The sequence below is a fragment of the Amphiprion ocellaris genome, chromosome 23 (assembly GCF_022539595.1).
Source record: "Amphiprion ocellaris isolate individual 3 ecotype Okinawa chromosome 23, ASM2253959v1, whole genome shotgun sequence".
Lineage (NCBI taxonomy): Eukaryota > Metazoa > Chordata > Actinopteri > Pomacentridae > Amphiprion > Amphiprion ocellaris.
Genome location: NC_072788.1, coordinates 7,499,639 through 7,643,817, shown reverse-complemented (window position 1 = coordinate 7,643,817; position 144,179 = coordinate 7,499,639). Strand labels below are relative to the sequence as shown.

General features: G+C 39.1%; 6 protein-coding genes across 12 annotated transcripts in view; 2 read left to right on the top strand and 4 right to left on the bottom strand.

Annotated features, from left to right (window-relative positions):
* LOC111588381 (sodium/calcium exchanger 1-like) overlaps nucleotides 1-40,317 on the bottom strand; it is a 160,552-nt gene extending 120,235 nt beyond the window's left edge. Inside the window, exons 1-2 of one of the 6 annotated variants that reach the window (XM_055007894.1) lie at nucleotides 40,187-40,317; nucleotides 31,109-31,189 (exon numbers count right to left, since the gene is read on the bottom strand). The gene's annotated coding sequence lies outside the window, so the exon portion shown is untranslated. Of the gene's footprint in view, nucleotides 1-18,499; nucleotides 18,790-30,650; nucleotides 30,806-31,108; nucleotides 31,190-40,186 lie in introns of those variants that run through there. The other 5 variants (XM_035943128.2, XM_035943126.2, XM_035943127.2 and 2 more) reach the window with 5 other exon arrangements.
* Nucleotides 38,427-43,241, top strand: badb (BCL2 associated agonist of cell death b). The gene is made up of 4 exons (XM_023298763.3): nucleotides 38,427-38,587; nucleotides 39,223-39,375; nucleotides 40,206-40,426; nucleotides 40,634-43,241. The coding sequence occupies exons 2-4, from the start codon at nucleotides 39,231-39,233 to the stop codon at nucleotides 40,769-40,771; spliced, it is 504 nt and encodes a 167-aa protein (XP_023154531.1). The 5' UTR covers nucleotides 38,427-38,587; nucleotides 39,223-39,230; the 3' UTR covers nucleotides 40,772-43,241.
* A 141-nt stretch (nucleotides 43,242-43,382) lies between these two features.
* On the bottom strand, nucleotides 43,383-47,796 carry zgc:101765 (uncharacterized protein LOC450036 homolog). Of its 2 annotated transcripts, none has more exons than XM_023298760.3 (6): nucleotides 47,609-47,796; nucleotides 46,466-46,764; nucleotides 44,515-44,660; nucleotides 44,147-44,286; nucleotides 43,897-44,055; nucleotides 43,383-43,816 (listed from the first exon to the last, which is right to left on the bottom strand). In XM_023298760.3, the coding sequence occupies exons 2-6, from the start codon at nucleotides 46,699-46,701 to the stop codon at nucleotides 43,637-43,639; spliced, it is 861 nt and encodes a 286-aa protein (XP_023154528.2). In that variant the 5' UTR covers nucleotides 46,702-46,764; nucleotides 47,609-47,796; the 3' UTR covers nucleotides 43,383-43,636. The 2 variants fall into 2 exon arrangements, with proteins under 2 accessions (XP_023154528.2, XP_054863870.1); XM_055007895.1 differs by lacking the exon at nucleotides 47,609-47,796 and adding an exon at nucleotides 47,299-47,530.
* A 19,568-nt stretch (nucleotides 47,797-67,364) lies between these two features.
* gpha2 (glycoprotein hormone subunit alpha 2) lies at nucleotides 67,365-72,915 on the top strand. Its single transcript, XM_023298765.3, has 4 exons — nucleotides 67,365-67,722; nucleotides 70,125-70,236; nucleotides 71,118-71,302; nucleotides 72,374-72,915. The coding sequence occupies exons 2-4, from the start codon at nucleotides 70,125-70,127 to the stop codon at nucleotides 72,476-72,478; spliced, it is 402 nt and encodes a 133-aa protein (XP_023154533.2). The 5' UTR covers nucleotides 67,365-67,722; the 3' UTR covers nucleotides 72,479-72,915.
* A 1,610-nt stretch (nucleotides 72,916-74,525) lies between these two features.
* Nucleotides 74,526-79,420, bottom strand: LOC111588386 (glycoprotein hormone beta-5-like). Its single transcript, XM_035943131.2, has 3 exons — nucleotides 78,459-79,420; nucleotides 76,971-77,178; nucleotides 74,526-75,111 (listed from the first exon to the last, which is right to left on the bottom strand). Exons 2-3 carry the CDS (start codon nucleotides 77,175-77,177, stop codon nucleotides 74,923-74,925), a joined length of 396 nt encoding a protein of 131 aa, XP_035799024.1. The 5' UTR covers nucleotide 77,178; nucleotides 78,459-79,420; the 3' UTR covers nucleotides 74,526-74,922.
* A 718-nt stretch (nucleotides 79,421-80,138) lies between these two features.
* Nucleotides 80,139-132,724, bottom strand: ppp2r5b (protein phosphatase 2, regulatory subunit B', beta). The gene is made up of 13 exons (XM_023298759.3): nucleotides 131,304-132,724; nucleotides 109,111-109,307; nucleotides 103,634-103,735; nucleotides 101,243-101,335; nucleotides 100,704-100,834; nucleotides 99,025-99,084; nucleotides 94,769-94,877; nucleotides 89,992-90,045; nucleotides 88,978-89,028; nucleotides 88,767-88,886; nucleotides 88,404-88,531; nucleotides 87,393-87,494; nucleotides 80,139-85,695 (listed from the first exon to the last, which is right to left on the bottom strand). The coding sequence occupies exons 1-13, from the start codon at nucleotides 131,494-131,496 to the stop codon at nucleotides 85,473-85,475; spliced, it is 1,563 nt and encodes a 520-aa protein (XP_023154527.1). The 5' UTR covers nucleotides 131,497-132,724; the 3' UTR covers nucleotides 80,139-85,472.
* Nucleotides 132,725-144,179: the final 11,455 nt, after the last annotated feature.

Sequence of the window (144,179 nt, the reverse complement as noted above, 5' to 3'; positions counted from 1 at the left end):
AAGGACCGTGTGTTGTCAAAAGTCGACCCTACAACGATTTCAGCTACTGAGAGTGCATTATTTGGGTGGAGGTAGGTGGAGACAGACGATCATGGGTGTTTTCTGTTTTTTTTTTAGACACCAATATGAGAAGGGAGACCTACACGGAAGCCAACAGAGACGGTGATGGGGAAACACTATCAAGGTATATGAGCTGTTTATGAGTCGGGGAAGGAGCACACTGGGGGTTTGTTCATGTATCTGAGATTCATGTTTTCATGGTGGGGTTTCACGGAGGTTTGCATCTAACGTCAGTCAAATTGGAACAACTTTACGTTACATATCACCGTTCCTTTACTGCCCAGGCTTACTGTAACAATGTTGTGAATGCAAAGTGATTTCTGCCTGGTCTGCTTTCTATCCGAAAAATACAAGAGAACGGAGCGATTCTTTAAATAATTACCATACATAGTGTTGTGAATTTCTCCTATCCCTTAATGTTCTGTGCTCTGGCTCGTACGAAACTGTGTTTACACAGGCCCCTCAGGGTGACAACTGCATATACATGCACAGTCAGCTGCAGGGACACAAACGCACCATAAATGAATCATATAGCATAGGCTCCAATAACATTAGAGTTCCCATCTGCTCTCGCTTAAAGACATCTTGAGCTGTTCTCACCTACTTTACACTCCAAAAAACCTGGTTTCTACACGTACACAACCTACACAATCAACGGTAATGCATATTACATAGAATATGAATGGGCCTGGAGCGACCACACACCCAGGTAGACACACACACACACACACACACACACACACACACACACACACACACACACACACACACACACACACACACACACACACACACACACACACACACACACACACACACACACACACACACACACACACACACACACACACAGATGTAGCACTGCTCTGTTAACAATGTAACTCTGCCCTTTGGGGGGTAACACACCTGCCACGGCTTTCTGCAGACAATCACTCATTCTGCTTCACCCACACGAATGCACAAACACACACACGTATGCATACAATAACTCTGAAACCGGCAGCACATCCTTCAGCAACGAAATCCAAGATACGATGAGTGTGCATCAGCAGTATGTCACAACGAATAACATCCAATCCGGTGCTGGATACAGATGGCGGTACAGTGGAGGAGAATGTGTGCACGCAAGAGGGAGAGAGTTAAACAAAGAAAGGCAGGGTAGAAAGTAGGTCCAATACTGTTGCTATGGTGATTAATGAGATACAAAAGTCTTTAACGTTATCATTACGGGTATAGGAGGAGTGGGTGACTGCATGTGTGTGTGACAGAGAGAGATAAAGCCAGAGTGAGACAAGAGAAATGAGAAATCCTCAGTGAAATGAGTTTCGGCCAAGCCCCCCGGGCGCTTTTCTATCTTTGGATCGATACAGTTTTCTCGCATGTAACAGGGGCATTATTTGGCAAGGAGGGCGAAGGGGATCAATACAAAAAAAAAAAAAACACACAGCATGTATACACAGGAGCTCCGAGCAAATGTGAGTGAAATGTACTCTGCCTGCCTGTCGTCTCGCTCTTTGAAAATGTGAATTAACATGCAGCTTCTGACCAGCAGCTCCAGGCAGCTCTGAGAGGTAAGTTCACCAGGGGACAGAAGTAGTAGTGAGGTTAGTGGAGTCTGTGTGGGCCTCAAACTGGACGGTTGCCACTGTAAATCCTTTGATTGGCTTGACAAAACGTCACTGGAGAAAATGAATACGTAACAGTCAAGATTTTTGAGATATGATGCCTTTGAGCAAACAATTTTGCATCTATTTCCCCTGAAGATTGCAGTTGTACCACATCAACTTTCCTCATGATAAGAAAAGTTACAGAACCACAGTGACGGTTTTCTTTATCATAATTAGAGATTTTAAATAACACAGGCATCCATTGTTATTCATTACTCCTACTAAAAGCAATAAATCAGCTCAAAGATACATGGAATTGATTGTCTTTTCTTTCTTGGTAGGACATCAGTAAGTACTAGTGCCGGAAACTGGTGGATTGCTCCCTCTGGGTTGGGGGGTGAGTTGCTGCCCCGAGTGAAGGCGTATCTTGGGATTTGTACATGAGGGATGTGGAGCTTGGTGCAGCATCAGCAGTAATGCAGGCATTGTACCAGACTGCAGTAAAGAGGGAGCAGAGCTGGAAGGCAAACCTCTCAATCTACTAGTCAATCTATGTTCTGAGCCTCACTGATGGTCATGAGCTCTGGGTAGGAGCCAAAAGTTCAAAGTTTCCTCTAAAGGGTGGTTCAATCTAAGAGATAGGTTGAAAAAGATCCAGCTGAGGTGGTTCAGGGACCAGATCACCTGAGTGCCTTCATTTGGAGACCCCAGGGTAGAGCCAGAACTCACTGGAGGGATTATATATATCTCATTTGGCCTGGGAATTCCTTGGGATTGCTAGGAGGAACTGGAAAATGTTGCTGAGTTGAGGCATATCTGGCATTACCTGTTTAGCCTGCTGCCACAACAACCTGACCCCAGATTAGCAGAAAAGTCCTGGATGGTGATGTCAACAAATCCCAAATCTCTACATACAACCCATAGGAGCATATTATAGTATAAAATCCAAAGTGTTTTTGACCCATTCATCCACCCTGACCTCCTCCCTACAGTGACTTAGAAGCTGTAATAAGCCACTTGCAGGAATTTCCTATGGTGTTTTTTGAAGCTTTTGATGTGAGGACAGTCTCGGTTTGAATCATGGCAGTTTTGAAAAAGATTACTTTGTGTTGTGCTATCCAGCTTTTCACTTGACACATCTCTGTCAATGTCCAATACTAAAGGATTTTCCATTTGTAAGGTGCAAAGCAGCCAAAATGTGTTTACTTTCAGCTGGCTGGTAAAGAAGCAAAACATAATCAGCCTGTAGGCTTTTCAAAACAATCTCCTCTTTACAGCAGCATTTCTTGCAATGTATTTTAGGATTATGTCAAACATGTTTTAGTTCTTCAGATGAACAGTAAGTTATCCTTCCAAAAAGTCAGAAATCTAAAATGTTGTTGTAAATCTACAACCAAAAAGTTCTAAAGGCAAAATCTATTTATTTTTGGCCAAAAATCTCTAAAAGCCCACTTCACACTACCTGCTCAGAAACAGTAACACCAGACAGACTGTAGTTCCCTTCAGAACTCATTTTGAAAATTTCAGCTAGTTGTTCTAATTTTCAACCAGCCTGCTGAATGTGTAAACTGGCAACTGTTTTCAGACGTATTTGATTCATTAAGTGGTAATTTTCCAGAATTATATTTGCAGCTTTTTCTGCTGGCAAGTAGTGAAAATCAGCCAATCCCATCTAAACTAGAGTAGACATAATCTGTAGTTAATATCAACGTATGGTATGCATTGTAAATTAAAATAACAAAACTTAACGAGCTGCAATAACTCTGTGTTTTTGGTAGCAGGATAAAAGGCCTAAAATGCTACAACATATTGAGAGGATAGAAACAAGACGATAACAAAATAAGTCCTGGTGTTGTTATTGATGACTTGCCTCTGCATAACTGCTTTGCAGCGTGTGTGCATATGAATTTCGAAGTTCAATTAGAGAGTTCTTGTTTCTCCAAATGGGTCAAATTAAGGCTGGTCAATCGATCCGCGGACCGAGATGTCGATGCAGCCTAACTGAGGCAGGCATGAAAGAGCTTTTGAAGCGTTTGACCCTCATCCGACATCTTATTCAACCAGCAGATCTGAGAATAACAAGCCTTCATTACACAGACAATCACAGCTCATCTGTAAACGCTTTTATGTCCCCTCACACACACAAAAAGACACACACAGGTTTGTTCTAATTCCCCCTTCATACATGCTTTATGTACAGCACATGCATGTTAGCTGTGTGGACTCATACGAGTGTAATATGAGTGGGTGGATTTGGAAGCGTGTGGGTGTGCGTGTGAATATTCAGCGATAACACACTGCACAGCATTTATTCAGTCTTTGAAGCCAGTAATTGGCAATGTGAGGGTGTGGAGATGCAATGCACGTGACGCCACCATGTGTGTGCCTCTGCATGTGTGTGTGAGTGGTGGCGCTTAACGTGTACTTTGATCCATCTAAAAGCATGTTTGAATCCGTGATTGAGATTCAAGCAGGCAACAGATGCTTATAATGGCAGAGAGGAGCAATTAAGTAGGAAAGGAAAGGAAGTTGAAGGCATGCGTGAAGAAGAAAAACAGAGAGGACATGGACAGCAAGAGAAAAGAGCCACGCAGACGATAAGAGAAAAGAGTAATGGCAGAACGATACAGAACAGGAAATGAGAAAAGTGTCAGCGGGCCCTTTAGGCTGTAAAGGCCAGAGAGGTTTGGTGAAGTATCAGCAGGCAGATGAATGGTGGAGTGTGTATGAATGTTTCATTCTAGCCCCAGATTAGGTCTACATTAGAAAATGAACTTAATGAGTGGGGCTCTGAGGCTGAAGGTTAATAACTGCCTCTACAAAGCCATGATGGGGATCAGAGGGAAGAATAACTGCATGGACCAGTGGGACAGAACCAACTGTGGGTGTGTTTGAAAAGGTTCAGTTATACTAAGACATGTTTTAATATTGATATACATGACAAAGTATTAAACAACAAATACTGCTTAATTAATCGAAACCTTTATTTGCAAAAGGGAAACTCCAGGTAAGATCCAAAATATCAGCTAAAGGAACAGATTCAGCTTGTTGAAATGTTCCAATAAGGGGGGCAAACAGAAACATAATAATGTCCATGGATTGAGATCCTCACAGGAGCTTTGGTAAAATGTACCTTGTCTTGTCTTTTGAACTCTTGAAGATGCTTCACCTCTTATCTAAAAGGTTTATTCAGTTCTAACTGAACCAAGGAGCCTCTTGAATGAGGGTGAATGTCGTCAAGAACCTCAAAGAGATGTCTACTTAGTTTATGCTAAATAAATAAATATGTAACTTTGATGCACCGAGATGAGTCTTAGGGTTTCAAGAACACAGAATTTTGATTCCAAGGGCTATAAGTTACATATATAATTAAAATCAGCACCTCTTTAAATAAAACACAACTAAAACTGAGCTTTATAACTTTCAGAAAGGTAGATTTATTGCTGTATTGATGTCTGCACTGGTGCTAAACGAAGATTTTAGAAACCCAAAGATGAATAATTTCCCACAGCCAGTGAAAATACTTTGACGTTTGGACACGCTGTCAACTAAATGGCAGTTCAAAGGAAAAAACTTGCAGCTAGGTGTTGCTGTAACGTCCTAATGAAATGACAGACTGCTCTTTATCCCTCCTGTATCCACTCATTAATATGAAATCCTCCATAACCTAGATGAGCTATAGGATCGCCATCTGGCTCCGGTGTTCTTTATATCAATTGTCAGAATTATACTTCCCACAGTTTTACATGTTATACAATCATATTTAAATCTGACTGGCAGTTTTATGTAATGTACTGTGCAGGTGTTGGATCACCAGTTGATTGTGATCTTTCATGTGAAACTCTTCATGCATACTAATATGATTTCATGTGATATGCAGCAAACCAAATGGGAAGTGTATGATAGTCTCCATGCAGCAGTGAGAGTTTAAGCCTTCCTCTAACTGGCCCTGGCAGTTTGACAGACCCCTTGAACTGTGGCTTTAGATAATCCACATAATGTAATGTATGCAATTCCATAATGCATATTACACGTATGGTGTTACGCAACCCACAATCAGCATAATCTTCCTCTTGCCTTTCTATGGATGGCAAGTCATGGATATGTTTTTGTTCACGCTCACAAACACATGCACGCACTCGGCTCTCCCCAAGCGCAAGTCATATTGCAGATGTTCATCTCCAGTATCTGCCAGCCGCCGTTTGTTTGTTTTTGTCTCTGTGTGTGTGTTTGTGTGCATGTGTGTATGATGTTGAGATGTACTGGCAGCACAGTGCTCAGACTTCCGTCCCTTGCTAATGTCACACACAGAGAGGATAGCAAAGAGCCTGAGGGAGCTAGCTCGCTAACACACACACACACACACACACACACACACACGCACACACACACGCACACACGCACACACTTATCAAGCATAAATAAATGACTATGAACACTGAGAGAGAACATTTAAACTTAGTATACTCGCAGCAATGCACCATGCCTACATGCAGGCCTTCCTTCACTCGTGTGGATGTGTTTTTGCTACGGTGACTCGGTGGTACACACACATCTGTGCAGGGTGTTCAATTTACACACACATGCACTCACATGGAAATCCACCAACAAAAGTCATCACCACCTATACATAGAAACACTCTCAGACATACAAAATGCGAGCCATCTGATTGTTTCACCCTGGATGCCTTCACACCTCAACAAAAACCATCTCTCCATTTATATGTCAAAGCCTTTTGGAGCAGCCAAAGCCTTTAGTCCAAGCGACTTCCAAATGTAGCTGCAAACGGCAAAAGGAAGCCAGATTTGAGTGGACCAGCTATCGCTTTATGAATAGAGCTTCACAAAGTGGGGATTTAGCCAAGTTGATTTGTTTACAAATCTGCAAGTTCTTTGGTAAATGCAAGAGACAACAACAGTAAGGAAGGGGAAGTTTGTTGGGGCATATGGGCAAAATGTTCCTCCTTCTATTTAAAGGGCAGTGGTGGAAAGAGTACTCAGATCCAATAAGAGTAAACTATGTGAAACGTATTAATGCAAGTAAAATAGAGCAGCAATAATGCATTATTAAATGGCCTTTGCAAGTGATACAGTATCTTAAATAACACATTACAAGATTGTAAATAATTGATGCATCAACTGCTGAGTAGCATTTTACTGTTATAACGGGTCAAGGTTTTTAGTTTGAAATCAGTGTTAGTTGTGTAATGTACTATTCAGACCTACGTGCATGGGTCAACAAGCATGCAAACTGCCGATTAATTGCTAATTAATTAGGTTTCACCATAATACTGTGAAATAAAGTGTTACTGCTGCTGTTAGTATTTACAGAACTAGATAGGCCCTCAGAAAATACAGAGCTACACCAAGATCAATGCCTTGTCTAATAATTTTAAAGGAAGTGATCCAGTTCTGCACCATAATTTAATTGGCCGTGCTCCTCCTCTGGCTAACTTTCATGAAATTCGTCCTGGTAGTTTTGGCATAATCCTGCTTAGGGACAAAAAGGCACTGAAAACATACCTCCGCCCCAGTGAGGAATAATTCCCCCAAATCTCAGTGCAGAGTTACTGTGACGAGATACAAAGCAGTTGTGTGTTAAAAGCTGATCTGAAAAATGATGCAATCCGTGACTCAAAAGCCCTGAACTGTGAGCTTTATGATCCGTTGCATCCGCACTAAATGTGGCAGTTCAGTCCAGTGGGTCACAACCTCTGGACGGAGGACCCGCCAAGGGGTCATTAGATATATCTGCGGGGGGTAAAAAGAGCAAAAAAAACCAAACATATGACACGCAAATGTGTGTGCAACTCTGTTCTTTTAAGGCTGCTGTTTTGTGTGTGAGGTGCCAATCAAGTGAGGCGTGTAGAGGGGAAATGACTCCTTAGTGATTCAGAAAAGCTTTTCAAAACATGTATTTCATAACCTAATCAGATAGATTTACTAATATTTATAGCATTCTATTAAACCATTTTTATGAAATTAAAGTATAAGCTAGCATAAAATGGAAGTACAAGTACATCAAATGTGTAATAAAGTATAGCATTTGAGTAAAAAGGGTAAAATTTGAGGACTTTAAAGGCAGTTCGATGAATCACCGTCCTCATCTGTCACTTTCATTTCTTTATTTTACTGCACTGTGATTAACTCCTCAGTTCTGTTCCCTTAATCTCTTATCTCCTTTCATCCGCTTCTTTTTATTCCCCCAAATCTTATTTTCATCATTCCACCGCCACTGCCTCGTCGCTGCTTCCCTCCAGCTAAGAAACAAGTGTACTTTACAAGTCCTTTGGCTCCGCGCTCCGCCATATTCATAAAGTGTTGGCAGTCGCATGCTCCCTTTCTCCTCCATTTCTTTAATTTCAAAAGTAAATACCCCTGCGGTGATGAGAAATTACTGCTTCTTCGAATGAATGCCAAAAAGAGGTGAGTGTGTGGGTCTGTGGATGATGCCAAGAAGCGGTACAGTCTGATAACAGAGCAGATGGATAACACGACTGTGTTTGATTTGTTTGTGTTCAGGAAATGAGAGCGACAGAGCTGTGGGAAAACTAATGAAGTTAAATGGAAGTGAGTGTTTCATTAGCTCAGTGCTCTTCCCGTCTAATAAAACCTCCACGCTGCCCTTTCGTTACTTGATGGGAGCAACGCGGTGAAGCCAGCGAAAGCACTCCAAATGTACTTTCAAAAAGGAGCCCATTATTTCCGGAAATGGAGGAAAACACAGCTTTATTTCCAGATTCACGCCGACACTCGCGACCTTTTGAGATCGGTCACACTGGGGTCTGAGGGTTTCTGAAAGGACACGAAACCTCGACAAACACAAAGCACAAAAACTAGACCAGTGGAAGCGAGATTGCACTGAAGTGCTATATTTGGTGCGAGTGTTTAAAAAAAGAGATAGACAAGCCAGGCACTGAATAGAATAATACAGAGAGAGGCAATAGCTTGAAAACAGAGTGGATTATGGGTATTTAGGAGCTCCTGTCGTCAACTTCATTTTATTTGTTAGTGTTCTGTCGTCTATCTCTGCTTTACTTATGATCCTCATCCCTGCTTGAATCCAATCAGAAAATCGGCAGTCATGGCAGTGCTTCCTTCACACACACACGCACACGCACGCACACGCACACGCACACGCACACGCACACGCACACGCACACGCACACGCACACGCACACGCACACGCACACGCACACGCACACGCACACACACACACACACACACACACATACACACACACACACACACACACACCAACCAGCCGGTCCAGTGAAGCTGACACTTGCAAGGTTTCACAATCACACATGCATGCACTCGTGAACACGCCGTCACACATGCACATCGCATGCCGAACCAACCTGCAGTCATGCATGCAACGTAGCTGGACAGCTTGCATGTGTGTGTGTGTGTGTGTGTGTGTGTGTGTGTGTGTGTGTGTGTGTGTGTGTGGATTCTTATCAGATTACATAAGCCAGGTTTGGGTTTATGGTTCTGTGACAGATTACACACAAATGAATTGAAGAAGGGGGGGGGGGCAAGAGAAGGATATAAAAATAAAAACAAGGCAGGCAAAATGACAACAAAAAAGTAAGTATATTAGGAAATATAATGTCAGATATAGTGGCAGAGGGCAGGCAATCTCCACTGATTCATTGGGATGTTGAGCTGAGCAGGAAGCAACAGCAATAAGGACATATGGGAGTGATTGTGGGAATTGGGCAAAGAGGGGACTGGGGAGAGGTCAGGCAGAGGGGATAAAGGTAGTAAACAAGCCAGGAGAGGAGTGACAGACAAGGGAAGGATGGAGGGGGGGAGGTGGGAGGTGAAGAGGCCGAAAGGAGTAATGGGGTGAGCTGGGAAACAGGGGTCAGAGAGGGGGGAGATGACTGTGAGACGGAGATAAAGAAGACGGGATTTGGGGATGTGAAAGGATCCAGACAGGAGTGTAGCTGACGAGTGAAATGACGAGAGAAGAGGTAATCAGTGGAAAGATGTGGCAACAACTGTATATGAGGAAGGAAATTAAAGTTAGGGCAAAATAAGAGGGGAAAGATATCGGAAACTATTCTTCCATCATAATAAATCATACAGCAGTGCTAGAAGCCTCATCATCTCTCTATATAGGTTTTACATTATAGTTCTACATTGTTATTCGGGTTGAAGGTTATCTGCGATTGTGGAATTATTACTTTCTGGGGATACATCAGTGTTTCCACAGGAAAAACCAGGATATTAAAGCTGCACTAATCAATATTTTTATATTATCAAAGGGTAAAATTACCATGTGTACTTGAAAGATGTTGCTAGTTGCAGCAAAGCCAGAAGTTCAGAGGGAATTATCATCCAGTTCCTCTGAAGTCTGTAGAGCACATTAGCAGTTTTTTAGCTTATTGTTTAGGTTCTCTGTGCAGCATTCAGAACTACTGGATGACACTAAAGCAGCATCTAAAGCCAAAACAAGTATTTCCTTTTTCTCTTTGCACTTTTACACTTAAAAGCAGAAAGGTTTTGTACATGAGAACCAACAACAATATGAGTAAAGAGTAGCATAGGAGAAATTCAAAATAACGGAGATAAAAATGAGACAAGTGTGCATAAATTAGATGAATAACAAAAATATAATATTTCATTTTGAAATTCTTTGAGTTTTTAGGGCACTGGTAAGATGCTGGACTTCTTTTTGTTTTTCTAATGTGGTGTGGGAGGTCATTCTGTCTTTTTTATAAGCTAACAGTTTCAATGGGAGGGACTTACATGCACTAACACGTTTTTTGCTAAGGAAGCCATTACACTATTCCCTCTTTCTGTACCAGATAGTTGTTTTCTGTCATATTAACACTGCGTTTAGATTTAATGATTTGGGTTGTCTGAAAAATGTCAAGTCAACTTTGCACCAAGCAGCAGATGAAAATTGGCAACTAATTCCAGAACACAGTTGAACATTTAGCTGCTAAAGAATAAGCTACCTCCCTAAAGTATTGGTAGAGGTGAAAAAATGGGCTGAAAGGAGAGCTATTTCTGCATTTATGTTCATCAGCTGGCCAACAACATGACTCCGAATGAGGGCTAATTATATTTTATGTCTGCTGTGTGTGTAAATAGCTGTTCAGTCAACTTTGTATATTCAGTTAATTGCTTGTTCTACTGCCCATAGTGGCCAAAAACTAAATTTACTTCTCCAATTCTTCTAACCGTATAGATTGTGGTAATAATATCACTTTCTTAAATGTTTGCTAATTATAGAATGGATCCAACCAAAATACAAACCACACAGAACCATTTTGGTTTTTAGTATATCATCGTATGTGTTGCATCTGAGCAGCTATAATGCAGCATATGAATATTTTCATACTGCTAACTTGTGTTGGAATGTGACAAATGCATCCATTTTTGCATTGGTTGTAATATTACGGCTGTATCATGCATTTGATGCTCCGTGTCTTGACTGCACTTTTATTTGGAAGTGAATGCCTCTATTTCTGATTGGACCATCATGCCTGCACAGATTTTATTTGTAGATTTTGTTCTCTTCTTCATTCATTTCTTATTCTACTAAATACATTGCCACATACAGCAGCTAGACTGCATCCTGCTCTGAATTTAGGATGTTTTTCTGTATACAGCAGACAGTCGTAAAAGCATGTTTAGGAGTATGTATGCTGGTGCATTACCTTATCAACAGGACCGAGCATTATAGACTGTAAATCCCTGTAAAATCCTGCCTTGATTTAGCAGATATATGTGTTTTAAACAGCACAGTTAAGACGTCTAGTGGTATTTCTTACGTTACTTAAATTTCCTATAGTTTTGCCAATATAATAAGATGATTATCTTTTTATGCAGCTATTTTTTTTAACGAACACCATATGTTACAAGGTAAACGATGCAAGAAGTGTAGTATTTGTCCACTGTGCAGTGCTATGAACATTTACATCCAATGTATGTACCAGAAAGGAAAGAAAAAAAATAATTTCAATTCCCAGAATGAAACCATAATTGTTCCATTTGTCTAAATTGCTCAGGAAATGCTGATTTTAACTCCAATCTACACAGAAAGAGAAAAAGAGGGACAGACCAGAGTCGAACAAAAAAGAGGACAGAGAGCAAAAGCAACAGGCGTGAAGACAGGAGACTGGAGAAAATTAAAGACTGAAAGCAGCACAATCAGGGTGGAGAGCAAGACAAAATAACAGGACAGCCAAAGGGAAGGAAAAAAGTCGAGGGACACACGGAAAGCTGGCAAAACCATCAGAAAATAAATCTCTGCTTGCGAAACAAGTGTTTTATCTTTTCCACAGGCAGTAGCCACTCCGAAGAGGTTCACACTCTCCTTCATTCGGCTTATTCATGCTTTCAAAAGAGCATACACTGCTTTCTTCAACTGTCCTATTCAAGCCTGTCCATTCAGAGCAGCTTTAACCCTTTAAACCTGAGCCATAACTGTGATTTAAACACAACCCAGCACCTCTACCATGTTGAGAGGGTCACAGAGAGCAGCACACTTGGCTCTCCAAAGCTCTCAAGCAGTACCTGGAACATACTGAAGCTAAAATGAGTTGCTGTGCTTCATTTCTATTGTACTTCAGACTTTTTTGAACAGGTTCAACTGCACCAATGTCTACTGATGAGCTGTTATTTACTGTTGCTGCTTCCTACGGTTTCCTTCTGGCCCAGTGATAGGGACCAGGAGACTTATTGTATTTCAAATTCATATCCACAGACCTCCAGGTTGTTCATTTTGGCCTTGCAGTTGTGCAGCTTCTACTGGCTCAATTTGGGTTTGTTTTTCATGCACAAATTCCAAAAACTGGCCTACTGCTTAAGGGAATTTAAAGGTCAATATATTCTTCCTCCGTGCCCATTTTCACAGTTGGTTGGATGAGTCTGTGATTGTTCATTTCACATCTTTGCCTCCCATTCATGATTTCAAAAGAGCAGATTGTGCTGAATCTGGCCTCAGAGAGCAGTTAGAAAAAGGACAGAAGCAGAGCTGTATTTTTTTTCTTCCTCTTTCTCTCGCTTCATCTGTCGTTTAGAAATTATAACCACCTTCGCCACTTTTCTCCACTTAGCAGAGTTTCATGCTGCCAAGCATCAAGCCATCCCTGAAATGCAATTTAAGGCAACAACAACATCGCTGACAACAACAGCATCTTCAGGACAGTCTGCCCTGTGAATCATCGCAGATGGATCAAATTCAGACCAAGAAACAGACGGCTACAGACAAAGAGGAAGACAGACTCACAGACATAGTTACAATCTTTCACACAGTGTCGACGGTGCGAGTGTGTGTGTCGTATACTGAGGTTAGTCATAAAACAAATGGCTCCCCTCCACCTTGGTGTTATCTATTCTTAGCAGCAGCAGGACGAACCTCTCTGCATATCAATGCGCGGCTCATCTTTAAACATCATCTGGTGGGTTGACAATGATGAAGGTGCCATCAAGTGTGTCTGTCAGTTATTCTGCGTTAACTTTTGTAAGTGTGAATGCACATTTTGGGATTTTGGAGAATACCTGTAACTGTGTACTGGATGATGTTGGTGGAAGCCCAAAGATTCAAGGACGCAGGGTTGACTGAGGAGCAGCAGCAGTCATGTGAGACGGCAGCTAATCATTCAAGATCAATGACATGATCTGGTCAAGGGGTCCAGGAAAGCGGACGTCTACAAGTAATTTTGCAAAGGAATCATCCGCCAGCAGCCAAGTGTGGCGTTTGATGTAAACCAATAACTTTTTTTTTCATTAAGATGTTAAAATGAACTCCACCATGGAAATTAGGCCTTAAGATCGGGAAAGAACAGTCTAAAATACAATCAATAAGGCAAACTCGATTCAGCACACTGAGAGGTTTTGTTGTCAGAGCTTTACTTGGTCTTGTATGACCCATACCTTAACGTAAACAAATGAGGAAAGAAAGTACAAGGAGATTCTTGGCCATCCAAACCTGTAAGTAGCTGCAATGCAACTGGACGTGCAGAGAAGGGCGGTGATGTTGTTGTATGAACAGAGCCATGTCCCATCCACTGTTAGCATAAGGACGCAGAAAGTCTGAATTGGCCCCAAGTTATGTTTTCTTTGATTTTTACTCCATCCACCCTTTGATATTTGTGCTAGGATAACCATTTAAGCATTTATCATATCCTGTTATTGCTACAGAGGCTGCAGTAACTCAGTGTTGTTCCCTGGAAGGCAGCACATTTAAAGCAATTAATTGACTTGTGATGTAAGAAAGGGTACAGTCAAATGTTGGACCCTGACTTTTCCCTCGACCTGTATCAGGTAGACCTATACAGATCTCAATCGTGTATTAATCTTCCATTGAAGATCCACTGTATCTCTGTCTAAGCTTCAATGGATTGTTCTACATTTGACTGATGAGCATTGATGTGATGGAGAAACAATGTTATCAGTATTTGGCAATGTCATCAGGAGCTGCTCAGCTTCATTACATCCACATGAAACAATTCTCTTTCTTAATAATTCAGGCACAAGATATGTTTTCCCTTGTACTTTTGGGTCTAATAACTCCATACTGATTACAAATGTAGAGAATATAAAATGTAGAAACCTGAGAATCTTGAATATTTCACAGGGTTTCCCTTTGTACTCTCAGTGGATTTCCCCAAAAGCATCTTTGGGGATCAAACGCTCCTGTTCGGTTGTTCAGATGGCACAGATTTAGTTTCATAACTGAATGTTGATTGGTCTGATTTACTGTGGAGACTCTCAAAAAATACACGAGTAAGTGATGCTAAAAGAGAAGCGAGTTTTACTGCAAGGTCCTACTGTACTTTCTCCAGTCGAGCTGCTGGTTATCGTCAATATGAAGACTAAGCAAACTGCTGTATGCCGCATTCTGTTCTTGAGGCTATTAACAACTCAGTTCATCTTTAGCCACTTTCCCTCAGTGAGGTAAACAAGTGTGAGGGCCAAATCAGCCCTCCGTGCAAGTGAGATCACTGCTGGTACATCTGAAGCTGCTGCCCAGCTTGGAAATCCCACCATTTGGCAATAAATGTGTCAAATGAATCCCTCAAGTGACGCTTTGGGAGTGATTGGGAACTGAGTGGAATGAATGATGTGAGGAGGCCCAGCCAACCTGTTTGGCCCCGCAGGGGGAAATCAAGGTGATATTAGGTCGGCACCACTCATCTTTACAGGATTTATAAACTCGGAGAGGTGTTTCATCCAGAATACATCTGAAGCCTGTACTGTTCCAGTCCTCTGTGTAAGTGATTATTGATTTTTTTTTAGCACAATATTTAGTTTAATGTAATGCTTAACAGTGGTGCAATGCTTTGATTTTAAATTTATCTTTGCTTTGGTCACGGTAGAGTAAATACAATTTATACGTAAATTCCTAACAGTCTCCTGCTATATCAGGCTTTAAGTCATGCTGTAATTTCAAAGGCCTGTACTGACTGGTAAACGCTGGGTTTGATAGACAACAGTTTGATTGTATAAACTTCAGTCTTTGGCCTTCGCTCACAGTGCATGCTCTTCCAGTTCAGCAAACCACTATGTGATGTGGTGTTTGGGCAGCGCCCGCAGATACTGGGCACTTTCCACGAATGTCAAACACTGCTTTAAAATTTTTTAAAAAACAAGACAGGCCAGTGACTTTGTATTGCAGCCGGAGAATAGATGAACACCACGATACATCACTGTTCTCGCATTCTATTGTTATAGTGACTTAATTAATCAACCTGTAGGCAGGAGGCCATGCTTTAAACCTCCAGGGGCAAGTCACCGTTAGGTTGCAGCAAGATTAAAATGCCTCCTGCAATTATCCCGAAAACAGCCGTCCAAACAAATGATGGAGATGGAGTGGAATTTGAAAACTTTGGAAACAAGACACTTTCCAAACACAAGATGAACTAGATTAGAAGGTTGCTGGGAAGTCAGCTAGAAAGCCTTAAAAATAGAGCTCAAAGTCTGATGGAAAAACGGGGTACGTTTCTATACGCATCGAGGAATGTATTTATTAAATTAATAAAAAAGTAACTATAACAATGATCATTACATTCCTATTGTGTAACAATTAACCAACAATTGAATAATTATCAACTCATTAATATTAAATGTTATTTTGTCATTACTTGTTGGAGATTATTTTGTGTCGTCGTGGATTTTTTTATTTCCGAAACCGCCCATATTATGTTTGTGTCTTAATGGCAACTTGCTGTGTATCATATTTTATTTCCTAAGGTCAATTTTCATGATGTCCCCCTCAGCCAATCGTATGCCCACCTGCGTCTTTAGCTAACAATCCCAAAAATTATTCAAGCAACACTGGTTCACCTGGCACATGTTGGACAGTCAGTGCAGTCACAAGTTTTGGGCTGGTTGTTTAAGCACTCAAGGACTCGTGCGGATGATGAAATTTACATCACATGTACCCTTTCGTCATGACCAAAGTTCACAGCCTCCACTGGCTGAGAATGCTACAACAGCTCTGTCTTCAATCATTTCACAATTAATTGCTTAATTTATTCATTTCACACAGTTTACTAATCTAACTACTTACATCATTCACAATATATTTTAAATTGATGTTATATTGAACACTTTGGGGCTCCATAAAGGCAATGGCCAATATTGAAAATTATGACATTCAGGATTAATAATCTGCCACTGCCATCAGGGACACTGTTAGCCCTGGAAGCCATAAAAATAATTGGTTAGCGATTTGAATGTTAGGTTATAACCGATGTCACCTCAAGGGAGCACCGACCACTTGTAACAGTGTAACCTACTGTGTAAATGTAATCTCAATTAAAACCAAAGGTCATTTTTCTTCTGGTAACCTTTACAGATGATGCTGCTCCTGTGTTCTTAAGTCCACCTTCCTGTTTGTCAACATTATGTCATCCTGCCTCCCCATTCACAACACAAGGCTTCTATCTTCAGGAGTAACAACCCCCCTGCTGGCACTACTAAGAGCATGTGACAAACACACACGACAGAAGAGGATTATGACCACAGGGACTTTCCTATCCCTCTCAGCTACCGGATAGACGTACCATGCTGAAAGTTGCTCCCTGGGAAGAGTTACTAACAACAACACAAGTAACCAGAGGCCGGTGCCAGCAATATACATAACTAGATTAACGTGGACAAGAATAGCGACCCGAGATGTGGGTTACCACCTTCAGCAGCAGGGGAAGCGAGTGCGTTAAGTCATTAATGGATTAGTTGAGGATACAGTCGCTGGAAACAGAGACAGAAAGAAAGTCTCGGATATTTTTAGCAGCAGCGCAAACACACAGACCTAGCAGGTATGGAGGTACTATGATTTGTGCATTCACAAACACAGAGGCGAACTATTAATGTGACAGCTTGACCAAATCAGCATAAATATTGACATTTCTAGGATTAGGCTGCTGGAAATAATGAATAAATGAATGTTTTTACCTCCAAACACCTAGTCTCTCTGGATTCAAAGCACACTGTCGCTGTGTTCGAGTTATTTCAGAGCATAAATACGCAGAAAATGAGGTGGGATTGCATCTTTTTTAAATAAGAGTCTTTATGGAAATTCACTGAGACTCATCCACAAACCATCATCTTGTGTCAATACCTTGTTTCTCAAACAAGACAGCTTCACGACAACTCAAGAAAATGAATCATCTTCATGCCAGGAAACATTTTTTTGACCCTGAAGACAGCTTTGTATGCCTGGACTGTCCAAAATGTTCTATCACCTCCCTGCAGACACGCCGGCTCCTCCAGTCAGGAAAAAGCCACTGGATGGCAGCTAGACGGCACCAAGCAGCTTAACACAAAGACTCATTATTGCTGACATACGCTGAAAATGGATTGAGATATGCATATTAATTGATAGCCTTTGTCTATTTAGACAGCTTGGCTGCTTGAATTATTGAAGACGGTGACACATCTTTAGGTTAATTATTTATTGGAGTTGAAAAAGTCCTCCTCATCATCATCATCATCCTGCTGCCATGAGCTCAGCTGACATCCAGAAAACTACCATTATTATCAATATCACTGGCACCATCATTATCCTCATCTCAGTTATCATCCTGCCTTTAGTTAAGCTGTTATCAAAAGTCTCACCATCATCACCAGCATTGCAACTCCCACCAAAAGCATCCATCCAAACACAATAGGCACTAATTACAACATAGGTTGTTGCATGAAAAGAATCCATCTGCAATTATTCTGCATTTCAATCTCAATTTCATCACCTACATTCCACATGTTTTGCAATTTTCTCAGCAATTCCTCCCTTCCATCCATTCCTCTGGTGCGCTCTGACCCTGTGCGCAAAAGCGGCTTCTGTGAAACCATCCCTAACCCCGATCTCCTCCTCCCACACCGGCCACCTCTCGGCAGGGTTATACCCCCGGAGATCTGCAGAGGTATGGGGGAGATGCCCCTCAGTGCTCTCCCTCTCCAGCTCAAAGCAGAGCCTCGGTCTGCTCAGCTGGCGCCGGTCAAGATCTCCGGTTTACGCACGTATACGCCGTTTCTCAGCGGAGCAGACTGTGCGCTGGACAAATGCCTAATTGGAGCGGGACTGGACGGAGCCGAGGCAGGGCTCTGCGGTGCCGCACACACCTGAGAGAGCCTCCCCTCCTTCTCGGTCATGCAGGGCACGCCGGCTTCCTTCCCCATCCATCCTCCGGTGTGTTGCACCGTGTTTACGCACCGATCTGCTCAAATCCCACCACCCGCTGCAATTAAGGCAACTGTCAAAGTGATTGCACCTCACGCACAACATGCCTGCACACTTCTTCTGCCGGCACACACACACGGGAAACAGAATAAATACATTCACAGCGGTAACTAACAGTCACACATACACACGTTCTCTGTGTGGCTCCTCACCGGTTCGGTACTCTGGAAAAGCCCCGGTCGGGATCCGTTCATTGATTCACTGACTGGTCCCTCTATCTGTTCATCCTTCCCTCCGTTCCTTCCCTCATTCAGCAGCTGAATAAACGTCTCTCCTCCCGTGTGGCAGCGGCGGCGACGGAGCAGGCGCACTTCACCCCGCTGGCTCACTCCCGCGCTCTTGCGCCCTCTTCGGTCTCTCTCTCTCCGGAAAAGGAGCATCAGCCTCCTCTTCCTTTCCTTCTTTCTCTTTCTTAAGCACAACAACTGGACGGAGAGGAGGGAGGAGGAAGGATGAGCAGGAGTGGAGGGATGAGGACTGAGAGACGGACCGAGAGTGTGTTTGTGCGCAACTGTGCGCTGGAGGGCAAAGGATGGATGTGAAGCAAAGCAGCAGAAGAGAAGAGAAGAGAAGAGAAGAGAAGAGAAGAGAAGAGAATTGGTTCAGCTGAGAAGCAGCAGAGGTGAAAAAGAAGATGATGAAGAAGGATGAATGGAGGAAAGAGCAAAGCCTCCTATAAGTTCAAGGTTGTGGCTAAAGCACACTGTAAAAAGTCTGTTTTATATTGCAATTTTTTAAAGGTTTACTGTCATTTTACAGATTCTCCCTGTTTGTTAAATCACTGATAATAAGCTGGATATCTAAACTTTCCCAAGGGGATAATTAAATTACCTATCCATCCATCCATGTATCTATCTAGATCCACAGTGGTGCAGATCTCTGTGGAATAAAGCACAAAAGTCCAAAACTTTGTCTTTCTTCACTGTAAAAACTGACATCCCATTAAAAAAAAAAAAACAGAAAATTTTGGCAACAAGGGTGTGAGAAAAAAACTCTAAAAAAAAACTTAAAACAATGTCAAATATATGTTAAATAATTATATTGTTATCTAATTTAAAAACATTAAACAGTGTAATTTTACAGGCACACATTGTAAAAGAATTAATTACTTTTTGTAAAAATACAGGTTTTGATGGGAACATCTGTTTTCTTACAGTAAAAATGTAAATTAATATTTTTAATATCTGCTATCTGACAATATCTGTAATTTAACAAAACTGAAAAAATCTGTAAAATAGCAGCTTAAAAATTTTTTTTTCTATCAAACTACAGCAAATATGTGTAAAATAATTATATTTTTTAGATATCTGACACAGTAAAAATGCTGTGGTCAAACATTGTGAATAATAAAACAAATTGCCCTGTATTAAAACACAGACCTTTGATGTGAACAATATTTACAGTTTTGGCCATTGTTATTATGCTTAACATGTAAATTAATGTAATTTTTTGTGATTTTACTAGTTAATATCTGTAATTTAGCAACACAGTGAAAATTTGTATATAACAATAAAGTGCTTTTAAAACGTAGAGTATAAAACTGCTTTAAAAGACTTTCATTTTTTACAGTGTGTTACTTTACTTCAGCGTCTGCAGATGGACTCTCAGTGAAATGAATGAGCCGAGTGGAATGAGTGAAGAAAGGAGGAAAAACAAGTCTTTTATACCAGTTAATAGGGCGTAAGTTACACAATAGCTGACAGCCAAAACAGCATCCTTGAAGAATATGCAACCTCTGAGGGCATCTTTATTTTACTCTTGTCTGCAGACAAATGGCACAAAATTGAGAAGCATTTCTTCTGTGTGCAAAGCAGCGAGGCTGAACGTTTCTGAAAGCCGAATGAGGGTCCTGAAGCTGTTGGCAAAGGTCAGACAGGTTGCAAACAGTCCCCTACATACGCATGTTTTGTTGCAAGTCATTCTTTTCCTGTCATCTTTACAAGATTCCTAATAAATAAATAAAAATGCCTACTGATACTTGCAAAAACAGCTGCAGATTAATTTTCTGTCAAGCAACAAGTTTAAAATGAATGTGTAACGATGTGGAAAAACACACTATCAGAGTCCACATTTCTTGTAGTATTTTCACTAGGATTACTTTCTACTTTATATTAGTTGGACTGCAAGTGTGTTTTATTAGAGGCAGAAAAGCATGCATTTAGATGGGATTTAAATTGCAGATTGATAAGGGGTGTTCTGCCTGGTCTCACCCCCCTACAGAGGGGGAGGCGAAGAAGGATGGCCTCCAGTGAGATGACACGATGGGGTGAGGGGCGAGAGATGGATGAGTGGGGGTGAGCAGGGCGCCGTGGAAGTGGACAAGGAGGGACGAGGGAGGCGTTCGCCGGGAAGATGGAGAACGGATGGGGAGGAGGCGAAAGCGAGAAGCGCCGGAGTCGGTGTAAGTAATGAGAGAGACAAGGGGAGCAGTTTTACATTATCCGTCTTTTCGACACAGTTGATCAGAGTTCTGTCTCGGCGTGACGCATGGCCTTTACAGCGCGAGCTAATTCACACCCCGAGGGAACATCCCGTACGCTCGCAAACACACTAACAACCCCACTCTTCGGGACACAGCTTCACGCACAAGTGTCCAAATGCATTCCGGCTAAAAGCCCGGCTGCAAATTTATAGCCGAACAAATATGCATATTTGTGCCGAAATATGCATGAAAGAACGCATAAGCACGTGTGCAGACATCATGCCCACGCAAAAAAGATTCCATTATATCTGCCGAGGAGTGTAGAAATGAATAGAGCTGAGGATTCTGTGAATGGCTGTACATGTAATATTAAAGAGCTTTACTAATGAAGAACACGTGGGCTGGGTTAGAAAATGTGCAAATACTCGCCATCTGAATAATTACAACAGTAAAAACACCACTCTATATCATCTCCTCTGTTTTTGTTTGACATTTTAAGTGTGATTTCAAACTTAAATAGAACCAAACAGGCCATTAATTTAACCCTCCTGTTGTCCTCATTTACAGGCACCAAAAAATATTGTTTCCTCGTCTGAAAAAAAATCCAAAAATTCAGCAAAAAAATCCCCAAATTTCTGAAAATTTGCAAAACCTTCAGGAAGAGAAAATTCCAATAATTCCTTAAAAGTTTTCCTTAAAAGTTTTATTTTCAAAAAAATCCCCTAATTTTGACAAGAAAATTCTTGTAAATATTTTCAAAAAATTTGTACAAATCTTCCAAAAAATCCTATAAATATCTAGTCATTACATATATATCAGTAAAACTTCTAATATTCTCTTAAGAACATTCACAAAAAAAAATCTACCAAAATCCAGCAAAATTCGCTGGATTTTGGTTGATTTTTTTGTGAATGTTCTTAAGAAACATTTTAAACATTTCTTTTTTCCACAAAAAAATGTTCAAAGATTTCCCCAAAATGTTGAAAATGTGGACATCAGAAGTTTCACTGTGAAAACATATTTTTGTTCCACATTTTCAAAGTTTAAAACGGGTCAATTTTGACCCGCAGGATGACACGAGAGTTAAGGTTTAATCTTTTAAAGAGACTGTCCAGGAGGAAACCAGGTGATGCTATTGTACAGCCACACAGGGAGGAGGTCAGGGAGGATGGATAGGTCAACAACACATTGCACTTTAATCAAACAACAGATAATCAATGTTGTTTAAATTAAAGCATGACTGGAATCTTTCCTTAACCATGTGAGCTTTAGTGTGCAGGACGTCTATAAAATTCGATTAACGTCAGAAATATACAGCAAAAGTCCGTAGCTGAACGTTCTCTGCTGATGTTGTCACTCTCAACCGTTGTCAGGGGATGAGAAATTTGCCTGGTAACACGCAGCGAAACAAAGTCACAAAATAAAACACAATTTGCTGAAAAAACAATGGTCCAACGCAAGACATGAAGTTCAGTCTCTTTGATGATGGTTCTTATTTGTACCACCTGCACCTCCACCTACTCCAATCTCTTTATCAGGTGCTTTTAAACTGGAAATACTATCAGATCACATGCTGGCTTGGTTTACACTAAAGGGCACTGTATCTCTCAGGTGCCAGCAGCTTTGACAAAACAGCATTGTTTGACACCCTAAGAATCAGAACGGGTTGGTTTCTAATTGCGACCATGATGAAAGCTTCCCAGAAAGCCTATTTATAGATCTAAAGAAATGGCAGAACATCTTGCATTGCTTTTCTCATAAGGTGAACAAAAATAGCAAAACTGGTAAAACCCACATCACCAGAAGTGATTGTAAAACGAATTTTAAAAAACTGAGTTTTAGGGGGGTATCTTTTATTACTACAAGTCATTGATGAATGACCCTAAACTAAAGCACTGACACAACTCTTATCATCCAACTGGAAATGCCAATTTGTTTACTGCTGTAGGGGGAGTTCCATTGATTTGAATGTAAAGGTGATACATCACTGAAAACACTGCAGCAATGAGGGTAGGAGAGCTTCAATTCGTTTTCAGGTATTCAAAGCCGACTAAGTAAAAAAAAAAAAAAAAAAAAGCAAAATAATATTTAGCAATGAATAAATTAATCTCGTAAAAATTGTTTTTCCATCACTATGCCAGATCCAGCTTCCACTATTTTCTATTAAAATTACTTTCACTGCCACCTGCCATTTCTTGCTCTCTAACTCTGATGTTTGTCTTCTTCTCTCAGCAGCATCACAACATTACAGATTCAGTGCCAATTAACCCTCCCCCATCGCCTCGTAGCGTGTTCTTGCCTGCCTCACTACTATATTGCCAAACAAACCACAATGATGATCTTCAGAGGAAGCTACATTTCTACTCGGTTTCTATGGCAATGAGAGAATAAGCAGAGCTTTCTGTCTTGCAGCTTTAATACAACTGACAACGAAGACGGTACAACAGTGTAGAGGGGTCTTTGAATGCAGCAGCGTGAACACTTTCAGCCTCGAGGATAATTGCTGCTTTCCATGAAATATTAAGTTGAGTCTTTAACTTGAGCGTCATGGAACCGTAGCACATTGGTTGTGGGCAGAAAGGAGTTGTGTTTAAGTGGAATATTAGAAAAGATAACTCAAAAAAATATGTAAATTGTTTAGTTCTGCAGATATATACACACAAATGCAGGGCAAATTAAAGGAAAAGCCCATGTAAAGACACCTAGAAGGGCACTTAGTCACCAAAACGGCCTCAGTCTGAATTGACATTGACTTTCCAAGTTTCTGTCACTCTACTGGAGGGATGGAAAGTCATTCTTTAAAGATTACTTGGTGTTTTGATTGACATTATGTTCATTAAACCATTTATTGGCCCTTCATGCCCTATGGATAGTGGCACTGTCATCCTGGAAGAGTCCGCTGTCATCTGCATAAAATGTTTCATCAAAGATGAAGGTGATCACTCAGAGCCATGTTGTATTGATTTGCAATGACCCTTCCCTCTAAGGAGAAAAGTGGACCTAACCATATTTTCCCTGCAGCATAACAGAGCAACTAGATCCCTTTACTATTCTCTGAGTGTCTTCCCCCACTCGTTAATATGTTGAAGCATGACTCATCTAACCATATCACATTTTCCTACATCTCTGTAGACCTGTGCATGTGGTTTCTGCACCGCTGAGCTCTCAAATGTGCACTCATCTTTGTAATGAGAAGCTTATGCACTGCAACTCTACTATAATATCCCTCTGTACAACTGTTCTTGCCTCTGTGGTGGCATTCAGTCACCTGACAAAGAGTTGCTCTTCGGTTTTTCCTTACATATAACACAAACATCACAGTCATCAAATGTATGATGTCAAACACAATTTTCCACCCTAGTTAACAATGTCTTTCCTATAGGTTTAAAAGCAGATGCCAGATGAGTCACTTTTTCCTTTGTCAACAAAGCAGTCTTAGTGGCTAAAGCTCCTGCCATCCGTGCCCTAACGGCATAACCTTATTCAAAGTCACTCAGATGGCTTACTCTGGCCTTCGTGATAAAAAATCTAAATCATTTGAGCAGCTTAACATTTGTGTGCATGCCACAGAGCATAACTGGATAGTAACCCTTTAACTGTGCCATGCAGAGTACCTGTGTAGAAACATCTGCATTCAGTGTGTCTCTACAGTCATTTAGTCATGTTTTTCCCTTTAATATGTCGTGTCATGTGTTCTGAGTGCATAGAGACAAACAGTACATATGTATACTCAACTGGTAGAGTGCATTACATAAAATCTAATTGCTATATGGTGCTGTTGCTCTTGATCTCCATGCCAGGTCCTATATTAGCATACTAAATAAAATTGCAGTATCCCTTTTTCTCCCATTTACATGAATAAGTTGTCATGCTAATATTATTTCTCGACCAATTCCTTTTTCTAGTGAAATAATGAGAACCTTAACATGTGCAATGCAGAAATGACTTCTGTATTACCATCTTTTGATTAGCCAAGGTCAAACTAATTTGTAGCTGATGCCTATTAGTTGGTGCCAAGATGACAGGAGTCTTCCCAAAGTCTACGCAGATGTACAGGCTGTAATCCAAAGTAGTAAAATCCCTCACCCCAGAGGGAAAATTAAAGAGAATATATATATATATATATATATATATATATATATATATATATATATATATATATATATATATATATATAAAAGTAGAAAATTAAGCTTTCCTTTGGTACTAAAGCTGCAGGCTGTGACACCTGCACTGTACTTTTTTCAGTTTTCTTAACATCCATAGCTTTCAAGCTGCCTCCCTGGATGAACAATACACGCTGCGCCCTGTCGTGTGCTGCACAGACTTTGGCAGACAATCAGTTGGCATGACTCAAAAGCCAGTTAAAAACTAGGCTTGTTCTTCTTCACACTGATTTGGCCCCCTTTGCCTTTTCCTACATCCTTTGTAGTGGATATAAGCTGCTCTACACCCACTGCTTTTAACGCAAACACCAATGCAAACCACTTGTTCTGTACTGTATTTAGATATTTAACATGTTTCTTATTCTATATTTATTTGTTTTATTGTGTGCAAGATTATTGCAGACATGAAAGTGACCACCAATGGTAGCTCCCCAAATATAAATGTGCTGAAAGAAAAGGTTTTTTGGGAAATATGCATGTTTGAGTGGGACAAGAAAGTTTAACTTGAAGCTTGTTAGCTTAGCACAAAAAATGGACTGAATAGAGGCGCAGTCTGAAGGTAACAAAGTCTATCTACAATGTGACATGTCATTTAACTGAGCTGCAGAGTCAACACAATGTGATTTTATATACTGATCCCTCACATTAGGCAATAAATTACAGCTATTCTTTGGTTTTGGAGATAAAATGGATACCAGATTGTTTAACTAGTGGTATGTCTACAAAGCATTTGATCTATAGCTAATTTTGAAATCTTTTTCCTGCAATAATACGTTCAGTTATAGATCCTTTTTCTAATGTAAACAAAGATGTGTTTCAGGAAACAAACATATACATAGAGTCATAGCAGATTTTCTTGTGCTACAAAGTTCCAAAGTGACGTCGGCCCTCACATCTGTCAGGGCATTGGATTGGGGACATGCAAACATCAGCATCTGTGGCTGATTCTCCCTCTGAAGTATTTTTCTCTGGTGCAGTTTTGAGTGAAAATTTTCTCCTTGCATCAAACACCACCAGACTCTGCCTTGATGTCTTACACACAGACTGTGCTGTGCTTCATTTATTGCTGTTAAGATGATGCTTTGGGTTGATTTTTTAATTAAATGTTAATATCTAGTACATCTTGCTGACTTTCATTCGATGATCCATGTGAATCTAAAAGGGCTGGCATGTATTTTGAATAAAGGTGCAAATTCACATATTGCATATCAGTTTTTTTGATAACATTAACTTGTAATATGATAATGGATTGTAACTGTTAGTTGCTGTCCATACAGAATGACCTAGATTAGCTACAAAAATTATGTATTACCAGTAAACCTAATAAATAAATTATAAAACATTGTCATACAAATACTGGAAACACAGCTTCTCTTCAATGCCCATGTTGTTTCCACAGTCTAAGATAAAATAACACACCAAAGCTGAAAAAAAGGACTTTCCAACTCGGGAAACGTGACCATTTGAGTGAACGCACTCTAAACTTCCCAAATATCACTCATCATTTTTGTTAAAGCCGAGATGAACAATAACCTTTGGACCTATTTCACAATAAGCATCTGCTGTCGCATCGCTTTCACTTCCTGGAGCAGAATATCTGAGTGGTTTCAAATCACTGGGCAGAGACAGAAAGAGAGGAAAAACAACCAGTAATATCAGCCCAGACTAGTAAATGTGTGTAACAGGGTGTTGCTGAAAGCAAGCTGCTGTGATTACTGGAACTGCCTGTGGTAAATAAAGGCTAATCGAGGCCCAATTCCCCCTATTCTATTCCAGAATCCTCTCATGTATTCAGCTCAAATATCAGTCATGATCAAGCTGTAGCCTACTAATAAAGCCGTTCTGTTTTATCTCAAACCTTATAAAGCATTGCTGGCTCCTGATTATGCATGAGCCGTCTCAGACTCATCGTATCGGGCCACTGGAGCAATTCTAAGTCCTGTCGAGTGCAGTCCATAGGGGAGCTGTGAAACAGAACTAAATGATGATGAGGAGGATTGTGAGCAAATGAGACTTGATAATTCGAAAGCAAAAAAAAGATGAGCGTCACGGCAACACTACACTGATTCTCTCTCACGTCCGCTGAAGGATGCAGGAGGATACATCCTCGGCTGCTCCTACATACACCCTCAGTCATGTCCTGATAAATGAAAGCACACAAATGGAGAAACACACATGCTGCCACAAACACAGGTAGAGTCCACTGGAGGTTATTGTAAAGCCACACAAGTGCATCAAAGCATCGTCGCTGTGCCGTTCTGGCTATTAGGTGCGCCGTCAATCACAATAAAACCTGATTGCTAAGTGCTAACGTGGCTCTGGGACCGGCTGCAAACACACTCAACACTCGATCTAGTGTAGAATTCATGGCAGTGTCAATCTGCTCAAACACACAGATTTAGCGCAATTCAAACAGGCAAAAAACACACGATACCTTTGTTGTACATGTCTAATCAAAACTAAAGTGTACTTTTATGTATAAATGAACATCCGCTACATTCATGGCCTTCCTAAACGACTAAGTTTATGATTAGATTATGTATTTTAATGATACCCTGACTCTCTAATCACTATAAAAACTATTATAAAACTATTATTAGTTTGCTTGGTCTATTTTTAACCCTCTGAAAATGATCATCTGACAATAACAGTATCATCTTTTTAGAGCAATTTTTAAGCTTGTGAAGCCAGTGTGGTATCTTATGAATCTTGAGATTATACCAAACAAAATTCCACAACACCTCACTGTCAAATCACTGCTTGTAATAAGATTTAGCAGCTCCTTCTTGAGCTCACCTTGTCTCAGGTCCTCAGTAACAGGTGAGGGACCTGCTGCTGCTCTACTCCAGTGGCTCTTTGTGAAACTGAAGGCCGTGTGGTTCATGGCGTTAAGCTTTGCTAGTTAATGTTGTAGATAGAATGCCACACGACATTGCAGCAACATGGTTGATTAAATTATGATGCTGATTAATTTATGTTATACAATGCAAACATGCTCCAAGCTGGATTCCTGGCTGACTGTCTTCAGTCTCAACAGCCACTGATATTGAATTAAACTGTGATTATTTTGAGTTTTCTCTTGTGCACACATTACTTGTGAATTAAATTAGGTAGCAGCTGTTTTCCCTCAGCTCGCCTTCTATATCTTTGTTTTCTTGTTTGCTACCCTGATTTCCCTTTCTGGGGTAAAGACATGATTCTTTTTGCACAGAGATGAATCTTAATGAAAGTACAGACTAATCCATATGGCAAGTGACTTCAGACAGTCTTGGCTATTTTGAATACAAAGTAGGATGTAATTATAACAACAATGACTGAGAAATAAAAATTACAAAGAAAAAAAACACCCTCAGTTTAATGTTTTAAAATAGATTGTATATGAAAGATGGATGCTACAACCACGACGTCACTGACTGACAACTAAAAGACACTACATGTGGCGTTACAGTAGCGACTTGTCAATCATAAGGTAGCTCAGACCTAAAACAAACTCTGCTTTATTGTCCATTTTACTCTAAATAGGACCACAATTTGCAAAATGAACACCATGTTGTATTCAAAAAGTCTAGAAACTAGTGACTGAGACAATAAACTTATTCAGAAAATGTGCACTTGGAAAACAAATCAAGTGAGAAATTGGGTCATTTTCTTATAGACTTCTATATATGCAGATTTCATTTTTGGAGTCGCCCCCTGCTGGCAGGTTACAAAGAATGCAGGTTTTGAGGCATTTCATTCTGACTTTCCTTTTCAGACCCGGACGTTACATCCATCTTTTAAATGCCGTCAATGTATTTTGCTCTTCAGTTGAATTTCTAATAACAAATGTAGCAAAAGTCCACTTGTGTTTGCTTATAGTACAGATATTAGAACTCCCCACTGTTTTGCGCTGTCTGTGACTCATCTGGACCAATATTAGTACTCTTGAGCGAGCCAATCTATTAATGTAACTGAATGTCATCACGACTTTTACAGGAAATAAGCAGGGTTTTGATTCAGACATGAAGCTGACATGTCCAGATAACATCAGATTAATACAGAAGAGTCCACGTCTGAAAGGGGCTTGAGGTTGTTATCACGGTTCTAAACCTCTTTTCTGTAGGCTGACAGTGTTGTCCACAAACTTAATTACAATGTTGGACAAGTTTGCAGTCGTACACGAAGAGGTAACATGGAGGACTCAACACATCTCCCTGTGGTGCTCCAACATGCACATACACAGTCAAATACACTCAACACTTTCATAAGATCTGCACCAGCTCTATCAGGCTGCTGGTTATTGATCAGTGTTGAAAGCGAACTGCTGATTAATGAGGCTTTAGAAAGCACCCACTAAGTGAACTCACAGAATCCCTGCAACTTTTCTGTCAGATCTTATTGTAATTTGCGAAAAGGAAAAAGACAGATGATACAGACATTGTATTTCTTATGATCAATCATTTACCAAGCTATAAATTACAGTCATGGTAAAAATATTTCTCACCTAACTACGAGTGAACTTCATCTGTGCCCTTTGCAGTTTGTTGCGGCTGCGTAATTACACACTAAAAATTAAAATAGAGAAGTTGCCGCATTTGCAACAAGTCATAGGGGAGAGTTCCACTTTACAGCTGGCAGTGTAGCTGTGAGAAAATCTGCAGAACGGCGACATGCACTCGCATTTTGGCCAAACCCACACACACAGAAAAAACTTCAATCGAATCCAGCCCAGTCATTGTACGTACTGTGTAGCGCGTCTCTGTAACATGCACTCTGTCATTTCTGCTGTAATTTGCATGTACATACACACTAAAAATAAGACGCATTTACGGCCTCCACCTTCTGTTCTGCTCATGTAACGTTAAAAAAAGGAACATGCTTACATGTGCAAAGTATCTACGAGTCACACACATGTCTTCACACACGTGCACTCTCCCTCTCTGGTCAATACAACCTGTGGTGTTGCAGGGAAAATGGTCCCAAACCACAATTCATCACTTCTGTCTCCTCCGTTTCTTCTCCCCTCAAGCAATACTGACCTTTCACTAAGATTCATATCACTACACACAAGTGCAAACACACACACTATAAGTCACGCACACACACAGTGAATAGTTTTACATCCTATTTTAACAGCAAATTTGGAGATGTGTGGTAAAAAATCAGGTAAAACTGAGACGTGTCCGTCTTTAGAGACACTTTGAGTTAATAAAACGTCCAGTTGTCTGCAGCAGAGAATAGACTCGCAAAGATGTACATTAGTTGGGTTGAATAATAGAATGTGGATGAAAAATACATTGGGGTATTGGCAAATGAGTTCCAATTCCTTTCCCTGTAATGATGTCCATCTATCACAGCCTTTTTTTCATTATTTTTATGCAGATTTGTATTGTTATGCTAATGTTACAGTTACTCATCCCATTTCTGTTCTGCTGACTGGGACTTGCTGGAGCCAGCAGTCAGTGTAAGTTCTCATTAGCATTCAATGGTTTGTTAATGTAATTGTGCTGCTCCCTCTACAGTATTTTACAGTAGTTTTCAGACTTTGTCAACTAAAGAGTGCAACCAGAGTCAAGCAAAAGTACACAGAGTGGAATTCCTACTGGACTAAACCAATTTGTGTCCTCAAACGCCTCACGTGGGAAGCTTTTATTCTCAAATAAAAAAAGATCAAATATGAAATCACAGCCTCATCCAAAAGTTCTACTTACCTTTTGCGTTTTTAGCTTGTTGTTCTCGTTTCTGGTTTGGCTCTTAAGATTTTGTTGCCACCTGACTGAGTCCAACAAGCAGCTTGTTTCCATCAAACGGCATCAGTTAAACAGGGACGATGACGCCATCACCAAGCAAGCTCCTCATGAACTAGTTCAGTCAGCAACCCAGATAAAAGGGGGAAGGAAAGGATGGGGGAGGCACAACTGAAACTCCAGGAAAGGGAGGTAGAGAGTGAGAGAGAGCATGGGAGGATGATGGGTGAGGGAAGTGAGAGAATGATAGCGATAGATGGGGAGAGAAGAGGAAGAAGCAGACACAGATGGGCCACAAGCAACGGAGACACAGGGGCGCAGAAATGGAAAATGAAAAAATAAAAAGGTCGAGTTTGTGAGGAGGTGAAATGACGGGGGAGAGGATTAGGCAATGAGGAAGATGAATCTACTAATGCAAATACCTTGTTCGCTCATCTGGGCTGAAAACGTGGCTTGTTTTGCAGCGTGTTGCGCCTCTCCATCCAATTTTCTGCCTCTCATCACTGTCAACACAAAACAAATAAAATCTTTAAGGAGGATGGATCACCCGCTGCTCTGTGGAAGGAAAACAGAGGCATTGGCCAGAGCCACTGAATGTGACACCTGACATGATAATGAATAATACGAACATCATTTGCTACGATACGAGGCCTGTGATTAGCAGCACGACACCATATTAAGGTGGAATATCATCATATGCCTGAAATAATAAGATCTGACCAAACATAGCTAACATAGATGGCAACTCTCACATGGTATTTCTCTTTTATTGATCAAAATAACAGACAATATGAAAATATATCACATTTTAAACTGAGTTTTGTAGATCAGGTGTATTGTAGGTGAGTATTTTTTCTTCTTTTCAGACTTCTTTTAATCTCATTTTGTAAAAGAAATTCACTTAGAAAACTTAAAAATGAACTGAAATAAAATGTTAAGAAGTATTATACGGTATGTTCGTAAACATTGTTCAATTTCAGACCAAAGCTGAGATGCATTTTCCTTTTACGATTTAATTTGCATCTAACTATATCGATGAAGCCACTTTAACTTGGTGCAGTGAGGGACTTTACTGTATGTTACTGTATGGTGCTTCTGTCATGATAACCAAGTGAAGCGTGAAATTATGTTTTGCCGTGGGCGAGTTTCACACCAGTAAACATAAACGGATTATGTAACAAAAGCAGAATTAACTGCAGTCAATTAAAGCTGCATTGTGCTTTAATGATCACATTGTGCTGAAAGCCAGTCGTTACCTAATGATCTATTATGCTGTTGTAGAAAATTGTGAATAATTAAACACATAAAGTTGACATCTAAACATTTAAATTTCAGGTGAAGTTGGGGGTAAAGAGTTTGGGAAACATCACATCCAGAGAAAGATCTTGACAACCGTTCATTAAACCATATAATAACAGGAACATAGGCGTACACCTGAAAGAGTCCATATGGAGTCCATATGTCTTGGAGCATCATCTACATTAGCTCTCTGAACACACACATATGACTTAAACCACATGAAAACAGCCCAGCCATAAATGATGGTATTAGAGGGTTAGAAGAGGGCTGGGCAGCAGTGTGTGTGGTTTCTATGTTGACAAGAAACACAGCAGACATGGGCGGGAGAGTGTGTCCAATAAAGTCCAGGCAGAGGTTAATTAAAGATTTTAACCTTCAGCTCATCGTAAAACAAACATTTTAAAAGCTACTCTTATTTCCTGAAAAAACTACACAAATAGTAGCTTTCTAGAAGATTGATGCCACTCACAAGTCTGTTCATTAAATATGACAGTGTCGCTAGCTAGCTTAGCTTAGCACCTCTAATGCTCACTAAAGCCCATTTCAGAAGTGGAATACATCAACATACAACACTGCATTATGCATTATTGGTCATTCATGAGAGATTAGACGATACACCAAAGCGACGTACAAACCACAACAATGCAATAACAAACAAAAGACTCAATCTAAATTAATAGCAGCAAAACTCGACCAGTGTAGTTTATTTACGACTTCCTAAACACTGAAAACTCATCCATGTGTGATGGCCACTACTTTACCAACAGTAAAATAACAGTGTGACTTTGATCGATCAAAACCTAAAGACTGAATCTGGATTCTGAGAATGTCCTCCAACTTCAAGGTGGAAATGCTCAGCCATGGTGTCAACTACTTGTTTCACTAATGATTTGTCGTCTAGCGAATCAAAAAAAAACACCATATGGACATGTTACCAAGATACGAAACTAAAATCTAAGTGTATTTGGAGACTTAACAGTTACCTTTCTGATCTATAAGTATTAATATTTGCACTGGGAAAACAAGCGTTTCATTTATTCTGTGACTTCTCTCTTGTTATCAGAGCAAAAAGACCTCAAGAGTCCAGTCCATTTGTGTATTTTTACCCACTAGAGGAAAAAAGTCAGCAACCCATTTTTATTCCCAGACTGTACTTTAAGAAGAACTTGGGTTCTAAGACCTGCAAGCTAAACAAGGGTGGGGTGAATCAAACTAGAAAGCTGCCATATGTCAGCCTTGTGATCACAGAGTGACTGAGTTGTGGAGTGAGGGAGCGGTCCGCTTATAATGAGCATGTACTGAGAGCAGTGATGAAAGGGCCTGAGTGGAATGAGCGGGCTGCAGGAGTGCATTCACTCTGATGTAGGTTAACTTCACTCTTCCATGTTCCTGTCTCTTTCAGATATGCCATTCCTCGGATTTCTACTTTTTTGTTCTGTGACATTTACTGCCACCCTTTCAGCTCTCGTTATTTCACTTCTCTCTCTGCACTTTCAAACACCCTGGTCTGCCTTTGCTTTCCATCCTTCATCTGTTGCTTTTTCAGCTACTCTCTCTGCCTGTCTGGTTCCCACTGTCTGCATTTCGGATGTGCTCCTCGTCTCTTTTGGAATTGGGAAACCAAATGATCATCTTTTTTTAATGCCGCCTTTCTTCTCCTCTGGTTCCCACTTCAAATAATTCAAAACCTTACTCTGTAGCTTCTTTAACATGGAGTTAACCAGCTGAGCCTGAGTTTGAAGAGAGGGGGTGATATTTGAAAGGACAGAGAGTGTAGCTGCAGCAGACCAGCAGTGTCCTGGCATTGAATTGAAAGGGACATTTCTGGGAGCCGCTTAGAAAACACTCCTGCATTTGCTCTCAAACACACACACTGGTGCACTCAAACACACCCTGAGTGGTGGTTTGGAGACAGTGTGGGAGTGCATATGCCTCCATTTCCCAAAATAACCACCAGATGAGGGGCAGGGAGGCAGGGCGAGGTTGGTACAGGGAGATATAAATGGATGCTAATTGTATGGCTCTTTCAGATTACGCTCAAATCCGGCAGACTTATGCACAAACACACACTCTGCTGCTTGTGTGTCTGTGAATTTCTGTGTGAAAATGATCCTTCTTATACAGGAAAGTGCAAGAGATCAGCCACAACCCCTCATGGACGGTAGTTTTAAGGCAAGGACACACACCCCACACATACACACCACACACGCACAGAATAAAATGGATAATAATTGTATGGTTCTCAAACAGCACCCAAATCCAACCAAAACTCCCAAGTATTATTTCTCCATAATCCCTCCAGAGAAGGAGTTCAAAAGAAGCAGCAAAGAATAGTCACTTTCTTCACTAGTGTATGAAAAGCTGACTGTGCAGACTGTCTAAGCTTAGAAACTCACATTAGTTCTATTTGGATGCACTGAAACAGAAGAACAACAAGCTGCATCACAGTCGCCACGAAAACACTTTGCTCGTCCTGTTCGAGTGTCAATTACTGACTTTGCAAAGTAGATAAATTTTGATTCGAACCTCCCAAGAGGCTCTTAATGCAGGAGAGAGGGGATAGAGAGGGATGACGTCGAGGAGGAGAAGGAGCTCTAAATATAAATGGTAGATAATTACATGGTTGACTTTCCAGTGTCAATGTGAGGAAAGTGCAAGACAGAAGAAGTAGAGAAACAATCAGAGGATATACCTGAAATAGATCTTTGCTGCACAGTAATGATGTTCTACAGCCAATAAGTGGACATAACTTACATAAGCAACGCTTTGGAAAGAACATAGTTTCTGCAGATTTTGAGGAAATGAGACATGTAGCTTTTACATTGCAATCTTGGGTTCGTCTTGCTGACATAATGAAACACTTTCTGCGTGTAGCACAAGATGTTATTACAGTAAACGGCTGCAATTACAAGCAAAAATGGGAGGGTTTTTTTGCAAGAAACCGGGCAACCTGTGACAGAAGGTGAAGCAAAGAACAGCAGAGCTCAGCTGAAGTCACAGCCTCTCAGTTTGTTGTCCTACTTCTCCACCTGCTGCTCAAATGAGGAATGACCACTAACATCTCAGAGGGATTTTAGGTTCTCTAAGTCTTTGTGACTCAAAAAGAAAGAAAGAGAAGGAGACAAGAAAACAAAAAGACAAAATCTAATACAGTAACTTAGTCTGGTGGGTGTCAAACATGCCTTATCACGAATAGGATTCACTTAAACCGTCATAGGTGTTCATTTATTCATCTGTGTGTTCATACTGCTCTCCTCTTCTTATCAGTCTCAACATCTGGCATAAACAAATCATTCAGAACTATTGCACAACACAGGTCCAGGATTTCCAGTTTGTTTGTTGCTTTATGCTGCCTGCCATTCTGGATAAAGCTGGTCTCATCTCAACCAGCTTCGTTTTCAAATTGCTTTATACCAATTAATACATGAGCTATATTTGTTCAATAATAAAGCATACATGCCTCTTAAAAAAAGTCTATTGCTTTTACTTTTGTTATCCTCAGTGGATTTTGGTGGCAACCTTTGTATTTTTACTTATATAATAATATAATAATAATAATTAATGTAGCACCCTCAAGAACAGCGTTCACCAAGTGCCTTGACAGGTAAAACATGCAACGTAGAAAATCAAGCAACATATAGGAGACAAGTCAGAGGAGTAAATTAAATTAAATAGTAAAAATGACAATGATTATATTAATAATTAGCTATATTAACACACAAATCAAACAAGGGAACTAGGCAGTTTGAAAACTGAAGATTAAAGAATAAGATTGAGGGTTGAAATTAAAAGTCAAAAAAATTAAAGAATTAGAGAGATGACGTAAACATATGTTTCGTTGTGTAAGTGTGACCTATAATTATAATGGAGCATGATCAAACTATGGTATCTGAAGTAAAGGGTCTAAATTCCAGCCTCAGTGGTGCCACCACAGTCTAAAGTCAGGCCCAGTACACAACCAGTACTGAAGCCTGTGAAGAACTATTTTGTATAGGTGCGTTTTAACAGCACAACTCATTCAACAACATACAACCAAGTAGTTCTGACCAATCAAACATTTTAAAGATTTTGTTTTGTTGTCGCTGAAAAGTGTATGGACAGTATAAAAATATATCTGCTTTTGTCAATATATCAATACAGAATGTTTTGTACATGTTTTATTTAGATTTAGCCGAAGCTTTTAAAGACTGTAGGGTTTGAAGAACTCTGGGAAAAAAAGTGGTACAAACTGCTGAACAATGCAAGACTGACTCAGAACCTGCAGCCAAAACAAAAAATAAAAGGCTGCATGGGCACAGTGTGATGCTTTAACTAGGTGGATGTCCAGAACAGAACAAGGACAAACCTGGCATAAGCATTGTACATGTACTTAGCTATGTACTTTAAATTGTTTTTATTTTAGAAGCTTTATCAGTAGTTTGGACAGAATAACTTAAGCAGCTATTATCAGTTTCAATCAGCTGAATGCTACATGAAAAACTTTATTATACAGCATTTGAGTTCTCATGTAGGATCTCACTGGGGTAAGAAAGTTCCTTGAAGAACAATGCTGGTTATCTTTAGAATTATATGTGTTTTGAATATCAATATAATATGTAAACAAGATTTGTACTTAAGTGAATGTATTTAGAGGGAAATTAAATCATAACAGACAACAGTTTTGTTATTATAAAACTAAATGCACAATCTTGAAGTGGCACGAGTCACTGATCAATGAAAAATTTAGATGTTGCCCTTACTTTAACCATACACAAAATGTTAGATTATTTTTGGAACATTTTCATCCAGAATTTAGTGTTTCAGACAGTGCTTCTCTACCTTACACAAAGCCCTTCACTTTGCCTCATGGTTGGTGGACTACCCGCTGTACTACATGAGTCACAACCAATCTGTGAGCTAACCGTAATCAGAAAATCTGAAATCTGGTTTCTCAAAATGTTAAAATATTATATTGTTAGAATAGAACTGTGCAATATAGTGTAGCATCTGGTAGCATCTTCATATGTGCAATATCCATTACTTAGTGTGTATACATACATACAGAGTCAGACAAAATAATGTATACACTCATCAGGAAAAGAAAAATTTGCATAAATATTTAATTTGTATAAGTACTTCTATACATATAGATACCTCTTTCGACGTTTGATCAAATTATGATAACACTGTGGTGGCCCTTATACAGGAAATTGAAAATGCACATGTGCAGCAATCCCATTGGACACTTTGGCCAATGTCACCCAAGCAGTAGTTCGCGGTACACATAAATGTCTGGAAGCCAAAGGCCACCACTTTGAGAACCTCTCGTAATTGTAGAGGCCAAAGGTAACTTGAATTAATCTTGTCGTGTCAGAATAAATTCGGTATTGAAATATTTATGCATTTCTTTTCCTGATGTATGTATACATTATTTTTTGTCTGACTCTGTATAATAGGTTGACAATTATTATAGTTATATATAGACTGATAGCTATTGCAATATACTGTAAAATCTTGTAGCATTTCCATAAGTACAATATACGTGTATATATATATATATATATATATATATATATATATATATATATATATATATATATATATATATATATATATATATAATTTGTTGTGTATATATCATTTCTAACATCCATTTCCAGTCGTTAATAGCCTTCATTCCACGCATCTTTTACTCTGTGTTATAATTCAGTTTTTTTTCTGTGTAGTGCATCTGTGATGTTAACACATTTTTACTCCCTGGCTTTCCATCCAGCATGAGACACTGATTTTATTTGTTTTTAGTGCCCTTATTGTGTATTTCTTGATTTTATTTGTTTTTAGTGCCTTTATTGTGTGATTTTATTTGCTTTTAGTGCCTTTATTGTGTATCTCTGATTTTATTTGTTTTTAGTGCTTTTATTCTGTATTTTTGTATTTTATTTGTTTTTAGTGCTTCTATTGTGTATTTCTGATTTCATTTGTCTTGTTCTGGATCTGCAGCACTTCAGTTCAATCTGTGGTTGGTTAAAGTGCTATACAAATAAAGCTGGATTGGATTGGATTAATTACTGAATGACAATAAAGGAGTCTGAATCTGAATTCCCATTTGAGTAAGTTGCGTGTGTAAAAAACTTTTTTCACGTTTTAATTTTTTGAAATGCATTTGTATATCTGAATGTGACATTATTTTGAAATCTCATATCGAGAGTTTACAAAAAATAACTTTTTAGACTAATAAAATTCCTGAAATAAGTCAATATAAACCAACCAATCAATCAGTTTCTTAAAATTAGTGTTTTGTTTCTGAGTGCCACCCTAATACTTCCCGTGGCTCCATCTGGCCACCCACCTGCTCTTATGGTAGAATCTCACTGCGCATGTGGCCGGTGCATTACGGTAAAGGAGAGGCGACAAACAAAGCCGCAGCCCGGTGCTCGCTCGCAACAGTGACGTCAGCGCGCCGCGGCGGAGCAGTTACGCGCGCCGATTGGGTGAGCGCAGAGCCGAAGAGTACAGTTCAGTAAAAAAAAAAAAAAAGACAAGAATCGGGTAACAACAACAGCTGCGGCCGCCCGAAGCCGACCAAACACACACTTTTCGGACTCACACTACAAAGATTTCGGGTAAGGAAACCTGCTTGTTGTCGTTTCTAGCAGACGACGTTAGCTTAAAATTAGCCGCGGCAGCTTCCGCCCTGTACGAAGTTTCTTTTGTCCTCTTCAGTCAACAACAACAACACAAGCGAGTCAGTGAGCTGACCCGAGAGGAAGGGTTGTTTGCGGCTTTAACTACAGTGTAGCACCGCGTCTGTATTAACATTAAATATGTCTATGTGTTGTCAAAACAAGCCGGTTATCTTTCGGGTTGTTGCACTGAAATACCTTTGGACTGGCTAATGTCAGGGGCAGTAAATGGATATTCTGCTGCTGGGTGTGTTAGACAGGTGGCTGCAAGTCCGATACAAAGATACCATTTTATGACTCTTGAATAATTAGCCCGTGTGCTGTTTTGCAAAATAAATAGCATAGTTGTCCTGATAATAGAGATTTATGGCGTCAAATGTTCACAATTCCTATGAAAAACATGCTTCATGTCTGTTTTCAGGCAGGTCAAGGACGTTTCTATACAATTATTAACCTACTGTGGTCGTAATAATGTTGATTTTGTTCGATATTTGCATCTAGTTAAGGACACATTATTAATTCAAGGTTTTACTTCTATCCTTATTTCTCACAATTTTTCAATTTTAATCCTCCAGATGTCACGATGGCTGCAAAATTCACTATTTCAGACAGCGAGTCAGAGCCATCAGAGGAGGTAGAAGAGGGAGAAAACAACCATTCACCAGCAACACAAGCCATGCCTGTTTTCGCCCGCCGCAACATGGCCTTACCTGAACTCAGAACTCCAGGTAGGGAAACACAAAGGATTATGGGAAAATGGAGAGGACGGTTGGGAATTGGTGAGCAGAAATGTTGGCAAAATAACTACAGAAGATGCCTCTGCATGGTTGCATTTCAGTTTTTAGCTTTGTCAAAGTATATCTGAGCACCCATGCCCACAACCTGCTCCAGATGGAACCTAAAAGTAGATCTTATTTTGTTGCATTTACTTTTCTGGCAGCATTCACATCAATCTAAGCTTGCACAGAAGATACTGTCCTACAGGAAAAAATGCAGTGTTTGTTATTTTTGGGATCCAGCTGTCTGTGCTCAACAACATTGCTTCCTCTAAACTACCTCAGAATTTCCAAAGTTAAGTCTGGTGTGTGTCAGCGTGGTATGACGATTACAGGACAGATATATCCTTTGATGACATCAGCATGAATCTCAGTGAAGGTTGTGTAACAAAAAGAAAATAATTTTCCCTTGCTTTCTGCTGCAGTTTCATTTCACAGTCACAGCTGCTGCAAAGCTGGTTCTATTCTTACACAGTAAATATAAACTCATCCATGATTTCTGATTCATGTCTCTAACTTTTGACTATTTTTTTTCTCTTTTTTTGTTGTTATCATTTTCAATTTTGAACCAGGCCTTTTGGGATGCTAAAATCAGACATAGTTTTTTGCTTTGGTTGAAGTGGAAGCTAATAGGGGTGTTATTGAACCTGTTGTTTCAGTAATAACTAGTGAATAAAATTTCCCTTTTCCTGCTTTATCTCTTTAATGCTCCCTTTTCCGGTGCTTTCTGTCAATCTGATTGCTTCCTGGGAACCTCTCTCACCTTTCCTTCTCCCATGCAGCATCTGGTCGGCTCAGGCTGAACTCGGAGTCCCACGCCTCCACGCTCTCCAGAGATGAGGAGCTCCAGGCGAGGGGGGAAGAGGAAGCCGGCACGCCCACAGACGGAGCTCCGTTCAGGGCACGGTCCAAGTCGGCTCCCCCTGCACTGTGGGCCGCCAAGAAGTACGGCCAGCAGCTTCGAAGGATGAGCGATGAGTTTGACAGCCTGCTAGATAAAGGGGTGAGAATGAGGGGTCAGAGGATGGATGAAGGGTTCAACTGATTTAGAAAGACAAAGATGGTGACAATAAATCTGTTTGTGATGAAAAGATCAGGTTATGCCAGGATCACACTATGTGCTAGTTTGATTTTATCCAATCAGTAATGAAAAAAAAATTGGTTTTACCAGTCTGTTTTGTTTTTAACACTATGCCTCTGTGTTTTCCAGGAGATGAAGAGGGTGAGGAGTGCAGGGACAGCCAGACAGATGCACCACTCTAAAAGCTGGTGGAGCTACCTCTTTAGTCACCAGGAGATGGAGGGAGAGAACAACCACCATGAAAGCCACACACATCGCAATGAGTAGGCACTAAGAGAGGAAATAAGAGCGATATGAAGGAATCGACAGAGAAGACAGCAGTGGGGAGGCCAAGAGAGCAAACCAGAACAGTGTGACCTGTGACAGAAGAGGAAAAAAAAAAGGATCCAAATGCAAAGGCTAAAAGGGACATGCAGTAAATAGCACTCAAGTGCATACTCAGTGAGTCCCATCCTAGAGGAGTTATCTTTATATGTCATTGGTAACTACATTTGCATATTTCTTTTTGTATTTGTGTCGATTGTGATGTAAACAATAAGGTTGCGCAGCCCACCGTGCAACGCTAAAAGTCAGTCAGGCGTGAGGATAAACTGTTGCCGATGTGAATCCCGCAGGGAGGATAAAAGGATGAGCCACGAGAGGAGACACGATCTCCTAAAAAACAGAAACACTGGCGTTCTAGTGGATTGGAGAGGTGACCACTCAGTTAAAAGATTCCTATTATTTCAACTGTCTCTCACATCAACACTATGCAATATACTGTAGATGGTGAGATAAATGTACTGAAATCCAAACACCCGATTATTTGAGGCCACCTTGAATGCTGTTAGAATTTCCTTCTTCATTTTCATAAGGAAATCACCAGTGTCTGTGTGTAAACTAAGGCTTGTTTTGCTCCAAATGTTTGTGTTTGACTTGCACAAGCTCATGATGAGAACTAAGTGTGTGCCAAAACGATCTGCAGGCAAGTTTTATATATATAAAAAAAAAAAACAAAGGATTTTTTTAAGGCATTCTAAGTGGGTCTTTAATCCATCTTCCTGCTCTGCTACCTACAAGCAGTACCATTTAAAACAACTGGACTATCACTAACTGCTTTATATCTCAAATTTATCAAAAGAAGAACAATCTCGTAAAAGGACAATCTCTTCTGATGCAGAAATAATATCTTTTGTAATACTTTCAGGGTTAGATTATAGCGGATGACATTAAACAGACATATAAAAGCACAAACCAATAGGAATTCTATCTTTATAAAGCCTTGGATTAGCAAAAAAAGAAGAAAAAAAATACAATCTTTGGAATGTTTATGTGTAAATATTTTGTTAATATTTTATCAAATGGAAGGGGCGGGGGTTATAAGCAAGGCAGTTCAGCCAGGACTTTATTTACAAGGCTTACCCAGCAATAGGCAGTGTACAATCCATGGCTGTTGTGGTAAATGTTAACACGCATATTTAAGGAAGTGGGAGGGGATGAATTAACTGCTGTACAAGGAGCCAACACTGGTCTCATTTACTCAGCTCCCAGTGCATGAAGAGGATGAACTCAGAGATCTAAGGGACTTCCACTTGCTTTTTTTCTTACGAGTTTGTTCAGGAAAATCATTTTCTAGTCCTGTTTATAAAAGAATTTGTTCAAATGTGGGTTGTTCACTTTGCATTGGGATGTGAATTAAGTGGGATCTTAGTCTGTCATGACTTAGCTTTGGGAGTGCTGATCAGGTGCTAAATTTAATATTTATGTGGTTTTAGAGGATTCCTTGGCACATACTACTCAGAAAATAGAAATACATCATCAGCACTCCTATAAGCTTGGTAAAAATGATTGGGCTAGTTGTGACTTGTTTATCAATATGTGATTATTGAAAATGGTAATGGGCTTGTTCTACTTGTGTCTTACTCTCTTCCTCTCGACTTGTAAGGTTGAGTTGTGAAGTTCTCGGGTGTGCAGGCCGAGTGCTGCATTCGTGTCGTCTTTAAAAAATAAATTTATCACTAAGGTTAGTTTTTATTTAATAGCTTTTCTCTTGTATGTTTGCATCGACTTGACTGTGCAAGATCAGCTGACTGATTATTTGTCAAATTTAAACTGTTCAAAGAGGAGTGAATCCACTGTTTCATGATATCACAGAGATGAGTTTCAGTAAGGTTTTTTTTTTTTTTTACATTTTAACACTCCTGATAGTCCTGTGTATGTACTTTGACACAAGTAGTACCGGCTGGCAGAGAACACGTGCATAGCGCTGAGAGGTCGGGGCCAGATATGAATGCTTTACTCTCTATAATGTTGTAACGAACTGCCTTGAACACGCTGTAAGCTGTGATGTGACACCGCATAGCCAGCCTTGTCTGTTTACCCAATTACCGCCTTAAACTTTACTGCTCGCTGTCGCATATTATGCTCAAGAAGGAGAAAAAAAAGAAAGCACAATATATGCGGAGGTGCGTTTACTGTCATGAAAAACATTTAAAAAAGAAGACAGTCGTGTAGTGGCTCTGATTTTGTGGCAGTAAACACACCATGGAGGAAAAACCTGCCTGGGCACCTGGAGTTTTGCAACCATCCTTAGTATTACTTGAATCTGGAGACGTGTGTGGAGAAAACTGAATTTTAAGATTTCCTTTTTTTATTATTATTATTCTTTTTCAGTTTTTAATGACTTTTGTAAATGTATTTTCTCTACAGCTGTGAAACCTCTGGTATATGCTGTCCTGAATAAATAATTTTAAGAGTGGTTTTGAAGGAGATTGGCTTCATTATACATCTTTAAAGTTCTCGAGTACTGAGCACGACTTTGAAGCTGCTCATTGCAAGATTGTGGTAATTGTGAAGAAGTAAGAACATGAAAAGACTTGAAACAGAGTGAGGCAAGAGATTGTGACGAACATGGATTTAGTCTTAAAATGATGGCACAAGAAGAGATTTGTAAACAGGAATAATTCATCATCAGGCAACAAAACCTGTAAATGCTGACTGAAAAGGCTCTCAGTGTGTTGTGGAATACGGGCAACAATAATAACAGTAGTTGATCTGAGTGTGTACGGCTTAAAAACCTAAGCTGCATGTGTAATTCCCCCACACAGCAGCCATCGTGGAGAACAGAACAGAGTTTGTGTCTCAGTTTGTGTTTCAGGCCACCTCTGACGGGTCCCAGCAGTACTTGTGGTCACAGTCCAGAGACGACAATCTGTCCATGTCTGCGTCGTTCAGGCTGAAGTCAAAAAGTCTGGCGTTCTCCTGTATCCTGTCCGGGTTTGATGACTTGGGCAGCACCGGGACACCCTGCTGCACCGCCCAGCGCAATAAAACCTGCAGGGGAGCAGAAGATCGTAATCAAACGCTGAGTAAATAACTTGTGCCACAGATAGGGTTGCTGCGACTCGGTTTACCTGTGCAGGTGTGCGTTTGCAGTTCTTTGCCACCTCCATTACTGCAGGATCAGTGACCAGCTCTCCTTGCCCCAGGGAGGAGTACGCTTGGAAACACACCCCATACTCCTTACAGACACTCCTCAGCTCTGACTGGCACAGCCGTGGGTGAAACTCCACCTGAAGGGGACAATATGTCAGATTTCTCACAAAAAATATCTTAACTTGAGTGGCATATTGTGTATTATACATTATCAGTCCTGTATTGTACCTGTAGAACTGCAGGAGGGACTTTGCAGCTCTGCATTAGCTCCCTCATGTGTGCTGGGGTGTAGTTTGACACTCCTATAGCCTTAAGCTTCCCCTGGCGATGCAGCTCCTCCAGTGTGGCCCAACTCTGAGCTCGGTTGCCTGAGATCAAATATTAACTAAGAACCACGTCATCGATGTCACTCGAGTGCAGCGACAATGCAGTGGAGGAATGTGATAAGACAGGTTGGATTTCATCACTTAACTAGCAGAGAATTCATCTATAAATCACTCACTACACCTGGCAAAGGAAATTACTTCAAATGCTTTTACTCCTAAAACAAATTCACATACATATAGTGTTGTTTCCAAACATAATCTGAACTCCACCTGGGTTGCGTTTGTCAGCCACCACCAGGCCCTGTGTGCCCGGCCAGTGGATCAGATAGAGGTCGATGTAACCCAAGTCCAGCTGAGACAGACTGTGGAGGGCACCGTCCATGGCACTTTCACCTTGATCCTTCGGTCCCAGCTTACTGCATCAACAGGGGAGAGAGAAGGAGACGGCTGAGGGAAAGATTTCCATGGGCACCGAGCCTCGAAAAGTCAGCCTCAGTGCCCTCGTGTGATCATGTGATGTAGCTGTGAAACCCAAGCAAGTAGAGGCAGGCGTTGCTCTTTTTACTGCAGTGAGAAACAGACAGCATTTTACATACAATTCTATATGGGTCATACCATCTCAAATCAGCAAATTCAGCTCTGATATACTGTAATTATTTATAGAGTTAAATATAGACATTTACAAAGACCTACTCTTGGGACATTTTTGGTTTTCTACTGTGTTTGAATGACAATTAAAGCTGCCCCAAGCGAAGGAGTTGAAACATCTTGGGATCTTGTTCATGAGTGACGGTAAAATGGTGAATGAGATGGACGGACGGCGTGGTGCAGCATCAGCAGAAATGTTACTATTTTACTGGACCATCATGGTGAAGAGGGAACTGAGCCAGAAGGTGATGCTCTTGATTTACTAATCAGTCGATATTCTAACCCTCATCTATGATGGTCATGAGCTCTGGGTAGAGACTGAGGGTACAAGCGGTCGAAATGCATTTCCTCTGTAGGGTGGCCGGCTCATTTCTAGGGATAGAGTGAGAAGCTCAGACATCTGGAGGGAGCTGAGAGTAGAATCACTGCTCCTTCACATCAAAATGAGCCAGTTGAGGTGGCTCAGATGTGATTCAGATGTCTTCTGGGTGGCTTCCTCTGTAGGTTTTCCGAGCATGTCAGCCTGGGAGGAGAGCAGGGGTAGAGACAGAACCCGTTGGAGGGATTATACATCTCATCTGGCCTGGAAAGGCCTTGGGATCCCCCAGAAGGAACTGGAAAGTGTTGCTGGGTAGAAGCAATGACCTGCTTCACCTGCTGCCCCCGCAACCCATCCCAGGATAAGCAGGAGAAAGTGGATGCATGGATGACAATATCTCAGGAACTATTAAAGATCAAAGTTTTCACTTCTGTTACTCATGATGCAATAGATTCAGAATCTGCACAAGTAGCTAAAATCTTTGATTATGGGTGAGATGAAACATTAAAAAAACTGCAGCAGTCATGAAAAGTCCTATCTTGAAACACACATTGACAAGTGAAAATGTACAACTCAGCTAGTGTTTTTTTTCTGAACCACAAGTAATGTGTTGCATGTTCTAGTAATTCCAAAGAAAAAACACAAAATACTTTTGAATATGAAATAGTTTGTGACAAAAAAGGACAATAAAGTTATTTTTGTTCAACTGTCATAACTGACTGACCAGGTATGACAAGTTGTACCACAAAAACAAAAATATTACTACATGGCCTGATACAAGTAGAAAAGAGTTTTGGAGTTTCAAAACAGTTGATTTCCTTGAATTTCCCACGGGATTAATAAAGTATCTATCTATCTATCTATCTATCTATCTATCTATCTATCTATCTATCTATCTATCTATCTATCTATCTATCTATCTATTTAACCAAATATAACTAAGGAAATACACTTTTTTATAACAGAAGCACAATTTTACCTTTTTTCTATTTGAAAATTTCAATTTCACACTTTTATCTTAAATAGTTATTGAGATATTATGAAAAAAATGTGCTAAAAGTTGGTCGACAAGCAACTTTTAAAACAAAATTTATCTCAGATGAATCTCTACTTGTTATATCAATTTACACTTTCACAGATTCCATTTTAAATATCAATAGTTTAAGACCAAAACTTCAAGCAAATCAAAGATGGTCAAGAAGATGGTCCCTTAAGAGTTAAAATGGAATAAAGCTATATTCAAGATTTCTTCACCTGGTTATGAACACATCCTCTCTGGTTAAGCCATGTTTAGGCAGGAGCTCCCTCAGCGCTTGGCCCAAGTCGGCCTCATTCCGGTAGACGGCTGCACTGTCAAAGGCCCGGTAACCAGCAGCCAGAGCAGCATCCACAGCCCGATACACTTCTTCAGGGCCCCGCAACTTGTAGGTCCCCAAACCCAGGAGGGGCATCTGAACCCCTGTATTTAGGACGACAGAAGACGAGGACATCTGGTCTGAAAGGCACTTCTTCTCTCTGCACGCTGTTTGGACTACTTGATCTGCCAGCACTGTCTAAAAAAATGGAAAGAGTTGAGTGAGAACCATAGCAGTTTTTCCAGTAAAAACAGCACTTGAACTGACTGCAGATGGGATATTGTGTCCAGTTTTTATACAGTCAGACAGGCGCATTTGAAAAACAGCTTTACTCATAATAGCAGCAGCACCTCTGATAGGGGTTAGTAGGTTTTTTTCTTTGGTATTTTAAACACGGATATGTTCAGAACGTGAGCAGAAATCCTGCTGAAACACACGAGTTATTAAAGTCCAGGGGTTATAAATGAACTAACATTAAATAAAAAGCATGTATGCTAATTTAAAAAAGACACAAAAGAGGACAGAAGAGTGTATGCAGCCTGTATGTGTGTTGACTCAGCAGGGATATTACATTTTTAAAGAAAGCAAAATCTTGAAAGCAATATAGAATACCTGAGAACCTTAATGCATTAAATTTCACTATAATTGTCACCCGTTTACCTTTACATAAATAAAGACATTTCCATCACAAATTAACATAGAAAAGGTACAAATTGGTGCATAAAAACTCACCAGAGTGCAGAGGCCTGTTTGCGTGTAGTTTAGGCCACAGTTTATGACTAAAATTTGGTTGAGTTACGACATGTGGAGAAGCTTTCAGTGCAAACAAGTTTATAATGACAGTGTTAAAGTACTGGGACGCTACAGTGAGTACAAACACTAATATGCAACAACACAGGACGGTGCAGTACGTGCAGAATGTACCGTGGCTTTAGTGTTAAAACATGGTGACAGTGACGCAGCATAAATTAATCTGGAACATGTGCAGCATTAAGCTATTAAATGGAAGCCATTTTTTCGATAATAAACATTTCTACCCCACCTTTTGGGTCGCCTCAGAGGAAATATTTTTGAAAGAAACGATGTTCAAAAACCGGCCTGGTCCTGACGTCTTTTAAAAACGCCACGGGAACTTTTAACAACACGAAATGACACAGGCGAAAACCGTAACTTCAAACTTTACCACGTCTGTTTGCGGCTTGCTGCTACACATGGTCAGCTGACGGTCATGTGACCGGTTGGGCGGCTTTCGCCGTCACCATAGTGACTCCTGCTCTGACGCCCCGCTGATTGGTCGAAGCTCCGACCAATCACAGCTGGCAAAAACACCGGAAGGCGGGAATTCAGCAACACCAGCAAATCAAGAGTCGAGTTGAGCTTTTAATTGACAGAGACGCTTTTAACCGTTTAAAGTCTACCGGAGGGTGAAAAACAGCCATTGGCGAATTCTTGGTTGCCGTTTTCTGTAGACTTCACGGTAATTTTAAGAGCGAGTGACAGGAGAGAGTTTTGAGTGAAGATAAGACTGTATTTTAAATTTATTCTAGCTAGCTACCTACCTAGCAACTTGTTCATCAGTGGTGTTTATATGTAGCTAGTGTATGTTTTAGTTGCTCAGGTGACCAATAGTCCACCAGTTAATACATTTATTTAATACTTTATTCCATATCCCTTTAGTACTTCATGTTTTGGATTCCCACATTAATACAGTTCATAAATTAACACATTAATATGCTAATTTTCTCCAGATCCCTGCAGGTGAGCCATGTCACTGCAGCCCTTCAGCTTCCCTTTCCCAGAAACCAGATACTTTAAAGCTGGTAGTTTTATCTACAAATTCGAGATCACCGGAGGATCCAGTTACAGGCAAGATACAAACTGGTTGAAATCTAAGTTTAGACTTATTAATGTATTCAACCTCCCTTAATCCCTCTTTGCTTTTGTCTTCAGGATTCAATAACATTTTATTCTCATAGCATCAATTCATAACATGATATCTCAAGGAACTTCACATAATTACTGTCAGTAACAACCTCACAACATACAGAGAAACCACACATATCCAAAGATTGTTTTGGATTCCCTTTGACCAAGCACTTCACAGCAATGGGAAGAAAAAAGCTCTCCTTTACCTAGACCTAGACCTCTGACAGAAACAGCGACAGAGACTCACCTTCATCAGACAGTTTGGGTGATGATAAAGAGGAAAGAGAACTGGGCAGCTGATAGAAAACAGACAGACTTAGGGGAACAATAAACATTTGGGAGGTCAGTAAGGCCAGAGATCAGAAATACACTGCTAGTCAAAAGGTAGGGCACACTTTCTCCTTCAAATGAAAGAGGGAAGTGTGTCCAAACTTTTGACTAGTAGTGTATGTTGCTCCATATCCAGAGGTACCTGCAGAGAGAACAAAACACAAGCTACAGGAGCACACACAGCTGGTGAAATGCAGTGGTGGTGTATAAGTGTATAGAGATACAGGATATTCAGTGGAGAGGTGCTCAGTGCATCATGGGAGTTTCCCCAGCAGTCTAGGCCTATAGCAGCATAACTAAGGGATGGTTGAGGGTCCACCTGAGCAGCCATAAGTGGAAGCTTTATCAAAGAGGAAAGCTTTAGGACTAATCTTTAAAGTCATGAAGATGTGTGCCTCCCGAACCCAAAGTAGGAGTGGCTTCCACTGCAAAGTATTCATTCTGGAAACTCTAAGAACCACAAGTAGGCCAGTGTGCTTAGTGCAACATGCTCGGTTGGGAGAAAATGATACAATAAGGTCTTTAAGATGAGATGGAGCTTGGTCATTTAGAGCTTTGTGTGTGAGGAGAAGAATGATCTCTCTCGATTGTTCCTGTCAGAACTCTGGCTGCACAATTTATGTTCTCTGTAGCCCAAATAGTCACTTTTGCTGGTCACAAGTACACAGTGAGGACTTGTACATATAAAGCTACTTTATATAACTTTCATGAACATTTGTTCCAAGTTATGCTTTTGATATTACAATTGAAAGTAAGTATGGTAGGATAGAAAACCAACTATGGGTGTGTGCATAGCACTCTATAGGGCTGCTGACGAATCCATACTTAAGTAAAACTGAACTAAGTCCAGAAAAAACAAGACAAGGTGAAAAGCGGTGACAAAAAAACCCCAAAAAGCTTGAGGTAGGATTTAGAGGAACTAGTGAGCTATAAATCGCATTTTATTAAATATATATTCAGTCATTTTTGTATCAGCATCAGTGGCAAATACAGTTCATAACCAGAAATTATGCAATTTAACTGACTGTGCTTTTTATTTATGACTAAAATTATTCCAAGAAAAAAAACTACAGGATTCAAGAGTCTGTTTACTTATCATTATGCAACACAAGAGTGCTGAAAGTACAGATGCTACTCATAAAAAAAGAATAGTAATAGTAAAGTAATAAAGTGATAAAATAAAACTACTGTCATGGGTGAATTGAGAATGAATTCATCTTACAACCTTCTCCTCAGGCTCATACATCTGACACCAGTTTGTGATGTCTCCAGTTTGCTTTCTATCGCCCTTTTCTAAAGGTTAACAAGATCTTGGCACAAGAATTGAGACTTCTTAAGAAGTAGTCGTCGTGGAGTTTTCTTTACAGGCTGAAGACCAAAAGTAGCTTCAGGGAAATATCTTGAGACTGAACTTGAAACAGAAGATAATGGTCTGGATTAGAGCTACTACAGTTTCTGACGTTGTTAAAAAGTATTCCTCCTTATTGTTTTCTTCTCTTTTTTTCTTTTTCAACACATATTTCTTCAAAGCAGAGTAAAAGAGCCACACAACAGCTTGAAATCAGCAAACAGGCCAGTGTGAAGATCACTGCTGATTGAGGTTTCATCCACACATTAGTTCCCTCCATCCGCTTTTCTTCTGATAGATTTGATTCTTCAAAGCAAAATATTATTCAATCTGGAGAGCTGCTGGGGGCACAGCTGAGCTTCAGGCGACAGAGGAAACATACTTTTTATTCTCTTTCACTCAATTCTTTTAACAGCTGACAATACGTTGTGTGCTCTCGAACTTTGTGCTGACATTTCTTTTCATCTGCAAAAGAATCCTCACAGGATCTGTCTGTCTTTAGTCAGGGATGAGGGCCTAGAATAAAGCTGATCTCTAAGGAAAGCCTTGGAGCAATTTTTCCTTGTGAGTCAAGAAGACTCTTTTTATCTAAACTATATTTAATGCTTCCTACAGTCGGAGCTCAGCAGCATTTCAGCTTTATCGACTTTTTTTTAAAGCTTTTCAATACATGTCCTATATTACAAAAGGCTTTCACTGATGGACACTTGTGTGATGTTATAATAAAATACAACATCTTTACGATAAAAATGTGTTTGATATATTTACTCAGTGGGGAGGAGGTTATCAGAGGAGAGTACTTCAATCAGGAGCTGGAGGTAATTATGGATGCTGCTCACCGACTCACTCACTGTGTCAACATTTTGTTGTTCTTTTTGTAATTAATTCCCTTTTTATTTAGGAAATTATAAGAACCATTCTTGGCAACCTGGACAGCCTGCAGCCCTTCTCCACCAACAACTACATTGTCTTTCCATGTATCCTTTCTTTCACTTTGTTCCTCTACCTATTCTGTTCTTTTAAAGTGATAAAGGGATCAGTGTATTACATTTTACAACCAATTTACACCAATTTTATGGAGGAAACTGACTGACTAGACTGTATTTTGTTAACTGTGGCTCCCAGATGAGAGGCAGTGGGAGAGTGTGTGCAAACACACCGACAACCTGACAGTCTACCCTTTTGTTCTGATCCTCTACCTGGAGAAAAACATGAAGAATGGTGAGGATGGTGGCACATCTGCTGGAGACGCTCCCAGCTTTGCTTTACACCTGCAAGTGTTGTACTTGTTCGGCTATGATTCAAGTCAGTTGTGTTTTGCTTTTTTAAAACCTACTACAGCAGCTGCTTGTTTAATTTCAACAAACACAAAGCTTGTTCTTGTTGCATATTCATCTCTTAATCCATTTGTTGTGTCTTCAGAAGCAGGATAAGTGCTCATCAGTCCATCCTTAGAAAACTAAAAGTCTCATACCGATTGGCTAAATGTGTATATACATATTTGCACTGTGTTTTTCTGTGTAAAAGAGTAAACAGGCCTGTAAAAAATAACTAGTCCTGCCAGTCAGCTGTAATAAAACGGTGAACTTCAGCACAAGAAGCAAAAGATACTGTTCAGGTTTAATGACACCTCACAGCGGTTTATTTATCTCATTTCAGCAAAACAAGCCGAGCAGGTGAGTTGTTTTTATATTATTCATAAAACAGAGAGAAAGGACAAGCTGGAATGTTCAACTTTTATGGTCAAACTGTGTTATCTGTTGTTATATGTGCCCAGCATACGCAAAAAAAACATAGTTTTTGTGGCCGTGGATGGCATCTCCACTCTGTACTGTAATATAGAAAGTTTTAAAGTCAGTATTAAGATCTTGTACTTTATATATTTAGCAGCTTGTATATATTGAAGATGTCCCGTATTGCATTTATGTACATTGAAGCATAAAATGTTACGTATATTTTACAGCATCATGCAGTGCAATCATGTGATGCAATTATAAATTCGAGCTTCGGAAATGACTGTAGTGTATTTTTTTTTTAGCAGAACGAGGCAGCGCAGCATGAACCTGATACCTATGAGCCTCCGCCGAAGCGCCGTAGGACAGATTCACCACTAGAGGAGGCCATAATAAAGGACTTAATTGTAGACATGGAGGCTGAGGGCAGGGTTTCTATACGAGGGTGAGTGTTCTCACTGCTCTGTTTGTCACATTTAAGCTTAGGAAAGAAGCATATTTATGGTTCCTACAAAGTTCCCTTAAATCTTGCAGATAAATTTATTGTAAAGTTTAATGACAATTAGATCCTCCGTTGACGGGTTTTAGATTCAAACAAAAGCCTTTTTTCAGTGTGGCAATGCTATCACATTAGCTCTAACATGATGGTAATTTTATTTAAACAGCACTTTTCAAGGTTAAGTACAAAGTGCTTTCTATTTTAAAAGATTTTTACAGCTATAAAAATGTAAAATGTGAACCCACAGAGAATTGCAAGTGCACAGTGACAAGAAAAAGTCACAAATATAAATGAATAAAATGATTATAGATAAGCTGAACTCATATAAAGGAGGGGAAATTGAAGTTATGAAGAAATGAGATGCTAATATACAATATAATATCTATAAGAACATTAAAAAAAATGCTATAGAGTTAGTTCTCGATGCATAAATGCTGCACACAGTGACATTTTTCTTCCCTTTTTCCCCTCAGCACTGAGCCTTTTTCTACTACGAAAAATAAAAATCTAAATTTTAAGCTCATAAGGGGTGACTAGATCCATATATATTCCAATACAGTGTAAGTGAGACCTGAATTTTTGCTTTTAAAAATGCAAATAGACATTTCCACCATGAATTGTTGCAGAAAATGGCCAAATTGGTGCCTAAAAATTCAGGAAGTAAAATGTTTGATGCTCAAATACCTCCCTGAAGTGTCCTCCCCAGTATCCAAATGTAATCTACGCCCATGTATGTACAAATAAATTAAAATATATCCCTTATGAGAAGCTAACTGAGTCATAAAACAGTGTTGTGGTTAAACTTTTAGCGACTCTGCTGCCCAACATAATAGGAAGATACTTGTTCCCACTAGCATCACACACAGACACCGTTCTATACGTAGTGCAGGGATGAAACTGGGTGTTCCTATTCATAAAATCCCCAACACATTCATTCTGACAACCACTTTGTTTCACACACAAACACACGCTTCAGCGGTTTGTTGCACTTACGAAACAGACAAGAAGTGAACGGGCGCCACCTCAATCACACTGACAGTCGGATCAGTGGGGCGAGAATGATCATTTCAAATCCACACACACATAAACAAGGTTTTGTCCTCCGTCTAGTTTGCATTTAACTTGTGTAAACAGAATCGTCTCTTTTTTTTGACGAACACACACTCAGATGCACAAACTGTGTAAACATCCTGCAAACGGCACGGCCTCGAGCATCAGCACCAGCTCACAGGAAATCACTCTTCATTTCTCATTGAATTACATCCACCACACTGACCATTATATCACTGTCATCACAGAGGTCCGTAGCGCACGTACCACACAAACACAATCACTACTGCACATTCTGTCAGTTTTTGTTCTGTTTTCAGAGGCGTCCTACGTTCTGCTTCTTCACTGTTGGCATTTGTGTGGATGTGCACGCCGACATGGCGCCCAGGAGCGACAGATGGTTTGTTTTTGTGTTAAACCTGCTGGAAAAATGGGAGCAGAAAAGAGTTTCAAAGAACAAGTGTGGACGTAGAACGGACAAAAAAAAAAAGACAGCTGTTGTATTTCTTCTCTACACTTACTCTGTTTCTGGTGTTTTTTTCAAATGAAGCGAACACTGTTATTAAAGATGTCTCTGACACATTTTGATGGAATTGATGGTTTGAGGGAAAGACCAAAGTGGACTCTCTTGTTTTTTCTACTTTTAGCGCTCTTATTAGTCTTTTCAGTAAAAGTTCACGCATTTTGTTTGTGAGTTTTGTCTGGAGGCTGAAGGTTATCAAACGGTTCCAACAGTATATGTAGAATTATTAGGGATCTTTCTATCTAAAAACTAAGGAATTTAGGACTGAAATCATAGCTGCTCTTTGACCAATCAAAAAATAAATTCTATCTCTAGATCAGTGTACTTTAGTAGAGACACTACAAAGTAGGGACCCCTACTCACTGAAAGCTAATTGTCTGTTTTCTAACAGCCAATCCAAGAAACATCCAGCTCTGACAAAAGCATGGTGTCACAAAACTGTTCAAATACATAGTAGATTTTTGACCTTGGCATGGGGCCAAGTCACCAATACTTTTAACATTTTTTTAATCACATTTTATGAGTGAGGGTATATATTCCATTTTTATGTCTCAGTGACTATTGAGATTGTATTTATGGCTCTCTCTGCGTTCATTTAGATCTGGGTCTCGGTCTTGTTTCCCTAAAATAACAACCCTGAGGTGTTGCCAAGATGGCTGCCAAATGGCGAGACTTACCTATAAGGACTCGGACATGCTAGTCTTATTAGCTTTAATGAACTATGAACAAACACAAAGGTAGAATTTGTAGCATATTAAGCCATTTTAACGTATTATTTCATGATGAACTGATAACAACAGACTTAGAGATGACTTTTGAAAATACACCTATATCAAATTGTGTCCCAGTAGAACAACTTTTGACAAAAATATCACAGACAGATCACTGTTTTTAGATCATCTGCCATGTTTTTGGCCATCTGATTGAACAAAATGCAGCCACACGGATGACTTTTTTGACATGATGTCCGCGAATTTGGAGCTGAGTCTGAGTAGACTTTGAGGTGCAAACAACTGACTGGACTGGTTACTGATATTCCTGGACTGGTGTCTAAACCACAAAAGTAAATATTGGTCTTACAAATAGTGGATTATTGATGGATTCTAACCATGTGTAATTGTAGGATATGGAGGTTTAAATGTAGTTGCAGTAAAACATGCAGCACAGTACTATAGATAGATGGATGGATGGATGGACGGACAGACGGACGGACAGACGAACAGCTAGATAGAGGGATGGACGGACAGACAGATAGCCTACAGATGGACGGACGGACGGACGGACGGACGGACGGACGGACGGACGGACGGACAGATAGATAGATCTAATCACAATTGTCAAAATATCCATACATCTATAGAAAATGTTGGTGTCTGCTACAAAATCAGGTATTTTTAAGTTACAAAAATGAAACTAAAGGTATTTGGAGGCCAAATCCACATAAAAACAAACCTTTCTTTTGTAAAGAAAGTGTTTTTCGACGTTTCAAAGAGGTTTGTAACTTAATTAACTGTTTTTCTATGTCTAATTTACAGCAAGGTGAAAAGTCTGCACACACAGGGGGAGGCCAGAGACCGTCCAGAACGTGTCGACAAGGTGATTCTTTTCAGTTCAGTCTTTTATTCTCAGCATTTCCCTGGTCGACTGATTTGTCACACTGCTTTGTGTCAAATGAAGGTGTCAGTCATTCAAGCCCGCAGTTGTTTAAAATTAACTGACTCCAACGATTCTCTTTCCAATTTCCATCTCATAACACTCTTTCATTTCCTCTCTATATACAAGCACACGCACACACTCGTAGCATCTCTGTCTTTATTGCAGCCCCGGGCTAACATTAGCGCAGACAGGTAGGATAACAAGTGTGATTAAGGTTAATAATAGCATTACATCAGGCCACGAGTTGCTGTGTAATTGTGTCTATGTGAGAGAACGTGTGTGTTTCTGGTGATGTGCTTCGGTTTGATTAGCAACAAAGTCCCAAAGTTACCCTCCTCTCCGCTCCCTCCTCGTCCCTGGCCTTTCATCTCATCTCATCCTGTATTTTCACACTTGTCCACTCGGACTTTTTTCCATCCCTTCCTTCTCAAGCTTTTTTTTTCTTCCCCCCTCAACGTTTGTCTCAAGTGGAAAAAATGATTTAAAGTAGTTATGTCAGCCCAGTGAGTTATTTATTTTCTTAACACTGAAAAGGAAGTGCCAATACAAGTCTACAAGCTTTAACAAGGATTAAGTTTGAACATTGTGGTTGTTAGGAGTAGCCTGCTCCTGCACAAACAAGTTCAAGGAAAGAGTAGTGAGCATTTTTATGAATTAATCTTAACCTACAGTGATAAATCCAACAATTTTACATGGCAGATTTAAATTAAATGGAATAACAGAGCATGCTCGAGATGATGACTTTTGTTAGCAGATTGTCTAAATCTGTGACATGGATGAAAACCACAGATACATGAATGTAAATAACTCATTCTGGCTTGTGTGGAGCGTCTCAGCAATATTACAACATGGTTCTGGACGGTTCAAATAGTAGAAAATACCAGTCTATTGTGTCACTTCTTAATTTTCTAATGAAAAAAAGCCAAACTTACAAAAAGAGAATGACACTTCAAAGGTGAGAAACTATCCTGACAATTGGAACTTTCTTTTAAATTTAATTATGGGTTCTATGCTAACTAAGGCTAACAATCAGGGGAAGAAAAAAGGCTGTACATTTTTATTAAAGTGTTAAAGTAATATTTAATTTCCCCTCATGTAAAAATACTTAAGTGTGAATGTTTAATTCTTATATACATCCATGATATATATATATATATAGTTATTGTAAATAATGTGTGACTTGAAGTGTAAATTAATATATTTTTTTAATTATATAATGTGTCATAAAGTAAACATTATAAATGGAATTAAAACATACTGCCAAAACCTGTCTAAAAATGTAGGTAAGGTTTTTGTCTTGATTTTCAAAAAGTGTCATTTTGTAAGGGAAGCCATTTTACAGTGCAGTGAAAAATAGAATATTCTTAGAAATTAGTTATGAAATGTATATCTGAGAGCACATCTTAAAAAATATATTATGGAAATATTTCTTTACTATCGCCAAAACATATAGTCTTTTGGTATGAAAATCAGAATGATGTATTTGAGTGTCCTGTATCATAGATGCATATATCGCATTTACAACAAAGCAAATACCTTGCTAACGGTTTAATTTAGAGAGTTGTGATTATTTAAATTTTACATTGACTTTCATTTCTATGCTAAACTAGAAGTAGCTGCTTCACTGTACTTATACAGCAGCTCCAATGATCCATGATTTGTGATGATTATTGAGCAATAATCAAGATTTTATTGCTTTTGACCAACTTATAAGACGTTAAAAAAATCCTGAATATGCATTTGATATCTACACTACCATTCAAAAGTTTGGGGTCACCCAGACGATTTCATGTTTTCCATGAAGACCCACACTTTTATTGATGTGTTAACATAATTGCACAAGGGTTTTCTAATCATCAATTAGCCTTTCAACACCATTAGCTAACACAATGTAGCATTAGAACACAGGAGTGATGGTTGCTGGAAATGTTCCTCTGTACCCCTATGGAGATATTCCATTAAAAATCAGCTGTTTCCAGCTAGAACAGTCATTTACCACATTAACAATGTCTAGACTGTATCTATGATTAATTTAATGTTATCTTAATTGTAAAAAAAAATGCTTTTCTTTCAAAAATAAGGACATTTCTATGTGACCCCGAACTCTTGAACCGCTGTGTAATGATGCAGAATTAAAAGATTATTGGTAAAAAGTCCTCAGCTGTTGATCCACGATGAAAATAAAGAGTAGCATTGCTCTTCTAATGCAGCATAGAGGTAATTTGCTGTAATATTTTAATAGAGTGGAGTAAATATGTAATTTTCGATGTTTTCTCTATAACAAAATACCATTTAAATGTTGACTGTAGATCAGAAACACATAAAAAGTTACCTAAAATATTTTACTTTTTTAGGATGAGGATAAAGCTTGGCGGGTGCTAATGGTGTAAACTGATGCTACATTGTGTATCCTAAAGTGGATGTGACAGTCTTAAACAAAATCAAAATAATGTAGTTAGCTAATCGTAGGCTAACTAGGGCTAAGACTGCTAGATTTAGTCATCTAGATAGCCAGGAATGCTAAAGCTTAGCATCTATTTTTTTATTTCTTCTTCTCCTCTCCCACAGAAAGAGACCAGAGCTGCTGACAGACTCCTGCTGAACTCAGGTGTGAGTCTGAGCAGGAGTCCAGGTGGGACGACACAGGGGGACACGGAGGAGGAGGAGGAGGAGGAGGAGGAGGAGGAGGAGGAGGAGGAGGAGGAGGAGGAGGAGGAGGAGGAGGAGGAGGAGGAGGAGGAGAAGACACCGGTGAGACGGGGGATTCTGACCCGACTGCTCAGGTAGGTTCATGTGTGTGCAGTGGACACGTAACCAGGTTCACAGCAGCCTCAACACCAGCAAAACACAAGAGCAGAGGTGATGTCAGCATCTCTTTCCTTCACTTGATTGACTTTCACAGCCACGGGAGAAATGAGCTGACTGACAAAAAAAAAGTTGTGAAATGACAGTGGGCAGGGGAAGTCCAGCTTTTATATGCACAGAAATTACAATATTCCTGTGAAATGTCTGTTGAGACAGACGCCAGATGCCCCGAGGCACAGCAAGGACCGACAAGACCATGTTCAGCACCAGCATGCCAAACCATCGCACACGTTTAGTCTTTTAATAATGATATTCAGTAGCAGTGTGTGAAGGGAGCCAACAGCCCACCGCTGACTTATTCACTGAAATAGACTGTAAAAGTCTCTGTTTTATTCCTTTGCAGTCGTATCTTCCCGTTCTCCTTGTTCTTCAAAGACCCCTGAAAGCTGAGAGTTTCACAGAGACACATGAGAGCACTGATTTACTGTGAAATAAGATGATTTGATAAAGATATATAGAAAATGTGCCATCTGTATGTTGCAGCTTCTCATTAACGCAAATAAATGTTCATTGTTCTGTTCTGATTTTGTGTAGTTTTGTCTATCGTGGACTGAATCTTAACTTGTTTTCTGATTGTAAAAAAACAAGAGGAACTTTTAAAAAGACTGACAACACAAAACAGGTCACGAAAGGATTATTTGTAGCAGTTTTGAGTTGTTGTTTTTTTTTTTTGTTTTTTTTTTTTACACAATCTGGTTAAAGCAAATGATGTATTTTGGATGAATCTTTAAATAGTTCATGTAGAATTAACTAATTTTGATTTAATACCATGATGTCAAGCTTAAAATTAATTGTATCTCCTGGTGAAAACATAACTGTCGCTATAAAGATAAAAAATCTTTCTGTTTTTACACTTTCTGGTTACAATCAGGTTATTTATATCTCGAGCAGCACATAAAAGCAATATAAGCTAGATATAGTGTGTTAAATATAAATATATATACATCTATACAATTCTGCAGCAGCTTTGGCTAAAAAGGAACCATTTAGTACGTATTAAATAGTGGAAAATTAAGACTAAACCCAGATATAGAGTCAAATAAAAGCAGAGACTGATCTTCTTTTTAATAATAATAATAATAAATTTTATTTATAAAGCGCTTTTCCAAAAGCTCAAAGACGCTGTACATAAAATACAATAAGATAGAACAAAACAGATAAAATCAGTAGATAGTAAACAAGTTCAAGATAAAATACAGAATCACTTAAGGAAAGCAGATCTAAAAAGGTGAGTCTTTAAAAGGGATTTAAATGTGGTGAGGTTGGTGCAGTCACGGAGGGCATGGGGGAGTGAGTTCCAGAGTGTGGGGGCGGCAATGGCGAAGGCTCTGTCCCCCCAATGTCGCCGGCTGGTCCTGTGCGGGATGGAAAGGAGGTTTGTGTGGGAGGAGCGGAGATTCCTGGGGGGGGTGTAGGGGAGGAGCAAATCGGTAAGGTAAGAGGGGGCTAGATTATGGATGGACTTGAAGGTGAGGAGAAGCAGTTTGTACTGGATGCGGTGTGAAATGGGGAGCCAATGGAGGTTCCGCAGGACGGGTGTGATATGGTCGTGAGAACAGGTTCGGGTGAGGAGTCGGGCAGCAGAGTTTTGAATGAGTTGAAGTTTATTGAGAACTTTGGAGGTGGAGCCGAAGAGAACGCTATTGCAGTAGTCAAGGCGGGAAGTGACGAAGGCATGAATGAGGGTTTCAGCGGCTGAGAAGGAGAGGAAGGGGCGGAGACGGGCGACGTTGCGGAGATGGAAATAGGCAGTTTTGGTGATCTGATTAATGTGGGGTTCAAAAGTGAGGTTGCTGTCAAATATCACACCGAGGTTGCGGATGTGAGCAGAAGGAGATAGGGTGGTGTTATCAATGGTAATGGGGGGGTGGGGAAATGGTGTGAGTGATTTAGGTCCGATAAGGATGAGATCAGTCTTGTCACAGTTTAGCAGGAGAAAATTTTTCCTCATCCAGGATTTAATGTCGGCCAGGCAGCTGGAGAGAGAGGGGAGGGTGGTGGTGGCGGTGGTGTTGGTGGAGATGTAGAGTTGGATATCGTCGGCGTAGCAATGGAAGTGTAGGTTGTGGCGGCGGATGATGTTGCCGAGGGGGAGGAGGTACAGGATAAAGAGGAGGGGGCCAAGTACTGATCCTTGAGGGACACCATGGGACAGGGGGGCGGTGGGTGATGTGCAGTTGTTGACCTTGATGAATTGTTGTCGATTAGTGAGATATGATGTGAACCAGGTGAGGGCGGTGCCGGTGATGTTAATGGAGGATTGAAGGCGGGACAGGAGGATGGAGTGATTGATTGTGTCAAATGCTGCAGAGAGGTCGAGAAGAATGAGGATGGTGACTTGTCCAGAGTCTGAGGAGAGGAGGAGATCATTGGTGACCTTGAGGAGAGCAGTTTCAGTGCTGTGATGAGAGCGGAATCCGGATTGAAAGGTTTCATACAGGTTGTTGGAGGTGAGGTGAGTTTTCAACTGGGCAGCGACGACACGTTCTAATGTTTTGGATATGAAGGGGAGATTGGAGATGGGCCGGAAGTTGTGAGGGGAGGTTGGATCCAAACCAGGTTTTTTGAGGATGGGGGAGACAGAGGCGAGCTTGAGGGGTGAGGGGACACAGCCAGTACTGAGGGAAGTGTTGATGATGTTAGAGATGAGGGGGGCGATAACAGGGAGGCAGTTTTTGAGGAGGGCAGTGGGGATGGGGTCCAGGCAGGATGTGGAGTTTTTAGTTCCAGTGATGAATTTGGGCAGGTCCAGGGGGGAAACGGGCGAGAAGTGGGCCAGGGGGGGAAAGTTCAGAGGGTTTGGTGGAGGAGAGGGGGGATCAAGTGAAGTGGGAGAGGTGACAAGGCTGCTGTGGATGGAGATGATTTTGTTATGAAAAAAAGAGAGGAATAGGTTGCATTTGTCAGTGGTGAACGAGTTTGAGACTGTGTCCGGGGGGGCAAGGAGTTTATTGACAGTTGAGAAGAGGGATTTGGGGTTGTTGGAGCTGGTATTGATCAGGTCAGAGTAGAAAGTGGACCGTGCAGATTTCAGGGCGTCTTTGTATTGTTGGAGGAAGTCGGAGTAGGCTTGGCGGTGAACTGTCAGGTTTGTTTTCTTGACAAGACGTTCTAGCTGTCGTTTATGGGCTTTCATGAGGTGGAGTTCAGGGGTGTACCATGGAGCAGAGTGGGAGAAAGTAACTAATTTGGATTTGAGGGGAGCAAGCTGATCAAGACAGGAAGAGAGAGTATGATTGTAGTGGTTGATGAGGTCAGTGGGGTTATTGATTGACGGGGGAGGGGAGACGGACAATGCAGTGGTCAGTGAGGCGGAGAATACAGAGGGGGAGAGTGATCTGGTGTTTCTAAAAAAGATTGTCCGTTTTTCCTTGGGCAGGGGGGTGGGGAGGCTGATGTCCATAGTTATTGCTAGGTGGTCAGAGATGGAGAGATGACAGCTGGAGATATTTAGGACTGTAAGACCAGAGGAGCAAACCAGATCGAGGATGTGTCCATGGTTGTGGGTGGGGAAATTGACATGCTGGGTGAGGTTGAGTGAGTGTAGGAGATCTAGGAAGTCAGAGGCAGATTTACTGTGAAGGTTGTCCATGTGAAAGTTGAAGTCACCAAGGATGAGGACTGACGGAGATGTAGCTAATAGCTGGGTGGCAAAGTGGGAAAAGTCAGGGAGAAATGAGGGGTTTGGTTTAGGTGGGCGGTAAATGATAGCAGTGACCATTGGGGTGGGACCGGGTGATTTAAAAACAAGGTGTTCAAAGGAGGGGGAGGCAGGGATGGAAAGTGGGATGGTTGTGAAGACCTGTTTGTGGATGACTGCGATGCCACCTCCTCGACCTTCTGGGCGGGGTGAGTTGAGGTACGTGTATCCGGAGGGGGTGGCTTGGTTGAGTGGGTAGAAGTCCAGTGGTTTGTGCCATGTTTCGGTTAGACAGAGGAAGTCCAGTTTATTGTCCAGGATGAATAATTGTAGAATGGGGCCTTTGCTGGTGACGGAGCGGGTGTTGAAGAGGGCAAAGTTCAGGTGAAGTGTGGATGTGTGATTAGGGGAGGGCTTCTGGGGACAAGGCTGTGAGGTCCGTGGAAGTGGGCGAAGGTTAGCAAAATGGCAGTTTCTGAGGGAGGGCTGCCGAGGTTGTCTGAAGCTGATGATGGTGGGGATTTGGCAGCTTGTTGAATTCTGGTACTGCGGGGGTGACGGGCAAGGGGAGCCAGAGGGGGGAGGCAGTGGGTGTGCTGGAGGGGAAGATGGGGGGAGTTCCAGGTGGGGACAGAGGGGGGCGCTGTAGCTGGGAGGCGGTTCAGTGGAGCGTGAAGAAGAGATGGATGTAAACACTGGCACTAGTCAGTCTGAAGTGTGGACGGTGTATTGGATATTTGAGATTAAAAATATCCAATACACCGTCCACACTTCAGACTGACTACATCTCTATACATGTGAGTATTAGTTTAATCTGGATTTACTTTAATTAGCTACTTTTTGCACCTTTTTTACCTGTAAAAACAATGTAACAGTGACAGAAAGGGTGCTATTTTACTTGTGGTTCAATAATCTCTCTGCAAATCTGAATTTAGCTTCTTTTTTCACACATTTCTTCAATTCTCTTCATTCACCTGGATCCACCTTTTTCCTAATTTGACATCAGACGTTTAGAAAACAGGTAATACGCCGGCACAGACAGAAACCGTTGTGTGAAAAATTTATTTTCACGCTCTCCTAATCAGATCCTGAGAAATCCACCCCATTTTCCACTCTAGTAATGTTTTTTTTTCATCTGTTTTGGGAAATTTGCTGTGTGAAATGTCCTAAATAGTGACATCTCAGTTCACAGAAACACATTACGAGGCTTTGATTCTGGTAATTGTTGTAGACAAAGCTGCTCTCTCTGAATATTTCCACTCCTCTGTGTGTTTGTGCGTCTGTTTAAGCACACACCTTGTGGAAACTCCACTTTCCTCCTGTCAATCTAAGTCAGCTAAGCGTTCTTTCACATATTTACAGCTGATTTGTCTCTTGTGGGGGGAAAAAAATCACAAAAATCAGAGAATTTAGATATATAAAAAGTTCTAAAAAGGTCACAGTGTGTGTTCACGTGTCCACACTTGCATGCGTGTGTTTATCCATGGGGGTAAATGGGTCAACCGGACTACAACATCATCTTAGACACAGGAAAACTTTGCCTAATCCTCTCATTACATTGTCATAGAGCCCAAAACAACACACACATAATTTATCTTACACTCACATCTACTTACACACTCTGACCACACTTACAATATCCTGTCAGATATAATGATACACACACATAGAGCACTTAAAACAACAGTCACACACGCAGTTGAGCCACCCATAACTTCAATTCAGACACACATAATATAGATATATGATACACTTTCATCCACACACACACACACTCTCACACACACACACGAGGAGATTAAAATAACAGGGCAGAAGTGGAAGCGGACACATTAATGATATTATAGTTATTCAAGACGCCACGGTTTCCACGGCAGCCGAAAGCGACGGGGCCACTGAGCGATACAAACATCAGTCACCCCGCTGAGTCACACTGGAGTAATGTGTGTGTGTGTGTGCGTGTGTGTATGTGTGTGTACGTTTCATCTAAGTTCATTCACTCCTGATGAGGTGCTGCAGCCCATTCACATTTACAGTCTCTCAGCCTCTCTCTCTTTTCTCCCGTTGGCATGGAATCAGAGGAAACACACACACTGAGGACGTCCACGCAACTCACAGTCAACACATTAATAGTTTGTGTGTGTGTGTGTGTGTGTGTGTGTGTGTGTGTGTGTGTGTGTGTGTGTGTGTGTGTGTGTGTGTGTGGGTGGGTGGGTGTGTGGGTGGGTGGGGGGTTTAGGTGATGATGTCACACATTCCGTTTTCCATTGACATAACTGGAGTGGGAATGTTTGGGGTAGAGGGGCCATAAGATGATAATTGTGTTTTCCTTAGAAGGTGTGTGTGTGTGTGTGTGTGTGTGTTCATTTAAAAATGTTTAACATCTGACTGAACTTAAAATAAGACTACACAACGTGGATATAAGTATTTTTTTAGTCACCGGATCGAGATATTTGACAATTTTTCACGCAAGAAAAATGACTACAGGAGAAAAATTCATATAAACAAATAACCGTTACCTTTACTTTGTGTGTGTGTCCTCAGTAGCACTAATAGCGGTCAAATACCATGCAGGTTAAAGCTAACTAGGCTAAAATTGTTAGCTTTTAGTTACTTTCTTACTAGAGAATTAGTTAAAGCTCCTTTTCTAGTTAATTAGTTAAAGCTAACTTTATAGTTAATTAGTTCAAGCTAATTTTCTAATTAATTAGTTAAAGCTAATTTTCCAGTTAATTAGTTAAGGCTAACTTTCTAGTTAATTAGTTACGGCTAACTTTCTAGTTAATGAGTTAAAGCTAATTTTCTAGTTAATTAGTTAAAGCTAATTTTCTATTTCATTAATTGAAGCTACTTTTCTAGTTAATTAGTTAAAGCTAATTTTCTATTTAATTAAAGCTAATTTTGTAGTTCATTAGTTGAAGCTAATTTTCCAGTTAATTAGTTAAGGCTAACTTTCTAGTTAATTAGTTACGGCTAACTTTCTAGTTAATGAGTTAAAGCTAATTTTCTAGTTAATTAGTTAAAGCTAACTTTCTAGTAAATGACTTAAGGCTAACTTTCTAGCTAATGAGTCTAACCCTAACCCTAACTTTCTGGTTAATTAATTAAAGCTAATTTTCTAGTTAATTAGTTAAAGCTAATTTTCTGTTTAATTAAAGCTAATTTTGTAGTTAATTAGTTGAAGCTAATTTTCTATTCCATTAATTGAAGCTACTTTTCTAGTTAATTAGTTAAAGCTAATTTTCTATTTCATTAATTGAAGCTAATTTTGTAGTTAATTAGTTAAAGCTAACTTTCTAGTTGATTAGTCAAAGCTAATTTTCTAGTTCATGAGTTGAAGCTAACTTTCTGCTAAGAAAATAGTCTTTTACTAATGTCCCCATCAGATTTTTCCATCAGCTTTCTTCAAAGTGTAACTTGAGTTTTGTTTAGTTCTCCACCGAGGCTAGCAGGGAGCTGAAACGAAGCATTTCAGGTGGAGGGTTAGAACAGGTGACGCATATTTTTTTATTGTGTAAGCAAAACAATGTGTTTTTGAAAAGTGAAAGCTTGGAAAGATATTATAGTAGATTTAAAAAATAGAACTATAATCTTGTAACTCGGTTGCAGGTTTAGCCTGGTACTTTTTGTGTCATCCTCCAAACAGAAAAAACAAACAACACTGAAAACATAACTACATCTTAGTGGAGGAACATCACTAGTACAGAAACATGACAGATACATGGTACAGTAGTCCATGACAACAGTAGAATCTGTGGCTTTTCTGACAGCAAAACAACAGACAAAGACGCAAAACAGTAACAGCAAAACCTGATAGAAATGAAATGTTAAAATAATTGTAATAATTGTAATAGACATGTCCAGATTATTATGAATTTTACAGAAATTTCAGGAATCTTCAGATAGCCTTATGGTCTTTTATCAGTACACATAATGTAAAGAATTGGACAATTAATGTTTCATTATCGCAATGAAAATACCACAGAAACTGTTGACATTGTCATCAGAAGTGCACCTTGATCACGTCCACCATAGTGCCACTGTACTCTTACTGTTTTTTGTCCGCCTTATTGTGCATTTAGCTTCAATGTAGAGTTGCTGACATCATGTGACAAACAACTGTTGATTTCGTTTGGATGTTCACTGTTTTATCACATTACACGCAGCTTTCAGAGAAGATGAATCCTAGATTTTGATATTACAAATTACGGTACATGTGTGCAATGAGAAATAATTTCATTGGCTGCAGCGATTTTTGATTTTTCTAGGAATGTATTAAATTAGACTCACTGTTGAAGGAAAAAAAGTCATCAAACTTTTGCACGTTTTGACAATATGAGATTTTAGAACTCAAAAGAATTGATTTGAGAAGCTTAAAGTTGTGTTTCCTACCTTTAATCATTTATCACCTTCAGAAATAGTTTGATCTTTACTGACTCCAGCTGAAGGTCTGGAAATGAAACCAAAAGTTTAGCTCAGAATTACCTTCCAGATATGTTAATTTCAGTTCATGTCTTATAGATTGTGATGCTATTGTTTGAGGTCTCCATTTGCCACATTATCAAGTTCTGTCAGAGACTTAGATAGAGGTTCATAAAATGAAGATGGATTTTACTTGTAAAGCTTAATATGGGTGAGTTATAGTGACTCAGTGGGATTTGCAGGCCCCAAAGCTTTTAAAAAGTCAATGAATAAGTAGAAGAACCTCTAATGTGATCCTCCTCCTGCTCGGAGTAGACATTTGTTCGTTCACCCTGAAACCTAATTTCTAAAGTGCATTTTGGGGTCTTTGCTCTCACGTTTTAAGAATTACGCCGTCATCAGCGGTCTGATCTGGCAGTTTGCGAGGCTGCTCACAATCCGGACTAATAATCTGTTTAAAGGACGTCTCTAGAGGCCGGTTGCTAAGCTGACGGTTGGAGACGAGGGTGAGGAGAAGCAGAGCCAGCCGTCCTCTACAATAAAGCCACCATGTGCCACACACATCTGACCCAAACCCACAAGATCTTCTGACCCGACCCTGTCCTTCCTCCTGCGGCCGCAAATGGAAAACCCAGGCTGAGTGTGTGACTGAGGTTCATTTATGAGTTCACTTGTAGTGAGCTGGCAGCTGAGGCCTCCATTATTATTTTTCTGTGAGATTTTCTACGTGAGCGAGGGAAAGCTGTGCGTGCATGTGTGTGTTCGTACGGTCGTGTCGCCGATGGAAAACCTATCTAAGTTTTCCTCTGTGTCACAGCAGCATCGGTTCCCCCCCAAAACAGTTTAAAGAGGAGGAGGGACGCAGCGACACAGTCCAGCAGAGAGACGCTGTACAAACGAGAGATTTGAATGTTTTTTAGACGGCTTCATTCATAACGTGTAGGTAGAAGCTGTGGCTGCAGAGTAAGAGAAACAAGGGCCTGTAGAGAAGAAGAAAAAAAAAAGATTCACACACGCTCTCTAATTGTGGGTGTGTCCAGAGCTATAAGTGCCTTCGCTCTTACCTGTGTTACTTATATCCTGCATGAGGCTCAGAGCAGACACTCACCTGTCAGACGGCAAACACCTGATCTGCACTCAGAGCGAACAACTCCACAACTCCAGGTAAGATTTTATTCCTTTTTTGTGGAATAGACCTTTAATTTCCGTGATTGTTCTGCTTCACTGTTGAAATTCTTGGGGTTCTTTTTTGCATACGTTTTCTACAAATCAGATTAAGAAGTAAGTTAAATTTCGCATTTTTTAATATCATAAATCTTGCAGGGTTTTGTGTAATTTTTTATTAGCTGACGTGTATAAAGTTACATATTCACACTAGTAGAACATCATTTTGGATGCTAATAATGTCATTAAAAATGCACTTTTTTGCTGAATAATATGCATTATCCATTTTCCCCCAAAATTTATTGAAATTAAATGCTTTTTGCTACTAAATTCATAGCAATACAAATGCAAAACACCCATCTTTACATAATTTACTTAATTTAAAACTGTGTACAAGTGAGTTTTGGAGTTTTTACAGAAGGATCTGTAATGTTTTTGGGTTTTATTTTGAAACTCCACACTACTTAGTTGACGTATATTACCCTTAAAATACATATTTTGGTAAAACTAAGCATCCTCATTAATTAGATGTTGTATTATACTGATAATGTTTTAAATACATTTAAAAAATTTGCAATAGATGAACATCAAATAGGAGAAAATGTGCCTTTTTCAAGTGTCATTACACCTTTAACCTTAATGTACAACATCCTGGCACTCTAATTGAAACAATATGAATAAATATTGTTATTTGCATTCCTATTTTCAGAGTAGATTAGATTTGACACTGAAAAAGTGTCAAAAATAAAGCAGTATATGGCCTTTATAGGTCTTTAAGAAACTACGCCCTTGAATTGCTCATCATTTGTTCACTGAAGAGTATATTTAGAGTTATAAACTGTGAAAAATTCTGACTTCTCACTAAAAGTTGGCTTTTAGATATAAAAAGCTGTGGAAAGAACTCTTTTTCTTGTCAATTTTGTCAGAATTTTAGAGTAGCATCTTATTTCCAGTGAGAAAATGACATTTAGATGATGGTATTTTGCTTTAAAAATGTGTTTCTGTTCGGAGGAGACTGAAAATCTGTGTATATTCTGCAGTCTGTCTGTATTGGTGGGCTCGTGTTTAGCGCCACATTACAACCCACTTTCCCTTCAAAGACAAACCAGACCTTCAGGTGTGGAAACCCCACATACGAGGGGAAAAAAAAGTCAGGCGTTTCCCCCTTTTACACCCCACCAGCCAGGGTTAATGTCCTCACACACACACACACACACACACACACACACACACACACACACACACACACGCACACACACACACTGAGGCTCGGTCCTGACCCGCTAATTTGGCAGCACCGGCGGTGTAAATGCCGTCTCCGGGGGCCTTTTCCTCCGTCGCCACGATGGTGATTCCCAACGCAACCCGTCTGTACGAGGAAGCGGAGCTGGAAAGAGCCGCCAATTTAGAGGTCAGAGGTCAAAACCAGCAAATTATCCGGAAAACATGACTTTATTGTTTACACACGTGTTGGAGTATGTAGAGCCTCAGACTGCATGTGGTCGAGTGGAAAACAGATGCTTGTGTCTGTTTTGGAGACTTTCGTTCGTGCATTCTCACACACAACACACAGGTAGCAGTGAGTGTACAGATTATGGTATGCACTGTCATGTTTGTAGACGTTTCCTCCGACTCGGTGCGAGCTGAAATTGTGTACGTACGTGTGTCAGCAGGTAGCTGTTAAATGAGGCAGATTGAAAAGATAGAGCAGGTATTGTCTTTATCCACATTAGCTGCTACTCAGCTGAGTGACACTCAGGCAGGATGGGAAATCACCTGAACAGAGCGAGGAGGAGGCTCCGAGGAAGGCTTTTATTTGAGGGGAAAGTTCAACGAGAACAGATTCAAAAAATTATCAGCTTTTTAGGCAAAAATAACTCCAACTTAACCCCCGTGTCATCCTGCGGGTCAAAATTGACCCGTTTTAAAGTTTGAAAATGTGGGGAAAAAAATATATTTTCACAGTGAAACTTCTGATGTCCACATTTTCAACATATTTGGGAAATCTTTTTTTTTTTTTTTTTTTTAAATAAAACTTTTAAGATAAACTGTTAAGGAATTATTGGAATTTTCTTCCAGAAAGTTTTGCAAATTTTCAGAAATTTGGGGAATTTTTTTTGCTGAATTTTTGGATTTTTTTCAGACAGGAAACAATATTTTTTGGTGGCCATAAATGAGGACAGCAGGAGGGTTAAAACTGATTGAAGTGGCCAACTATTCTAAGTTGCAGTTTGAAGCCAGAAACAAACCACAGATTTAATCATTTTGTGTCACAAATGATACTTTTTCTTAATATTTAATTATCAGGTCAGGAAGCACAGACCCTGTTTTGTCTTTTTTAAAGATTTCCCTAAAATCTTGAACTACTTTGGAGTTAAATCTATGAATTTTCTGGATTCCAGATGTCGCCGACCTCAAATCTCTGCCTGCTGGTGCTTCCAGTGATGTCACTGCTGCTCTTCTCTCCTATTGGTTGGAGCTACGACAGCCTCACCCCAGGGTGCCACCTTTACCGTGAGTGTTACGAATGAATACTTCCAGAGACGTTAGAGGAGAAACGCTAAAAGGATCCTGAACAGAAATCTATTGGAGAATTCAGTAACACTGAAGATGGCGGCACCTCACCATGTTGCAACCAAACCAGGAAGCTTCCAGCCAATCAAATTGTTGCATTGACTCAAACACTATCGTAAAATTATTCGTGTGGGTATTAAAATATTACATTGGGGAAGAAAATGGACATTGTCATGGTTAGATTTGACATTTTTTATGTCCTGACGACTGGTAAAATTGCAGTTATGGCTTTTTCTCCATTCATACCGTTATTTACCCGAAATAGCCACCTGAGGGCATCACCAAGATGACTGCCAGCTATATAAAGACCAAAATACCACAACTACTGGTAGTTCTGGTCCTAGAACCAGTTGACTTCTGAAACCATGCAACTAAATTCGAAGCAGAACTGTTGCAACACCATAAATGCCCGGAAGCTTCAGCAAAGAATGACGTGGTGGTTGGACATGCGCAGTGAACTTTGACTCGGACAAGGTCAAAGTTCATTTACACCGAAGACATTTTTGTTTTTTAAAAAAAAAAATATAATAAATATTGTAATTTAAAATCTGCCTTAATGTAAGTATTTCTGATCTAAAAAGAACAGCAACTATAATTTTTTTATAAGGAATTTCATGGTGACTAGTGTTATTTTTAGAACATGTGTTGTGGGCAATTCACATGGTCTCTGCAGGCAACCAGACGCCCGCGGGCACCGTGTTGGCTACCCCTGCCCTAGAACATTCTATGTCTCTACAACCAAAGACATTAGCATCTGAAATTGAAAATCCTGAGAATTAGTCATTTCTTTACTCACGTCACTTCATCTCTTCCTCCTCCAGCCTTCAACGTGACGATCCGCAGCGACCGTCGCGGCACCTGTAAAGGCACCCACCTGGTCTACGCCTGCGTGGGCTACTGTGAGTCCAGCGCCTTCCCGTCCAGATACTCGGTGCTGGTGGCCTCCAACTTCACCCACAACATCACCTCGGCTTCACAATGCTGCACCATCAGCAAGGATGCCAAGGTGGGGGGCAGCAGCAGTAGCAGAACACAAGAGGTTAAGGGTGGAGTCTGCAGTTCTGTGGACAGATCATTGATATTTAGCTAGTTAGCATGTTTAGCTAGTTAGATTTTCAGTTCTGTCACCACATAATCAGGTTCCGATACAACTAGACTGCATTCTTAAAAGCATTTAGAAGAAAATGAAACTTTGGTTTGCCAGACATGGGAAGCAAAAGTAGTGGTTTAAACCGGTGAGCTGACTTTTACCCATGAGAGACCATCAATGTTGGAATTAGTTTTCATTTTCTGCCACTGTTTGATTTCATTTTTTTACTTGCTTTTTGGTTCAGTTAAGCCACAAGCACGACATTGTTAGTTTTGGGAAAAATATCTTTACATATTAGAAGCTTGACTATGGGTTTGGCACCAAAATTACTTGCATAAAGTTCTAAAAAAAATGTCATAGTTCGGGTTAAAATAAGTCCCTTTCACTATATTTTTCTGGTTCAGTTAAGCCACAAACATTACATTGTTACTTGTAGGAAAATATCTTTACATGTTAGAAGCTTGATTAAGGTTCAGCACCAAAATGACTTTGTTAAAGTTACGAAAAATGTCATAGTTTGGGTTAAAATCCATCCTTTTCACTACATTTTTGAGGATTCACCACCATTGTCTGGGTTGTGCCCAATCTAATGTATGATTAGTTGGAGCAACAATGAAGCAGTAAAATGAATGTCAAAGGTAGTTGATTGGAAACGTACATTAGAAACAAACGTAATCCAGAAGAAAATGTTTCTTTCAAAATTTAAAGAGTCAAGATTCATTTCTTGAACATTTGTGTAGTAAAAATGAAATGCTGTTCTGCCAGTACAGTATGGACAAAAATAATAACAATAAATATGAACAAATAACTATAAAAATAAAAAGCAGCGCAGTGTAATTAGTACTAAAGTTGTATAGGAGCGTAGCAGACCAAGAAGACATTCTCAGTAAACTCAACAAAAACCATACTGGATCAGATTCACTGACTTTAGCGTTAGCTTCTTCTGCTGTCTCCATCAGGTTTGACATGTTCTGTGTCTTCTCTCAGGTCAAAGTTCGTCTGGACTGCCCTCGAGGTCGCCACCACGACGAAATCGAGATCCTGACGGCGAAGGCTTGTCGCTGCGACATGTGCCGCAAATCCCGCTACTGACCCGTCAACGCTGGAGCAAAACCACATCACAGATTAGTCAGTTCAGCGCTAGAAGATTCAGCAAATAACTTTCCTTTTTGTGTCCATGTCTTTTGAGTGTTGAAGTTTAAATTTGCGTATTACTGTCTAAACCAGGGTTTCCTTCAGAACAAGGTGTGTGTATGTTGATGTAAAATGTGATGTGAGGGAGGCTGTTCTAGAAAACTTGATCGATCCACTTTGACTTAAAGGCTGTAGAAACTGTTCTGTCACACACATGACAAACAAACTGAACTTTTACTCAACTTAGTTTAGCTTTGAGGCTTGAAACACACTTTGCAAGCAGGTAGAAATAAAAAGAAAACATCTCGCATCATTTTTACTAAGTGACTCCACAGCAAAAGTACATTAAAATCAATCAGACTCACTGTAACAGATGGTTAAGACGGTTAAATCACGTCTTCATTGACTTGTATTAAACAAAAACCAACATCAGGGTCAAACATACAGGAAGTTTCATTCTTTGCAATAACCACTAATCACAAACTAGAGACCAAAGAATGTACAAAATTTATTTATATTTATGAATTTGAACATAAAGACATTTTGTAAATAATATCTATTGATGAAACCAAAGAATGTTGGAAATGTCAGTTAAATGAATAAAAAATAAGAGAAAGAATGCACTGTACAGTTTGTGATGAAATTGTCAATAAATTTCTATTCTGCAACTTTAAAGCAATTTATGTGGATTTTGTTTTTGAAGTCTTAAAACTCACAATAAATGATCATGTTCTGGTGACGTGCATATATAGTTTGCAATTAAAAGTTATTTTTCCTCTGTACATAAATACAATTTTGAGATATTAGTATTTTACATGAGTGTATTTCAGTTTAATATTCCTTTCTACTTTCTCTCCACTACATTTATCTGACAGTTTTCGCTTACACTGTAGTCAGGGTCACATTTCAGATATTCAACCAAACAGGGATTTTTCCTTTTAAACTTCTTACACAGTTTCATTGAAATAAATATTTTTTAAAAATGCTGTCTCTGTATAGCAAACTAAAGAAATCCAAACTAGCTCCATCTGCTTCACTATGAATAATCTAAATACGTCGTATATAACAATATAGCAGTCACAAGGAACAAAGCAGTTTTTACTTCACTAAATTTTGCATTTTCACTGTAACAAGAGAGCACAGTGCTCCACCAAGGCTGCTCAGTCCTTGTATGATTTCCGACGGGTAAGTCTCTATAAGTCAGCAGTGGTCGATTTGTAGTAGGATCGCAATTGTGATCGTCAGCAGGCAGCTGAGTCGTCATAGTTACAGTGACGCCGTGTGGCTATCGCAATGATACAGAAATCTTTAACAGCTCCATGGATCCAGACAATAAGCTGATGATCGGCGTTGGTTTGTCCATCTGTCTATTAGTAACATTACTCAAAAAATGAATAACGGATTCGGATCAAATTTTCAGGGAAGCTCAGAAATGACACAAGGACCACCTCATTAAATTTTGGCAGTGATGCGGCTTCTAGTCTGGATCCACGGAGTTGTTAAAGATTTCTGGATCATTGCGAGACAGCGGCACAGCGTCACTGTGATCATGACTGTAAGTGAACACTGTGTCAGCTGCCTGCTGATGATCATGATTGTGATCCTACTTCAGATGGACTGCTGTGGACTTGTCGGGACGGAAATGATACGGCTGAGAGGCCTTGGTGGAGTACTGTGCTCTCTGAATGTTTTTCTTGTGTTGCAATGCATGACCATAAAATTGAACCGTTTTACTGTAATGTAATTAAATCAGTCATTTTCTGTCCTTTTCATCACTTTTTTTTACAGTTATGGAATAATACAGGGTTTTTTATGTATCTTTAACAGATTTTTTTTCAGTATAATATTTATATACTTTGACTGGAATGGATTTTTTTGTGTTGAACTTTTACTCGTAATGGAGTATTTATGGAGTAAACAATCTGAATACTTTTCCCACTACTGTTACTATTTATAAAGGAATATATCACAGTCGGTCATGGATTAATGCAGTGAACTAGTCTGGTCATTTTAGCAGTTTATTTGCGATTCTACTCAAACAAATTAGCATTTTTATGTCAGTACTGTGAACTATATGCTGAAAGTGTCTGAGGCTCTAGAAAAGCTTCCTGACAACAGTTGAAATACACATACTTTCTGTTTTTAGATTATAATAAGAGCTACAGTTCAGATATATCATCTAAAAGTGTCTTTGAATGACAGTAGTCAGATTCAGGAACATAATGTTTGCTCTGTTGCCTCTCCTGTCTTACATACAGACATTTAGAACTTCTTCATTCTACAAATGTGTCAGTTAGTAGATCAAACATCCTTTCAGTACTTCGCCTCAGCAGGACTCCCACTCACTCAGACACCTTTTATCATTTTATTAAGCTGATAGCGCAGTTAGCAGGAAGTGTCCATCAGAAGGTTTCACACTCGGTGTCCTGAGTGGAGCAGACGGCGCAGTGGCAGTGCAGAGCTACTGGGTAGTGGTAGAGAGGAGAGACTCCGGGCGAACAGCCGGGCAGCCGGGCCGTCATGTGTCTGGTCCTGCTGTAGGTACAAACACGGTGGTGGCGGTGGATGTAGGGAGGATCTGGGACGGGTTTCTGCAGGAATCACACGCAGGTGGAGACGTTACCAACAAAAACAAGAACCTTCCCTCTGAAAGGTAAGTCAAGGGAAAGATAGTGGTGACTTGAGTTGACATAATAATGTTGGTGATTAATATTGAGAGTAATTTAAAGTCTAAAAAACTACATTCAAGTTGAGCAAACCTAAAGAAACCTAAAGATTAACTACATTTTTCTTTACCTTGAGTTCAAGATTTTTAGTCCCCTCCTCTACCTGCTTATCTCAGCTTCATTGTTTTCATCTGAGTGTTTGTCGTTCTTGAAATGAACTTCAAACTCTAAAATTAACAAAGCTTTAAACACATTGAACTGAATAATCACAGACAAAAAAGTTAGTGTTTATGTTTAAACAAACATTCAATTTTACAGGAATTCAAGTTGAAGCAACTTAAATTTCTTTAAAATATCACTGAAATACTTATTTTTACGTGTAGTAAACTTAAAAACTTATGTCATTAGAATGATTTTAATTGAAGAGGAAAAAGCTAATTAAGCTGTAAAATGATTCCCAAATTGAAAGTTTTTAATTCATTGAACTAATTACAGGTAGAAAGGTTAGTATTTCTGTAGTTTTAGAGGATTTCTAGTCCCCTGTTCTACCAAATTAACATTGGAGCAACTTAAAAACCTGCGTTCATATTGCTGTAATTAATGATAAAAAACACTTAAAACCTACTTTTAAACAAAATGCTACAGAATACTAGTTGGAACAACTTCATTTTTATGAGTAATCAACTTAAAAACTTGTAACTTGTAAGTTTAAAGTACAGTGTAGTTTGTTGCTTGAACATAATTTCATTTTAAGTCTTCATAACTTCACAAAGACTGGTGTCTTGCTGTTGTTGAACCCAAACATTATTTTTTAGAGTGTATGTGGGTTTTGAAATTCACCTCAGGCTGTGAAATTATCACTAAGTTGAAAGCTTTAAATTGACTGAACTCTGGAATTACGCTTCTTTCATCAGTAGTACGAGTAATTTTACATGAAGCAACTTGGGTTCATAATTACTCTAACTAAATAAACTTAAAACATTCTAGTTGGAACAACTTAATTTTTATCAGTAATCAACTTGGATTGATTGTAGAGGATAAGCTAAATCTGCTAATTCAAAATAGCTTGTTGGTTTAACATGATGTCCTTATAAGTTGTGATAAACTGTCTTTTTGTTGTTGTTGTTGAGCAAAATATTATTTGTGGTTCTTGAAATGAAGCTCAACATGTGAAATTTGAAAGCTTTTGCAGACAGAGATGTCAATATTTCTGTAGTAGTTCAATAACACACAGTTTTTGAGGATTTTAAGTTGAAGCAACTTAATTATTCAGACTTGCTGACTTAAAAACTTGTGTTTATATTGGATTGCTTTTAAGTAGAAGTTAGAACAATTTCCTTTTAATGAGTAATCATCTCAAAGATGTGTTTCTGCTACCATCAGTGATAGAAACTACTACTTGGATGAGGCTAAAACCTACGTTATGATTACTTTTTGGTCAAATGAGCGACTTTCACCCAGTTTCATGCTGTGTAAAGGCCCTGAAAGAGCTCGACTTGGCGTCTGTTTCTCCTCTAACTACTTTCTTGAGCTCTAACGTTGGTTTTTCGATCACTCGGAGGTAGAAGTGAAACGTCTAAAACCAGAATAAGTTCAGTAAACCATCCCTGCTTGGAGGGATTGGACCGTTTCTGGACCAGAGGCTGACCGGGCCGTCGGCCTGCTCATGGTTTGGACCGAGGCCTGGCTCATTAATCATTTATTGATGCTCCTCTGTTCCGGTATTACAGAAGCTTCCAGAAATAGAAGCAGACGTGGGCGGACTAACTTGGACTGTGAATTACCTCCCAGGTGTGGCAGCGCCCCCAGCAGGCCTCGGTGGTGATGCGCAACCCCTTGCAACCGGGCTTCTGGGCCACGAAGGAGAACTCTCGCACCGCGCAGCCTCGGAAACCGTGGAGCGTCGTCGTCATTGTCACGGCAACGCACACCACGGCTGCCCCGGCAACCAGGACTACGAGGAAGGAGAGGGAGAGAGGATTGAGGGGCATGCTGGGTAATGATGGAGGAAGACACAGAAAAAGAAGGTGAATTTAGCAAACTTTGTTGGGGTAAATGTTAGTGTTCAGATTTTTCGTTGCATCATAAATATCTTATTGAGCAAAAAGAATAAATACAATCATCAGTGAGGTGTTAGGTCCATCTGGTTTTGCATTTTAAACACCAAGGCATGGTGAAATACTCAGAATGGCATCTAAATATCATTTCTATGTTTCGGTAATAAACTGACATTTTTTAAAAAATCTGCAGGAGAACTGATTAAGCCTCCTGTTGTCTTCATTTACGGGCACCAAAAAAATGTTGTTTCCTTGTCTGAAAAAAAAAATCCAAAAATTCAGCAAAAAAATTCCCCAAATTTATGAAAATTTGCAAAACCTTCAGGAAGTCCAGTTCGTTAAAAGTTTCGCTTAAAAGTTTCATTTTTAAAAAATCCCCCAAATTTGGCAAGAAAATTCTTGTAAATATTTTCAAAAAATGAGTAAAAATCTTTCCAAAAAATCCTAAAAATATCTGAAGTGATTACATATATATATCAGTAAAACTTCTATTTTCTTTAAGAACATTCACAAAAAAAAATCAACATTTTTAACATTTTTTTTCCACCAAAAAAATGTTCAGAGATTACCCAAAAATGTTGAAAATGTGGACAACAGAAGTTTCACGGTGAAAATATATTTTTTTCCCACATTTTCAAACTTTAGAACGGGTCAATTTTGACCCGCAGGATGACACGAGGGTTGAATAGTGAATCCATCATGACTTATGACTCCCTCTGGTGTCCATTGTGGATACTGCAGTCAAAAAAAAAAAAAAAAAAATATATATATATATATATATATATATATATATATATATATATATATATATATATATATTCAGACAAGAAATGAAAAAAGTAAAGCACTTTATTGTAAAAATCCTTAACAAATCTGACACTACCTTCACATGCATGCAATGTAGTTTTTCTTTCGTTCAGAACAGAATCAAGTTATATTTCCTGCTCAGTTACTGCACATTTTTAAGCAAATCACTTAAACTGCACTGAAACAACAGGAATCAGCTCAACTTCCAAACAAGTTTGACTTTTTAATCTTAAGAAACACACTGATAAAGGAGAACTGAAATAAAAATACTTTTAAGTGAGCAGAATGATGCTCCATAGAGGCTCTAAAACCACATGTTGTAAAATAGCTTCTGAACTTCACAACACACAGCTCCATTTTAATATCATTCCTGCCCTTTTTTACTTTCTAGATAATTAAATTTCTCACCTTCTCGGCTGAAGATCCTGCAGAGGTTCTGAGCTGCTGGACTCTGTGTGCGTCTGCGAGTGGACGATCCGGTGAATGGAACCAATCTGTCCTTGTTGTTGTTTTTAGAAGGCCATTAGGGCGGACGGACACTCTGACATCATCGCAATTACAATGAAATACCATTAGAGACCCCAAAGCCAGAAATAATGGAGACTCCCTGGAAAATACTGATGCTTGTCTATGTTTTGTTAACCTCAGCCTGTATCTCTCAGTGAGAGAGGGAGTTTAGTGGGAGCAGCTTTTTAATCCAGCTTCAGTCTGATGTGAGGAGTGCCAAGACTGAACTCTTTAAAACCTAGGAATTATTTCAAAATAAAGCCATTAAATGAGGTTTAGATGGTGGTAATTCAACTTTCTGCTATCACAGGGAGATGTTTGTGCCCAAAAAGTTGCATTTATTTAATGTAACTTCTAATCATAACATTGTGTTCAGAGTTTCAGATGTAATTTTGCTTCCATTTCTGGCAACTGGTTTCTATTTATTGGTGCTTACAGATTTACCAAACCACGTGTGTACGGATTGCATTATGGCATAACAACAATATAACTCTAAATGCAGATTTTGTGTTACTTTTCCAACAAGTTTAAGCAAGTCTGATCACTAATTTTGACACTGTATGCAAGTTAATGGGGATTAAAGGAGCAGTCAGCGATTCTTGTCTAACACTTTTTTTTGTTAAATTCACGAAAATATCTGGTTTTCTCCACAGCCCTGGCTCTGTAAATAAAAAGCAAACACGCCATACATTATGCTGACTGGATAAAGAAATGAACAAATCTTTCTCCTAAATTGCGGACTCCACGTTTAATCTAAAACTGTTTCACTTGTACTGTTACACAGAAGTGTTTCTATGATATTAGCAGGGAGCTAAAACATGCTAACACACAGCTAGCATGTTCTACTGTAGATATGGAGCCAATTGAGAGATTAAAGCTGCATCTATATATATATATATATATATATATATATATATATATATATATATTTTTTTATTTTTTTTTTTTGTTTTGTTTTTTGTTTTTTTTTTTTTTTTGTTTGGTTTGTTTAACTGATTGGCAGCCAAACAATCTGAAAACAAAACATTATCATATCAATACATTCAACAGTAAATCCAATGGATATTTGAGCAAAATCTAGCTAACACAAGGGAACATTAGCATGTAACTGCAGGTGTGTTTGGGGTCAAGTGATGAATGAAATTCCTCTTTTAGCTCTGTTTTGGTCTCCACCAACCCCTGAGAATAAAATATTTGATTCCTTTGCTACAAAATGTTGCATTTTGTTCAACAGTATGACATTATTTTGTGTGGTGCTGGAAGATAAGTTTATGAGAGCTAATGACAACAAACGTGTGGGCAAGAAAACCAAAACAATGAACTAAAAATTGCGACAAAAGCTCCATAAAGCTGAGAAGAGCTACAGAGTATTTGAGAGTTTATCGCTATGATTGACTCATTATATGTTACACACTAGTTTGATCCTGACTTATTAAAATACCAATGAGTGCAGCTTTAAATACTACAATATGTGTTACTTAAAGCTGCCTGGAGATGACAGAAACACCAGTGATAGAACCTGGAAGTGAAATCCCAAAGACACAGCAGGTGACGCAAAAAAACCAGCCCAGACTCCCAGAGTGTTTTCTCAAAGTGAAGTTTCATTTTTAGCACATAGTTTTTTTTTCTCCATTCTACACCCCCCTGTAATGTTACGTACAGTAGTAAGCCTCTCTACATTCAGACCCCCCCACCGCTGTGTTGGTCCCCAAAATATACATCTTCTTCTTCTTCTGCATCGCCTTTATCATCTTCTCTATGTTTTTTTTCTTCAACACAACAAACACAGACCATTGGGCAGACAGTGCAAATCTAGAGATTCAGTGAAATTGCTACGTAATGCGGTTGTAGGTTTCGGTAACATTATATTCTGTTGCTCTGACTTATTGCCATTCTATCGTATCTAACTCTTTTCTTTCCTCTGTCTTTCTCCTCCTCTGTTTTTCTAACTTTACCGGCTGTTTTTCATCGTCCCTCTGGTTTAAAGTGTTTCGTTCCAATCTTGCCTCGTGAAACGGCCTCGGCGATGAAAGCGGCGTTCGACGGCCGTCCGAGTTCAAACCAGAGCTCTCTACCAACGGCTCTCTCCTCTCTCGCTTCCTGTGCAGGAGCACTTATAGACCGGATGACGCAATTCTGGAGTTGAGGAATGTTAATCGACAGCGAATTCTAAATCTGTGGGAGCTGGGGTTTTAATTTCCCCGAGTCAGCCGACCGACCGACAGTAACAATCAAGAGGGTCTGTGAGGAAGCTAGCCTAAACGAAAATCATAAACATACTTTCATGACAGCGAGGTCGAGTTTGGTGTCTTTTCAGTTGTGGTTTTTTTGAGCGTTGCACGCCTGAATCGAAACAGTGTTTGAAATCCAACCCAAAAGAAGTTTCAGGTGGGGTTTGCAGGTTCAGATTTTGAGGTACTTACTGGTGAAGCTGCTTTAACGACTAATCCATCGATGTATTTTCTGTGGTTTTCCGGGAACAAGGACAACGTGAAATGCTGCATCTTACATCTACGCTGTGGCAAGCGGGAAAAATATTCTGCCTGAAATGAATAAAAAGAAGTGTTGGCAAACAAAAAACATATATGTATTGCCAATATTTTGACAGATATTGTGATATGAATCACCATTTTAACTGGAAGAATTCTTCACTAAAAACCTTATATAAATGATGTTTTGTAGGTCAGAGTGTATCTGCAGCACCACAACGCTTCATATTATTTTCATAATAGTATTTTACTTTTATCTTCTAGCAAAAAAATGCAGCTCTTGTGATTTTACACTTCACTATGTTACAATTTTGATCATATTTTTGATTAGTTTTTCAGACCTAGTGGGGTTATTAGGTCCTAAAACAAACCAGAAAGAATTAATTAGCGATTATTTAAAGCTGCAGTAGGCAGTTTTTTTAGGAGGGCATCATTGGGCTAAACTTTTCTAGATACTGGTATCCAAATGGTGCAAGAGGGAAGGAGATTGTAATGGGCGACTTTAGCCCATCGCAGGTCTGTTTACAAAGATCTGGTGATAAATTCTAAATAACAGCGGAGTCAGTGTTGAAAGTTGGGTGTGGTGATTCTGTGGAGTAAACAAAATAATTAATCTCAGGAGAGCCAATCAAATCTGAAGCCATGACTGAATTAGACTATTTTTGCAAATTTAAACCATGTGCAAAATGTTCATCTGATAGGAGTTCCTGTTAGTTTTTTCTGTCCCAGATTTCTGCCTACTGCAGCTTTAAAACGGTGACAAAGATTTCATTCACACAAAAGTCTCAATGCTCTTTTGTTGATGTGGGTTACTGAGGTGGAGCTAAATTGGGACACACGTTTGCTGCTTTACTTTGGATTTTTGCATTTTTCCTGTGAAATACTAGGGGGAAAAAACTCCTCAGGCTTCAAAAAATTAAAAAAAGCAATCAGAAAAGTAAATAAACTTAACTCAGGATGCCTTTTCTAGCTTTTTCCGGAGCTTTCAGTCATCATCAGTCAACTGAGTTTGTTGAATTGTTACACTGAGAGCTCAGGTGCCATTATGTGACAATACATTCAAAACACCTGTAACTTCATTCCATACTGCAGTTACTGGATGAATCTGCAGCTCCAGACCCTGATGTAGGCAGAAAAAGTGAGCAAGTAGACCTTGAGGAGTAAATTTTGTCAAATTACTGTTTTCTAGCTTGACAATGAACTTTTGTGCTCAACTTTGTCAGAACTGTAGCCTAGATGTTTGATATATCATCCGCAAATTAAACGAAAGCATCAACTGAGCAACAGCTGAGGCCTTCAGAAGAACTGGGATATGTAGGAAGCAGGGCAGAAACCACAAATCAAATGGATTTCAAAACCTATGTCGATTCGGGCGCGATTTGAAGCGAGTGTCTAGAAAAAACTGCAGGTCTGACGGGTTTGTTTTTTTTTTTTTTGAATGTTTGGTTACGAAGCAGCTGACAGGTAGCTCTGCGTCTCGAAAAAAAAACAATCAATTTCTTTTTTTTTTTTTTTTTAACGATACATTCGAATTCAAAACCCTGTCCCTCAGGAAGGAGAGAAGGAGAGAGAGAGAAAAAGAAGCAAAGAGAAAACGGTCATCTCTCGTTCTCCGACGCTCTGTCGACGCACATCTCCGACACACTCATGCACGCGCACAAACACACATACACAACCTGACCATCATCTTCAAATAAGGTTACATTTCCTGATCAAATAGAAAATAAATAGCATCAGTATCAGTTTTCCACAAAATGAACAAGATCATACAAAAAACAAGAAAATAAACAACATAATTACAAAGCAAAAAATCATTTCTCGTCAAATAATTTTACACAGAAGGTACCTTTAAGACAATGTGAATATCAAGGACGCAACAGGAGTAAAAACAAGAGTGGGAGGTAAACATTTGAGCGTGACGCCCGCTTCCTGTTTAGCCCCCTAAAAACACAGATTATCCTGAAAGAATGAAAATATTGCTAAAATAATTTTTTTTGTTTTTTCCCCGCCGTCTCTTTATCCCGTCGCTCTATCATAATGATCAGACAAGAATAAACAGATTTTTTTTTTTTTTGTTGGTTCACGCCAAAGTAAGTCGTCATGGTTACCATCTAGCAGCGTCGGTCCGCAGAGACCTTCGGACGCTCCGGGTTCAGAAATCCAACTGGATTACGGTGTTTTTCCTTTTTGGTTTGAGACAGTTGTGGTGCGCTTCATTCGTTTTTCTGTCACTTCTGGGTTAGGTGGGGTTTACAAAATTGAAATTGTAAGCAAAGCAAATAGTTGAATTTGACAAACTTCTAACCATAATGCCAACGCTAAAGGTACCCTGTGGAACTTTTGACCAATAAAGGCGCCGCAGAGCTAATGTTTTATATGAGCAGGTTCCGGTTTTGTTCCACTGATCAACAGTTGGTGGCGACAGAGTGCAAAGAAATGTAGCAGTGAAGAAGAAGACGGCTAGCTAGCGAACACGGATGTAAACAACGCAGGTTTAACCCTCGTGTTTTCCTGCTGGTCAAAATTGACCCGGTTTAAAGTTTGAAAATGTGAGAAAAAAATATATATTTTCACAGTGAAACTTCTGATGTCCACATTTTCAACATTTTCGGGAAATCTTTGAACATTTTTTGCTGGAAAAAAAAGCGATGTTAAAATGTTTCTTAAGAATATTCACAAAAGAAATCAACCAAAATCCAGCAAATTTCGCTGGATTTTGGTTGACTTTTTTGTGAATGTTCTTAAGGGAATATTACAAGTTTTACTGATATATATGTAATCACTTTAGATATTTTTAGGATTTTTTTTGAAGATTTTTACAAATTTTCTTGCCAAATTTGTGGAATTTTTTAAATAAAACTTTTAAGGAATTACTGGAATTTTCTTCTTGAAAGTTTTGCAAATTTTCAGAAATTTGGGGATTTTTTTGCCGAATTTTTGGATTTTTTTTCAGACAAGGAAACAATTTTTGGTGCCCGTAAATGAGGACAACAGGAGGGTTAAAAACAATCAAATGTTCCATGAGGAAGGAAATGTGTTCAACACAATTCACCCGTCAGGCCTCTAGAATACCCACAATGGATTTTGGTGGGTAACACTGAATGTAAATGTAACTGTGTTTATAAAAAGAAAACTCAACAGGGCACCTTTAAAACATATTCATGACCTTTAAATGTGGAATGTTTGGGATTTTTTAAAAATGAAATACCCCTTTAAGATCTGTCCGCCACACCACAAATATCAAAAATTTCTAAATAAAAGAAAAACAGCCACCGCCAATCCAGTTCATTCCTCCCCTCTTTAAGGTCTGTTAAAGGGGAATTCTGCTGAATTTCAGCACTCACATTATGGCCTCATACATTTAACATGTGATGTGAATTCAGAATTCGAGTCGGCCTTCCCCTTTATGGTATCTGCTACACTAGTGTTTTCCCATAATACACTACAGAAATATCCAGAGACATATGTATATATATATATAAAAACATTATCATCATCATCATCGTCAGTAGTACTTAGAGTAGAGTAGAGTAGTAGTAGTAGAGTAACAAGTAAGAAGAAGGAACATTATTGTACTTTATATCAGTATCATCATCTTCAGCAGAGGTTATTATTTAACCTTAAGGGACTTTAGGCTCATCCTTTGGTGGAACCCAGCAGATTGGGAGAGGAGTTAGAACCAGCTGTGTGTGTTTGTATATATAAGTATGTGTGGTTTGTTTTGGTGCATCAATCAGTTGTTGGTGTTTGTGTGACCTGGGATACACTCTGTAGCTCTGCCTTCTGATATTTACAGTAAATATGTACCTGCACCTGTGTGTTGTTTGTGTGTTTATGTGGTGGTTTGTGTGTCTCTGGTCTGTTTGGTAAAAGTTTTGGGGCGTTTGTGTGAAACTGCTTCTTTTGTTTATTGATGTATTGTGCTATCCACGCATGAAACAAGCATCTCTGACCATAAGATGAGTACAAAGCCACAGTACAGACTAGAACTCGACTGTATGTAGACGGATGTTAAACTTGATTAGTGTTGCACCAAAAGAGACGTTTTTATCTCTTATTTTGAGGCTGATTTGAAGCAGGCCAGCCACCGATTTGTAGGTACCGACCTGCAGTTTGATAAACCAGCTGGTAGTTAAAATAACAGTCTGCACTTTTGGACAATATTCATCTTCTGATCTGCAACATAATGTGTGTACAGCAAAAAAAGTGAAGCAGTTTCACACAGATAAGTCAGAAAGAAGGTACGGTTTGGACCTTGGATCACAGAGTTGGCGCCTTTTTACAAAAAGCTGCCACCTCGGTGATGCAAGACGTGAATAAACACGTTTGCTTTGTACCTTTTTTCTGCCTCCCAACACTTTGACCACCACGTCTTCTCCCCGTCCCCCCTAACCCCCCGTGTTATCCCATCTCTGTGGAGCGGCACCTAGGTGGCGCTCTCCCCGGAGGAGGCCCCGCTGGGTTTGGGCTCGGGCTGGTCGGAGTGAGCCGTCTGCGGGGACGAGGGGGTCAGCGGGTCCCCTCTCTCGCCTCGCTCCTGGAGGTTGCGCTGGTTCCTGGCGGCCTCGGTGAGCATCTGCATCCGGCGCTCCTGGTGCTCCTCCAGGCCTCGCCACAGCTCAGCACGCTCCCTTTCTCGCTTAAGCTCCCTGGAGCAGCGGGTTAAAGGAAAGGGAAAGGGATAGCGACGTGAAAAAGGTGGAAAAGAGATGAGCTCTTGAGCAATTGTCAGACGGGTAAAGTTATCGAGATTGTTGGAAAAAAAGAAGCAGAGGTTAAGAAGACAGAAAGAGAATTGTTGGAGTCCTACAGAAGAAAGTGGTGGACATTTCTTTGTCCTATTAAGGGCCCTTCTCTGCTGGTTTGCTGCAATCTTAAGGTGTTGCATGAAAGTCTGAAGTGAGGGGAGAATGAGCGGTAGTAGCATGTTTACCTACAGTCTGCAGGATGAACATTGGGACATATCTGTGGGTGTTTTTAGGTACGTTGTCAATCACTCAGCCCACACCACCGACTCTGTGCTGCACGGAGCACAACCAAAACCTGTACTCACCAGCAAGATCTGCAAATCCACAGTACAGCTGAAGAAAATGCACAGAAGTACTGTGAGGATGCACACACAGCTTTAATACAGAAACCCTTCTGACATTACTAATTGTCATGGTTCATTTGTGCTTGTGTGTGGCTGAATCGATGATATATCATGTAAATAAAGCAGTTACAACTTTAAGGGCCAGTTACTTCATCAAGGAACTAAAAGGCTCCTTCACACTATTGGTTCTGTGAAATGTTTTGACTGAATTTTGAGAATGTCATCCACGTTCAGACCTGGTCTCTGTTGGAGCTATTCAGTCATTTGGATCATTTGAAACGATTTATATTACGAGTTATATTTCTGGAGATAGTGAAGCCTTAAGATGGCATCCCAGTAATAAGTTTTTTCAGTAAGCAACATCTATTTTAACACATTGTTTTTGCATGACTCTACGCCAAACTCCAGTCCAGTAAGTGGCGATAAAGCAGAATATTGTACAACAACAATGTTGCCGTGTACGGTGGTAATCATGGAGATTCAAGTTGTGCTGCTGTTGACTGTAATTAACTTTGTAAATTGGTTCATTGAGTCAACACTGGAAAAGAGAGGAGTAGCATCAGTAAATCTTAAAGTACATGAAGAGATTTTACGAGTTGTTGCAGACACTGATCGTGAAATGACTCAGACAAACTCTCTGAAAATAAAATGCTAAGTTCTCAACCAGCAGCACCGCCAAAGCCCCTGAAGTTTCAGAAAGTACAACCCCACAGAGCAGGGATTTTTTAGGGTTGAAATAGTTTTCCTGAAACTTAAGTAAAGCCTGGTCCCTGCGGTGGAATCGCAATAAGTTCCTCCAAAGGTTGTGTAGTCTCTGGGGAAAGTTCATGCAGTGGAAACATGTCTTCAGCTTCAGAGGTGTTGGTAGGGATGTCTAGCTGCTGCTTCAATCTACACGCTAAGCTAAGCTAAGCTAAGCTAAGCTAAGCTATGCACACATGAAAACTACTATAAAAGTCCTTTTTTCCACCCATGGAAAAAGAATGTGATCAAAATGCTAAACTATTCCTTTAATTCTATTTCCCAATCTGTTATCTTGAGTTTGAACCGGGGCAACAAATGAAAGGAATCATGATGTGATCCATGTTGAAAAGATGACCTAAGCGATACATACTTACAATGTGAAATAGAAAGCGACAGATAATGGAACAAATACCGCCTAGAACATGACTTAAGACGACTTCTATTTCGTCCTCTTGTTGTCACTGTTGTATCCAGTGACACAAACACACACACATGGTGAGTCATACTCACTTCTGTTTCTCCACTTTGTAGGAGGCAGTGAGGTCATCAAACAGTTTGCTGTTCATCTCCATGAAGGTCTTCAGCACGTTGTAGATCAGAGACACGATGGTCCTGCAGGGACACAGTGAGATTAGGAATCTGGCTGAACACCTGCTTCACGGGAGACTCAACGGGGAGGTTAAAGGAGAAGTTTGGGGGAGATTTGTCAGCTGGTTAACGTCATCTTTTACTCACATAATAACACAATCGGCCAGTTTCAAGCAGCCAAAGTCAAGTAATCTTCACTAGTATTAGCAGTGGTGGAAAGTAATCAAGTACATTTACAACTTAGCTTCACTTTTCTACCTTTATATCCAAAATAAAATATGATTAAACATTATCAATGAATGCAATGTTGGCTGCTGCCTTCTAAGTACATTTTGCTGTTCCTTTAATACTTAAGTAACATTTTGAACACAGGTATTTTACCTTTAAAGGTGTAGTTTGTGTAATAATGTGGCTCATTTTACTGCAATGAAGGCTTTGAATGCTTTCTCTACCACAGAGTATAAGGCACAAAACTGAATGAACACAAGTTGACACGAGTAATTTTAGGTTTTCGAGTACCACTTATTTTGATTAGTTGATTAATTTGCGTATTAAGGACATTAGAATTGCCATTTCTATTATCGCACTCACAGTTTAAAATCCAACATTACGTGACACATATTTAAGCAGCAGCTCCTCAAAACTCTGAAGCCAGAATTGGGTTTTTGCTTCACACATTTAAACAGCTGCTGTAATTTTCAGCTGTTTTATAAATCAATTCAACATCTAATTCTGATATCTTCTATCACATAAGTAACTCAAGTGTTTTCAGGTATTTTAGTGAAGCTGCCAGGTTGTAATGACATTAAAGCTGTTTTCTCAAGAATTTTTCACTTTCTGACTGGACTAAAGACCAGAATACGCCCAAACTGAGCAGAAACTCAAATTGAAAGCACTGAATGGAGTTTGTTTGTGTTGATGTGTGCCACTCACTGGTTCCAGTGCTCCTTGGAGACTCTGTAGAGGGTGGCGAACACCAGCGGCAGGATGACTTGACAGTTCTCCTCGATCAGACTGAGGATGTATTCGTTGTTCCAGAAGTAAAGAGCCCGCTCCGCTACCTGAAACACAAGTGCAGTGAAGAGTTGTCAAACACTTTATCTGCTGTTTATCTGTGAAGTTTTCAAACTAACTGACTTGTCCCAAAAACCTCCTAGAGCGGTTGTTTCAATGGCTATATTAAATCTGTAGCTAATCAGATTACTGTAATCACATTTCTTTTAATCCTGTCTACTCCCAAAACAGTTTTAATCTGGTTATGAGTGACATTTTTTTGTTTTCCCACGACATTATCACCTGGAAGTGAGGGCTGGAGATACAGGCTGCTATCTGCTTGAAGAGCGGCTCCTGAACCCGGATGAACTGAGACGGCTCTATCACATCCAGAATCTCCTCGATCTCGCCCAGGAACATCACCTGAACAAGAAAAGACACAGCATTCTCAGCAATGCTCGTTGAAGAGCAACTGAGCAGCAGAGAAACTTTATTGGCTTTTTGTCATCATTACCTCTTTCTGCGTGCACGTTTTTGGCCAGTACTTGAGCAGCCCTCTGATGATCTGCAGAGCAAGTATGAAAACACATTAATAAGAGTAAACACTGTAGCAATTAGCTCAGCAGGGTAGCTGGCCGGCATCCACTTCTACCATCTCCATTAAATTCACACTCTGGTTTATGCATTAAGAAAAATGCCATCAAGTCTCCTTTTTACTGAATAAAGAAGCAGGTTATCAGAAATGCTCTAATTCAGCCTCTTAACTGAACTACTTAAAAGAATAAGACTGATTACAAAGCTTCATACTCATGCGACTGACAGAAATATTGATAGATTAGTTTACTTTTTTCTGTTATTGCTCACAAAAGTAATTGCTGAGATCTGGGAACATCTTGACATCACTATTACCATTAAAAGACAAAAAAAATGCATGCTTACACCATTAGATTGGTATGTTTGAGGGTGAAACTAAACAGGAATGCAACTAAAGTGTCCATAAGAATCTCCACAAAGTTGATGACAGGAGTTTGACTGAATCAAAAGCAAAACAATGAGCTGTAAGGAGTGAAAATGCTCCACAGAGCTGTCAGAAAATGAAGAACATGAAAACTATAGCTTTGATACTGAAAGTGGAAGCTAGAAAACTAGGATAGTGAGCATTTATATTTCAAGTAGAAGGTAGAAAACCAGACTAAGCATTTTTTATGCTGAAAGTGACAGCCAGAAAACTATGCTAACTAGCCTTTATGTTAAAAGTGGAAGCTAACAAGCTATATTTATTAGTTTTACGCTAAAAGTGGAACCTGCAGATTAGAGCCAACTGAATTTTATACTGAAAGTGAAAGCTAGAAAAATAAGGCTTACTAAAGTCAACTTAAAGTGGAAGATTGAAAATGAGAATAAGTAGTGCTTATGCTGAAAGTGAGCTCAGAAAACAACTAAATCAACACCAAGACTTCCTTCAGATTTGATTATTGTGCGTTATGTAGTTGGCGAGTACAGTGTGATGATGAAAAAGTGGTCTTACATATTCAGTCACTGTAGCATCTTTCTCCATAAACTGCACCACACAGTAGGCCAGCTGTAGAGACAGAAAAGACGAGGTTACACACTCACAAACTCTGACACACACACTTTCTCAAGCTGTCAAGGAGACAAGGGGGATCTTAGCGCTTATCCCTCAGGATTACACACTGCTAAAGATCGGAAAGACAACTTTTCCAAGTGTGTGTGTGTGTGTGTGTCTACATCAGCTCTTGTCTCCTCTTATATGAGCTGCAATCATTTCCTATTATCCTGTATGTGTGTGCGTGTGTGTGTGTGTGTGTGTGTGTGCGTGTGTGCATGTGTGTGTTTTGCGGTTGCCCTCTCCACCCAGGCCGGTTGCCGTGGCGAGTGGGCACCGTGGCGACGGAGACTGTGTGTGCGTGTGTTTACTTCGGAAGGAGTGATGTCACACACATGAAGTCCCTTAAGGGCAATGTGAGATAGAGTTTAGACCTCTTGTCGCTGCCTCTCTGTCTCCCCTCTCGTGTCCTATTTATACCTTCGAATTGTTCACATCATTACTGCGTTATGAAGAAAAGTTTCATATCCAGACGGGCGAGGCGGTGTACTGTCTTTTGTTGTTCCGTTCTTTGTCTCGCTATTGACCTCCATTGTCTGCTTCCTAATCTGTCTGGCATCAACATCTAACAGATCTCTCATCTATTTCACCAATTTTCTGCCTATTTCTTTTTCCTCCTCATGAGGCACCTTCCTTGTTGTCTTGTCATGTCGCTACATCACTGACTTTTTCGTTCCATGAAGGAGGGAGCGGAGGCTGAAAAAAGGGGCCGTTGAAAGCAGGGAGCTCAAATATAAAGAAAAATAGGAAAAAGAGGAGGATTAAAACCAAGGTGTTGAGCGGTCAAACTATTTAAAGCATTAGCGAGGCATTAGAGAAACCGCCTGGAGTAAATGTGATGTTGGCTTCTGGCTTTGTGGGCGCAGGAGGCCATTGTTAGGCTAAGGATTATGGACACTGTAGTCTCTTTTTGAAAGGATTTTAACATAAGGATCTTATCTATATTGATCTGTCAGGGTTATTTTCAGAGCTGAAATCCTTCTTACGATTTCTAATGTTGGCCTTGTATCTGTGCATTTGTTAGTGAAAGTCAGCAAGCTAGGCCAACATGCTTTTATACTCGACTAAAACTAGACTATCTTTAATGCTTAAAGCGAAAGCTATACAATAAGGCTAACTAGCTTTTCTGCTGAAAGTGAAAGGTAGAAAACTAGGCTAACTAGCTTTTATTCTGAAGCGAAAGCTAAAAAAACAGGCCAAACTACTGTTATGTTTAAAGTAAAAACTTAAAAAAAAAACACTGGGCTAATTCGCTTCCATGCTTTTCTTTCACATAGCAGAAATAAAGTAAACCCTAAGTGACAAGAGAGCAATAAGTGCATGAGAAGGATAAAATTCCAATTAAACAGTCAAATTAAATAGCTTCAATTAAAGTCAAGCGGTCACACACGACATGTTCTCTGCAGAAAGCTAAAACACAAAATGAGGAAAGTGAGACCTTCTGTTGCAGGCCAGAACTGGTGATTTTCCTCTACAATAAATAGCTAAGTTTGTTTTAAAAGTCATTGGATTTGTCGTTAGATGAGTTTTGGGGTAAAAAATGGCTAAAGGGGTGTGAGAAGTCACTAAATCTAGCGACAAAGTTGCTAAATTGCTAAATAAAGCTCTTTATATTACTCCGTGATCATGACCCAAACTCAATAATGTGCAACAGCTAATTAGCATCGGCTGAACTTCTTGTTCCTGAAAATGCAGGGCCACTTAAAGAGAGCAATCAAATGCAGTTGCTTAGAAAACTAGGCTAACTAACTTTCATGCTGAAGTGAAAGCTACAGAATGCTCTGTATAGTACTCTGTGATCATGACACAAAATCACTGGAGTGCAATGGCTAATTAGCAGCAAGTAAAGTTATTGTTCCTGAAGTAGCTTGGCCGCTTTAAGTCCCCACAGAGCTCCATTGCATTAATCAAACTACAGCACCAACACTGTCTGTCTAAACCAAAACTCCTCCTGGAAAACAGCAGCCTAATGTAAAATAAATGAAAGTGCTACTCGTCCTTTTTGTTAATCACAGCTGTGGCCCAGTAAGTACACAAATTAAAACAAGCATCAAGGGTGTATTTACTGGACTCTTAGAAAAGATTGACTTTAATCTCAGTTTGACTTCAGAAACTGTGATTGCAGTGCAATTGCTTTTTGGAAAACTGTGATTACTTGAACCATGTCGGGGCTGCACACTATAGCTCCAACATCTGCTACTTCAATTCAGTCACACAAATGTGAAACCCTTCGCAGACTACAGGAAGGATGATTCTAATGTATTTCGCAGTGTTGAGAAAAACCTCGGAGACGATTAAAAGATCCTGCCGTGATATTGTATCTTGATATTCACATTCCAGAAGTGGGTCAGTGCCGCGCAGCCGCACCTACCGGGCGCAAAACTGCCGTCCGGTTTTCTCCTGTGACCCTGTCAAACCGAGTGTGTGTTTGAGTGTGTGAATAATGTATGTGTGTGAACCACAGGGAGAGGGATGGGGAGAAATGTAGGGCACGGTGATGCTGAGACACACACACACACACACACACACACACACACACATGCACACACACACACACACGTCAAAACCAGTTTGCAGAGAACAAACTGTACCTTCTGCCTAAGCAAATAATGTGTGACACAAATAAAACGCACAGGCATGCACACACACAATAGACTGGCTGCCATCTGTGTCTTCAAATATTATTACAACCCAAACACACACACACACCAAAGAAACCAACACACACACTGAACACTGAGGTGAGCGCATCTCCCTGCAGTATTATCTGTGACTCAACTCTGCCTCCTAGTGGCACATTTGACATATAGTCCATGGGCCAGACCAGATATTGGTACCACCTCAGGTGAGCAACCTTAGTGGTACTAAAATGTACACTGGGTTAATGTAAGTACATCAGGATGTGAGAGCCTTTCCACACTGGCAGTTTTATCACTAATTTGTGTAACTGTCACTTTCACCATAACCGCGATATGGCACAATTCATTTAAATCTCACCGTCTGCAAAGATCAGATCTAATATAAATCAATAATCAAATAAAACTGTTTTAGAAAGGGTCATATATTAATATTATATTATATATATTTATATATAATTAAACATCAGACCCAGATGAATGCATTTCTTGTTTGTCTGTAATTTCTTTTCATGCTGATTTGTTTTTGTCATTTTGTGTCTCGTTTTTGTCTGTGTCTTGTTTTGTCATTTTGCATCTCATTTTTGCCGTTTTGTCTTGCTTTTGTCGTTTTGTGTCTTGCTTTGTCATTCTGTGTCTTATTTTGTGTCTCATTTCTATTGTTTTGTGTCTCTTTTTGTCATTCTGTCTCTCGTTTTTGTCGTTTTGTGTCTCGCTTTTGTCGTTTTGTGTCCTGTTTTTGTTGTTTTGTGTCCTGTTTTTGTCGTTTTGTGTCTTTTGTCATTTTATGTCTCGTTTCTGTTATTTTGTGTCTCATTTTGTGTCTCGTTTTTGTCGTTTTGTGTCTCATTTTGTGTCTTGTTTTTGTTGTTTTGCGTCGTTTTTGTCTTTTTGTGTCTTGTTTTTGTCTTTTTGTGTCTTTTTTGTCTTTAGTATCTTGTTTTTGTCGTTTTGTGTCTTGCTTTTGTCCTTTTGTGTCTTGTTTTGTCATTCTGTTTCTTGTTTTTGTCATAGATAATCTTGTTCCCATAGCAACGAAATCTTTCTCAGTCCCAGGTTTGTTATAGTATTGTTCTGTGCTGTAAAATTATTAACACAGATGATGATGCGTAGCATGTGGCATTTCTTATGTTTTTTATAATGAGGAAAAATCGTATCGCATTCCGTCCTGTCGCGTTGACAGGACTTTTGGCTCAGACTCTTTCATTGTGTCCATTAAACGAGTGATAACACATATTAACCTGTGAGTCTGCAACGGCTATCATATCAAAATGCAAACTAGAGACATACAGCAAGTTAAAAATACCAAAAAGAGTTGGTCACCTTGAGTGGTCCTGATACTGGAGATTTTGGGTCTGGGCCCATGAACTAATATTGCAGAAATCCCTGACTCAAATTAAGATCTGACCCTGTTCTTCCAGGGTTTTCTCCTCATATGCGCACATATCGACGCCAAATGTATGTATAGATATCGCACAACATCCCAGAGGCCGATCAAACTTTTGACAGGAGATTACAGTGACAGCTAGAATCAAACACAAGCCAGAGGGTACAAGTAAAGCAGCCTGAAGATAAACTCCAACCCATTTTGATTCTGTGATAGTCGGATGATTATCTACCTAGAGTAAAAGCTGTGAGCTTGCCTCCATTTGAGGGTTCAATGATAGTTTTAGTTCACCAAGATCTAAATATAGCCGCTTTTATACTCTAATACAGAGAGGTGCTTGAAAAATGGTGGAAGTGAGCGAGGAAAACCACCTTCAAAAATCACACACAAGCACACATGAAAGAGCTGTAAGGAACATCAGACAATCAAATACATATCTCTCCTCTCCATATGGATATAAATATGGCATCAAAGAAACATTGCTGCTGTGTGATCGCATTTGTGGTGTTACATAAAACATAAATGGGTGTCAAAAACTGTTTTCTATGCCAGAAACATATCCAAGGAAACCGGTAGCAGTGGCAACCTTTCTAAAATAGTCTAATATGTAAACAAAGGAATGTAAATGGCAGTTGTGTGGAGGTTTATCACTGACCTGTGCGTGGAAGATGGAAAGGGACTTTGCTGTGTGTAGCGGGATGAGAACCCGAACCAGGAACTGCTTGTGTTCGGCCTTCAGAGGCAGAGCGAAGCCATTTATGATGCTGGAGGAGAACAGATGACAAGACAGAAGAAAGAGTTGTGTCATACATCAAAACACTGCAAATGAGACTATTAATTAGATGAAAGCTGCATCTAGTCAATACATTCATTGTTAATTAAAGGTGTTGTATGGAGCACCATCATCTCAGACCAAAACAAAAGGCTTTGTCGCCACATTTCTAAACTTTCATTTACAACCAGAAGGGCTGCATAAACGAGAGCCAAGAAAAAATAACCCGGTTACAACCAGTAGCCCACACTATCATTGTAAAATGCAGCGCTGAATGGCCGAAACAAGTTGTTGTCAACTCGAGTAATTGTATTTCTCTTTCACTGTTAGTCTATTACACCCAGCAGAGGAGACACAGCAGCTATATAGACACACATCATGGTGAAACTAGTCTGACTCATCATTGGGTATGAATGGGTATAAATCTGACATTCTCCTCCCCTTCTGCTATCTGCATGTGGTTGTTTCCAAAATCTAAATGCTCAGAATGGCAGACCTGCTTCGTTTGGTTGATGAATTATCCAGAATTAGCGTACTAATGCTCCACAAAAGCAATTGCTCTATTGCTGTAGATCAGAGGTGTCAAACTCATTTTAGTTCAGGGGCCACATTCAGCCCAATTTGATCTCTAGTGGACCAATAGAATCAGAGCATAATAACCTATAAATAACAACTCCAAATGTTTCTTTTGTTTTAGTGAAAAAGTACATTCTGAAAAAGTTGACATTTAAGGAATTATCTTTTTACAAAGCTTCATAAACAACCTGAAATTTCTCAAGAAAAATAATTCAATTTCAGCAACATTCAGCCTCAGTTTATCACTTACACATTACAACATACAGATCACTGTGTTTCTACAAAGGAACAAAACATTTAGTCACAGTTATCTGGAACTGAATGATATGAAAACAGAAAACAACAAAAACAATACAAAACATTGAATACAGCAAAACACAAAATGACAAAAATAAGACAAAAAAACACAGACAAGACAAAAGGAAACCCAAAACGATAAAAATGAGAAACAAAACAGAAAAAACATGAAACAAACGACAAAAGTCAGACAAAAAACTACAAAAACAAGACAAAATATTCCAAAAATGAGACACAAAATGACAAAAGAACAATGAAAAATCTAGTATTTTACTTCATGATCGAAACAACTTCTCATGGTCTAGAAATGATTTTAAATTTATAGTTTTACAAATTTGCAGTTAATGTCTTCTCTGTAATTTTTACACTTTGTAAAGTCGTTTCGCGGACCGGACTGAACCCCTGGAGGGCCGGCTGTGGCCCGCGGGCCGCATGTTTAACACCCCTGCTGTAGAGGAAGGTAAGGCTATGTGAGACTGTGGTGAAATGGACACACACAGACCTTCAGTGTAAACAGATGGTCTGAGTGGAACCGATAGAACAGAGAAGCAGAGGTGAGCAGAAAAACAGCAGCAGAAACTCTCACACTGAGCTGAAAACGAGCAAGGGCACATAAAATAGGCAAACATAATTAATACTTGTTTGTTTGCCATAATTAGCTGTTTGGGGTACTATCTAAGATGCTCCAGACCACACTTTGGTTTTATAAGTGCAGGAAGGGCCAACAGTTTCAAAGGGAGGGATTCACATGCACTCGCTACTAAAACATAGAACATCAGGTTACATTACACACAGCAGGAGAGTGACTTCATTTTCTGATGAGGATTTTTACACAGTGGACAGTCAAAAAATGATATATGAATATTCAAAATCTTACATATTTAATATTTAAAAGTTTGGTTTCAGTTCAACAATTAATCCTGAATGGAAATAAAATGTAGATTTTAAAAAAGTTCAAGATAGCTTTCTAAATTTCAAGGTAACCTAATTAAAGTTTCAATTAGTAATGACACAAAATTTTAAAAAGCAGCAAATTGTCACATTTGAGAAGCTTGAGGATGTGGATTTTTGCCATTTTTATTTGATAAATCCCTTAAATTGATGATTATAGATTATTAAATTAGGCCTGTCACAATATTCAACAAATCAGAACTATGATGTTATTGAGCTATGTATGGAAAAATTAAGAACTTACAAGAAATTGCACTGAAAACACAGCTGTAGGGAATCTAGAACCACAGATGTACTGTATGTTGTTCCTGTGTCAACCACATGAATACTTTCTTTGGCTTCTTTACAACATTATCACATTATAACGTCCTATAACTCCTAAGGCTCCAAGAAGAAAGTCGTACCATCATTTTGCAATCTCATAGCTACAGCTCTGTGAGTCTATTTTTACCAGTTAACATATTTTGAGCAACACTGAAATTCTCTGTGATGAATTTGACCTTTTACCGCAACAGGAAGCTGCAAAATCAATATTCATTTCCATGAAAACTTCATGTGTTTCTTTAAAAAGCCTCCTCTGACACACGTGTGCGCTGGTCTGCGAGGTGGAGTCTATTCTTGTCCATTTCCAAGTGACTGGACAAATGCGTGGTCTGCTGCTCCGCTCCATAAAGTACGAGCAGCAGAAGAGTGGGAACTAAACTTGGAAAGTGTGACAGTTATTGCACAGCGCCGTGGGCTTTTTTGTCAGTTTACGTAGACGATTTATCCGTTTGCCTGCGCATCAGTCTACCTGTCCGTCTGCCTTCATTTCTAATTGCATCTTTGTCTGTTTAATAGAACGTTCCCTCAATAACAGCTCCCTCCTGCTGCTCCTCTAATCTGTCTTTCAGCCTCCCTCTCACCCTTTTTTCTCAATACCTCTGCCTCCTTCCTCTCTCTCTCTCTCTCTTATTTCAAGTACAGTGCATCCTCTCTCGGCCCTCTCTCTCTCTCTCGCTGTGTGGGAGGAGCTATAAATACCCCTGTTACCACCAACATGAATACAAACCTCTCTCTCCTCTCACGCTCTCCCTCTCCTTCCTCCACTTCTGACTCACTGTTCAGTCATTCTCTCCCCTCAACCCTCCATTCTCATGCCTGCCTCTTTTCTCACCTTGGATTCATCCTCTCCCTCACCTTCCTCTTTAAAGTCACTGTCCATTTTCATCATTTATCATTAACAGGTGAAATGGTGGTTGCAGGTGAGAAGAAGAGTTTCAGGTTTGAAACAACTTTAACATCGTAATATCTCTTTGAATATATCCATATTTAAACTCCCCTCTAAGTATAACGTCAGACAATGAACGAAAACAAAATGTCCCTGAGAGAAATTAATATGTATTGAGTCTAATATTAATGTGTTTGTTTCCTGATTTTTAATTTTCTGCCTTTTTCGGTTTATTCCATTCTCAGTGGCAGTCTGAAAACAGTCACTACACACTATATAGTGCACTCAAAATGTCCCACAATGCACCATGAAAGGTGGTGTACAGTCAGTGGCCACTAACCAAACAATATATACCAACATGCACTGTGTTGAAGGAGAATCTTCAGAGCAAGAATGAAGATTGGTGGCATTTCCACAGATTTCTGACAGCTATTTTAAGACGTATTTTCAAGGAACATATCTTTTCTCTAGACCTAACTGATTTAGAGAGATCTCTGATTGTTGTTTTGATTGTGACCATATAAACTGATAGTCACAGTGCAACTACAGCTAGTCAAAATTATGTTGTTGGTATCAGTAATATTAATTCTGGATTGTCAAACTCAGCTAATGTTCACTCATGCTTTTTCTATTTTGTAGACATGGCGAAACATGCCCTTTGTTGTTCTCTTTTCATTTCCGTCTTCCCCCTTTTATTTCTCAGAGACAAAGCAAGAAACTTCTGAGTCATATTTAATTCATGTCTTTAACCTGCTTCTTGTTTCTGGCTCTCCTTCCTGCCACCTCTCACCCTCATTACTCATTTCCCTGCCTCCTTTCTTTCCATTTCTCACAGCGTCAGACTGTGCACCGCTGCTTGTGTTTACCTGATAAGAAGATAAATGAAAATGCGCATTGTTTTATGTGTTGCAGCAGCGGTTGTGCTTTGTAACCATTTTTCGTAGTGGCGTAATTCGCTGCAGCCAGCTGCCTCATGACAAGAAACAGCTGGCCAAGTGTAGTATGTGTGTAGGTGTATGTGTGTGTGTTGTCAGTTATAATCCTAATGCATTGCTCGGCCCTTGATGTACCGGCACCACAGCGGCAAAGTGGGATCCAAACAAACCTGCCAAGGATTTCCAGCAGCTCTGCAACTCCATTGAAGTGCTCAGTTTCATATATGAACCTAAAGATCAGAAACACACACACAAAAGGGTATATTTAGATCAAGTTGTAAAAACAGTGCAAAATATTCTGTTATCTTCTTGTAAAATGACTCGTACACGCATGAAAGTCATTGCTATTCATGATTTTTCCAAAGAACTGATCGATATCGTGATGCACCATGTCTGAAACACACCTCCTAACATTACCTCTGGAACATCATCATCAGTTAAGGAGATGCTTATACTGCGTCTTTTGGCTGTCAGAGATAATGAAACCGCTTAACTGAGACAGAAACAGAGTTTGTTGCAGCATCACGGCTCTGGAATTATTTCTGCAAACACGACCAAAGCCACAAACTCAGTCACACTTGGAAAACATCCCAGCATCCTTGTTAGTCAGAGCTGTTGAACCAGTCATATGAGCAGATCTGTGTCACTGCTCAGTGGTTTACGGAGCTCTAAGGACAGATTCAGGATGGAGATATGTGAGGTTAGAACCTCAGTCATGTGCGTCCATATGTGACAGAATACAACTAGGTTTAAGATGTCTTTCGTTCTTACTAACTTCCAGCCAAAGAGTCTCAGGGACTTCACGTATAAGGAAGTAGAATACAAATGAAAGAGCTGCTGCAGAAACCAAAAGCGTTTTCCTTAAAGCCCCGTAATGAGTAGGCTGATTAGAATTAGATCAATGACACACTTAACCCTTGTGTCGTCCTGCGGGTCAAAATTGACCCGGTTAAAAAAAAAATATATTTTCACAGTGAAACTTCTGATGTCCACATTTTTAACATTTTTGGGAAATCTTTGAACATTTTTTGGTGGAAAAAAAGAAATGTTCAAAATGTTTCTTTAAGAACATTCACAAAAAAATCAACCAAAATCCAGCAAATTTCACTGGATTTTGGTCTATTTTTTTGTGAATGTTCTTAAAGAAAATATTAGAAGTTTTACTGATACATATGTAATCATTTTAGATATTTTTAGGATTTTTTTTTGGGAAGATTTTTCCTCATTTTTTTATATTTATTTACAAGAATTTTCTTGCCAAATTTGGGGGATTTTTAAAAAAACAAAACTTTTAAGGGAAACATAAGGAATTATTGGAATTTTCTTCCTGAAGGTTTTGCAAATTTTCAGAAATTTGGGGAATTTTTTTGCTGAATTTTTGGATTTTTTTCAGACAAGGAAACAATATTTTTTGGTGCCGGTAAATCAAGACAACAGGAGGGTTAAGAGCAGCAGATTCTTTTGAAAGGTTCTTAAACTATGAGTCAAAAAAAAAAGCACTCATAACAACACAGAACACGTATCCTGACAAGGTACCACTGGTCATTTCGGAGCCTAAAATAATCATCCTGTACACTAGTGTTTCCATATCAACATTTGGTTGTATTTCATTTCATTTTTCAGGTTTTTTATTTCATTATTTCATTATCATGTGTGATATTACCTCATTACCTCTGTATATTATTTTATTTAATGTTAATTTATCTTATCTTAGTAAAGATGCATGTTAGTGCTCATGAGGCTGCTCCTCTCGCTGTCGATGCTCTTTGTTCCTTGGCTAATGATTGATTTATTTCTATCCATAGCTCCCTTTAAATCCCGTGCATCGTTAGTGGTCTGCAGTCTGCACCTGAGGAAGATGTTGTTGATCTGTTTGCGGATGTAGGCTCGGAGGCCCAGTAGTTTTCCATAGACGCGGTGCAGGATGGTCTTTAGGTACTCCCTCTCCCTGGGGTCCTCGCTGTCGAACAGCTCCAGAAGCTACACACATGTAAGATAATTACAGACACACAAATACGTTACATAACGCAGCACCTGTGAGCACTGAATCCATCCTCTGACTTCCTCACTCTCACACCTCATGCTAAACTAACATGTTTTCAACATTAATAATATGTCTGCTTGCTCATTTTTCTCTTGTTTTGTGGGAATTTGTCATGGTTATAAAAAAACATAAGCAGCTTATTACACATACAGAATTTACAACAACAACTGGGACGTCTTTAAGTCACTTTTTTATATGTGCACTCTTGAGGAGAACAAATAGGTTGCACAATCCTTCAAAGAACAGCTTCATTTATTTATACCTTTCCATTTATTAGGGTTTCAGAAGAAGCCTCCCAGGGCTTTGGATTTGATATTTCCAGGAGGAAGAGGAGAGAGGATTACCTGCAAGACGAACTTCTGGTCGACGTAGCGTTTGGCCATGGAGGGCTGGAAGTCTGGGCTCTCCAGGAAACGCAGAAAGAACTCGTACACCAGCTAGCATCGGCACAAAGATTAGACACCAGTTAGCGTCAGTTAGGTTTAGTGTGACATTGTAGGAATTATCTACTTTCTCGCAATGATATCTGTCACTAACTTATAGCTAAAGCCAGCAGCAGTTGGCTTCTGCTCATGCACCAAGGCCTTAATGCTAATCTTAATGCTGCAGCCTGTAGCTTCTCACCGACCAGACAGATAAACTGCGGCATCAATCTTCTCGTCCAGCTCTTGGCCTGAAAGCCTGTTCTTTCAAAATGTCAGATTGTTTTTCCAAAGCTGCTTCAGGCGACACAGCATGATGACTACTCCAAATAGCAGCAAGGGATGATTTTACCTGCTCACAAGTTTACACAGAGTAAGTCTTTATATCAAAAGATACAAAGCGAGAGGAAAAAGAGAAAACTATTTGGTTTCTTGGACTTCACACTCCACACAGCTTTGACTCATCTCTCCCTGAAGATGCAGAAGTGACTGTACACCACACCCAAATGTCATCTACGCTATTTAGGAGTTTTTCTTGTGATTCAAAACTGATAACTACAATCTCTAATACAATCTCACACCAAAATGTTGGACTGCAAAAAACTATTTGTTTCACAAGAAAGGCTGTAAAATTTTGTAATGCCTGTGCTTTTCTTGGCCTTTTCTTTTCTATTGGGCTGCATCACTGTCATATGACTTGAGTTTTACATCCCACGGTTCACCTGTTTCTTTTACCTTAGTTATTAAAAGAGCAATTCAATCCAAATAGAAGGCTGGAGGAGACGTAAGTTACAGGAGTAGTAGGAGCCTCTGTTTACTGCTATTTGTTTATCTCAGTCCTTGCTGATTTTTCTTTACATTACAAAACTACCTGGATGGGTTTACAATAAGGTTAAAAGTTCAAATACATGTGTTTAAACCAGGGGTGTCAAACATAAGGTCCGCGGGCCAAAACCGGCCCTCCAGAGGGTGCAATCCGGCCCACAGACGGCTTTGTAAAGTGTAAAAATTACAGAGAAGACATTAACTGCAAATTGTGAATTTGTTAAACTAGAAATTCAAAATAATTTCTAGGCCATGACAAGTTGTTTTAATCATAAAGTAAAATACTAGATTGCTCATTGTCATTTTGTGTCTCGCTATTGTAATATTTTGTCTGACTTTTGTCGTTCGGCTCATGTTTTTGTCGTTTTGCTCCTTGTTTTGGTTGCTTTTTGTCTTATTTTTGGCATTTTGTGTTTCACTTTATTTGTCGTTTTGTGTTTTTTGTCTCACTTGTGTTGTTTGTTTATTTTTTGCCACTTTGTTTCTTGCTTTTGTAATTTTTTTGTCTCGTTTTTGTTTTTGCATAATATTGCTGAAACTGAACTTATTTTTCTTAAAAAATTTCAGTTTATTCAAGATGTTTTGTAAAAAGATAATTCCTTAAATGTGAACATTTTTAGAACATGCTTTTTTGCACTAAAGCAAAGGAAATACTTGGAGTTTGTTGGTTATTATGCTCTGATTTTTCTGGTCCACTTGAGATCAAATTGGGCTGAATGTGGCCCCTGAACTAAAATGAGTTTGACACCCCTGGTTTAAACGCTTGTCAGTTGCTGTTTATTTTAGTTTTAGTCGCTGTTTTTTGTCATTTTCAGCTGCTGTTTTCATCTGTTTACGTTACCACTTGATTAGGTTAGGCCAATGCTTTTCAGTCTCTGTTTACTTTAATTTTCAGTCACTATTTTCTGTTGTTTTCAGTCACTGTTAACTTTTTTTAGAAATGGTTTTCTGTCATTTTCAGTCCCTTTTGCTTTTCTTCCAGTCGCTGTTTTCTTTTGTGTTCAGTCACTTTTCGCTCCTTTCAGTTGCTGTTTTCTATCACTGTTTTGTCATTTTCGGTCACTGTTTAGTTTTTCAGACAATGTTTTCTGTCGCTTTCAGTCACTGCTTTTGTTTTCTGTCACTGTTTTCTGTCATTTTCAGTCAGTCTGTGCTTCTGTTTGTGCGACAAAACTACTTTAAGAAAAGTTCACGGCTTGAGTTGCAATGCACCTGAGCAAACACTAAACACTCCTAAAAAGAACAGTCCCTAAAAACTGGACGGCTCATAAAATTTTGCTTTAAATAGCATCTTTAAGTGACCTAAAGGACCCAAGACTCTGGTAAAAAAAAACTTCAATTAAAGTCATTTCTGGTGGGAGCTGTGTTCATTATGACTTCGCCCACTCTTACTGGTAAACTGACATGAAATACTGCAAATCCACAGAATATGGTGACAAATATAACACGCCACATGAATCTGCATATCCATAATATATTTTTTGGTACCTGCAGATGAGGCCAGGAGGCTTCCAGTGTCGGCTCATCTTCCTCTGGGTCAAACTCTGGATTCTCGCTGGGCGGCAGAGTGCGGAAGATATTTACCGAGATCTGCAAAGTCATAAGGAGAGCAGCAGGTGGAGGAGGAGGGGAAAAAAGGAAGTGGAAAATGGATATGGAGGAAGGGGAGAATGTATACAGGAAGAGGAGAGGGGGAGATGTGGGTGGAGACGTGGAGAAAAAGAGATTAGCGAGGCGTAAATGACAAACAATGCATCCTTGATAATAGTGAACATCCTGGACATTATTTCAGGGCAGAAGGACGTACACTGCAAAAACTCAAAATCTTACCAAGTCTATTTGTCTTATTTTCAGTCAGAATGTCTCATCCCACTTGATTTAAGATAAATTCACTTAACAAGTGACATTTCAGCAAAATGGAGGGGCTTGTTTTAAGACAATGCATCTTAAATATCTTGCTAAGTCAAACAATCTTGAAATTATCTTGTTTTGAGTTGAATTTTACAAGAAAAATCTAAATAAATTTAACCCTCATGTCGTCCTGTGGGTCAAAATTGACCCGTTTTAAAGTTTGAAAATGTGAAAAAAAAAAAATAGATATTTTCACAGTGAAACTTCTGATGTCCACATTTACAACATTTTTGGGAAATTTTGGGAAAGAAATGTTAAAAATGTTTCTTAAGAACATTCACAAAAAATATTAGAAGTTTTACTGATATATATGGAATCATTTTAGATAGTTTTAGGATTTTTTTGGAAGATTTTTACTCATTTTTTGAAAATATTTCCAAGAATTTTCTTGCCAAATTTGTGGATTTTTTTATTTTTTTTATTAAGACTTTTAAGGGAAACTTTTAAGGAATTATTGAAATTTTCTTCCTGAAGGTTTTGCAAATTTTCAGAAATTTGGGGAATTTTTTTTGCAGATTTTTTGGATTTTTTTCACAAAAGGAAACAACATTTTTTGGTGCCCGTAAATGAGGACAACAGGAGGGTTAATACATTTCAAATTAGGATTTTTTTTTTTTTTTTTTTTTTAAGCATATCTGGCTTATTTTAAGACACCCAAGCTTGACAATCCTGGTAAAATAGAGCTTAAATAAGTTTTCCCAGCTAATTTTGAGATCTCAATATTCTAAATATCATATCTTATTTCAAGAAATCTTACCAAGCCATTTTTCATTTGTTCCATTGGCAGATTTTTTTCACTTAAGTTAATTGAAATAAGTATTTTTTTCTTTTTTTGAGAGGGGCATTTTTCCAGTGTAATCGTATTTTCAAAATAACTGAGCAAAAGAGTCTTAGTCATGACAGTTTTAGAGCATTTACAAAAGCATTCTTTGACCCATTTTTACACTCTGGACATCACAGCACTCGCAATAGTTTCACTAATCATCTTCCTCGTCGTGTATTTGAGGAGATTTGTGTCACTACGCAGGACAGATGCAGGGTGAATAAAATGACGCCACATTTCAAGCTGTTAAGAGTTTGGCATTAATAAAGCAAACAAATTAGTCGAGACAGTTGTGTTAGGCGGGCGGCAGTATTGCGACAGCTGCCCAGTCAAAAGATGAAGCCACTGCATGTGATGAAAAAGCTTTTTCTTCAGTCAGTGTTTTCAGTTTCCAAGCAACTTCAGCCACGTTTGCTGCTGTTTGCAGACCACATTATGAGAACAACTGATAAGTCATGCAGCGACTGCGAGCTACGTCATGATTTATTCAGTGAATGCATCTCCATCAGCCACTTTGTTTGCTCATTTTAAGGCCCTGTGTAAATCTGGATTTAAAAAAGCTTCAAATTATTCACTGCCACTTTCTATTTTTCTGTAATACATCAGAAACATGATTCTCAGAACATTAAAATCCTGTCAGGTTTAAAGGCGCTTAATCTTTTCCTCACTTTTACCTCAATCTTCTTTCTGAAGGATCTACAGATATTGCCCATTCTCCTTCTTACTTTGTAGCTTTTAATATTTTATATTATTAGAATATCTCTTTTGTATCCAAGATTCAGTTACTGTTTGCTTCTGTCTGTAAATAACAATTTTTTCATTTTTCTGTTCACTTTGGTTTCTGTCAATGTTTTCTGTCATTTTCAGTCAGTTTTCCATCATTATTTTGTCATTTTTAGCCACTATTTAAATTTTTCTGTCGATGTTTTCTGTCATTTTCACATCGTTTTCTGTTTCTTGCGTTTTTAGTTGCTGTGTACTGTTTTAGTCAGTGTTTTCTATCCTTTACAGCTGCTGCTTACTTACTTTTCAGGTGCTTTTCTCTTTATTTCAGTCACTGTTCTGTCATTTTCAGTTATTATTTGCTCTCAGTTGCAGTTTTCTGTGACCATTTTGAGTCTCTGTTTCCTGTCATTATTTTGTCATTTTCAGTCACTGTTTACGTTTATTTTTCAGTCGATGTTTTCTGTAATTTTGAGCTGCTGCTTGCTTTTGTTTTCAGTTGTTTTTCACTATATTTCAGCCATGGTTTTCTAGCACCACTTTGTCATTTTAAGTCACTGTTAACTTTTGGTTTTCTGTCATTTTCAGTTACTATTTGCTTTCAGCCATTGTTAACTTTTATTTTTCTGCTGTTATTTTCTTTCATTTTCAGTCCCTTTTTCCAGTCGCTGTTTGTCTGTCACCATTTTGTCATTTTCAGTCATTTTATTTCATTTGTCTGTCATTTTCAGTTTCTGTTTGTTTTTGTTTTCTATTGCTGTTTTTTGTCATTGTCAGTTACACTTTGTTCACTTTGGTTTCTGGTTGCTTTTCACTCTTTTACCAGTTGCTGTTTTCTATCATTATTTTATCATTTGCAGTCACTGCTTTCTGTCATTTCCAGTTACTATTTGCTTTTAGTTGCATGCTTTCTGTGACTATTGTCAGTCACTATTTACTCTTCTAACCTATTAAACGTCTTTGTGTTCACATAATTATTGTGAAAAGGTCAGGAAGCTGACATTAGCATTTAATTCATGTTCCACATTAGGGAAAAAATGCTTCTACTTTTTTTCCAAGATAATTTTTTTCTAAAATAGGCCTCCCTCTTCCTCCTACATTATATTCATTATGTGCTGCTGCACTCGGCTCTAACATTTGCACTTATTAGCTACATGTATTACAGAATTGAGGCTTTTTTAAAGCCACACATCAAGCCTTTCCCTCTCCATACTCTGTCCTATCAGCACTTTCACATCCTCTGGCGACTCTATACCGTAAATCATATCTACTGCTGGTTTTTCCTTTCCTGTCTTATCCTCCCTCTTCCTCTCCTCCTCTTTATATCCTTCGGGATCTCTGGTGTCCACACTCTCCACCACACTCCACTCTATGTCTCCTTTCCATCCCTTTCTTTCTCACCATCTGTGCAGCCTTTGTAGCCGCCCTCCTCTCCTCTCCTCATCCATCCATTCCTCTCCTCATCCATCCATTCCTCTCCTCATCCATCCATCCATTCCTCTCCTCATCCATCCATCCATCCCTCTCCTCATCATCCATCCCTCTCCTCATCCATCCATCCATCCATCCCTCTCCTCATCCATCCATCCATCCCTCTCCTCATCCATCCATCCATCCATCCCTCTCCTCATCCATCCATCCATCCCTCTCCTCTCTGGACTCCATCAGAGCTCCTCCACTGCATATCACACCATCTCTCTTTCCTGCTTCATCCATCTTTAGCCTTTTCTTTCCTCGTCTCTTTGCTTTGCTATGTGCTGGACTTCCAGGCGTCGCATTCGATAAGGATTGATTCACGTGTGGAAATGTATTTCTGGCTTTCTAGTTTCTTCTCCCTCCATCCATCTCGCTATTGATCCATTTGCTCATCCACTACGGTTATTGTTTGTCACTGTCATTTCCTTAATGCTGTTTTTTTGGGGGGCTTTTGGAATGTTGGTATTTCCTCGTCTAGCCTTCTATCACTAGCGATCCAACATCACAGTTTATGGTTTTAGTTAGTTTTCTTCTTAGATAATTTGATTTAAAGGATTTTTACAAGAAAAAGCAAGAATTAGAGGCATGTTTGTCTGTACTTCAGTTTAATCATCTATGAGTTATCTCCTTAAAAGTTGGCACTAGTCTTTAATTTCATCTAAAAATGCTACAATCTGTTGGCCACCAATATTAGTTCTACATATTTTGATTGATGGTATCTATTACGGCCGATCAGATGACTCAAAACTCGCTAAATAATGTCTCCACAGGGGCTTGAATGGGTTGGTGGTTCAACCAGTTACCTGAAAAAGACTATAAAGAGGCAGTTTTCCAACAAATCCTTTGCAGAGGAGAGCAACCAAAACACCTTATCAGGAAGTCTTAGTCGTATAAAGGTATATGATGATTTTCAAAGCTAGCTAGCACTAGCTCAGAGAGAGCAGGACTGTTTAGTAACTCACTCAACTGTGCACTTTTTCCCCACATGTATGTTATCTAATAAATGCAGAGGAAACTGATAGTTGACCAACTTAAAACAATAATTTGACCGTTAGCCTGTTATTTCTGCCAGTTTTTATACTAAGAAGTTGGATTAAAATTGACAAAAGCCCTGCGTTTTTGCTGCATGTGTAAGTTTTGCTTATTTTACTCTACAGGAAAGCTATATTTGTTCAGCTCTAAGTTATTCCTAATAACCAAGCTGCTCCAGTTTACTTTGAGTGTCAGTTAGAGTGGAATATGTTAAACATGCTGCTTGTCAGTAAATATATTTAAATACTTAATAACCAATGTTTTGAATAATAGTTAAATAAATGTATTTTAAAAAATTATGAAAAAAATAGTAAAAAATTTGGCAGTAAGAGTGTCTGAGAAAATGCCTAAAAAACTATGAACTGTTTGTACTGTAACACTAAAAAACTTTAAAAAAAAAAAAACATTTCAAACGTAACAGTGAAAATGAGTAAAATAATGATATTTTTAGCTAATCTAAGTACCTTAAAACAGCATAATTTTAAGAACAAATTACCATTTGAAAGAATACACATTTTTGATGTAAACAATCTGTACAGTTCCGGCCTTCTTCATAGGATTTTTTTTCCATAATTTTAACAGTTATCCCATTAAGAAAATACAATGTTAAACCCTTAACACAACAAGTTAAAAAAAGATCAAATATGTGTAAAATAACATTTCATTGGTGATTTATATACAGTCAATAATTGTGTAAGTTTACTGTCCAACATTGTAAATTACCATTTGTAAAAATACAGATTTTTCATTCACAGTTTTGGCCTGTTTTTTTTTTTAACACTTAGCGCCTACATTAATACTTTATTCTGTGATTTTATTAGTTATTATCTGCAATTTAACAAAAGCGGGAAAATCTGTAAAATAACAGCAAGTTGTTCAGAAAAATCTGGTGATAAACTACTGGTAATCGTTGATTTGTGACACTGTAGAGGGCTTTAAATGGACCTTATGTTGCTCTCAGAAATCCTGATCAGAGCCTCCTTGATTCGACCCCACCTACCATCTTTATAGCCTCGGGGTACAGAGGCTCTATGAGGACTCCTCTGCTCGTGGCCACGCTCTCCACCAGCTCATTGAGCGCCGCACGTTTGATCTCCTTCCCCTTCAGGTCGGCCACACAGTCCAGGAAATCAAACAGCACACAGCACTGCTGCAGCTTCTTACAGAACAGGTCGTGTAACTCTGCCACCGGGGCGTCTGGACGATTGAGAGGGAGGAAGGAGGAAGAAAGAAAGCCGTTAGACACTCAGGTTAAAGGATCAAAACGGGTGATGAAGTTCAAGCAACATCCGCTGCTGAAAGGCGCTTTTGTGTGTGTTTGGAAGTGAATCATTTGACAAAGTGGGAGCCCGGAGAAGCGAGCAGTCGTCTACATATTGTACAGGCTGGATGTTCTCTCAGAGGTAATGAGGGAAAGAGAGCGGACTATTACTCCACAAACACAATTGTGCACGCCCACGCACAGCGCTCACACATCTGTCTGCACGTCTTCCTCCAGAGACCCGTGTTGCATCTCAGTCCTATTACCTGTCAGATTCACTCCTCACACCTGTTTGTCACGACGCAACAACCTGCTGCAGGTCGACACATGGAAACCTCCAAAAGCTCCACTTTCACGGAGAAAGCTGCCGGATTACTGAACACGCACAAAGACTTTTAAATGGATTCCACGGGTCTGAGGGGTGTGAAACTTCGCAGCTCAGCCTGTAAAGCATCATGCAAAAGCAAAAAAAAATGAATCACACACCAAAATAGAAAGTTATAGGCTTTGACAGAAACCGAATGGGATCTTTTTCTGAGTCAGCGCATGATTGATGACTCAGTAGCTAAATACTACAGCAGTGAAATATTCACATTTTAGATGCCCGCGTAAGTGAGATGTATGTGAGGTCTGACGAAACAAGAACAAACACATTCATATTGAGATAAATGGTATTAAAATCAAACAAAAACACAAAAATAAATCATCTCTGCAAAGGTATTTGAGGGATTTATGTTGAAAAGTGATATTTCCAGCAGAATTTTTGTGTTTCAGATCACGTGTCCATTAACCCTCCGAGGGTTAAGGAGGCCCGAAAAGTTAAAATGATGAACATCACTGTCTGTCTTCAGCAACCGTCATGATGTCACTCATAGTTTTACTTTGTCAGAAGATACTAGAACGTGACCCAGGCTGGAACAGCAACTCACTGTGTTGTTACGGAGGAACATTAGTGTCGGACTATTTGTGACCATTATATACTTAAAATGCAACTCTGTCAAAGATGACATGTTTTAACATCTGAGAAAGGCGTCTCTGGTGTTTATGTTGGTTCATATGAGTCCTGATTTCATGGCAAAGAAAATAATGGAGTAGAGAAAATGTGATTTAACGTTAAAGGGCATCAGAAGGCTGCAGAAATGATGTTTTGCCAGACACTTCACCTGTACTATAACCTACCTCTAATCTGCAGCAACAAGAAGTACAAGACAAGATGTATTTCATAACTCATTTACAGATTGGTTAAATAATTTCCCAGAGGTATAATCCTTTGTTGCATTTTTCTGTACTTGAAAATTCCTCTCTGTTGTAAAGTTAAACAAATACTAAAGGACAAAGAATCATAAAACAGTAAAATGTTCTGCTTGTAATTCATATCTTAGTTGTTATAAACACTAAGGGACCAAAAAAAGAAGGTATTTTATTCATTTTATATTCTTTTTTTTGTCTGCATTTATTCACATTGTTTAACTCCACAAATGAGGTGTCAATATTATATGAGATTGATGCATATTGTAGTCTTGCAGCCAAATATTTTAATATTTAGTGCTCATTTTATATTCTTTAAATTAAATGGCCGATTAATTGGTTATCGGTATTTTTTTCTGCCAAATATCGGCCTCAAAAAATCCATATCAGTCAGGCCCTAATTCTGACTGTTAAAACATTTTCTTGATCTGGAGTATTTTTTTGCATTTTTCGAAATGATATGCCTTTCGAACCCTTAAAGTCCTACGTCAAATAAAGCTTCTGAACACGAGAATCATTATGTGCATTAACTCTGTATCTAATTTACAGGTTAATCGGTGCGCTACAAGTCTAGAACAAATGCCCTCCCTGTGTCAGAGGAAAATAATGCAGCTCACCAGTGGCTGGGAACAGTCTAGACTGTACAGAAAATGATCCCAGGCTCACGTACACACACATGAACACAGCGGGAGAGGATTAGATTTAACCCTTCTTAACCCCCAGGTGAGGAGCACCAGAGGGGCTTGTGGGGGGCTGACTGGAGCTCTTCCAGTCCCAGACCACCTCACCTCTCGTGGGCACAACACGACCATCTGCTTCCTTTGGAACAAGAACAGACAAGACCTGGCCTTTAGTACAAGGTGTCAGGAAACTCTCTGGCTCTTCAGAGACCACGGAAGGCAGCGTTTTATGATGAGGGCGTCGCAGTGATTTAAATACCAGATCAGGAGCCAGATTGTCTGAATAACTGCTTAGGGGTTAAATCTAGCTGAAGATTAAGGTGTTTCTAAAGGCTCAACATACAGTCACTGCACTGTAAAAAAAGGATAAATTACAGAAAATAGCTAGTAAAGTTACTTTAAAAAAGCATACATTTGCAAGGAGAGTGTAAGAAAACAAACAAAACTCACCAAAACTGTAAATACTGTCCACAAATCAATCCAAAATCTATATTTTTACAAATAATAATGTGTTCTTTTACAACATGTCACTGTAAAATCACTTAACTGCATTTTACTGCATTTAGATGAGTTGAAAAAATATTTTCTAACAAATATTTGGCATCATTTGAAAGAAAAACTAATGATAAAAAAACTGAAAAGTGGCATTTTTTTTCTTTTTCTTTTGTTAAATTACAAATAACAGTAATAGTACCATTATGGCAGTAAAATCTAAAAAAAAAAAGTACTAATTTACATGCTGAACGAAACTTAATGAAATTCCAAATGACATCTACAACAAAAATCTGTATTTTTGCAAATAATTATTTGTTATTTTACAATATGTGACTAAAACTACATGGTCTTAGTGTATTTAAATCTGCCAAAATACCATTATTTTACAGATACTTGCTGCCAATCAAAAGACAAATAATATATATAAAGGAATAATATAAGAATAAATCATTCTGAACTGTTATTTTATAGATATTTCCTTGTTTTGCTAAATTAAAGATAATATAGTATATAGTAAAATGACAAGAAAATATTGCACTTTTATAAAAGCTTTTTTACTGTATTAAAATCAGCAAAATACATAATTATTTTACAGATATTGGGAGCCCCTTGAAAGAAAAATATGTATATTAAGGATTGTTCAAGGGTAAATACTTTTAACTACTACTTTACATATTTTCTGTTTTATTAAACTACAGATATTATCAAGCAAATCACAGAAAGAAGGTATTAATTTACAAATTAACCGTAAAAACCAGGCAACAACTGTAAATATTGTCCACATAATGTCATACATTAACATAATTAGTTTTTATAGTGTAAATAACCTTTGCATTTTGTGTTTTTCGGTGTGTCTATTTTGTATAATGTGATGACACCCCAGAGTTTGTGCATTCAGCTGCACCAAGTGGCCACTTTGTTCTTGAATTGAAGCCATTTCTCTGTGACTGGACGAACGTGTGACGGCTGCTTTGCACAATCTTCCATTTGTGACAAAGTGTGAAAAGTCCAAAAGGGTGAAACACTTCTTCTTCTGAGAGCAAATTTAAAATCTACAAGACAACCATTCCCTATCTGTTCACATCTTCCTCCCTAATCTACCACTCCCCATCCATCTCTCCCTCCCTCCCTCCTGCTCTCCCCCTGTAGACCGACTGTGAAGGTGAAATCTAATCCATTTTTAATGGAGAGTAATTGTATGAAGATGTGCCGTGCTGGGACTGAGGGGAAAAAAAGCAGAAGAGAGAGAACACAGCGAGGGGAAAAGGAAAGAAATCTGTGTGTTGTGTAGACGGGCAGCGATGGGAGGTGAGAAAAAGAAGGGAATAAAGAGACTCGGTGGGTCATGTGAGAGCAAAGTGTGGGAGAGAGCGACGGAAAAGAAAATGAAAGAGCTAAAAGAAGAGGAAACGAGCGGAGGTGACAGCCGCAGACGGAGCCAGGACTTATTCTGACGTAAAGAAAGCGAGTTGATACGCTGCTGCAGCTGCTGACGTTTCCTCATTAACATGCCGTGCACCGGTCGACACTGGTTAAATTTGGAATATCATGAATCACCATCTTGTAGATATTCACCTCCACCAACCAGTGAAGTTGCAGTTTGCATCAGTGTTAGTCCAGACTCATATATCCCACTCTAAAAAATAAGGTTCACATCAAGCTGTTGGACTTATGAAATAATTGAGTTCAGGGAATTAGCTTTTCCTCTTCAATCAAATGTATTTTAAATTTCCAGTCTTAACTGTGTGTCAAGCCAATTTCAATAAGTTACCTCAACTTAAATTGAGTTTTACATCAACTAGGGCAGAAATTTGAATTTAAATTACACATAATATTAAGTTGATACAATTCCAACAACCTAATCCATCAAAATAATGATTGCAGGTCAATTTTTAACCATTAATTATGACTTTTAGAGTGTTCTGAAGACTGCAGTGGGTTTAATTGGTGTGCATCCAAGACTAGTGTAAGCACAGCAGCGTTTGACAAAAGTTTTCCTGAGTTATGGTTAAAATACTGGCCAAAAAAGTGTTTTTATTATGCTTCCTGATGTCCTAATCTGCCATCATGGAGGATCTTTCATGCACCTCGAGGAGAAACGGAGGGCAGAAAGACGGCGCTTAGAGTAAAGAAACACGGCTATAATCTACACAGACGTCTTTTATCGAGCGGCGTGATGAATAAATGTTGCACCTTCCTGTGTGTCGGTTTGATTTAACAGCTGTGTAGCATCTAATAAGAATCCAGTGTTGCTTAAGGCCGAAGCGACGGAACCAAAGGCTTCTTATTTGGCTCATCTGTTCTTTACATCTCTCTGTCTCATCCTGGAGTGAGGCCAGTTAGCAGAATTAAAAGCATTTTTGTCGCAATTAGCGAACAAATTGTTGTGTTATGGCCTAAAACTTGTTTCATGAAGTCAGAGTTACATTTGAGGACCAGATTGATCTGTTGTCCCTGAATCTGAGTGAACATTTCTGCTAAAATAGAACGGAAAATACTAAAGTAAGAAAAACTGAAATGAGTTTCAGTTTTTCCTCCTGGTTCTGGTCACTCCACACTCATTTATTCAAAGCTGCTTTTAATAATCGCGTCACTGAAGTGATCGGAATATTAACTATGATCTTAATTACACCAAATGAGTCATTCGTGACTGAGCTTTTCTGACTATTCAAATCAGTCCGTACAAGAATAACCATAAACTCCCAAAATGCAACAATAAAAGCATGCAGTTAAATTTGATTTCTCGATTTAATTTTAATAAACCTCCGAATGTCCCTTCAAATTAAAACTCCCATGAACAACGTGGTGCAAACTCACTACGCAACTGTAAACTCTTTATTTTAAGAAAACTGTTCAAATAAAGTAAATCACCATTTAATTTATTATAAACTATCAGTGCTAATACAAAGTGGTTTCACAATATTATTCTTCCCTTTTCTGTTCCTCAGATAAAGAATAATTGATTAGTTTTGTCATTTGAACCTCTTTAGTCATCATCAGAGTATCAGTTGTTCCTTTTGAAAGCTGCACCAATAAATATTTTAATGCAGATACGCAATCTAAAGATGATGTGTAATGTACAAGGGGCTCAATTTTACAGACAAATCTACAGAAAATTAGAACACACTATGGATTTCTCTGCCGCTCTGTAATGTTATTTAATGCCTTATTGTTTCGATTTCAAGCTCTTACATGCACACAACCGGCTGAAAAGCAAACAACAGACAAAGTCAGAGATGAGCTGGTGAATGTAGCACAACATTTAACAAACTAGAGAGCGAAATATTTCCTTCAGGGGCCGGTGGAGACCAAAACAGAGCTACGAGGAGAGAGAAGGTTGGACTTAAACTCTCCAGGAGCACAAATATAAGTGCAAATGCACTAATAAAACGTAAATATGCAACTGTTAGCTGACACATTCAGCTTCAGAAGGCAGACTTTAAGCATCGTTATAAAACAGTAACGCCTTCAGTTGTTTCAATTTGTTGTTCACATTGTGTTGCATAGGTTAGGATTCTTTTAGGGGTATTAAAAACTGTGCAAGAATATGTCTTAACCCTCGTGTCATTCTGCGGGTCAAACTGACCCGTTTTAAAGTTTGAAAATGTATTTTCACAGTGAAAACTTCCACATATTCAACATTTTTGGGAAGTTTTTGAACATTTATTGGTGGGAAAAAAGAAATGTTAAAAAAAATGTTTCTTTAAGAACATTCAGAAAAAAAATCTACCAAAATCCAGCCAATTTTGCTGGATTTTGGTAGATGTTTTTCCAAATTTTCTTAAAGAAAATATCAGAACTTTTACTGATATATATGGAATCACTTTACATATTTTTAGGATTTTTTGGGAAGATTTTTATTCACTTTTTGAAAACATTTACTTTTTTTTAATATTTTGCCAAATTTGGGGATTTTTTTTTTTTTTTTAAATAAAACTTTTAAGGGAAATTTTTGAGGAATTTTCTTCCTGAAGATTTTACAAATTTTTATAAATTTGGGGAATTTTTTTTGCTGAATTTTTGGATTTTTTTCAGACAAGGGAACAATATTTTTTGGTGCCGTAAATGAAGACATCAGGAGGGTTAAATGCGCCTCGACATGCAATAAATGTCCGATGGGGTTTTAGACATCATCAATGGCACTTGATCCTGCCTTTTAACTGAGATTAATTTAAATATTTTTGGCAGAAAGTAGAAGAATCGGAACGATTCACTCTTCGTGGACACTTAAGGTGCAAAATAAAGAAAAAATCTATTACAAAAAAAAGAATATGAAGTTGTAACAATGACATGAATGCAGAAAATGGCAGTTAAAGAGGCGGACGGTCACATACTCTCTCTAAAATGTTATTTTACTGAAACCCTGGTTCATTGTACATTTTGTGGATACATATAATATAATTTGCTATTAAATAAATACATATTAAATTGCCAGATTATATGTAAAAGCCTTTTATCTGAGTTCAATTTCAGACTAGCAGCCTAAAGCAATTAATTCAACATGTCACATTAGAAACCAGAAAAAGATATTAGACAACTCCTGATTGGCTGCTTCGCCCTTTAAATATGTTATTTCTTCTTAGAAACCAGAGCAGCATCTTTGTGTGCTGTACTTTCCCTTCAGGGGACCAATGAAAAATGAATATTTGCTGCTCATAACTGTGCACATTGTTTACTAAAACAGCCCAAATGTCACTGTCTGCAGGCAGAGAATTTCTAAATGAGTATTTACGGCAGCAGGACTGCATATGTTGATGGCCGGGTTCATTGTAATGAAGTGGTTTTAACAATATTTTTACACAACAATGGAGCTGAGTGACGCAGACGAATAAACTCCATCCGGCTGCACAGTCACAACTTGTTAATAAGGTCGATTCATTGTCATATTTGTCTTGTTGACTATTATAAAAAAAATACAGAAAATCTCCGGGGCACATCCATTAAGAGCCACAGAGAGAGAAAAGGCAGCGACCTGGAGGGAAAAGGGTGGATGGATTTGGTAAAAGGAGCAGCAACGTATAAGACCGAGCAGCGCCAACAGCATCAAAACACAACAGTCATATACACAGCTGCACAAACCTAAATATAGTCCTGCTGGAGAGAGACTCGGGGAGGAGAGGAGAGGAGAGGAGAGGAGAGGAGAGGAGAGGAGAGGAGAGGAGGAGGAATCTGGGGAGGAAACAGGAGGGAGGAGAGGGGGGCGGCATAGGGTTAAAAGATGACATCATCCCCTTCCTCCACCTCCTGCTTTCTCTCTCATCTTTCCATCACTAGGTGCCTCCCTTCTCCTCTCCACTCCCTCCATCTTCCCCTTCCTCTTCCTACACCCATCCATCCATCTCTCCGAGGCAACATTTTTTTTTTTTTGATTTTTTCTTCCCAAAATGAGCAACTACAGCTCTGGTCTTTAAATAACAGTTATTCTGTTTGGGGCTGAGTGTGTGACACAGTGAGAGAGAGAGACAGAAAGGAAAGAAAGAAAAAGAGAGGAGGACAGCTTCTGTTTGAGCTTCCATCCAAGCCGCCTCTGCATCTCTGTCATTAACACACTCAATGCACAGATTCGGTGACGCAGAGAGGAAGGGGAGGAAGAGGAAGAGGTAGAGGGAGATAAAGAAGACGTGGTTATAAATAGTAGAAGGGAGCAGCTATCAGAGATGAGACGCCACACAGTGCAAAAGTCAGGGCAGTATAAATATCACCTTAAGGGGTTTAAGTGACGCACTTTAAGTCCATCTCTAAATAATCTAATCCTCCTGATAGCGCCCCATCCAACGGCAGCATGTCTGTGCGACACATGCTAATAAACATGATTAGGGAGAGGAATAAAGAGGGAGGTTATAATGTGTGATCCCCACCGCCGTCTTCAGGTTTTCAAGAAACATAATTTCATGAAAGAACAGGACAAATCATACCCGCCACCTTAAATTAGAGCAGGGACTACTTGGAAGTCGTCACAGGTGAGGAGGGTATTAGCATATAACATGTAAATAGAGTCGTATCTGCGGTCTGTTGCTGACAATCAAAGCCTGAGCAGCAAAAATGTTCATTCCTCTCAGTTACAGTAGCCTGTCAGTCTGTCAGCAGGAGATCTCACCAAGTTATGAGCAGATTTTCATCGCATTTGGTGGACTGATTGGTCTGGAACAATTCGTTATATTCTGATTTGACTCTGAATTTGGGATTATGCACCATAGCTACTATAATGATGCTTGCAATTCCACTCTTTTTCAGCATAGATGGCATTTTAAGATTCAGAAGTTGTCCCTCAACGAGGTAAAAATGATATGATTTGATAAGAAAAAATTGTTTTGTTCGGATGCGTCTCATTTATTCGACTTTTCTGCTCACAAAATGGTCAGAAATAACAGGAAAATGCATGCAGATTCATTGCCTTTACTGTGCATGAACTGATCATCATCATTGCGCCCAGTCACCCCCCAAAGGCCCATTCCGAGCCAGGAAACACCCCGTTCAATGACACCTTTGGGTCCAGTGTTGATGGAAGTGTATCCTCGTTGGCAGACTTCAAATTTCTGTTCTCTCTACGACTTCAAGTGAAAACATCAGTAAGAAATTCAGAGTAACATATAATAAGACATAATTACAATGCCTGTCTCCGCCGCTCCTGATCCTACAGACCTTTTTATGCCAAATTAAGATGTGAAAAATGTGAGAAATCTAAGTGAGCGAAGGGAAACTCATTACTGAATAACAACGAAAGTAACAGCGACCACATCTGAGGACCTTTGCTCAAAAACAGCATTATATTTTAATGCCTGCGGATTTGAAAACACGGCAGAGACTCCCATTCTCTCTGTGACAAAGAAGGCTATGTCATGGCAAAAGATTAAGTGGCGCGCTAAGCCCATCTTTAAATAATCCAATGTTACTAATAATACACATTTCCACCACACAGCGTAATGAACAGAGACCAGCTGGGTGTTCGGGGTGTGCTTCGTGTGTTGGTAAAAACATTTTCTGACTTCTTATAATCAGCTTATACGCTACCAATAAATGAATTTCCATTAGTATGAATGAAGCAGGTCTCCTAAAAGTCCAAACTGTCCTTGGCCACAGAACGACTTTCAAGAATCGAAGATATTAAAATTCTCCTCCGAAAGCAATATTTGCTGTGTGAAATGTAAACACAAATTGGAGACAGTTAGTAAACAAATACGGGAGCTGGTTATCCCAGCTGGAGACATCCTCAACATTTGATTAGCAGCTTTCTGCACTGCTGCTGCTGTTTTTCACAAACAAGGAAATGTGATAAAAAGGGAAAAAAATAAAAATCTCACATTTCCTTGTCCTTGATTGAGGTCGAAGCTGGTTGCGATTCAAAGCTGTGGCATCCGGAAAAAAAAAATCACTTTTGTCGCTCTTATTTTCTGCTTTTCGATATCACACCTCGTCTAAAACTATTTCTCATCTACAGCGCCTCACTTCTGCGCATCCAGTGTTTGATTTACATTCTCAGAACCACAGGTGCATATTTAATAGCTTGTAGTGATTCAATTGGAGCGCTTATTGGCCCGAGCATCATCGTACTCCTTTAAGAATCAGCTCTTTCTTCAGTGACACAGCACTGCTTGCGGTTATTGCATCGCTGGCCGTTTCATTACATCCTCTGCCCTGCAATATCCTCTGCCGTTTTTATGTTGTTGCTTTTTTTTTTAATCTCTCCTCAACCCACTGTTCCTCCTCCACCTGTCAACTTAATGTTCAGCCATTTCCTCTTTCCTCATCCACTCCATTTCTTTCATCACTCCCCCCTCAATTTCTGTCTCGTCCCTCACTAATTGATCAGAGAGCAAAAGAACTACTCCGTGCCTTCTGTAACCCAATACCATCCCCATCCAGCTGGTCCTCACACACACAGTCATTCAATCGCCCACATACAATCTGTGTGAGAAGGTGACTGTTTTACAGTAAACAGCACATTTAAAACAGAGCCTACAGTACATTTATTAGAACAATGTGGACAAACACAAGAGCCGGACAAATTCAAATGAAAACAAAGGTTAGGGTTAGTTCATGTGGGGTTATGCAACAGAAATAAATGACTGTAGAAGTACAGTCAACAGTAGTGCTTTTTTGGAGACAGCAGGCAACTAAACAAAAAAATTATGCACAAGAAAGCACTTTTTCTTATTTATACATATGTACAAGTTAGTTTCTTTTTGTTTCTAGAATATGTGCACTGTAAAAAATGTTTGTACATTTTACGATGAAAAACTGTCAAACCATGACTGTAAAAATCTGTGAACTCTAAAACAGTTTGATGCAGTTTATATCACAACGTTTCACATAGTGCTCTACTGGACCACCTACATAACATTAAGAACATCCTGGATGCAGAAATGCAATTTTTTTCTTAATGCACTGCAGAGCAATTCTGTTGCCAATCATATAGATTGGATTGATTTTAATAATTTTAATGTACTCACAGTGTGTAATATTTCAGAAAAAGGTATTGGACTGGGACTGGAACCAGAAAGTACTAAATATTAGAAGGCTTGGATCAGACAGGAGGCAAAAACACTTAAGCGGGACATCAGGACTTCTGTAGTTTCTGCGACTTATCAATGAGTACACTGTCTTTGTCTCCTTGCTGTCTTTTCCAACATTTTTAGAATCATTCCTGTTGTTGCAGCAGCCCATGTCAGGTGTGATCTTGTAAAATTGACATTATAAAGACTCACTATTAGCTGTGGTACTGTATTTCTCTTTGATGTAGTGGAGTTATCAATGTCACTTGCAGAACTTGAAGCCATTTCCTGATGCCACCCAAAAATATATATAATCTAACTAATATCAAAAACCTGAGATAAAAGAAAGCTTGGTCAAAACAGAAAGTAATACAATGAAAATCATTCTTATTTTCTTTGCAAACTCAGTGACGCGTTCTACTCACATAGCTAACTAGTATAGCTGGAGCTAAACGCTAACACACTAGCTAGCAGGTACAGCCACGATAGCTCACCAAGCTAAGTTACCTGCCGACTACTAGTTCCCTGCTAATTAGCTGTCAGTTAGCATTTTCAGTTGCTAATAATGACAATCAATTAACACTCTGTTCATCTGGTTTATTTGTTTGTGTTCCTATCTTGAATAGCAAAGCGACGTTATAACAAAATGGTGTAATGTAGCTAATATGCTACATTAGCTTCCTTCATGACCTCAGTGGTTAGCATTATCAAGGTGGTTTGCTTTTTGACAACAGTGCTAGCGACCATGTCTACTCTTCTCAACATAATTGAATTTGACATGAAAGTGAAAATGTAAACGTGACATTTCAGTTGGATTATTTTAAAAATTCTAAGAAATGTTCTTGTTCCGTTCAATAGTGGTTCAGAAAAGAATGTGACAAGTTAGATATTAACCTTCTCCTGTCGTTTTTTTGGGCTACTTCAAACACAGGTATTATATTTAACAATGTACTTCTGAGTCCTTCTGCATCCACGTAAGGCGGATAGAGTTTGTTCTTAAAAAGATGCTTTTCCCTTATTCTATTCAATTTCACAAGGTTCTCTAACATTTCAATGTGCATCTCTGATGGAATGTTTTTCTTCTAATCCCCTCATTGTTAGCAGTGAAAATGGCCCATTTTTGATTACGTTATGAAACACAAGCAGCAGTGTATTTTGGTACTTCTGCAGACAGCAGTGGGAGCATTTGAAATGCATTTCCTATCAGAAACAGAAGGATTGCAAAAGCATTCTTTGACCTGGTAAACAGGATCTAGTGGGCTGATAGCATAATCAGGAAAATTATCAGCCCACTGCTAAACGCTGCTAGAAAATGTTGCTAAGAGATAACTCGCTGTCCTGCAGTACAGATCCTTATTTATATCTTAAACAGGAATATGAGACACTGATACTTCATATAACCATGTTACCTGAAACATGTAACAAAATCTAAGTCTTCCTGTGATCTCACTCAGCTTCAATTCACCATCTGTTCCTCCGTGCACCACAGTCTGATTCACTTACATTGTCTGCGGCGCATGTTTCATATCTGCAGGCTGTTTCATGGCTTTTAGAGATGCTTAAATGCTACCACCAGCCAGTAGAATGGGTGTCGTGCAGGTACAGGAGATTTAACTCTCTCTATGCTCACACAACATCCTTTAGGGCCTGATGAAGTTATTTGAAGCCACTCAGCAGCCCTGTGGAAAGCCACTACTGCTGGCAGCTAATGATGGAAACTTCAAGGACCGACAGCATCATGCACAGCTATTTTACTTAGAACTATATTCCTTTTGCATGGTTGAAAAATCAATTAGATGTACTGGTGCTAGTTTGTATGCTGAAGGGTGTTTGCATGAAACACATTTCTATTATTTACATGATATGAGTGCTTTCATTTTAATGTTTTTTTCTGAGTTGTTTTGAGAATTCAGCACCTCGATAAGAACACTGGAGCTGATCATGTTGATTCATTTTCAAAACAGCAATTATGCCCGGCGCTGTTCTGCAGCTTCACTGGAGTGGAAGATAATGATAAACAGCTAGGTATCAATTTTTGATGAGAAGAAATCCAGCTCCATGGCCGACTGTAAGAAACAGCTGTGGTAAAAATTGGACTATTAAAATTTTTTGGCTTCATCTGCTGCTGTTTTCCAGATTAGATGGACGGCCTGACAAAATTTAGCTTTTCATTTAACTAGGACGACGAAACTAGAGCCTCTGGTGACACTTGGTTCACAGGAATAGTTTTAGTGTGATCATCTTGTGACTTCCAAATACACACACATGTTTGCTAATGCCCTAATTTTAAATTTAGAAGAAAATTGTGGGTTTTCTTTTTCATATAACCAGCAACCCTCAACTTTTCTTATGTATTGGGTGTATTTTCACACCATCCCAGGCCTGTACCTTCACAATTCGCCAAAAATGCAGTGAGATAGTAAAAGTTTGCAGCAGTGAAGGCTCACAGAAGGTGCCACTGGGCCCAGCTGAGCAGAAAGTCTGGTTTGTGTGGTTTTTTTTTGGTCTCTGAGCTCCTGCTGGGAAAGCTGCTGGCAGCAACAATGTTCCTCAAGATCTCAAGATAAACCAGAAAGCATCCCATGATCACCCTGCAAACATACATGCTTCACACAGTTGCAAACAGACTCAGGCCTTAATAAACATTTGACTGCAACATTTTTAGTGAGATTTCATCCTCAGGCAGCTCAGGACAGAATCACTGACTTGCTGCATCGTAAAACCTACAAAGGTCAAACTTATTCCCAACCCCTAGTTCTTATCCTGGTAATTTGCAATGCAGAACATATTTCTATGAGTAATTTCTATGCGCAGTGGTAACATTTCCACCTGCAGTGAAAATGCATTCGCTTTCATTCAGGTGGTCGATTGTTCTATTTGCAGCCACATAATCGCATTTCCACCTATTTTGATTGCGTTTCTACTCAGACTGGTGATATTTCTACACATGATGCCTTTCTGTGATGTTTCTGTCCTTGCAGATGATGTCTTTAATCCTTCACAGGAATATTTTTTCTCAGATAGAGTCCTGCTATGTAGATTGATTTGCATCTAGATGTCACTTACTGACTGTAAAAAAAATCTTAAAAAAAATCAGCTAGTCCGGTAGTCTTATAACACATATTTGTATTTAACCAGGGACGACTCAGATGCATGCAACACCCACAGCAGGAGAGCAACAGAGGAAGAAGAGTAAAAGTCTGCAAATTAGCTTCAAGGGGAATTGAGACAGAGTCTATTTCAAGGTCAAAAGGAATCTAATGCTGCCTTGGTTACTGTAGCTTTAGGATCCTGTTTTAATAGCTATTTACAGTTAGCGCCGCAATCTCAGAACCACATTTGTACAAACTCTCTTTGGTGTGGCCATAAATCTTAATCACAAGTTTGTTTATGTGCTGACTAGACGTTGGGTAGGAATGTGACCTTAGTCTGGTTAGCGTGCGTGCGACAGGACAACACCCGTGACCGGGAAGCCGGGCTGGTGTCTGTGGCCCCGAGGGACAGCATCACAGCTGGGAAGAAGCGCTGAGCTCACAGCCTCTTCTCTGGTTAGATAGATAGCTGCAGTGTAACTAAAGACATGCAGGACGACGACCATGAGGCGGCCGAGGACTACCAAGCTCCTCAAGTAATTATTACAGATAAATCTGCAACAAACGGCATAGTTTTACAAAATATAGCCTGTTACCTGTTCTCAAAAGTAACTCCGTAATCTAAAGGTAAATAGCAACCCTGTAACAGCAACAGTGTAGCTCAGGGGTGTCAAACTCATCTTAGTTCAGGGTCCGCATTCAGCCCAATTTGATCTCAAGTGGGCCGGACCAGTACAGTACAACATAATAACCTATAAATAACCGCAACTCCAAAAACAAGACACGAAGCGACAAAAACGATACACAAAACAGCGAATAAAGCAAAACACAAAATGACAAAAATAAGATAAAAAACATAAGCAAGACAAAAAGGAAACACAAAATGAAAAAAACAAGTAGCAAAACGACAAAAACATGAGATAAATGACAAAAGTCAGACAAAAAAAGACAAAATACAACAAAAACAGGACAAAATATTACAAAAATGAGACATAAGCTGACAAAAATGAGACACAAAAGAGCAAAAGTGAGAAACAATGACAAAAAAATGAGATAAACATGAAACGAAACAAAACAGAGACAAATAATTAGACAAAAAAGTTACAAAATGACAAAAAAATGACACAAATGACACAAGTGAGACAAAAAAAAGACACAAAATGCCGAAGCGAGACAAAAAATAACGGCGAGAAACAAAACGACAAAAACATGAGGCAAACAACAAAAGTCAGAAAACAACAAAAAACAATATTTCAAAAACGAGACACAAATTGACAAAAGAACAATGAGCAATCCAGTATTTTACTTTATGATCAAAACACTTTTCATGGTCTACAAAATAATTTTAAATTTATAGTTTTACAAATTTACAATTTGCAGTTCATGTCTTCTCTGTAATTTTTACACTTTACAAAACTTTGCTACCCAAACCACAAAAACCACACAAAGTTTTATCTGCATTCTGGATGGAAGCAATAGAATGGTAAGCTGGCTAGATAACTTTAATGATCTGCCTCTGTAGCAAAACTCGTCTGCACCTTAATCCAAACAAGTTTATCAAATGTTAGCTACGCATATTGGCTACGTATGTATATACTGTATGTTTCGGGACACTAGTTTCAGTGGTGCAATGCAATGGTTTGCACATTCCACATTTGTTCCACATTCAAGCAGTGTGGGACTCGAACCAATCTGGTCTTACATTCGTCTCAGTACACTTCGTCACAACTTGGTCTCTGTTTGGGCATTCTTGTCTACAACACTAGCTAACAGCTAGATAAGGACAGATCATATTTTGCTTGCTTGCAGTGTTGTTCTGGTCGGGCACAAATGGAAACAGTAATCAGATGACAGCAGCCAGTTAGATCTACTGGGTTACCATCCAGAAGCATTAACTCCCAGCACCATTTTTACTGGACACCATTATCAGATATTTTATTATTTAATGTGATGATTTCGGTGTAGAGAGAAAAGAGAGGAATGCGATGCTTTCATCGTGTCTGAAAACAATTCTAACACCCATCCGGTGGCTCTGTGACAGTGTGACAGCAGATATTAGATGTTTTAATTTGCCTGGATCCCAGAGAAACACTAAGTTTATCGAGCCCTGGTTCCTCGCTGCAGCTTAATCATCATCTCATTTGGGGCTGAAAACTTTTAGCAGTGCTTACATTGAAGCTCCATTTTTAACAGGAACATTTAGATGGTGAAAAAAAAAGTGGTGTCATTCAAAATGGAGCGGCTGCTAATTGTGATAAAAAGACCAATCCCAGCATTAAACAACAGCAACAGAGATGTGAAGTAGTAACAGTAATGGATAGAAAATGCTTCCTTGAGACAAATGTTCGCCATAAATTCTATATTTTAAACAAGCATATCCATTTATGGTGAGATAAACTGTCTGCTGCAGAAGAGCGCAACCACTTTGAAGTCCAGAACCGATCCAAGAACACTGTGTGCAGAGAGTAGTGAAATGCCAGTGAGTGAGTGTACATGTGCACATGCTGCAGGCCAAACATGACTGCACTGTAAAAAGGGATTATAGGGTCTCAGTACCCTTGACCCTTTGTCTATGGATTAATTGGCCGTCTTGAACATCCCTGCTGCTCTTTCAATGGCCGGTTCAGCCTTTCAGATCAGTTCTCTGCCGACTGTCTCACCTCAAGATCACGTTCTGCACGTTTACTGAGAAAAAACACTGAGATGCTCTTTACTGCAACTTCAGTCCATGTGCAGAGAAACATTAGTAACACTCATGCATGTTGTTATTCGAGAAACACTTAGAGGTCAACTGCAGAACATCAGTCCTTCAACTAGAAGGTACATCAATGCCTGGTTCAACAACCTACTAGTAAAGCAGATGTGCACTTCAGTAAATAATTGAACCAGCCTGGTAAGTGTATGTATTTATCCATTATCCATAGCGTCACAAATAAATACTGAAGGATTACCATTCATTGGAAACAAAAGATGCATTTCAGCAGACAACAAAGACAATTCTCCTGACTATGAAGTAAGTTTTGCTGCATATCATTTGACGAATCTGTGGTCAACATATTAGATGATTCTGCAAAATCCCAGATTAATACAAAAGTTTTTAGTGACCTCCCATCCACTACCAGATCTCTAACATCCACCCTGCTACATGAAGAGCACAACACTTCTGTTCCTGAAGATTCCTCAGCTGCATTTACCAGAACAATTGACCTACAGATTGGCTTTATTTTCTTCTTTCTTCTCCAATTACGAAAAAAAGTTATTCTAGAAGAGGACAGACACTGTTTCATACTCTACTGGTGACAAATCTGCAAAGATACTCGCTCTGACAGGATCTCATTCCGGTGGCTTGAGGATATGAAGTGTCTCATAGATCAACTACAATTATCCTGAAATCACTGCATTTTACCATGCACATATATTACTGTACACTGTGCACGGTGCTGATACAAAGATACTGCAGAGGAACCGACCAAAGAACTGACCTGTTTTAACCCTCGTGTTGTTCTGCAGATCAAAACTGACCCGTTTTAAACTATGAAAATGTGGGGAAAAAAAATATATTTTCACAGTGAAACTTCTGATGTCCACTTTTTCAACATTTTTGGGGAATCTGTGAACATTTTTTGGTGGAAGAAAAGAAATGTTAAAAATGCGAATTTTGCTGGATTTTGGTTGATTTTTTTGTGAATGTTCTTAAAGAAAATATTAGAAGTTTTACTGATATATATGTAAACATGTTAGATATTTTTAGGATTTTTTTTGGAAGACTTTTACTCATTTTTTGAAAACATTGACAAGAATTTTCTTGCCAAGTTTGGGGGATTTTTTTTTTTTTTTTTTTTAAACAAAACTTTTAAGGGAAACTTTTAAGGAATTATTGGAATTTTCTTCCTGAAGGTTTTGCAAATTTTCAGAAATTTGGGGAATTGTTTTGCTGAATTTTGGGATTTTTTTCAGACAAGGAAATAATATTTTTTGGTGCCCGTAAATGAGGACAACAGGAGGGTTAAAACTAGAATCAATAAACTAAAGATGTGTTTGACACTAATTTATGTTGTTCAGTTTATTTCAGGCAACAACATCTGATGTAAACTTGTTGTTGAGCCAAATTTCCTACCTGTACTTCAAATATTTCACTTTAGTGGCTACCTGCATTTCCTACAGTAGCTTTTAAATACTAAAAATGAGGGTTCTCTGAGATGTCTTGAAGCTACTGCGAACAGAGAAAGAAAACGTCTGTTTGTTTCCCCCCACTATTGATGGTAAATCTGCAGAGCTGCTAGCTATGGCTGCGTTTTTTGGTCTTTCTGTTTTGCTTATGCTCTTTTGTAGACTCATATCAGAAAAATTGATGTTTATTGTTGACAATCTTTAACAGGAACTCTCGTCTTTGTCATTACAGCAGTGCTGAAATTGCACAGATTTATTACTAGTTGTCTGTTATACAACAATAAACAGCGAAATGGATCCCAAGACGGCATGATAGTTGCTATTTCAGGGTGGATTTTGTGTTTATTTTTGCTGACTAGTGTTTTCTTGTGTCACGTCTTCTTCATTGTTAAATGTCAAATCTTTTTGTGTCTCTTATGTTTCATCTCAACTAAATATGAAGCTTGGCTCAGGGCTCAAAGTGCAAGCACTGTGCTGCTACTGCTGCTGCTAGGAGGAGTAGTTGAAATTAACAAAAGGGAACGTGAGTCCCTGAAGGGCGAAACACCCACAAGTCTGTCTACACTTGGCCTACATACTGCCCGCTAGAGAGTTCCCCCACACCAGACGTTTCTCCTGCACCGATGCTGCAGGATCTTACTATTGGTTCCTCCTGGGGATCCGGAAACAGTGCCGCAGCAGTGCAGCAGCCATGTAATAACTGGGACTCCTGGAGTAAAAGGTGCTGCACGGATGCAACGAAAACCTTCCATCATCATGCAACCAGCCACCACCCCACACGCCTGGGAGGAAGCTAAAGCTCAGGGAATGAGGTGTAAAAAAAACACATAAGAGCAGAGACACTGGCGCAAGCACCTTGTACCATCTCTAGAAGCAGAAAGGTCTCCTCTTCGTCGAAGGTTAATGGGGAGAGATTGCAGACTACATGAAAGGAGGTGTAACCTTATAAAGAGAGGCCAGAGGCAAATGTGAGGACGTACAATCTGTCTTTGTGCAGCACACACAGGTGAAGGAGAGACAGAAGACCTGCAAGGCTGAGATGAAGAGGTAGAGCAGTGAGGATATAGAAAATATATAAATATAAAAAAGGTAGGAAGACAGAGCAGTGAGGTTTGTTGACTGAGTGGACTGACTGTATAGGTACAAATATACTGATTCTGACATCTGTGAGTCCAGAATGGCAGCAAACTCCTTTAATGGCAGTTGCTCTTTGATCAAGCAACAAAAAGTGTTCTAAACCTATCCCACTGGAGAGCCGGAAGCAGATGCATTCCAACTTTTTTGTATTAACTTCGCAATTTCTACAGTTATTCCAATGAAAAAAGAACATCGAAATGCTACTTTTCCATGACTGTCCGCTGTAAAACCTGAGCAGGTAGTCGGTTTTGGACATCTGACTTAAATTTAGTACTAAAATAACTAAATTAAAGCAAATGTGCAATAAATTCTAATATATACTAGAGCCCATAATGGCAGTCAACTTATTTATTGGCATTTGCTCTTTGATCAGCTGAAGATGTTCAGAAAGTAAATCTTTGTTATGATCAAACAGCTAATCAGTCCAACTTTTTGTATTAATTTAGCAATTTCTACGGCTATTCCTACAAATAAAGAATACTCAAATGCTACTTTACTCTGTTAAAATCAAGCAAGTAGTCAGTTTTGGACATTTCTGACATAAACGTACTGCCTAAAAACTAAGTCTAGCAACAAAACATCTACTAAAGCAACTGTGCAATAAAATCCAATATATAGAAGAGTAAACTCCTCTAATGTCAAATGCTCTTTGATCAACCAGCCAAAGATATTCAAAAAATAAATCCTCCCATGTGAAAGATGGAAGCAGAAAACGATATATATATACATATATATATATATATATATATATATATATATAGGCTTAGTTATTCCTCTCAGTTCACAAATCGATTAATAAACTCATCATTCCAACTTTTATGCATGAATTTAGCAATTTCTACAGCTATTCCTACAACTAAAGAACCTAAATGCTACTTTTCACAACATCGAATTAGTCAGTTTTGAAAATCTGCTGCCTAACTTCTGAGTCTAGCAACAAAAACAACATCTGATAAACAAAATGTGAAATAAATTCTAATATACAGAAGAGCCCTTAATGGCAGTAAACTCCTCTAATGGCAAAACCAAAATATATTCAATTTTAATAATACATTTACTCATTTTAGAGCTGGAAACTTTTTGTGCATTAATTTAGCACTTCCTGTAGCTATTCCTATAAATAAACAACATCTAAATGCTATTTCTCCACAACCGTCCACTGAGAAACATCAAACTTGAGCGAGGAAATGCAGACAGCACTGGGTTTGAGAATAAAAGTCATTAAGTTCCACATCTTGTGCAGCCTCATGCTGTCAATCTGAGAGGACACTAAACACACTGGCACAGATCAAAGAAGTGGCCTCTGCAAGCTAACAGCAGCTCTGGGATTAGAGCTATGGCAACAACAGGCCTGCAAATACAGCAGCTCTGAACCAGTCTGAATGTCAAGATCTTTACATTGCCACAAGTATCCGTCATATTGTCTTGTCTGAGGATGGTTTGACACGGTCGTCTCATCCACATGAAGGGAAAAGGCCTCGACATGGAGAGCTGCAAGGAGATGTTTGATGGTGTTCTCCTGAGGCTCCATATCAGCTCATTTGCTACCAAAATCTTACAGTCAAATTACATAAGGTAACCCATAACAACAGACTGAGAGTCTGAGAAAAACAGAAGAATAATCAAAACTAGAAGGATTACGAGGAACATTGTCATTTCCTGAAAGTCGCTCATTTGTTTTCGGTTAATTTTCATCTTCAAGAGAATTAATCACATCTCGCCACGACTCACTGAATGTAAATGGAAGGATTTTTCAATTTATTGCTTATTGGAGTGAGGGAATGTATCAGCACCTGTTCTGACATGAAATTAACCCTCCTGTTGTCCTTATTTACAGGCTGAAAAAAATCCAAATATTCAGCAAAAAAAATCCACAAATTTCTGAAAATTTGCAAAACCTTCAGGAAGAAAATTCCAATAATTCCTTAAAAGTTTGCCTTAAAAGTTTTATTTTAAAAAATCACCCAAATTTGGCAAGAAAATTCTTGTAAATATTTTGAAAAAATGAGTAAAAATCTTCCAAAAAAAATCCTTAAAATATCTGAAGTGATTACATATATATTAGTAAAACTTCTAATATTTTTTTAAGAACATTCACAAAAAATCAACCAAAATCCAGCGAAATTCATTGGATTTTGGTTGATTTTTTTGTGAATGTTCTTAAAGAAACATTTTTAACATTTATTTTTTCCACTAAAAAATGTTCAAAGATTTCCCAAAAATGTTGAAAATATGGACATCAGAAGTTTCATTGTGAAAATATATTTTTTCTCCACATTTTCAAACTTTAAAACGGATCAATTTTGACCCACAGGACGACACGAGGGTTAATTGATGAGGTTGTTTTAAAAAGTTGCTTCGATAATTCATGTCAATCAGGCCTATCTGTTGATAGATAACGATAAAAACTGAGTGTCCCGGGGCAGAACACAACAAAAAGTACACTGGATTTCATGTGTTTGTGTGTCAGGAAGAGAATATTATCCGACATTCATCAATAGAAACCAGTCACTACAGTGTGCAGGTGTGAGTGAGGTGGTGACTCCACTGCGATTTACCCCACGGTGCTGTTTGTGACACTGACCCACGGCTGCTGCTACAGTAAATCAGAGCCTCACCTTTGAGCAGGGGCAGTGGGGTGAGCTCCACCTGGGAGCTCTGGTAGCGGAACTGGGACGAGCTGTGGGACCTCCTCTGCCGGGCTCTGCGCATGGAGCGCCGCGGGAAGCCGTCCACCTTCTCCGCGGACGGCACCGAGAAGCTGGTGGTCGGCGAGGACGGGCTGGACGGAGGCAGCTTGGTCGTCTCCATGATGGCGGTTGCGCGTCCGTGCCTTTTTTTTTTTTTTTTTTTTTTTGCCAAAGTGCGTTAAAAAATAAATTTAAAAAAAAGAATGGAGGAGAGAGGATGGAGGAAGGAAGAAGTGGGTGGCTTTTCTGAATCACAGATCAATTGATCAGACGCTGGAAGGGGGGGAGGGAAGGAGGAGGAGGAGAGGGGTGAGAGATAAAGGGGGAGGGGGGCGGGGGGGAGAAAGGTGCAGAGGAGGAGAGAGGTTTTCTGGATGTCCAGTCCCCCCCTCTGAGCTGCGCGCCTCGCTGCCTGTATCAGAGCCGGACTGGAAATGGCAGCATCAGCACCATCCCTGAATCTTCTGGCTTTTACGCACAGATCGCTGGTGGAACATCCTCCTGATGATGCTCAGACAGGCGCGTCTCCTCACACACACACGCACGCACGCACGCGCGCACACACACACACACACACACACACCTCTCTGCTGCTGTATTGGCGTCACACACACACACACATGCACGCACACACGCACACTAAGTCATCGGCCTAAATTTGGATATTTATTTCTGTGTGTTTTCATGCAGCTGAGCTCCTTCCAGACAGGGAGAAAGAAAAAAAAAAACACTCCTCCTCCTTGTTTATCTGGATCAAACGTACTCCAGGTCCAGTTTATTCTCCTCGATGATGCTCCTTATCAATAAAAATCGGTCCTGGCGGTGAGTGATGATATCATAAAATCATCAATCTGGGCCCACCTCGGCTGCCGCATCACTGTTGTCCTTCTGGCTCGTTTTTTTTTCTCCTCGGATCTTTCTCCGCCGTTTATTCTTCTGATTTTTCCCCCTCTCCTTTCTCTGTAATAATGTTGTTCTCGTCGCGGTTCACACCCCTCCACACAGCCTCCTCCTCCTCCCTCCTCTGCCGTCCTCCAGCCGTATCAGGGCGGGGAAACAAACCTCACCGCGCCGACATGTGCAGGTCCTCCGCCAGCGATGCAACGCCGAGCCCCGCTCCGCTTCACACCTCCGCGGTGAGAGAAAATAGGAGAAGAAAAGGACGGAAAAAAAGAAACAGGAGTCGCTCCTCCTCGCAGAAGCAGCCAGGAGAGGAAGAAGAAGAGGGGAAAAAACCCTCGCAGGCCCGTGTTATACAATAGCACCCCCTCTATGTCTGTCAGACTGACGCGTTCTGCTCCTGTCCCCCTTCTCGGTTCCCGTTATCCGGTTGTCCTACAGTGTCTCGGCGAGTTGCGTCAAGACGCACCAAGTGGAGCAGGAGGAGACAGGAAGTCAGGCGGTCCGGCTTTCAAAAGAAAACAAGAGAGACAGTAGATGTGTGTTAATTTATGGCAGTGGTGTCAAACTCATTTTAGTTCACATTCAACCCAATTTGATCTCCAGTGGTCCGGATTAGTAAAATTCTAACATAATATCCGATAAATTACCACAACTCCAAATTTTTCTTATGTTTTTGTGCAAAAAAAAGTACATTCTGAAAATATTCACATTTAACCGTCATGTCGTCCTGTGGGTCAAAATTGATTTTAAAGTTTGAAAATGTGGAGAAAAAATACGTTTTCACAGTGAAACTTCTGATGTCCACATTTTCAACATTTTTGGGAAATCTTTGAACATTTTTTAGTGGAAAAAAACAAATGTTAAAAATGTTTCTTAAGAACATTCACATAAAAATCAACCAAAATCCAGCGAATTTTGCTGGATTTTGGTTGATTTTTATGTGAATGTTCTTAAAGAAAATATTAGAAGTTTTACTGATATATATGGAATCACTTTAGATATTTTTAGAATTTTTTGGAAGATTATTTATTTTTTGAAAATATTTAGAAGAATTTTTTTTGCTAAATTTGGGGGATTTTTTTTTTTAAATAAAACTTTTAAGGGAAACTTTTAAAGAATTATTGGAATTTTCCTCCTGAAAGTTTTGCAAATTTTCCAAAATTTGTGGAATTTCTTTGCTGAATTTTTGGATTTTTTTTCAGACAAGGACACAATATATTTTGGTGCCCATAAATGAAGACAACAGGAGGGTTAAGGAACTATCTTTCTGCAAAACATCATGAACAAACTGAAATTTCTTATGAAAAGTAAGTTCAATTTCAACAACATTCAGCCTCAGTTTATCATTTACACATTACAACGTACAGATCACAGTGTTTCTACAAAGGAACAAACATTTTGTCCAGCCATCTGGAACTTAATGATATAGTATTTCACTTTAAAAAAGACAAAAAACAACAAAAACAAGACAAAATATTGCAAAAAATGAGACAAAATGACAAAAGCGAGAAACAAAATGACAAAAATGAGACAAACGACATGACACAAAACAAAAAAAGTGACATAAAAATTAGACAAAAAAGTTACAAAGTGACAAAAAAATTGACAAATGAGACATAATGACAAAAGCGTGAAACAAAACGACACACACAATACACAAAATAAATAAAGCAAAACACAAAATGACAAAAATGAGATAAAAAACACAAGCAACACAAACAGGAAACACAAAACGACAAAAACGAGAAACAAAATGACAAAAACATGAGACAAACGACAAAATTCAGACGAAAAACAACAAAAACAAGACAAAATTTTACAAAAATGAGACAAAATGACAAAAGATCGAGCAATCTAGTATTTTACTTTATGATCAAGACAACTTGTCATGGTCTAGAAATAATTTTAAATTTATGGTTTTACAAATGTACAATCTGCAGTTAATGTCTTCTCTGTCATGTTTACAATTTGAGGGCCGGATTGGACCCTCTGGAGGGCCGGTTTTGGCCCGCGGGCCACATGTTTGACACCCCTGGTTTATGGGATCTGATTAACCTGAAGCGAAAACAGTTCCTGGGTTCAAAATAACCACTTTCCTTCCCTCTCTGTGCCATATACAAAACTGTAAACAAAAAAAAAGTTCCATCCATCCATCCATCCATTATCTATACACAGCTTAATCCTCACTAGGGTCGCGGGGGGGCTGGAGTCTATCCCAGCTGACTCGGGCGAAGGCAGGGGACACCCTAGACAGGTCACCAGTCTGTCACAGGGCTACATATACAGACAAACAGTCCATCTCACATTCACACCTACGGGCAATTTAGAATAATCAATTAACCTCAGCATATTTTTGGACTGTGGGAGGAAGCCGGAGTACCCGGAGAAAACCCACGCATGCACAGGGAGAACATGCAAACTCCATGCAGAAAGATCCCGGGAAAGCCGGGACGCGAACCAGGGATCTTCTTGCTGCAAGGCGAAAGTGCTAACCACTACGCCACTGTGCAAAAAAAAGTTTTTAATTTTAATTTTTTAAAATTCCATTTTACAGGTTTTTGCAGTTTTTACACAAATTGCAGATAATAACTAATAAAAATCATAGAAAAAAGTTGACATTTACATGTTAACTGCAAAGAAAACTGAACAAAACCTATATTTTCCCATTATTTCATTTAAGAAGGTGCATAGCTTAAGCATAGTTGAAACTGTAAAGGTCTAGATTTTAATACATATATATAAATATAAAACACAAAACAATACCCATAAGAATGACAATGAAGCTTGCCCATTGGATATGTATTATTTATTTTGGTGTACTTTTGTATTGTCATAATTATAAATAACTGTAAATAATTCCAAAAAATGTACAAACAAGTAAATAAATTAAAGTAGTTTTTTTTTTTTTTTTTAAACTCTGAATGAATTTGTTTTTTAAGAAGACACTGACTAACCCTTGCCAAAAACTTACAAAAAGCTAATTAATTACACGGAAACATTTGCATGCATATTCAATTAAGGTAACCCAACCGATTTTTGAGTGCAAACATATTTAACTAAATCTTAGACCTTTACATTTTTAAATTAGTCAGCTAAAGTTGAATTTTACATACTTTTTGTAGAGTTTTAATCCTTAATATTTAAGTTTCCATAGATAACAAATCAAGTTATTTAATTCAATATTTAGGTTAAGCCATAATGTCCATCTTAGTTTTCCTTATTTTTCTACTGGAAAGCACTTTAGTGCAATGCTGCGTAAAATAAGTAACTGCAATTTGACTTGGCAAGGCTTCAAGATCAGGTAATAAGACCGCTTGTTAGCAGAGCAGCTGATATTTTGGTTTATGACACCAGTGTTAAAGTAGAAATTACACTTTGTACAGGCCCTGACTTAAAGGAAACAAATGAAATAGACGTGAGTTTCAAACATTGACCCATTTCCCTTGATAATTAACATTTATTTGTGCTATTTGGGAAACTACAACTCTGAACACACAGCAGTGACTGTAAATTAAGCAGCCTCTTCAGAGTTAAGCTCGAAGAATCCCCGGACAGGTTGGTTAATTTGAGTCTGCCAAGTGAGGCTTACTGACATAACAGGATCCCTGAAGAACTAAAGATAAACATCATTTGAAGCGAGGTGTTGACTTGAAGGGAAAAAAGAAAGAAAAAGGGATTGAAAGATTCTCAGTGACATCTCTAATGCAGTCTTTCAAATGCCAGAGATCAATGTATCTGCAGTAACTGACAGCGAGATGCACCAAAATAAACTCTGATCTCTGGAGTCACTGATCAGCTGCAACACTAAATCCACACAACAGCTCTGAGTCATCACCTCTGACGGCATCCTGTGGATTCTGGCAGCAGATCATTTGGGTGCTGTGGCTTGGAGGATCAGATTTGTTCCAGAGCATCTCGTGGATACTCGATTAGAATCTGGGGCGTCTGAAGGCCGGGTCAACACCTCCTGCTCTAATTGAGTTGTTCCTGGAAAGCTGTGGCAGTGTGGAGGAGGCCAGTTAGAGTCCTGTCTCTGCAGTAACGTTCAGGAAGTAACATCAAACTCCAGGACTGAAGGTTTCCCAGCAGAACACTGCACAATAATGAGATGCAAAACATTTCACCGGTTAGTGGTTTTGATGTCGCAGCTGGTCAGCATGAATGTGGGCCAACCTGTGATTCTGTCATTTTAATATTTCTTTTGGTGCTGCACTGCACTGAAAAAATACATTAAAAACACAGAAAGACTGTGTAAAAAGTTTCACTGTGAAAATATATTTTTTTTCCCACATTTTCAAAGTTTAAAACAGGTCAGTTTTGACCCGCAGGATGACACGAGGGTTAAATACACACAATTTTCTCCATTCTCCTAAGAAATTCATGGCGACGATGTCAGTCCTGCACAAAGGCTGTATTTCTGCATTTACGTTCAAACCCTGATGTGCCAGGAGCCTGCAGAGTAAACATTTGCCATATCGTTTCAGGGCATGTTACCCTTCAATCTGGTTTTATTTTGAAGGCGGATGCCTCCACGTCTCACTCCTTCCGCCTTGACGCAGGTTCCTCAGCCTAAAGGTGGTGCAAGGAGAGAGAGAGGACCGAGGCTCCTCACTGCGGATGACGCTACAGGACGGATTTATTTATTTATATGCTTTTATTTACGCGTCCCGGCTGCGCTTTCTTTAAAAGCCGCTCCACGGTGAACGGGTGCGTCATTAGAGCCTCTCCCGCATCACCTCTGGATGCCGTTCGTGCGCCCCCGTTATGAAATATTCGCATCTGTCTAACTCCCCCCCCACCCCCACCCCCATTTTTTCCTCCTATATGAGGTCTGTTCGCCTGCTGAGGTTGTAGTTGAGGATCAGGTCTATTGTTCTCCTCTCCCCACTTGTTCTCCGTCTTTTACGCACAGGGACGCACGGACGCGTCTCCATCTCCCCATCAGTCACACCTCAGCTGCACTGAGTGTCTTTTTGTACAATCTTATACATAATAGGTGCCTTTGCGAACCTTCACCCTCCTCCTCCTCTTGACTGTCCCAGGTGAGCTCAGCCACTTGCCCTCTGGGAAAACCGGAGGGAGAAGGACAGGTGTTGTGCCAAAAAGTGATCCTGTACCAAAAATATATCCTCTTTGCGTTATTTTATCTGTTCTGTAGAATAAAATATAACCAATCCAGCTGTTTTACCTGCTGGAATAGTTTCAAAGAACCACGTCAGCTCATATGATGCATTCATGATGGTTATATTGTTAAGATTATTTATATAGGATAGAATAGGATACCTGCAAACAAGATAATTTATTTAATTTATTTATTTAACCCTCGTGTCGTCCTGCGGGTCAAAATTGACCCGTTTTAAAGTTTGAAAATGTGGGGAAAAAATACATATATTTTCACAGTGAAACTTCTGATGTCCACATTTTCAACATTTTTGGGAAATCTTTGAACATTTTTTGGTGGAAAAAAGAAATGTTAAAATGTTTCTTAAGAACATTCACATAAAAATCAACCAAAATCCAGCGAAATTCGCTGGATTTTGGTTGATTTTTATGCTAATAACGGTATTAGCTCAACATAAATTCAGCTTGTAATCTGTCTTAATGGCTAACTAGCTGACTTTGTTATTCAGTAAACTAATTGATAGCATTAAGCTAATATCTACACACCATGATGTAACTAATGACTCCATTTTCAGATGAGCTTGTTCAAATAGTTTTATTTTATTTTTAATTTTTACATTCAGCCCTTAAAAAGCTATTTTCCACAGGCCATTCAATAAGTGAGTTGTAAAAGTAAAATCTGCAGTCAAGCGTCATTTGTTTACACCGCCGCTGCTAAATCCTAGAGGAAACACTGTGTATGTATATATATATATATACACACACACACACAAAGATTCCAAGGATATAAAATGATTGTTATTCAACTCTAATGCAAAAGTAATAATGTAGCACTTTGCTTTAATTTGTGCTTAACAGAGAGAATATAATATGTAAAATGTCAGAATGGAACCACTGTGTGTGCTGGAAAACACGTACCTGTGAGTAACTGTGCTGGGGTAGGGGAAGGACACACTCCATATGGAGTTAAATTAACCACCTGACCTCCTCTGGAAAACATATATGCAAGAAACATATGAATAGCATTTAAAAATAAATCCTGTAGTGATGTAATTTTGGCTGCTACTTGACATAATGTTGGCTCTTGAGAATTTTAGCATTATGAAGTCACAGTCAGAACATTCTCACATTCTGAAAGCAGCAGTTTGAAAACTTAAAAAAAGAGACTCACTCTGTAGCAGGACACACTCTCTTCGGGTATCTGAAAGTATTTGTATCTTCAAGTCATCTTATTTTAAACTCCAAATGTGTAAACTGTGCAAAAATACATGCAAGTCATATACAACAACTCTAAAGCTGTATGAGGTATTTTATTCTTTCGGTTTACATTTTTATGTTGAATAGAAACACAGTTACTGCTTATGGTAATGCAAATCTACGTGAAACCAGACTGAATGTGCAGCATCACACACTAGCAAAAATACTATAAGAAGATATAATTGTGTATAACTATGTTATTGTTTCTGAAAGAAACTGTGGTTAAAGAAGAAAAAAGTTACATTTCACCCAGGGTTGGGTATTTACCCAAAATATCCAACCCTAGCAGTTACACAGATGAACAAACAAGTTATTTAAAATTACCCTGATGTATCAGAATTACTGCCACTCACTATATACTGCTGTCATGTCCTGGGATTTTAGTTTTGTCTGAGGCCCAAAGAATGCTAGTGATGAGTTTCAGTTCAAATGTCTGCGGACTCAAGTTACAAATTTCTATTCACATCAATCATCACAATGAAAAACACTCAGAGAGTGCAGTACTCCGCCAAGGAATGCAGTCAGAAATGCAGCTTTTTTTGTTTTTTTAGAAATGAATCATTTGTTTGATAGTTATTGATGATAAGAAATCATGGCAACAAAGAATATGGCCATTTAATATAGATGTTCCCACAAATAAAATGACCTTGCACTGAGCACAGGCCTGTGTTATGCATTTATACGTTATGCACGGATACTGAATCATGTGACCTAAATATGTAGCGGGTGGCAGGAATTGATGGGACTCAGAAACACCCCCACAATTTAATCAATTGTTTCTTGTATCATGACTGATGGATAAGTCCTGATAAGTCCGCAGTGTTTGATTTGTAATAGGATTGTAATCATGTGATCGTCAGCAGGCAGCTGACGTAGTGTTCACTTGTCATAGTTACAGTGACGCTGTCCCGCTATCTCACAATGATACAGAAATCTTTAACAAATCCGTGGATCCAGACTATAAACAACATCACTGCCAAAATCTAACTACTTGGTCCTTGTGTCATTTCTGACCTCTGAAAATTTCATCCAAATCCATTAGTCCTTTTTTGAGTAATGTTGTGAACAGATGGACAGACAGACAAACCGACACCGATCAACACCAAACTCCGCCAAAGCTCCAAATCCTTGGCAGCATAAAAATGTGACTTTGTTCATAACATGTGGACAGAGCCTGACAGCTGTTGCTAGGCAACATCATCAAAGGCAATTGAATGATGTCACATGATGATGTCACATAAGAATGATGATGTCACAATAGATGTCACATTCAACTGGAAAAGTTTATAAATTGGGTACAGCAGACAGAAAGAAACCAGACGACATGGAACAGGAGATGGACACACTGAAGAAGCAGCTTAACCTCAGAGACCTGCACATCTGCCAACCCCAGCAAGAAATGGATGATACATCCGCCGTACCAATCATCAAAGCCAAAAAGCAGCTGGAAATAAACCAAAAACTGCAGGAGGAGACAGAACAATTAGAAGAGAAAGCAAGACAGCTGCAGCAGAATGCTGTTAACCTCTCACAGGTAGCTCAACTGGAACATCTAGTTGAAACGAAACAACAAAAGAATCAAAGTCTAAGGAAAGACTTAAATGCATTTCAGGATCAAGCGGATGAGGCTCTACAAGGCGATAGAAATAATGACCACAGGAATGAAATCCAAAAAACATCCACTGACACCCAGCAAGAAGTGGACAAGATGAAGGAGCAGCTCAGCCTAAAAGACATGAAAATAGAGAAACTACAGCAAGGGATAGAGGGTGTCTCTGTGATCCTTATAAAAGCCAGAAAGCACCTGGAGATAAATAAGGAACTGCAGAAGGAACACGAACTATTGGAAGAAAAAAAGCAAGAATTGCAGCAAAATGCTCAACTCACCAAGTTGGCCCAACAAGAAGATATGTTAGTAATAAGACAAAAAGAAATGTCCACGATGCACGCTGACGTCCAGCGAGAAGTGAACGAGCTGAGGGAGCAGCTAAGGCTAAGAGATGCAGAGATACTGAGACTCCGAGAGGAGATGGACTCCACGACTCTCACCAAAGCTAACACACAAGTGGCCAAAACAGAACATCCGCTCCCAATCAAGCAACAACAAATTGAAAGTCTGAGGCCAAACTTACAAGAGTTTGAGTATCAAGTGGATGAGAGTCAACAAAATGACAGGAATGATGAGCTGACGGAAGAAATCCAGAACATATCTGCAACATACGGTGACCCCCAGCAGGAGGTGGATAAACTGAAGGAGCAGCTACACCTCACTGAGTTAGAAAACCAGGCACTTGAGGCCGAATGGAGGAACAAGCACACTGTTTCAGAGCAGATGCTCAGAACAGAGGTGGCCAAGAGACAGAAGGTGGAGCAGGACAAGAAGGAACTGGAGGATGAAAACAAGAAGATGCTGATGGTGAAGTTGGGTGTGGAAGAAAAATATGAAAAAGTGAAGGAAGAATTGGAGAAGGTAAATAGAGACCTGCAGCAGAGAGAGAGAGAAAGTCTCAGGCAGGAATTACGTGACTTTGAATGTCAAGAAGACACTCAGGCACAGCAAACTGACAGCCTCCAGAAGCCTGCTAACATTCAGCTGCTTGAGACTCCTGCTGCAGAACTTCCACAGGTAGATACTCCTACAGCTCAGAGAAGAGGATGGTGGCAATGGTGTGCTCAAGGTCTATGTAAAACAGCCTTCCGCATTGGCATCACCGCTGTGAGTGCTATTGCTTATAGTTACCTGACTGCTCAATACACAGACTACTACAATCCAAACAGTCTGTACCGTCTGGTAGAGCCCCACTGCACCCTGCAAAGCACCGGACCTATTCCCTTCTAAACATCTAAGGATGATGAACAGGACTCCTCAGAGGCTTGCAGGAAGCATGAGTGAATGATGACCTGTCACTTAATAAGAGTAGGAATTAGCTTATATTTTAAGAGTAGATATGTATTTACATATTTGTGACAGGTAAGGTTTTAACGCACTTTGGTTTAACTTAGAAAGTGCGTAACAGAAATAATGAAACGTTTAAGATTTTTAAGAAAATTTTTAAAATAATATCAGAGTAATAATATAGCACTTTGCTTTAACTTTTCCTTTTTTAGTTTAACAGAAAGCATAAAACATTAAAAACTTTAAAAAGGGCTTCAAAGCCCTCACCTCAAAAAAAGAATAAATAAAAAAAATTTTAAAATGTACTTGCATTTGGATGCAATATATTTAACACAAATCTGATCAGTTCCCCTAAGCTGCATTTACCACACAATCCTGTCATCATTTTAAATAAAAAGTTTAGTTTTTTTTTTTTTTTTAAAAACCTAGTCAATGTAAGTGATTACTTGAACACAGTCCATATACAGTCTCAACTTCTTTTGACCATTTCGAGTTACTTCGCTATCTTGAAGTCTTCATGTCTTGGGTTTTTAATCCTTCAAACTACACTCTGCTCCCACCAAAGGTTGGATTGCATTAAAAGTAACATTTAAGCAATATTTTATTCCAGGGACATCTGAAGAAACCCAGATCCTTGTGACTGCTGGGAGACACTGGCTAACTGTAATGTAGTTACCACACATAATGCTAAAAATGCATCAAAATAAAATAAGGAAGGGTCTTTCAAATACACCAACGTGAATGAAAATGTCTACTAATTCACAATATTTACAAAGAGTCTTTTAATTCAGGTATTCAAGTGCTAATACTTTTAGCAAAGTCAAATGGGACATGGAGTGGATTATGTCACCATGTTATATGATTATATAATATGGTCACATAACATTATATGTCCAGAATCTAGCCCTTTCCTTCAAAGCAACCTCAAAACCATTCATTTTGACAACTTCAGACCAGGAAAATACTTCAGTTTTGTTAAAAGATGAGCAATACCGCCCAAGAAAAGACCTGAAATGAAAACTGACGATATGTACCGGTCACAAGGGGAAATTATGGTGGTGGGTTTCTTACCTCGGTTTACTTTGGCAGTGGAGACACCAGAGGAGCTCTGCTGGTTAGCTTCACCAGATGCTATTATTAGGCAGTTGAGGACAAAACTGTGGTTAGCAGAACTCTATTATTGTACAATACTGCAATAAATGAGGGCTAATCTATAAAATATGTTACCAAGTTTAAATTCAAACAGGTAACATTAGTTTGTAGTCTGATAATAGTCATATAAGCTACTAACAAGAGTAAAAGGTCATGTTAGCCTCTCTGGAACGCAAATCTACATGTAGGTGCTAAATGCTAACATGCTAAAAAAGACAAGTGAGGCTGATGGGATTGTAATTAACTCTGCAAATCAAACTATTACACAAATAATACTTAAATACTTACAGTTAGAGCAACCACCTCACAAAAATCCTAATTTCATTCACGTTTAATTGAGTTGAGTTGAATTAATCTTCCTCTGCATTCAAAGGTGTTTTTAATTTGAACTTAAGGATTTTTAAAAGCGAATTACTCATAAAAAATTAAGTTGTTTCAATAATATTTCCACATTGTTAAAAGCGAAGTTTTCATGTATTGTGTACTTAATTACAATAATTGTAAACACAAGTGTTTAAATTGGCAAACTTTAAAAATAATAAGTTGCTCCACTTTTAATTAGCAAAATCAGATCTAAAGATGAAGAAAAATGAATTCATCAAGCCAATTTTATTAAGTTACATCAACCTGAATTTTGGTTTAAATCAAATTACACAGGAATTTGAGTTTACATTTCATATTTGGTTGATGCAATAACCAACGTTATTATGTCAAAGCAACTCATCAAAAATGTTTGTAACATAAAGGTATATTCAAATCACTAAATTAGATTTTTTTGTCATTCAGCCATGCTTCCATTTAAGTGGTAGAAAAAAGTTCTATGAATTATATTTTACAGCATAGACTGATAACCAATATTTGGAATAGATATATGTTTGTACTAAAGATGAAAACCTTTATGTCAAAATTTAGAATACCACAAACTCCAACAAAATTCTAGTCTATAAAATCTCAGAATTTGGTTTCCTAAAACCGAATAGAAACGAACCGGAAAGGAACCAGAAAGTATTAACTTCTGCACTTTGGTGGAGGAGGCATGACTGAGCAGAACACAAAATATAAATGATGGACATTGTTCACGACTCACTATTTGACTTCACTATTGAGAACTGCTTTTTTTCTCTCTAAACTTTTTGTTATTGCACAGCCTTGAGTCAAATTGCATTTCGCTTCCCATACTGTATGAAGAAGTGACAAATAAAAAACCTTAACTTTTTTGTTTTAAAAAAAGCTGAAAGCATGTGAGTTGTGGGAAGAGGCTGTAAGTTAGTCATGGGATGTACGTGGCGGGAGGTAAATGACTGCAATGCTTCTATTTGGTGAGAAGTCCATTAATAACGTCACATTCTAACATAACATGGGGTATATTATATGAATGCAGACAAGAACACAGTCAAATACAGTTTTGCAGAGAAAGTACTAGAGTCAAATTACTTTTTCAGTTATTTTCCTATATATATTTAAATTGTGCACTA

Coding starts and splice junctions, on each gene's coding strand:
- badb (XM_023298763.3), top strand. CDS start 39,231: ATGGCTGCAAAATTCACTATTTCAGACAGCGAGTCAGAGCCATCAGAG. Junction 39,376..40,205: donor ACCTGAACTCAGAACTCCAG/GTAGGGAAACAC, acceptor TCTCCCATGCAG/CATCTGGTCGGCTCAGGCTG. Junction 40,427..40,633: donor ACAGCCTGCTAGATAAAGGG/GTGAGAATGAGG, acceptor TGTGTTTTCCAG/GAGATGAAGAGGGTGAGGAG.
- zgc:101765 (XM_023298760.3), bottom strand. CDS start 46,701: ATGTCCTCGTCTTCTGTCGTCCTAAATACAGGGGTTCAGATGCCCCTC. Junction 44,287..44,514: donor GGCTGACAAACGCAACCCAG/GTGGAGTTCAGA, acceptor ATTTGATCTCAG/GCAACCGAGCTCAGAGTTGG. Junction 43,817..43,896: donor GCAAACGCACACCTGCACAG/GTAAACCGAGTC, acceptor GCTCCCCTGCAG/GTTTTATTGCGCTGGGCGGT.
- gpha2 (XM_023298765.3), top strand. CDS start 70,125: ATGTCGCCGACCTCAAATCTCTGCCTGCTGGTGCTTCCAGTGATGTCA. Junction 70,237..71,117: donor CCCAGGGTGCCACCTTTACC/GTGAGTGTTACG, acceptor TTCCTCCTCCAG/CCTTCAACGTGACGATCCGC. Junction 71,303..72,373: donor CCATCAGCAAGGATGCCAAG/GTGGGGGGCAGC, acceptor GTCTTCTCTCAG/GTCAAAGTTCGTCTGGACTG.
- LOC111588386 (XM_035943131.2), bottom strand. CDS start 77,177: ATGCCCCTCAATCCTCTCTCCCTCTCCTTCCTCGTAGTCCTGGTTGCC. Junction 75,112..76,970: donor GGCGCTGCCACACCTGGGAG/GTAATTCACAGT, acceptor TGATTCCTGCAG/AAACCCGTCCCAGATCCTCC.
- ppp2r5b (XM_023298759.3), bottom strand. CDS start 131,496: ATGGAGACGACCAAGCTGCCTCCGTCCAGCCCGTCCTCGCCGACCACC. Junction 101,336..103,633: donor CCTCCTGGCCTCATCTGCAG/GTACCAAAAAAT, acceptor TGCCGATGCTAG/CTGGTGTACGAGTTCTTTCT. Junction 94,878..99,024: donor CTGCTGGAAATCCTTGGCAG/GTTTGTTTGGAT, acceptor GTTCTCCTCCAG/CATCATAAATGGCTTCGCTC.